This window comes from Molossus molossus, unplaced genomic scaffold, assembly GCF_014108415.1.
Source record: "Molossus molossus isolate mMolMol1 unplaced genomic scaffold, mMolMol1.p scaffold_m16_p_22, whole genome shotgun sequence".
NCBI lineage: Eukaryota > Metazoa > Chordata > Mammalia > Chiroptera > Molossidae > Molossus > Molossus molossus.
In genome coordinates this window covers 5491513-5627870 of record NW_023425358.1, presented here as the reverse complement: position 1 = coordinate 5627870, position 136358 = coordinate 5491513, and the positions used below count along the sequence as shown (strand labels likewise).

General features: G+C 49.3%; 2 protein-coding genes across 5 annotated transcripts; one reads left to right on the top strand and one right to left on the bottom strand.

Annotated features, from left to right (window-relative positions):
• The first annotated feature begins 22927 nt into the window (after positions 1 to 22927).
• GLB1L2 (galactosidase beta 1 like 2) lies at positions 22928 to 72680 on the top strand. Of its 3 annotated transcripts, none has more exons than XM_036277081.1 (19): positions 22928 to 23036; positions 37398 to 37595; positions 39116 to 39184; positions 39807 to 39902; positions 41721 to 41829; positions 53379 to 53471; positions 54660 to 54741; positions 60633 to 60703; positions 63762 to 63846; positions 65402 to 65539; positions 66052 to 66132; positions 66493 to 66599; positions 67565 to 67705; positions 67937 to 68008; positions 68303 to 68378; positions 70339 to 70426; positions 70697 to 70808; positions 71283 to 71399; positions 71683 to 72680. In XM_036277081.1, exons 1-19 carry the CDS (start codon positions 22951 to 22953, stop codon positions 71767 to 71769), a joined length of 1908 nt encoding a protein of 635 aa, XP_036132974.1. In that variant the 5' UTR covers positions 22928 to 22950; the 3' UTR covers positions 71770 to 72680. The 3 variants fall into 3 exon arrangements, with proteins under 3 accessions (XP_036132974.1, XP_036132973.1, XP_036132972.1); XM_036277080.1 differs by lacking the exon at positions 22928 to 23036 and adding an exon at positions 36762 to 36973; XM_036277079.1 differs by lacking the exons at positions 22928 to 23036; positions 37398 to 37595 and having other exon boundaries at positions 37815 to 39184; positions 71669 to 72680.
• An 8134-nt stretch (positions 72681 to 80814) lies between these two features.
• On the bottom strand, positions 80815 to 115884 carry B3GAT1 (beta-1,3-glucuronyltransferase 1). 2 transcript variants are annotated; one of them, XM_036276677.1, is made up of 7 exons: positions 115793 to 115884; positions 97235 to 97339; positions 96928 to 97074; positions 88074 to 88582; positions 87129 to 87425; positions 83941 to 84041; positions 80815 to 82906 (listed from the first exon to the last, which is right to left on the bottom strand). In XM_036276677.1, the coding sequence occupies exons 2-6, from the start codon at positions 97236 to 97238 to the stop codon at positions 83955 to 83957; spliced, it is 1044 nt and encodes a 347-aa protein (XP_036132570.1). In that variant the 5' UTR covers positions 97239 to 97339; positions 115793 to 115884; the 3' UTR covers positions 80815 to 82906; positions 83941 to 83954. The 2 variants fall into 2 exon arrangements, with proteins under 2 accessions (XP_036132570.1, XP_036132571.1); XM_036276678.1 differs by lacking the exon at positions 115793 to 115884 and having other exon boundaries at positions 97218 to 97236.
• Positions 115885 to 136358: the final 20474 nt, after the last annotated feature.

The following is a 136358-nucleotide window of genomic DNA, read 5'->3' as shown; positions in this document are numbered from 1 at the left end:
GATATGAATAAAATAAAAGTAAGTTGCATTTCTGCTTCTTCATACTCAGTTGGGAGGAAGTGAAGGGTCTCTGGCCTTAGAGAGAGTAAGATTTACTGCTTTCTCCATGCCAGAGTATTGTGTATGCTGTCTGGCAACCCCCTGGTGTGTGTGTGAGTGTGAGTGTGTGTGTGTTTGTGTGTGTAGGAGGGGGGGAATACAGGGAGAGTGAACAATGTCTTCAGGCATTTTCCTGCAGCCTATGTGTCTCCAAGGTGACCTGGTGCATCACATCCAATCAGAGAAGGAACAGAAACTTGGTTATTTGGTTCTGACATGTATGACAGTAAAGCCTGGCGTTGAGCACTCTGTGTCTTCTACGCCTCAGCTACCTGGGTATAGTCAAAGCTCTTAATGATCGTGGACAGATATCAGTGAGATGAGACACACATATGCATGAATAACCCAACCAATTTTTCCAAATGACACCTTTGAAAATGAATCACATTCTTATACTCAAAATACAGCATTTGGCCTAAACTCAAACCAGTGCACTATAATAAAATGTTATGACCCTGTTAGAAATAGTGCCGAAAAGCTTCAAGAATTGTAGCAAATAATCTGGTGTCCAAAGGGAGGAAGAAACCATTTTATTTGGGATGAGGACGAAGGAGTCAGATTGTCGTCTTCTCTGCTAATCTGAATGGCTGGTTTACTGAATGAGAATTCTATCATGTACCTTCACAGATCCTACAGAGAACTTCATTCTCCAGGGCTCTAGACTCAAACCCATGGATAAAATATAGACTCAGAGAAAACCAGAAGTAATAATCGTGAAGATCATGAGAATGTATTGTATTTCAGATGCAATATATGCATCATTTCTAACTTAACGATGCAATTTATCTATTTTGTGGATAAAAACGACAACAAAGTTTAGAGGTGTTTGAATACACATCTCTCTGATTCACACCTCTTATTTTGTTACTGTACCTTAGCTCCATACCTGTGTCAATCTTTTCCATATATGAATGCAAGCTTACTGTCCAGAAGGTACCCTTCCAGTGTGCTTAGAGAAACAAGCTCACAGCTTAGAGTTCTTTACCCAGTAAAAGTGCCTTTCAAAAAACATAAAACAAAATGCAGAACTTTCAGACAAACAAAAGGCTAAGAAATTTTGGTATCAAAATATCCACACACTAACCCTGGCCAGTGTGGCTCAGTTGGTTGGGCATCATCCGTGCACCAAAATGTTGCCAGTTCAATTCCCAGTCAGGGCACGTGCCCAGGTTGTGGGCTCAGTTCCCAGTGAGGGAGGGTGTGCAGGAGGCAGCTAACCCATATTACACTTTCACGTTGATATTTTTTAAAAAGAAAGAGAAAGATCCACACACTAAAGGAAATTCTGAAGCAGCCTTTCTCAACTGGGTTCCATAAGAGAATTAAACGTTACAGAACATGTCTTCAGGGATTAGTTTCCTATCGTATCATTCTAGCTGCACATTAGGGAAGTTAATTTATTGCAAACTGAATGCCTTAAGGACATTGCAGCTTAAATTCCTCAGGAAACTCTATTGAGAAAAGATGTTCTAAAGAATGTGCTATTGGCAGAACTAAAATGACCCCAGAAGGAAGGTCTGAGTTTCAAGAAAGAATATGGAGCCTGGCTGGTGTGGCTCAGTGGACTGAGCATCGTCCCATGGACTGAGAGGTCTTGGTTCAATTCCCAGTCAGGGCGCGTGCCTGGGTTGCAGACTGGATCCCCTTTAGGGGGCGTGCAGGAAGTGGCCGACCCATGTTTCTCTCTCACATCAATGTTTCTCTTTCTTTCTAAAAAAAATTTTTAAAAGAAAGAATATGGAGCAAAGAAAAGATGCTGACAAGTATGTAAACAAACAATTCAATAAGAGCAAACTAATATCTACTTTGAGGTTAGAATCTGTAAAATACTAAGATGAAGGGAAAACGTCAGGTAAGTTTAGAGGGATGTGATAGCAAAAACAGTGATCTAAGCTTTCTGTAATGTTTAGATGTTAATTTTAGACTGTTGAATATACATATTAATAAACAGCATAACTGTTAAAAGAAGTACATAAATACTTGCAACTTAAAAAAGGATAAATCGAGTAAAAAATAAAACAGAAAATGTCTAACCAATAAAGAATAAAAGAGAGTAGAATATTAAGATGTAGAAAAAGAAGTACAAATAGGAAGCACATATTAAGATAGCAAAAAAAATACAAGTATATCAGCCACCACAGTAAATTTTGTAAATTGATTAAATCCTCTAATAAAAATTAAAGTTGTCAGATGTGATTAAAAACACCTAAACATATGTTTTACTAGACACATTTATAAGAGATAATGTGTCCTTTAACATAAGGACTCAAAATGATTGCAAGATGAAAAAATGGAAATTCTTACCAAAGAAAGCTGGAGTAAACATATTAATATCAGGCAACTATACTGAATGACAAAAGGTATTACTAGATATAAAAGGTTACTAATAATGATAAAAGATTCATGTGAAAGATGTAAAAATTCTAGAGCTGAGTGTTCCTAAAAATGTAGCTTCAAATTATATAAAGCAAATATTTCTTGTTCTATACATAGAAGTGCTTTACACCTGAGAAATGTTTTTGAAATCCAGATATGATTTATATACTATGAAATACACACTTTAAAATGTACAATTCAGTGATTTTTAGTATAGTATAGTCACAGGTTGTGTAATCCTCACCACCATCTAAATCAGAATGTTTTTGTAGTTCCAAAAAGAAACCCCATACCCATTAAAAGTCATGCCCCATGCCCCCGCCCCCCCGCCTCTGGCAGCCACTAATCTATGCATCTCTATGGATTCACCTATTCTGAACATTTCATGTACGTTGTATCATAATAACTGGCCCTTTGTAACTGGCTTTTACTTAGCATAATGTTTGTAAGACTCATCCATGCTGTATAACATGTATCAGTACTCTTTTTTATGGCTCAAGAGGGCACATTTTGTTTATCCATTTATCAATTTATAAATATTTGAGTTATTTTCACTTTTGCTGTTGTGAATATTGCTGCTATACACATTCACGTACAAGATTTTTTGTGCGGACATACCTTTCAGTTCTCTTGGGTGTGTACCCAGCAGTGGAATTGCTGGGCCTTGCGGTAACTCTACGTTGAATCTTCTGAGGAACCGCCAGACGGTTTTCCTGGCTCCAGCACTTTCCATTCCACCAGCAACGTGTGAGGGCTCCAGCTTCTTCGTAGCCTCACGAACACTTGTTTCTCATCTTTTAAAACATATTTTAACCATTCTAGTGGGTGTGAAATGCTGTCTCATTGTGGTTTTAATTTAATTTGCATTCTCCTAAAGATTTTTCCTCTTTTTAAAAAAATAACCCTCACTTGAGGACATGCTTATTGATTTTAGAGAGGGAGAGGGAGAGAGAGAGAAACATCAGTGTGAGACAGAAACAGTGATTGGTTGCCTTCCCGTATGCACCCAACCAGGGATTGAACCAGCCAGCTAGGTATATGCTCTGACTGGGAATTGAACCCACAGCCTTTTGGTGTGCAGGACAACACTCCAACCAACTGAGCCACACTGGCCAGGGCAAGATTTTTCCTCTTAAAGACTGAATCTAAAAATGTAGCAATGCAGTAATATAACTGGATGTTAAGATGACATCAATCATCTCTGCATTTCAGCTCCCACATTACAGGATGCGAGTATTCATTGTTCAGTGGGTCGTGTCACAGTGACTTTTCCTCTCAAGGCACATCAGCATGTTCCGTTCTCAGCAGGTTCAAGCGGATACATCATTTGCTGCTTGCATGTCTTCCTAGGTCACTATTATTTTCTGTGAATTCTGGTATCAAGGCTGTCTGTGCTGAAGCTTAAAATATCTTGTATGAAATGGAATTTGGTTTTGGTTAAAAAATGTTTACCTTATACTGCGCTGAAATTACTTTCTAAATACAGAACTGAAGGTCATAATGAAACATACATATGTTATTCCTAAATCATTCATAGCCTTAGCCATGTTTGCCCTTTGCCAATGACAATTATTCGGCACCTTTATTTTCCAATTTATAAATATTTCTGAGTTTGCTGTGATAGACTAAAAAATCATGGCAACAAAGTAAAAGAGAAGCATAGTTAAATTCATCATTTATCTATTAGGCTGTGGAATTTAAGAAACTTCTATTTGTTTCTGTATGTCCAAAGATATGATATACAAGATATGGATATTTCATACTATCATTAACTGGTACACGACAAATATAATTCAGAAAAAATGTTTCACTAACATGTTATGTAGAAGGAACTTTGCTGGGGAGTCATAACTTGTGCAGATTTTAAAAATTCTTCAGCAGTTGAAAAATGACTAAAAGTAGAGCATTTGTTTTGAGAAACTATTTAGCTTCCATTGACTCAAAGCTGTAAGAATATATTTTCTTAAAGTATTATTATAAGTTTGTCCTTTCAAAGTCTGGTCAGAAAGAACAAAATGTGCCTAATTTTATTTTTTATTTTTATTTTTTACCATTTCTTTTCTTCAATTTTTATTAATTTATTTTTGTTACAGATGTTTCTCCTTTTTCTCCCCTAGTCCCCTCCTCCCCATCCTGCCCCTCCCCCAGCATTGTTGTCTATGTCCATTGGTTATGCATCCATGCATATAAGTTCTTTGGTTCATCTCCTCCATCCCTCCCGCCCCCCTACTCTGAGGTTTGTCAGTCTAAACCATACTACTTTCTATGTCTCTGGGTCTATTTCATTCATCAGCCCATCTTGTTCATTATATTCCACAAACAAGTAAGATCATGTGGTATTTGTCCTTCTCTGATTGGCTTATTTTGCCTAGCATAATACTCTCAAGGTCCCTCCATGTTGTCTCAAAGGATAAGAGATCTTTCTTTCTTACAGCTGCATAGTATTCCATTGTATATATGTACCACAGCTTTTTTATCCACTCATCTATTGATGGACACTTGGGCTGTTTCCAGATCTTCCCAATTGTAAATAGTGCTGCTATGAACATAAGGGTACATATATTCTTTCTCATTGGTGTTTCAGGCTTCTTAGGGTGTATTCCTAGAAGTGGGATCACTGGGTCAAATGGCAATTCTATTTTTAATTTTTTGAGGAAAAACCATGCTGTTTTCCATAGTAGCTATACCAGTCTGCATTCCTACCAGCAGTGTACTAGAGTCCCACTTTCTCCACACCCTTGCCAGCACTTATTGTTTGATGATTTGTTGTTGGCAGTCATTCAGATAGGTGTGAGGTGATACCTCATTGTTGTTTTAATTTGCATCTATCTGATGATTAGTGATGCTGAGCATTTCTTCATATGTCTCTTAGCCATTTGAATGTCCTGTTTGGAGAGGTGTCTATTCAGCTCCTCTGCCCATTTTTTAATTGGGTTCTCTGTCTTCCTTTTGTTGAGTTGTATGAGCACTCTATATATTTTGGAAATTAACCCCTTATCTGATGTATCATTGGCAATTATGCTCTCCCATACAGTGGGTTCCTTTTCCATTTAGATGGTTGTTTCTTTTGCTGTGCAGAAGGTTTTTAGTTTGATGTAGTCCCATATGTTCATTTTTTTTGTTTCTGTTGCCTTAGGTGATGTATCAGTGAAAATTCTGCTGTGTATGATGTCTGAAATTTTGCTGCCTGCATTGTCTTCCAGGATTTTTATGACATCATGAGTCACATTTAAGTCTTTTATCTATTTTAAGTTTATTCTTGTGTATGGTGTAAGTTGATGGTCTAGTTTCATTTTTTTGCATGTAGCTGTCCAATTTTCCCAACACCATTTATTAAAAAGGCTGTCTTTATTCCATTGTATGCTCCTGCCACCTTTGTCAAATATTAATTGAGCATAATGTGATCCCATCTACTTTGTCCTTCTTTTTGAAGATTGCTGTGGCTATTCGGGGTCTTTTTTGGTTCCATATGAACTTTTGAAGTATTTGTTCTAGTTCTGTGAAATACGTCATAGGTATTTTGATGGGGATGTCATTGAATCTATAGACTGCTTTGGGTGGTGTGGACATTTTAATTATGTTAATTCTTCTAATCCATGAACACAGTATGTGCTTCCACTTTTTTATATCTTTCTCTATTTCTTTTTTCAATGTCCTATAGTTTTCTGCAAATAGGTCCTTTACTTCCTTGGTTAAGTTTATTCCTAGGTATCTTAATTTTTTTGCTGCGATGGTAAATGGGATTGCTTTTTTAGTTTATCCTTCTGTGAGTTCTCTTTCTCTGTGCATAAGAATGCTGTTGATTTCTTGATGTTAATTTTGTATCCTGCTACCTTGCTGAATTTGTTGATTAAATCTAGCAGATTTTTGATGGAGTCTTTAGGGCTTTCTATGTATAATATCATGTCATCTGCAAATAATGACAGTTTCACTTCCTCCTTTCCAATTTGGATTTCTTTTATTTTTTTGTCATGTCTTATTGCTGTGGCTAAGACTTCCAGTACTATGTTAAATAAGAGTGGTGAAAGTGGGCATCCCTGTGTTGTTCCTGTTCTTAAGAAAAATGCTTTTAGTTTTTGCCCATTGAGTATGATGTTGGTTGTAGGTTTTTCATATATGGTTTTTATTATGTTGAGATATCCCTCTATTCCCACATTGCTGAGCATTTTTATCAAAAATGGGTGCTCGGCTGTGGCTGGTTTGGCTCAGCAGTTAGAGCGTTGGCCTGCAGTCTGGAGAGACCCAGGTTTGGTTCCTGCTAAGGGCATGTACCTTGGTTGCAGTTTGTCCCTGGCCCTGGTTGGGTTGTGCGGGTGGCAGCCACTCGATGTGTCCCTTTCACGTCAATGTTTCTCTCTCTCTCTCCCTCCTACTCTATCTGAACTAAAAATGGAAAAATGTCCTTGGGTGAGGATAAAAAAAAAAAGAAAGAAGGAAATGGGTGCTGGATTTTGTCAAATGCTTTTTCATCATCTATTGATATAATCATATGGTTTTTATCTTTCATTTTGTTTATGTGGTTTATCACATTTTTTGATTTGTGAATATTGTACTAGCCTTGCATCCCATGGATGAATCCCACTTGGTCATGGTGAATAATTTTTTTAATGCATTGCTGGATCCGATTTGCTTGTATTTTGTTTAGGATTTTGGCATCTATGTTCATCAGGGATGTTGGCCTGTACTTTCTTTCTTTGTAGTGTCTTTTTCTGGTTTTGGAATTAGAATTATGCTGGCCTCATAAAACAAGTTTGGGAGTCTTTCTTCTTCTTGAATTTTTTGAAATAGTTTGAGGAGAATGGGTGTTAGTTCTTTGAATGTTTGGTAAAACTGGCCTGTGAAGCATTTTAGGCCTGGGCTTTTGTTTGCTGGGAGAGTCTTCATTACATCTTCAATTTCCTTAGTTGTTATTGTTTTGTTCAAATTTTCTATCTCTTCCCAGTTCAGTTTTGGGAGACTGTGTGTTTCTAGAAATTTGTCCATTTTGCTTAGATTGTCCGATTTGTTGCTGTATAATAGTTGTTAACGATCTTTTGTATTTCTGTGGTGTCCGTTGTTACTTCTCCTCTTTCATTTCTGATTTTGTGTATTTGGGTTCTCTCTCTTTGTTTCTTGGAGTCTAGCTAAGGGTCCATCAATCTTGTTCATCTTTTTGAAAAACCAGCTCTTTGTTTCATTGATCCTTTGACTTGGTTTTTTTTTTGGTCTCTATGTTATTTTTTCTGCTTTGATCTTTACTATTTCCTTTCTTCTACACACAGACTAAAAAGTAAAGGGATGGAAAATGATGTTTCATGCAAATGGAAAGGAAAACAAAAAGCTGGGATAGCATATTTATATCTGACAAAATAGACTTTAAATCAAGGCTATAGTAAGAGACAGAGCAGGACACTACAGAATGATAAAGAGAGCAATCCAACAAGAGGATATTGATTGGGTTGCAGCCAAAGTCTTCAACTCCCTCCTCCCTTAATATATGAAAAGAATTCTGAGAACAGGATGTTCCAGAACAGTACCCCAGGTGTCCAGGTTGAATCACCCTGGGGGTGGAGACCCCTCCCTTGGTCTCCTTGCAGTTACACCTATGCAAGTAGCCAAATCACATTGTCCTCTCCCTCTAAGGGATGCCAGCCCCTCACCCACACATTCCCTAATAACCCTGCTTGTTAGAGATACTGGTGCTGACCCCATCTTAGGAGTCAGCCCAGCAAGTAACTCCCCAATAAAGTTCTCTTGCCTAAACCCAAGTGTGTTCCTCCTTTGGTTGACCTTTCAGATATAACTCTTGAAAACATTTGTGCACTCAACACAGGAGCACCTAGATATGTAAAGCAAATCTTGATGGACATAAAGGGAGATATTAACAGTAATACAGTCATAGTAGGTAGTTTTAACACTTCATTGACATCAATGAGTAGATATTCCAGATAGAAAACCAAAAAGGAGATTGTGGCCTTAATGACAGTCTAGATCAAATGTATTTAATTGATATCTTCAGAGCATTTCACCCAAAAGCAGTAGAATATATATTCTTTTCAAGTGTACATGGAATGTTTTCTAGGATAGACCACATGTTAGTATACAAAACCAGTCTCAATAAAATTAAGAAGATTGAAATCATATCAAGCATCTTCTCTGACCATAATGTAAGACTAAAACTCAATCACAAGAAGAAAACTGAAAAATACACAAAGACATGGAGGCTAAATAACATTTTACTCAACAGAGAATGGGTTAACAATGAGATCAAGGAAGAAATCAAAAGATACCTTGAAACAAATTAAAAAGAGAACACAACCAAAAATCTATGGGACACCGGGAAAGCAGTTCTAAGAGGGAAATCCATAGCTTTACAGACCTATCTCAAGAAATAAGTCCAGCTCAAATCAACAGTCTAACTTTACACTTAAAGGAAATTGAAAAGAAAAACAAACAAAGCCCAAAGTGAGTAGAAGAAAGGAGATAATAAAGAACAAAGAAGAAATAAAAGAAATAGAGTCTAAAAAAAATACCAAAGATCAATAAAACCAAGAGCTGCTTCTTCGAAAAGGTAAACAAAATTGACAAACCTTTAACCAGATTCATCAAGAGAAAAGAGAGAGTACCCAAATAAATAAAATCAGAAATAAAAGAGGAGAAGTGACAACTGACAACAACGAAATACAAAGGATTGTACAAAAATATTATGAACAACTATATGCCAACAAATTGAACAATTAGTATGAAATGGATAATTTTCTAGAAATATACAATCTTCTGAAAGTAAATCAGGAGGAATCAGACAATTTGAATAGATAGATTGCAACTAGTGAAACTGAAGCAGTAATTAAAAAAACAAAAACAAAAAGTCTCCCAACAAAAAAATCCCTTGACCAGATGGCTTCATAGGTAAATTTTACCAAACATTCAGAAAAGAACTAACACCTATCCTTCTCAAACTCTTCCAAAAAATTCAAGAGGAGGGAAGACTCCCAATTTCATTTTACAGGGCAAGCATTATCCTAATTCCAAAACCTGATAAAGACACTACAAAGAAAAAAAGTAACAGACCAATATTCCTGATGAACATAGATACCTTAATCTTCAACAAAATATTAGCAGATGAAGTCCAGCAATACATTGGAAAGATCATACACTATGATCAAGTGGGATTTATTCTGGGGCTGCAAGGTTGGTACAATATCCACAAAGCAATAAACATGATACACCACATAAACCAAATGAAAAATAAAAACCTCATTATCATCAATAGATGCAGAAAAAGCATTTGATAAATCTAGCACCCATTTATGACAAAATCTCTCAGCATAGTGGGAATAGAGAGAACACACCTCAATGTTATAAAGGCCATATATGACAAACTCACTGCAACAACATACACAATGGGAAAAGACTACAAGCATTCCCTTAAGATTGGGAACAGACAGTGATGTCCACTTTCACTAATCTTTTTCAACATAGTACTGGAAATCCTAATCATAGTAATCAGACAAGGAGAAGAAATAAAAGAATCTAAATTGGAAAGGAAGAAGTAAAACTTTCATTATTTTCAGATGACATGATACTGTTTATAAAGAACCCTAAAAATTCCACCAAAAAACTACTAGAACTGATCAAGTAATTCAGCAAAGTAGCAGGAAACAAAAATATCCAAAAATCAGTTGCATTTTTATATACCAATAATAAACTATCAGAAAGGAAAACTAAGAAAACAACCCCATTCTCAGTTACTTCAAAAAGAGTAAAATGCCTAATAATAAATTTAACCAAGGATGTAAAAGACCTGTACTCAGAAAATTATAAGACACTAAAGAAATAAATTGAAGAAGATACAAACAAGTGGAAGCATACACCATGTTCATGGATAAGAAGAATTAACAGCATTAAAATGTACTACCCAAAGCAATCTACAGAGTCAATGCAATTTCTATCAAGAATTCATAGGGAGAAACAAAGGACCCCAAATAGCAGAAGCAAACTAAGAAAGAAAAATCACACTATCTGATATCAAACTATAATACAAAGCCATAGTAATCAAAACAGCATGGTACTGGTATAAAAACCGACATATAGATCAATGGAACAGAATAGAGAGCCCAGAAATAAACCCATGCCTTTATAGTGAATTGCTATTTGACAAAGGAGGCAAGAACATACAATAGGCTAAAGATAGTCTATTCAATAAATGCTTTGGGGAAATTTGGATAGATACATGCAAAAAAGTGAAACCAGACCATCTTCTTATACCACACACAAGAATAAACACAAATGGATTAAATACTTTAATGTTAGACTAAAAACCATAAAAATCCTCAAAGAAAACATAGGCAGACATTTCTCGTAGCAATATTTTTTTTTCTGATATATCTTTTTGAGTAAAGGAAACAAAAGAAAAAAAATAAAGAAATGGGACTACATAAAACTAAGAAGTTTTTGCACAGCAAAGGAAACTATCAACAAAATGAAAAGTCAACCAAAAAAAGACAACCCATGATCACTATTGGTATATAAGCATGCTGTAGTTTCTCCCACCTAAAATAAGAATAGAACACTACCCTTGACTCAGACTCAGGAGTCACCAGCTGCTCTCTCATTTATTTATTTCCCTTCCCAGCAAATATCCTTGAATGAGTTATCTATATTCACTCATATTCCTTTTCACCCTTTCTAAAACCATTCCAGCCAGGTTCTCCAAACCTCTCCCCAACTCCACCCAAGCTGCATGCATCATAGTCATCCAAAATCTTTAGGTACTAAATCCATTGGTTTATTTTCAGTCTTTCCTTAACCTAACCTATCAGTATATAATGCATTTGATCACTCCTTCCTCCTCAGTAACTTTACTCCATTAACACTCAGGACACTGTCCTTTCTGAGTTTTCTTCCTGCCTCACTGGCTGCTCTTTCTAGTCCATATTTTCTGATTCCTCCTCTTTTCTCAATATTGGGTAGTCCAGGGATCTTTCTTTGTCCACACTTACTTCACTGGTGGTCTCATCTAGGTTCATGCCTTTAGATACCAACTCTCTGTCAAATCCTACATTTATATCGCCACCCTAGGCTTATATATTTAACAGCTTATATGATATTTCTCCTTAAATGTCTCAAAGATATCTCAGACTCAATAAGCCCACCCTGAGCTTCTGACATCCCCCTACAAACCCATTCCTCACAGCCTTCTTCATCTCAGGTAATGGCAACTCCAGTTCTTACAGTTTCTCAGGCCCAACATGTTGGAATCATTCCTCAGTCCTCTTTAATTCTCTCACCCCACAAACAATAAAATGAATCACAACAATCCTCTTGTCCTTGCTTTCAAAATATTTCTAAAAATCTACACTTTTCACCAGCTCCACTGTTACCACCCTTGTCTGAGATCATCTCTCATATGGATTACTGCAGTAGCTTCCTAACTGTTCAACTTTCTTTTCGTGTGCACTCCTGGGGATTCTCAACACAGCAGCCTGAGTGATCTTTTGATATAATTGACATCATGTCATCAGCCTGTAATGGCTCTGCATTTCATTCAGGTCAAAGCCCTGCTCTGAAAAGCCCTACATGATCAAGCCCCTCTATTTCTCTGACCTCATCTCCTGCAGTTCTTGCCCTCCCCTTCTCATCCCACACTGACCTTGCAGATCCTGGAACACAGTGTCTTGATCTTGCCTGAGTGCCTTTGCACTAGATATTCTCTGCCTGAAGAGCCCTTCCTCCAGATGTCAGCATGCCTGGCTACCTCCCACCTCTTTCAGATCCTTGTTCCAATGACATTTCAGTAAGACCTCTTCTGTGTAGATGCCTTCCCAAGAGACTCCCGCAGCTTTCTCCCCCCCCCCCCCACTTACTATTTGTAAGCCTTTATTTATTTATTTACTTACCTTTTTTGCAATTTTTATTAATTTATTTTTTTTACAGATGTTTCTCCTTTTCCCCCTATTGACCCCGCCCCACACCTGGATTGTTGTCTATGTCCATTGGTTACGCATACATGCATATAAGTTCTGTGGTTTATCTCATCCCTCTCCTCCACCCACCTCTTCTGAGGTTTGTCAGTCTGAATCCTACTTCTATGTCTCTGGCTCTATTTTGTTCTTCAGCTTGTTTTGTTCATTATATTCCATAAATAGTGAGATCATGTGCTATTTCCCTTTCTCCGATTAACTTATTTTGCTTAGCAGAAAACTCTCCAGGTCCCTCCATGTCATCTTAAAGGATATAAGATCTTTCTTTCTTACAGCTGCATAGTGTCCCATTGTGTATATGTGTCACAGCTTTTTAATTTTATTTTTTTAATCCTCACCTGCGGATATTTTTCTATTTATCTTCAGATAGAATGGGAAGGAGAGAAAGGGAGAGAGAGAGAACATCGATGTGAGAGAGACAGATTGACTGCTTGCTGCATGCACAACCCCAACCAGGACCAGGGATGAACAACAACTGAGGTATGAGCTCTTGACTGGAATTGAACCTGAGACTCATTGGTCCACGGGCTGAAGCTCTACTGCTGTGCCAAACTGGCCAGGGTTGTACCACAGCTTTTTTATCCACTCATCTATTGATGAACACTTGGACTGTTCTCAGATTTTAGGAATTGTAAATAGTGCTGCTATGAACATAGGGGTACATATATTCTTTCTTATTGGTGTTTCAGGCTTCTTAGGGTATATTCCTAGAAGTGGGGTCACTGGGTCAAATGGGAGATCAATTTTTAATTTTTTGAGGTAACACCATATTGTTTTCCATAGTGGCTGCACCAGTGTGCATTCCCACCAGCAGTGTACTAGAGTCCCCTTTTCTCCACAGCCTCGCCAACACTTTTTGTTTGATGATCTGTTGATGGCGGCCATTCTGACAGGTGTGAGGTGATACTTCATTGTTGTTTTAATTTGCATCTCTCTGATGATTAGTGATGTTGAGCATTTCTTCATATGTCTCTCAGCCATTTGTATGTCCTGTTTGGAGAGGTGTCTATTTAGTTCCTCTGAGTATGGCCATTTTAATGATGTTAATTCTTCCAATCCACGAACAAGGTGTGTGCTTCCACTTTTTAAAGTCTTCCTCTATTTCTTTTTTCAATGTCCTGTAGTTTTCTACAAATAGGTCCTTTACTTCTTTGGTTTCATTTATTCCTAGGTATCTTAATTTTTTTGCTGCGATGGTAAATGGCATTGTTTTTTAGTTTCTCTTTCTGTGAGTTCATCATTTGTGTATAAGAATTCCATCGATTTCTTGACGTTAATTTTGTATCCTGCTACTTTGCCAAATTCATTTAATAAGTCTAGTAGATTTTTGATGGAGTCTTTAGGGTTTTCTATGTATACTATCATGTCATCTGCAAATAATGACAGTTTCACTTCCTCCTTTCCAATTTGGATCCCTTTTATTTTTTCTTCGTGTCTGATTGCTGTGGCTAAGACTTTTAGTACTATGTTAAATAAGAGTGGCGATAGTGGGCATCCCTCTCTTGTTCCTGTTTTTAAGGAAAATGCTTTTAGTTTTTGCTCATTGAGTATGATTTTGGCTGTAGGTCTTTCATATATGGCCTTTATTATGTTGAGATATGATCCCTCTATTCCCACATTGCTGAGCATTTTTATCAAAAATGGGTGCTGGATTTTGTCAGATGCTTTTTTAGCATCTATTGATATGACATTTGGTTTATATTCTTCCTTTTGTTTATGTGGTGTATCACATTCATTGATTTGTGAATATTGTACCAGCCTTGCATCCCTGGGATGAATCCCACTTGGTGAATAATTTTTTTTTGATACATTGCTGGATTCAATTTCCTAGTATTTTATTCAGGATTTTGGCATCTATGTACACCACGGATATTGGCCTGTAGTTTTCTTTCTTTGTAGTGTCTTTTTCTGGTTTTGGAATTAGAATTATGCTGGCTTCATAGAACGTGTTTGGAAGTCTTCCTTCCTCTTGAATTTTTTGAAAGAGTTTGTGGAGAATGGGTGTTAGTTCTTTTTTGAATGTTGGGTAAAACTCCCCCGTGAAGCCATCTGGGCCTGGGCTTTTGTTTGCTGGGAGTAGACTCTCTGTTTCCTTGCTAATGTTTTGTCTAGAGGATCTATCCAGTGATGTCAGTGGGGTGTTGAAGTCCCCTGCTATGATTGTATTGCTGTCAGTTTCTCCTTTGAAGTGCTCCAGAAGATGTTTAATATATTTTGGCGCACCTCTATTGGGTGCTTATATTTTTACCAAGGTTATATCTTCCTGTTGGATAGATCCTTTCAATATTATGAGGTGGCCTTCTTTGTCTCTAGTTATGGGCTTCATTTTGAAATCTATTTTATCAGATATGAGTATTGCTACCCCAGCTTTTTCCCCTTTTCCATTTGCTTGGATGATTCTTTTCCATCCTTTCACTTTCAACCTATGTGAGCCTTTTGTTGTGAGGTGGGTCTCTTGTAAACAACATATATATAAGTCTTGCTTTCTTATGCAATCAGCTACTCTGTGTCTTTTTATCGAAGCATTCACTCCATTTACATTTAAGGTGATTATTGATATGTACTTATTTATTGCCATTTTGGTTTATTATTTTATTTCCTATTTCTACTGATTACAGCAGTTCTTTTAACATTTCTTGCAGTGCTGGTTTGGTGCTAATGTATTCCCTTAGCCTTTTTTTTTTATTTTTAAATCTGGGAAGCTCTTTATTTGACCTTCTATTTTGAATCATAGTCTTGCTGGGTAGAGTAGTATTGGATTCAGATCCTTGTTTTTCATTAGCTTGACTACCTCATGCCATTTCCTTCTGGCCTGTGGTGTTTCTGTTGAGAAGTCAGCTGATAGCCTTATGGGGGTTCCTTTGTAGGTAACCTGTTGCTTATCTCTTGCTGCCTTTAGGATTCTCTCTTTGTCTTTAAGTTTTGGCATTTTAATTACTGTGTGTCTTGTCGTGAGCCTGTTCGGGTTCACGACAGTTTTACTTCCTCCTTTCCAATTTGGATCCCTTTTATTTTTTCTTCATGTCTGATTGCTGTAACCAAGATTTCCAGTAATATATTAAATAAAAGTGAAAATGGGCATCCCTGTCTTGTTTCTGTTTTTAAGAGAAATACTTTTAGTTTTTGCCCATTGAGTATGATGTTGGCTGTAGGTCTTTCATATATGGCCTTTATTTTGTTGAGATATGATTCCTCTATTCTCACATTGCCAAGAGTTTTTATCAGAAATGGGTGCTGGATTTTGTCGAATTCTTTCAGCATCTATTGATATGATCATGTGGTTTTTATCTTTTATTTTGTTTATGTGGTGTATCACATTTATTGATTTGTGAATATTGACCAGCCTTGCATTCCTGGGATGAATCCCACTTGGTCATGGTGAATAATTTTTTTTAATGTATTGTTGGATCCAATTTGCTAACATTTTTTAAAGAATTGTGGCATCTATGTTCATCAGGGATATTGACCTATAATTTTCTTTCCTTCTAGTGTCTTTATCTGGTTTTGGAATTAGAATTATGCTGGCTTCATATAATTTGTTTGGAAGTCTTCCTTCTTCTTGGATATTTTGGAATTGTTTCAGAAGAGTGAGTGTTAGTTCCTCCTTGAATGTTCGGTAAAACTCCCCTGTGAAGCCGTCCAGGCTGGGGCTTTTGTTTGCTGGGAGTTTCTTGATTACATCTTCAATTTCTTTACTTGTTATTGGTCTGTCCAAGTTTTCTATCTCTTCCCGGTTCAGTTTTGGCACACTGCGTGTTTCTTGAAATTTGTCCATTTCATCTATATTGTCCAATTTGTTAGCATATAATTGTTCATAATATTTTTTAATGATCCTTTGTATTTCTGTAGTGTCAGTTGTTACTTCTCCTCTTTTGTTTCTGATTTTGCTTATATGGGTCCTCTCTTTTTGTTTCTTGGTGAGTCTGGCTAAGGGTCCTTCAATCTTGTTTATCTTTTCAAAGAGCCAGCTCTTTGTTTCATTGATCTTTTTTTTTTTTTTTTTTAAGTTTCTATGTCATTTATTTCTGTTCTGCCCTTTACTATTTCTTTTCTTCTACTTGCTCTGTTTTTTTTTTTTTTAATGGTTTACTTTCTAGAGCTTTAAGTTTTAAGGTTAGAAAGTTATTAGACATTTTTCTTGTTTCTTGAGGTAGGCCTGTAGTGCTATGAACTTCCCTTTCAAAACTGCTTTCACTGGGTCCCATAGATTTTGTGTTGTTTTTTCACTTTCATTGGTTTCTAGGAAGTTTTTTGTTGTTGTTGTTGTTGTTTTTGTTTTTTTTTTATCCTCACCTGAGTACATTTTTCCATTTTTTGTTCAGGTAGAGTGGGAGGGAGGGAGAAGAACAGAGAGAGAGAGAGAAACATCGACGTGAAAGGAACACATCGAGTGGCTGCCACCCACATGACCGACCAGGGCCGGGAACAAACTGCAAATGAGGCATGCGCCCTTAGCGGGAACAGAACCTGGGTCTCTCAGGACCGCAGGCCGATGCTCTAACTGCTGAGCCAAACCGGCCAGGGCGGTTTCTAGGAAGTTTTTAATTTCTTCCTTGATCTTCTTGGTAACCCATTCATTGTTTAATAACATGCTATTTAACCTCCAAGTGTTTGAATGTTTTTGTTTAATTGATTTCTAGTTTTATGCCATTGTGATCTGAGAAGATGCTTGATATGATTTCAGTCTTCTTGAACTTGCAGAGATTTAATTTATGTTCTAACATGTGGTCTATCTTTGAGAATGTCCCATGCGCACTTGAGAAGAATGTGAATTCTGTAGTTTTGGGGTATAATTCTCTGTAGATATCTATTAAATTCATTTGATCTAGTGCATCATTTAGAGTCTCTGGTTCCTTGTTAATTTTTTATCTAGAATATCTATCCAGTGAGGTACCCTCCCATTTGGCAAACATCAATTTGTTTTATCTTCGAGTCTGTTTCTGTTATATTTGTTAATTTTGTTCTTTAGATTCATATAGAGAAAATCATATGGTATTTGTCTTTCTCTGACTCATTTCACTTATCATAAAACCCTCTAGGTCCATTCACGTTTATTGCAAATGGTTAAGATTTCATTCATTCTTTATGACAGAGTAATATTTTATTGCATATTTGTACTACATATTCTTTATTCAGTGGTCTATTGATGGACACCAAGACTATTGTAAATAATGTTGCAGTGAAAACAGGGGTGCATATATCTTTTTGAATTAGTGTTTTGGATTTCTTTGAATAAATATACAGAAGTGAAATTTCTGGGTCATAGGTAGTTTTATTTTTAATTTTTTAAGGAACCTTTATACTGTTTTCCATAGTGGCTGCACCAAATTGCAATCCCATTAACAGTTCACAAGTGTTTCCTTTTCTTCACATTCTCACCAACAGTAATTGTTTGCTGTTTGTTGTGATAGCCATTCTGACCAATGTGAGGTGATATCTCACTGTGGTTTCAATTTGCATTTCTCTGATTATTAGTGACACCATACATCTTTTCATATGTCGATTGGCCACCTGCATGTCCTCTTTGGAGAAATATCTATTCAGGTTCTCTGCCCATTTTTTAGTTAAGTTTTTGTTTTTTATTTGGTGTTAAGTTATATGTGTTCTCTATATATTTTGGATACTAACCTCTTATCAGATGTAACATTGGCAAATATCCTCTCCCAATCACCAGTTTGTTTTTAATTTTGTTGATGGTTACCTTTGCTGTATGAAAACTGTTTCCCTTGAGGTAGTCCTATTTTTTATTTTGTTTCTGTTACTGAGGAAATATGTCAGAAAAACTATTCCTAAGAGAAATGTCAGAGATTTTACTGCATATGTTTTCTTCTAGGAGTTTTATAATTTCAATTATATTTATGCCTTTTTACTTTATTCCTGTATATGGTGTAAGAAAGTGGTCTAGCTTAATTTTTGCACATATCTGTCCAGTTTTTCAATACCATGTATTGAATAGAATGCCTTTATCCCATTATATGTTCTTGCCTCCTCTGTCAAATATTAATTGACCATGTCGGCATGGGGTTATTTCATGGCTCTTTATTACGTTTCATTCATCTATATGTCTGTTTTTGTGTTGGTACCATGCTGTTTTGATTACTAGAGCCTTGCAGTATAGTAGTTTGGTATTAGGTAGCGTGATGCCTCTAACTTTGTTTTTCTTTCTTAAGATTGCTTTGGCTATTCAGGGTCTTTTGTGGGTCCATGTAAATTTTAGAATTATTTGTTGTAGTTCTGTGAAAAAAATGCAATTGGTATCTTGTTAGGGGTTGCATTAAATCTCTAGGTTGCTTTGGGCATTTTAAGCTTTTTAAAAATTTTTTAAAATTGATTTGAGAGAGAGAGGAAGGGAGAGGGTGAGGAAGAGGGGGAGAGAGAGAGAGAGAGAGAGAGAAACATCAATGTGTGAGAAAAATATCAGTCAGTTGCCTCCTATACGCACCCCAAAAGGGGACCCAACCCAAAACCTGGGCATGTGCCCTGACCAGGAACTGAACTGGTGACCTTGTAGTGCACAGGGTGATGCTCAACCAATAGAGCCACAGCAACCAGGGCAAGATTCTTTTATGCATTTGAAATTAAGGAGGAAATGTAAGATGATTACATGAAGAATAGCAAGGTGAAGACTGTATTACAGGTTAGTTAACAAGATTATGTGCTTTCTTGATGATGGTGACTGTTTATTTCAAAGATGTGTTAACCTAGAAGCACAGAAACAATGGAAAGGGCTTGCTTAGGTAAAAAAAAAAAAGTCCCACCATGGAACCCCCTTTCTTGTCCACATAGCTCTGTTGTTGGTGGTTCAGATTATATGCCTAGCACCTTTTTTTTTTTTGCTAGCAATGGTCTAATAAATCTTTTCTTTTGAAAAAGATTTTGGCCATAAAATTTTTTGTTCAACATTATTTATCTTAATGTGAATATGTTTTCATTTTTATTTTTCCAAGATGAAATCTTCCTGAGACTTTCTACTTTCCTTTTTGTCCAGGGTTGAAATTGCCCTCATATATTGTTAATTTCTTTGCTTAAGACTCTTAAAATAATTTTTTGTTGTTGTTAATCCTTACCCGAGGATATTTTTCCATTGACTTTTAGATAGAGTGGGAGGGCGGGAAGGAGAGAGAGAGGGAAAAACATTGATGTGAGAGAGACACATTGATTGGTTGCCTCCTGCATGACCCTGACTGGGGCTGGAGATCAAATCTGCAGTCCAGGTACATGCCCTTGACTGGGAATGGAACCTGAAACCCTTCAGTCCACAGTCTGATGCTCTAAGCACTGAGCAAAACCGGCCAGGGCTGTTCAAGACTTTAGCAACTCAAGGTTATAGCTGGACTTCTCTTGCAACCCTGAGGAAAGGAGCTGGAGAGGGTGAGTAGAGAGGGCTGGCCCAAGGTGCCCGTTTAAGGAGATGGTGAGGGGTGGGGGGTTGTTACATCGTGGTTCAGGGGCCCAAGTGACTGTACCATCACAGGAGCCACATTTTGCATCTTGTCCTTGTGACTTTAAGAGACATTTTGTCAAATGTTTCCTAAAATTCAGATACACTACATTTAAGGCATTAGTACAGTGAACTAAAAAATGACATACTTAAATGAATGAATAACTGATCTATAAACCTGTTTGGTAGCTATTAAAAATAAAAGGTAAAACTGTCAACGAGGTTAGTTTGATACCATTATTTTCCTTGAGTGTCTCCACTGTACTGATTCTGAATGATTGCAGCTTTTACTCTCCCCTGTACTTTTTAGTGTGCATTTCTATTTCCCAGTGATTATGTGGGATACATGAATTCTCAAGGAAGGACTCATGCTCTCTGGGTCTGTTGGAGCTGTGACTTCATGTGGTGGGCTAAGGACAACAACATGACTTCATTTACATTTAAAAAAATTTTATTGATTTTTTTTTAGAGAGAGAGAGCTGGAGACAGAAAAACCATTGGCCGCCTCCCACATATACCCCAAGTGGGGATTGAACCCAAGTATATGCCTTGACCCGGAATCAAACCCTCCACCTTTTGGTGATGATGATTGTCCAGCCAACTGAGCCACACCAGCCAGGGCCTGACTTCTTCTTCTTTTTTTTTTTTTTATCCTCACCCATGGACATTTCTCCATTTTTTGTTCAGATAGAGTGGGAGGGAGGGAGAGAGAGAAACATCAATGTGAAAGGAACACATCGAGTGGCTGCCACCTGCACGACCCAACCAGGGCGGGGGACAAACTGCAACCGCGGTACATGCCCTTAGCGCGAACTGAACCCAGGTCTCTCGGGACCACAGGCCCACGCTCTAACTGCTGAGCAAACTGGCCAGGGCTGACTTCATTTTCTTAAAAAGCATTTCTTGTATTTTTCTCTACCAGAACCCTTGACAACAGAAAGGTTGCCTGTGAAGATACATTCCTGTGTATCAGGGGTTCCTTACCCTCCCACACAGCTGGCCAGACCACTCTGCTTCCGTCCCTATCAGGCCAGTTTATTTAACTGCAGCTCCTGTTTCCACGGATTTGAATATTTCATTTTTTGCTTTGGGTTAAGATCATTAAACATTTTGGAAAGGAGTATCTTGCTAATATTGTAAAAACTAAAAGACCTGGCCTCTCAGCAAAACTCACCTCAGATTAACGCTCTCTCCTTGATGTCGCATTCTCCTTGATGTCGTGGCCAATAAAGTAAAATTGCTCTTAAACAGCAAGTAGGGTGTGTCTGTAGTTCTGCACTTCCCAGAGAGGTAAGGGGTAGTGTGTTTTTTTGTTTTGTTTTTATTATTATTATTATTATTATTTTTTATTATTTTAGCACTGAGTTTTTTATTTTTCTCCCATAAATAAAAACAAGGGACACAGGAATGGGCTATGCGTTTCACGGTTGGTTTTATAGCCCATGTTAACAAGTTTTTACCAATACTTAAAATACTATTAAGATGCCAGTATTGTTTCCATAACTTAAGGATACCCTGCTGTGTAATAGATTCAACCACTACTCAGCAATGTCACCAGGAGTGAGTGAATGTGGGGTGTGTGTCTGGGATGGGCCTCCACAGGTGAAAAGGGGGCTAACCTTTGACACTTTCTCCATGTGTCTCATGGGCTAGCTTTTACCCAAATTATACCAAAATATTTTCATCCTTGTCTTAACAACTGTCAAGCAATTATATGTCTTAAAAAACGGAGAAAAAGTCCTGATGATGTTGGAGAGTGTGTTAAGAGGGAGTTTCTGCTCCTCGTTCTTGTCTCTGGGGATGTTTCTGAACTGACTGTACTGTAAGAACAGCGCTGTGCAAACCCATCCTCTCTCATTGTGCCGCACCCCCACCCCCTTTATTTGTTTATTTTTGCCTCTCCTTACTTTAACCTTTGCTACTGGACTAAATATTTGCTTAATGCAAAGGACCCTTCGCACTAAACTCTGTGTGTCTTTGTTCAGGAAGTAAAATCTCATTTTGTTACTATCAGCTTTACAAGTTCAAAACTATGTACGAGTTTATTTTATTTTTTTATTTTATTTTGTTCTCACCCGAGGACATTTTCATTGATTTTAAGAGAGGGAACAGGGAAGAGAGAGAAACGGGGAACACGGGTCGGTTGCCTCCCCAAGGTGCCCAGAAACCTCAGCACGTTCTGGGACTGGGAATGGAACCCGGCCTTTGCCATGGCACCCAGTTCCCAGAAACCCTGATGCTCTGAAAACGCCTCCCTAGAAAATGTTTCAGATTCTTTTTCAGTAATATCTGAATTTCGTTCTTGGGATGAGTTGGGTTTGTGATCATTAGAAAGCATGTTTTGTCCAAATATTACACAATGTCCTTTGTGACATAATTCTGCTCTAAAATAAGAGAATTTTGTTTTTTTTCTAAAATGTGAGGATTTTATCCGGATTAAGCAAACAAACAAGCACACTCGTGGAAGTGCTGGGAGGGCGAGAAGACCCGTGGAAACCGAGGGCAGGAGCCATTCTGCCGCTTCCCCACGACGTGCGACCCTGCATCACACCACCGTGAGATGTCTAAAGGAAATTCTACAGTGTTCTGGCTTTTCACATGTCACGTCACTACTTCCATTTTTTTCTCTTCACAATCGGAACTGTTCCAAAAGATCGTGCTGGCTTTGCAGGAGCCTTTAATACCGAATGTAGCGCGGTGGTGGCGGCGACCTTAACCCGCGTTCAACCCGTGTACACGGACTGGGGAGCACTTGCTCAGCACTGCTACACCTGTCTGCAAATCCCGTGCAGGAAAACAGCTTCGGAGATCTCCAGCGCCCCTCGGAGACCGGGCGGGGCGGGCGGGAGAGCCCCGACGCCGGACACCGCGGGGCTGGGAACCTGCTGGGAACAGCGGCATAGGCGAGACCCCGCCCCTGAGGAGCAGACCTTGCGGCGCGGGGGCGGGGCCCGGCTGCGGCGCGGTTGCCCAGGCGACCGTTGAGAGGCTCCGCCCCCCGCGCTGAGTCTCCGGCGCGAGGCTGTGCGCCGGGAGTGGGAACCTGGGCTTTGCGCGCTGCGCCAACGCGCGATGACCACGTGGAGTGTCCCGCGGAGGCCCTGCCGCGCATTCGGACTTCTGCTGCTGGTGATCTTGGGTTTCCTGGTGCTCCGCAGGTGAGGGACTCCCGCCCGCTGTCTGCCCGTCTGCAGACACCCCAACCCTCACACCTCGAGATCCTGCGCCCTCTCTAATCAGAGGGGGCAGCCCCTGGAGTGAGTTCGCGTTACCGCGACCCGCGAATTCCGAGTTTCCACCGGCAAAGTCCACCAGCCTTTTCTTTCTTGTCGCTCCCCAACATCCCGGCCTCCTGGAACTCTGGTTCTGCCTCAAGATTCAGCCCTCTTGGTGACACTGGGCGCTGCCCTCTTAATCCCCAGGCGTCTAAGCCCAAGAGCTTCCCCTCTCCTCCCCATCCGTGATGCCGGGCTCTCCGTTTCTCGTGGGTACTCCCAGTCCTCTGGGAAGGTCAGCAGAACTAGCCTTCAGATCCCTCTCATAAGCCCTCCCCCCCCATCACCAGCCTGTCTCTACTCCTTGGGAAATCCCTTCTACTGTTCTCCTGGTCCCCACAGTTCCTACCAACTCTGCTGGGGGGCTGGTCTGTTCAGCAGAGGCCAGAGTTCCAGTGCTCACAGCTGTGGGCGATCTAGTCCGCCCAGCACAGTCATGAGAACACCACGCCACGGGCCCTCCAAGATCCACCGCCCTGGATTTATTTGACCCTTTCTAGGATTGCTACGTCTTTGCCCTCCACTTTCCCACCAGTCACCAGTCACCAGCTCCCCTTACAAAATGTCTGTGGAAAGTCATTGCAATTAGTGGTAGAATGCTTTATCCAGTGCCTGTGTAGGGGCCCCAGCCCAGAATTTTTCTCATCTGTGTATTTATAGGATTCTACATCCCTGAACATATCTTTCAGGTCATGCTTGGCACTTTCCATATTCAAAACCACCGGTGTTGCTGGGAAAGCAGACCATCAGTAACAAATGCTTTGGCATCAAAAGTTAGTGTTGGAGAGGCTGGAGGCTGAGCCCTTGGAACTGGGGGCAGGCACTTCTTCCCTGTCACCCTTCTTAGTTTCTCTGAGCTTCCCCTGGGAGATAGAGGGAAGTTTTGATGGAGTTAAATATCGGAACGTTTTTGGCTGCCACAGCAACATATTCAGAAACTCTTTCCATTTATACCTTTTCAAGACTTAACATGTCTTCTTTGTTTTGGAGATAGTGAGAATATCCATATATTGTTTGTAGAAGAAAATAGTGCTCTTCTCATTCTGGGGCCCAGAAAACTTAAGAAGCATTTTGTTTCCCCAGTTGTTTTCAAGACTGTTTTTTTTTAACCCCAGTCTTGTCTATGATGTCTAATCCTTTCCTCTTTGAAGACTGGTCCTGGCTCTTGTAGGATACTCAGCTCTCCTCTTGGTGCAAGACTGATGCAAACCCCAGAAGAATTACTCAAAGCAGAGGCAACAGGAGCCTCTGGCATGCAGCAGGGTGTCAAGGAGCCCTAGAGAGAAAGGCTGGAGGTGTTCATGTAGCATGTGGTTTGCTCATTTTTGGAGGTTAAGGGTATAACAGTCTATGCAGGGTACCCAGACAAGTCATTATGAGGGCCACATGGAGGGGCTTGAGATGGACCAGGTAAGTACATCCTAATAGCCCGCAGGGAGATGTGCAGGAAGGAAGTTGGGTGTTTGTTGCTGTCTGGCAGGACTGAAGATGTGATGTCAGACAGCTGAGTGGCTGTGAAGCCTGAGCTTCTCACAGGTAAATTAACCATGTTCCTACTTGGAGGGGTGACCACAGTAGAAGTCAGTTGGGGGCTTGTGGAGTTGCCAGGAATGGTAGTGGAGAATAGCTGTGACAAATTCGTGGAAATGGTTTGATGTGCTTAGGACAGTCATTGATTTTCCTGCTATCTCTTCTTTCTCAGCAGGTAGGGAGAGGCCAGAGAAGCTCTGAACCAAGTTCAGGGCCATCTCTTAGGGTTCTTTAGAATATGTGTCTTTTGGGTATCGTTTTTATGATATCACCTTTGTGGGCATGTCCTGCCCAGTTCTTCCTGTCTGGCGTGGGCTGGCCACCAAGGATTATCTCTGGAAGCCAGAGGAGAACATACACACTGTCACATCCTCCTCTCGCTTTAACTCTAGCTTTGACCAGGTCATTAACTGAGTGGGAGGTGGGCCTCTCCCAGATGTGTTGGGAATGTGGTTGTGGCCGGTGGTATCTAGGTCATGTGGGATCTGACCACTCAGCTGGCAGCTTTGTGGAGCTGAGCTCTCAGGATCAGCTCTTTTTCTGTCCCTCAGAAGGCAGGTATTGGGCGGGGGGCAGCTTGGCTGCAGCTTTTCTTTTTCCCATGAATTTTACCTTGAGCTGGTTCATGGTCAATCAGAGCTGTTTGATTGTATCATATCCAAGAAATAGGAGGACCAAGATGACTTTTGAGGAAGATTTCAGCCTTCAGTTTCTTAGCTTGAACAATGGTCTTTAAAAAAAAATTGCCTTGCCCAGCCTGTGTGGCTCAGTGGTTGGGCGTCGATCCATGCACCAAGAGGTTGCCACTTCGATTCCTGGTCAGGGCACATCCCCAGGTTGTGGGCCTGATCCCCAGTGGGGGCATGCAAGAGGCAATCAATTGATGTTCTCTCTCATCGATGTTTCTATCTCTCTCCCTCTTCCTTCCTCTCTCTCAAATCGATAAAGGAAAAAAAAATTTTAAAAATAAAAAGCCCTGGCCAGTGGTTAGAGCATTGGGCTGTGGACCAGGGAGTCCCGAGTTTGGTTTCTGCTAAGGGCACATACCTTGGTTGCAGTTTGTCCCCAGCCCCGGTTGAGGTTGTGTGGGGTGGCGACAGCTTGATGTGTCTCTCTCACATCGATGTTTCTCTCTTTCTCTCCCTCCCGCTCTATCTCAAGATAAATGTAAAAATGTCCTCAGGTGAGGATAAAAAAATAAATAAATTACCTTTACTGCAATATAATTATGTGATAAACTGTATGTATAACATGTGCAGTGTGGTAATTTTTGAGATATATACCCATCTATAAATTATCAGCATAATTAAGATAGTGCAGATATCCATCAGCCCCCAAAATTTCCATGTGGCCCTTCGAATCTCTCCTATGCCTCTGCTCCCGACCCCCAAGCACACTGATCTGTTGCTTTCTACCTCTGTATATTAGTTGGAACTTTTGTTTGTTAATCCTCACTGGAGGATATTTTTCCATTGATTTTTTTTTTTTTTTTTTTTAGAGAAAGTGGAAGGGAGGGAAAAACAGGGAGAGAAAGAGAGAGAGAGAGAGAGAGAGAAACATCGATATCAGAAAGACACATTGATTGATTGCCTCCCGCATATGCCCCAACTGGGGCTGGAATTGAACCTGCAACCCAGGTATGTGCCATTGCCTGGGAATTGAACCCGCAACCCTTCAGTGTGTGGGCTGATGCTCACACCAGCCAGGGATTAGTTAGAACTTTTTATTGTTTTGTTTAGGCTTCTTTCACTCAGCATTTAATTTGAGGTTGGTGATGCATGAATTAGTGTGAACTGTGTCTGTGAGCCGGTTACCTCCTCCTTCCTCCTCTCACGCCGCGAGAATGCTTGCTTGATAGTGTCGAGGCAGGTTCCCACTCAGGACTGTTTCTTTAGCGTGAATGCATCACTGAGCAGTAATTGGATGAACTCTGCATCTTTCATACCAGGGATTTTAGCTGGCAAAGGTCAGGAGAGAGGAGAGCTGGCAGGTAGGCAGCCTGCTCCATGCCCCTTCAAGGGCCAGTCGCCTTCACTGAGCAGCCTCACTCGCGGCTGCTGCGCTGGCCGGACCTGGGCTCGAAGAGGAGAACCTGTCAAACCTCCTCCGTGAAGGTGTATAGCTTAGCAGCATGACCAGGTCACTTTGTTTGATCCAAAGCATGGCTAACACTGTCTTCCCAGGGTACATGGACAACTTGTGCCTCACTGACTGGGCTTCTGTGATGACAGTGATTTTATGAGCTTTGCTTGTTCCTGAACTCTAACTGGGCTTCAGGCTGAGTCATAGTTCCTGGAATGTTTGAACTCTGAATGCTGTCCCTTTCATCTTAGAGGAGGAAGTCTGCAGCATCTGGAGAGTATCTTTTTCAGCAAGTAGTCCTCTCTGACACTGGTGGAGAAGCATGGCCAGCTGGGCAGGGGCCCAGGCAGGGAGAGGTGGGGTGTCCAAGCCACCCTGGCTCTGGGAGTCTCAGGGCCACGTTAGCCAAGGACTGAAGGGAACCAGGTCATCTTGGAGCGGAACATGGGCATTATTGGTGTATTTGTGATTTTAGGGCCTGGGACACCCAGGACATTTGGGACAAAGACCTATAGCCTTCACAGCAGAAGTACCAGAAAGTCGGCCAAAGAATTCTCTCCACCCGAGGTCAAGGAAGTAGCAAGTGAAATAATCAGCAAGTGAAATGATTCAGAGTTCTGTTATATTGCCTTGAGTGCACTTCCGATGAAGATTCAGGAGATGCTGGAGCTTAGAGAATCTTTTTTAGAACATTTATTACCTGAAAAGGACTCTGGAGTGCAGCCCCCACCCCCTTACCCAACAGAGTTCTTTTGGTTTGGGGATATTTGCTGCTTCCTCTCCACTCAGACTTATCTTTTGCTTAAATCGATTGCTCGGGATATTAAAGGGCATATTGAAAAAGAGGTCCCATTACGAGGGGCCTTTCCTGGGATAGATGGGTAGGGGTATTTTTTTTTTTTTTTGTTCAGGTAGAGTGGGAGGGAGAGAGAGGAAGAGAGAGAGAGAGAGAGAAACATCGACGTGAAAGGGACACATCGAGTGGCTGCCACCCGCACGACCAACCAGGGCCGGAGACAAACTGCAACCGAAGCACGTGCCCTTAGCGGGAACCGAACCCGGGTCTCTCCGGACCGCAGGCCGACGCTCTAACCGCTGAGCCAAACTGGCCAGGGCGGTAGGGGTATTTTTAATGTTAGGTGATACGATTTCTGTACTCCACACCCAGCAGGACAGTGGGATTGTTCCTTTCAAGGACAAGGACACACGTATTTTTCCTGAAAAGTTGATTTTATGAGTAGGTAATATATGAAAAGGATGAATTATTCAAATAATACACAAGGGAAAACAAGCCCCCAACTCCTGGCCCCTAGACACCCTCTCCCGCCTACTTGAGGTGATACTGATAATGGTCTCTTTCAGGGGAATTCTGTGCCTGTACAAGAAGACAGCTGTATGTTATGTGACTGCATTTGTCTATTTGGCACATAATTTATTTAAACACCCCTTATTAATAGGCATCAATTTTTGTCCATCTTTTAGCTGCTGCAAATGAAGTTGCAATGAATATCTATTGGATATATTTCTATGTGAAGAATTGTTGACTGTGTGGGGATATTCATTTTAAATCTTGATAGACATTTAAAATAAATTGAAATAAGTGAGTAAAATAGCACGTCTATTTCTGTTGGGTCAGTGTGAAGGAAGTTGTGAGCTCTATTGTCTAAGGGGAAATTCTGTTTAGTCTGTATGTATGTAGATTCTTTGTGTCCTATAAGAACTAGCCCCTTTCTTATATATCTATGTAGATAAGTCCAATGTAGAGGATTTAAAAAAATATTTAACATATTTATGTTGTCCCCTCTTTCATGAAACAATTTCATTCTGGTTCCACAAGCATCTCCAAGATCAGAGTCTTGTTATCAGCAGAGCCCTTTGGGTTATCTAACAGACTTTTCATCTTTCTCTAGGGTGGAATACAACACTTTTTCTCTTTACGATGCTATCAATGGACAATTTTCCCAAAGTGTAAATAGAGTGTCACTTAGCATCAGAACACTTTCCACAGCTGTTATTTGGTTGGTTACTAATGACTTGGTATATTTTTACAACTGGGTCTCAAGGTTTTGGTCTACTAAATGCATATTCACATATAAACTTCCTATAGTATTTAGAAAATGTAGCCCTCTGAATTACCATCGTGCCCCTGGTCAGGTAGGCAGCCACCTGGCTTTACCTGCTGGAGCCTGAGTGCTGGTCCAGTTCCTGGCTTACCTAGAAGGCTTTCCAGCAGGGAGGACAGGGTGCTAGGGTCGCAGTAGTGCCCTGGACCTGAGTAATGCATCTGTGCACAATGAGTGTACTCAGTCTGGAATAGAAGGCCCAAGCCTTTGGAGATGTTAAAAGCCTCTCCCAGCCCTGGCCAGTTTGGCTCAGCGGTTAGAGCATTGGCCTGCGGTCCGGAGAGACCTGGGTTCGGTTCCCGCTAAGGGCATGTACCTCGGTTGAAGTTTGTCCCTGGCCCTGGTTGGTGGTGCGGGTGGCAGCCACTCGATGTGTCCCTTTCACATCGATGTTTCTCTCTCTCTCTTCCTCTCTCTCCCTCCCACTCTACCTGAACAAAAAATGGAAAAATGTCCTCGGGTGAGGATAAAAAAAAAGCCTCTCCCAGCAGAGCACTGGGCCCAGGCCAAGCAGCACATCCAAGAAGTTGGGCCAGGCATGGGGACTGAGTTCCATGTCCCTGGATCTGGAGTTCCTGTGGCTCAAGGGTTGATCCAAGTGGAACCTTTGTGGAGCAGAGGCGTAGAGGCACCGGCCTGGGCCAAAGAGTAGAACGTTCCTGTCTTCAGCTCTGACTCCCTGCTGCGGGCGGAGTGTAAGGGCTGTAGACAGGGAGACTGAAGTATCCCCTTGGGCAGTTCAGGGATGTCCAAGGACACCGGCCTTGTGGAAGCCTATAACCACATCAGAATCTCGAAAGAGTGATGACTAGGAATTTGTGTTTCAAGCCCAAGTGAGGAAATTTCCGTGTGTGATATCTTGTGGGCTGTTTAACATATCTTTCATCTCCTGGTCTCTGGCATGACCACTTGGATGAATGAAGAAGTTCGTGTTTCTTGGTGCTCTTCTTTAATATGATGCTTTGGACACAGACTGAGCTGAATCTTTGCTTACGGTGGCCCTAGCAGGTCACAGTGCCCCTGGATTTGTAAATGATTGTGTCAGAGTGGCAAGAACGTACACATTATGTATAGTGCCAAAATGACCGACCCTTGGGACCAGCAAGGACTTCTGTCCTGGGAACTGAAGGACTGTGCAGATTCCTCTCTCATCGGCCCCACTGGTGTGCACCTGGGGCCAGCCTAAAATTGAGCGATATTCCAGAAGTTGACGGCGCTGTCTCTGCTAGCTCAGGGGTGTGGACGCTGCCTGTCTGCATCTGGGCAGACTGTGCAGCGTGACAGGAGATTGCAGGAGGTGGCTGTGCTCTCAGATGCGGCTTCCCAGTCCCACTGCGACTCCAGTTACTCGTCAGTGTTTGCAGGATTTATAGGTGACACAGGAATGCCCTGGCAAGAGACACTTTGGCCTGCCCTGTCCTGATTAGCACACCTCATTCAAGGAGGTGACCGGCTCTGGCTCCCCTCCCACCCCAGCAGCCCTGGAAGCCCCTCTCTGAGAGCTGAGAATCAGTTCACCGGCCCGTCCCTCATGAAGGAGGCTGTAAGCTTGTCTGCTGCTCACTGGTCCTTCCATTCAAATGTGTCCACCCAGCATTTTTGACTGTGTCGTGATATCCAGCCTGGGTGGAGCCTGCCCTGACTCTTGGTCCTCATGATCCACTACAGTGATAAGTGTGACATGGAAAGAGCCTTTGTCCCTCTGCCCCTCCTCTCACCAGTCACTACCTGATGACAGTTCCTCAGCTTAGGGATCTCAGTGCCCAAGTCCTCTGCTTAATGTTTCCATTACAACCTGTGGTGTCACCAGCTTTCACTTGCCACAACGGATGGTAGAGGGAATGTAGAGGTCTGGTTACATTGTGTGAGGCCCCATCAGAGGTCCGGACAGGTGCGCCTCGTCCAGGTGCGCCTCGTCCAGGTGCGCCTCGTCCAGGTGCGCCTCGTCCAGGTGCGCCTCGTCCAGGTGCGCCTCCTCCAGGTGCGCCTCCTCCAGGGGCCTCTTCCAGGTGCGCCTCCTCCAGGGGCCTCATGAGGACTGGGAGCAGTTTGCTTCTAAGCAGAGCAAACCCGAGGGTTGGTCCCATCAGTGACCAGGGCCTGCTGTTCAGTTTATTCCGGGACTGAAAAGTTGCTTATTCTGCAATGAAGCAAAGATAAAAAGGCAACAGAGACTCCAGGAGAAAGTACGAATATGGGCTCCAGCGAGGAAGAAGACAGGCACCCCTGGTAGCATCAAGAAAAACTTCCTCATGAATGAATTACTCACTAGAAAAGCAAGTGGAAGAGTTAAAAAGCTCTCCCACAGGGTTTCGTTAGCTCCTTGGTAAGGAGTCGAATTGACCTGATTTAACCGCACAGTTTATATTTTCTTTATTTTACTATTACTGAGTTAATTACTCAGGAAATGATGACGGTTATTATTAACATGATCATTAGTACTAGTGATCATTCTCAGTATTAATAGTCATTTGCATGGTGCTTTGTTTTTATAAAGCTCTAATGTGTATCATCTCATTTTCTCACAGTGAATTCCTTGCAAAATCCAACATTTATTATCCTCATTTTCTCAGTAAATTTTGTTAATGGTAACCTACAGAAACATTTCAGAAAGGAAACAGTTGAAGTCTCCAGAATTGGGATTTTCTTTTCTTTTTTTAATCCTCACCCAAAGATATGTTTTTATTTTGATTTTAGAGAGAGGAAGGGGGAGAGAGAAACATCGATTGGTTGCCTCCCATATGCACCCCAACAGATCAAACCCAAAACCTAGGTATGTGCCCTGACTGGGATTCAAACCCACAACCTTTTTGGTGTATGGGATGATGCTCCAGCCAACTGAGCCACCCAGCCAGGGCCAGAATTTGGAATTTGATGACAGCTAGCTTTTGCAGTGTTAATTTCATGCTGCTTAATAAGCAATGAGAGGCCCTGGCCGGTTTGGCTCAGCGGTTAGAGCGTCGGCCTGTGGTCCTGAGAGACCCGGGTTCGGTTCCCGCTAGGGGCACGTACCTCAGTTGCAGTTTGTCCCCGGCCCTGGTCGGTCGTGTGGGTGGCAGCCACTCGATGTGTCCCTTCACATCGATGTTTCTCTCTCTCTCTTCCTCTCTCTCCCTCCGCTCTATCTGAACAAAAAATGGAAAAATGTCCTCGGGTGAGGATAAAAAAAAAAAGCAATGAGAGGAAATATTTTTTAAATCTAGAAAATGACAGGATATAAAGACACTAGCAAAGAGAAGGTCTATCCAGGAAGATCTATTTTTCACATATCAAAGGAGAAGATACAGATTGGTGCTTCTCAAGCTTTAACCTTGTGGTCTGGTTAAAATGCAGATTCTCATTCAGTAAGTCTTAGGTAAGGCCTGAGTTTCTGCATTTGTAACAAGTTCCAGATAACCTGGAGTTATAAAGCTAGATGGAAGTTTCCTGATGATTACCCAGTAGGGGACAAATTAAGAAGTGTGTGCTCATGTACCACAGCTTTTTTATCTACTCATCTACTGATGGACACTTGGGCTGTTTCCAGATCCTAGCAATTGTAAATAGTGCTGCTATGAACATGGGGGCACATATATTCTTTCTGGTTGTTGTTTCAGGCTTCTTAGGGTATATTCCTAGAAGTGAGATCACTGAGTCAAATGGAAGTTCACTTTTTAATTTTTTGAGGTAATACCTTATTGTTTTCCATAGTGGCTGCACCAGTCTGCATTCCCACCAGCAGTGTACTAGAGTCCCCTTTTCTCCACACCCTCACCAATACTTGTTTGATGATTTGTTGATGGCAGCCATTCTGACAGGTGTGAGGTGATATCTTATTGCTGTTTTAGTTTGTATCTCTCTGATGATTAGTGACATTGAACATTTCTTCATGTACACAATGGAGTAATATGCAGCTGTAAGAAAGAAAGATCTTTTATCCTTTGAGATGGCATGGAAGGACCTGGAGAGTATTATGCTAAGCGAAACAAGCCAAGCAGAGAAAAACAAATATCACATGATCTCACTTAATTGTGGAATATAATGAACTAAACAAACTGATGAACAAAATTGACGCAGAGACATACAGGTGGGGTACAGACTGACAAGCCTCAGAGGAGGAGGGGTTAGGGGGGAAGAGATAAACCACAGAACTTATATGCATGTGTGCATGACCAATGGACATAGACAACAAAGCTGGGGATGGGGCGGGGGATGGGGATGGGGAGGAGGGTGTCAATGGGGGAAAAAGGACAAACGTGTAATAAAAACAAATTAATAATTAAAAAAGAAGTATGTGCTACCAGCAGGGACTCTATTGGAATGAGGGAGTCACAGAGCCCCTTCCTGCCTACACCACTGCCCCTGCGGGCGGGGAGGGGAGCCGCCCTCAGCAGAGTCCCACTGCTCCTACATCGCAGCCTGAAACACAAGTTAAGGTCCCTGATGTGAGCTTGCTCCCTAGTTAGAGGAATGATTGCTAAATTGTATTCTCTCTGTTTTTAAAAACAATGAGAGGGAGAGAGGGAGGGAAGAAGGGAGGGACAGAGGTGGGGGGAGTATTTTCACCACCAGACATCAACACGTCTCTATTTTAAAGAAAAGAATCTACCCATCCGGTTCTTTCTCGCCTGGGGCGAGCCTGGGAGGTGGGCGGTGAGCCTGGAGAGTCTGTGAAGCCTGGTGAGCACATGAAGCATGACGGCGGAGTGTGTGCTTCGGAGCAGTTATGGTCAAAACCGAGGAAGACAAACTCCCTGGGCGTGAGGTGTGGGACAGCTGGAGTAGCCAGGAGCTTGTAGCCAAAGGAGAAAGCCAGGTGGGAAGAGCCAGAACAGAGACAGTGGCTGTGGGCATGAGGCCTCCTTTTTGTATCCAGGGTTTGTGCTCTATGGCAGGCTCTCCTCTAAAGGGCCAGACAGAAACGTTTGCAGCTTTGCAGACCATAGTCTCTGTCGCAGCAACTTCACTGTGCCCAAAGCAGCCACAGATAGTAGGCAAACGAGTGGGCATGGTAGGTGCCAATAAAACTACTTATGGACACTGAAATGTAAAGTTCATATAGTTTTTGTGTGTGTCCCCAGATATCTTTCTTTTGATTTGTTTTCCAACCCCTTAAAATGTGCGATCCATTCTTAGCCTGCAGACAGCTCGAAGACAGGAGGCAGGTGGCCTTGTCCACAGCTGGAGTTTGCAGGCCTCTGGCTCAGGGGCTGGCTGTCTGATAGGACCCCAGTGAACAGATTTTTCATTGTAAGATTTTAGAAATTGTAGTAAGATTGCTTGGCACAAAGTCTAGTACATCAGATATAATTAGATGCTAAAGTAAGTGGGAAAGCATGGGAAGATTGGGATTATTCTATAACAGGAATTTGAGCCTCCCCCACCCCGCCAGGTTACTTTCTCTCATGTGCATAGCACGCTGAAATACATTTATTTCCAATAGCGACAAGACTCTTACAGCACATCAGAGTATTGTATTTATATCAGGCCCTCACAGCAGCCTTTGTGAGCACCTGGGACCGGCGTTGCCCAGTTCTACTGAGGAAGCAGCTCACCAGCCCGAGGTGACTGAGCTCCTGAGGGCGGGGTCAGGATCCTTGACCCAGTCTTCCTTCTGCACATACTGTGTTCCTAGGAGTGACCCCCATAAGTGGTCCCCCTTCCAGGGGTGGTCCCTTGGAAGAATTGTGTTCTGAAATATCATGTATAAGTCACTTGGAACATGAAACTTTTCTCTTTAGAGAAAGAAAACAGTGATGCGGTCCCCATGTTACCCTCAAACTACCATCTTAGCTGTACTCCGGCAACTGGAGCATGAGGCTGGGTCCTGGGGGTTGTGAGAGGTGAGGAGTGAGTGGAAATAATTCTCTTTGTCCACGAGTGGCCACAGACAAAATCCGCACGTGGTCAGCGATGTCCTGGCACATTCTGCCTTCTTGGCGGCTCCTCCCCTGTCTCTGGCCATCCAGGTTTTCCCAAACTTGCCCCGTCCATCCTGTGAAACTCTTCCTGGGCTGGGAGCTCTCATCCCTGTCTATTAGGATCTCTGGAGGAGCTGGTAAAAACACAAATACCTGGGCCTCACCTGCGGAGACAGTCAGTGGGCTGAGGTGGGGGCTGAGCGTTGGTTAGTTTTAAAAGTTTCCCAGTGTTTCAATGCTGTGACCATTGAGAACCATTGTGGCTAAACCCAAACCGACTTGTAGCGTGGCTGACTCCAACGAAGCGTTAGGAAGGCTGCTGATGAGTGATTCACGTGGTCCTGGTCCCCCACGTGTCCCGTAGGCATTTGGTTCTTCAGCCTGGTGAGCTGATCTGCTCCCCGTGGACCGAGCTCGGCACAGACCAGCAGCAGGCGGTGTGTGCTGAGCGCCCCCAGGCCCACTGCCCGAGCTGGGCTGGGGTATGTGACCCACACCTTCTCACCGGTCCGCTGGTGTCCCATGAGTACACGTGCTTTCATTCCCTGTGCTTATGCCCCAGTTCCCGCTGCCTTCGTATTCCCTGCCTTCAAGAGCCACGAGAATGGCATGTTCTGTATAGTCTTCTCTGACTCCACCTGGATCACGCAGAGATTTCTCCACTCACCAGCTGCCTGCCTGTGCCCACGATTGTCCTCTGCCTCACTGCCTCGTCTGTGGGCCCTGCGCAACGGAAATGTGGAACCTTGGTTAAAAATTATCAAGAATTTTAGGATTGAGATAGCAAATTGTATGAAACCGTGGTAGGATCCTTTCCTTAAAATTTTAAAGGCGTACAATGTGTCACTTGGGTAAATTTGTATGTTGCAATGATGGCCATTGTAATTGTGTTTATTACATTAGATAATGCTAGTACAATATTGTCTGTGTTCATTATGCCGTGCCTTCGATCTGATGGCTTCTTTACCGCCTGGGCAAGGGGCCTTCTGAGTGTGGGGCCCTGAGCGGCTGTGGGCTCACAGGCTCATGGAGCTGCCCTGGTCACATCTTTGCAGTACACTCGTGACACCAAGTGCTAACCGAGTGTGCGGGGAGGTGGAGGAGACGGTCAGAACTCCTCAGAGGGACCATAGCGTGTGGCTTGGAGGAACTTGGGTGGGCTGGGAGTCAGCTTCCTGAGGAGCACGAACAGGTCACCATGGGTTTCCACTAAATGCCGTTAAAAAGGGCGGTGCTCTGGCTGCTTCGAGTGCAGAGGGTCCGTGTCTGTGCTCAGCGCTGAAGCACTTGGCACCGTAGGCAGAGGAGAAGCTGGCTGCTGTGTGGGAAGTGGCGCAGCAGGCGGACAGTGCTGGTGGCAGAGATGGGGAGAGCAGGACCAACGCACAGCCAGGAGCACACTGGGACCGTCAGCCATAGGGTGTGACATGCCCTGTCCCCCGTGACAGTGCTGTTGGTCCACTTGCCAGGCGAAGCTTTGTGAGGGAGCTGCCCCTCGGAAGGGCACAGAAAGTTGTTGAATCCAGAATTATGATTGCCGCTCTCAGCCCGCTCTTGGTTCACACGTCTGTTTCTTGTAGGAGACAGCGGTCCCCAGTCAGTGTGTATCAATACTGATGGAATGGATTAAACTGGGCCTTAAGCCAGACACATGTCCTAGTAGTGCCGTCTTAGCCAGTTACAAAATAAATAGACGAGAAGCAGTTTAGGGAGCTTTTAAAAAAATCTTTATTGTTGAGAGTATTACAGATGTCCCCCAGAACCCTGGGCAAGATGCCCTCCGGTGCCAGGAACTGCAGTGAGAAGTGGGTGCAGAAATGGCACCGATGAAAATATGCTTTTGCATCAGATGCTCCCGGTGGTTTTCTGTCTCCAAGTTTCCTAATGTCCTGGCTGGAAACCCTGGCCCCCCACCCCCACTCTCTTGCGAGCACTGAGTTGCGGGGCTCCCCTTGGCCACCCCAAAAGATGTCACGAGGTGCTTTTTCAGTGATTAAAACTTTCAACAGTCTCCCCAGGTGGCTTTCTATCATGCCATCTCTTGGCCAACACAACACTTGATCTTGAGATAATAATTGAGACCTGGAAATGTGGTTAGTGAATAGATGCTCTTTCTAACCCAGATACCTCTCTACAGGTATGTGCACCTTGAGCCTGGCAGCTGTGACCATGAGGTAGCTCAGAGGTACAATTTGAAGAAGTTGCTGCTTTGGTGTTTAGTCAGATGGCTTAGGAGACCTGCCCCTGGGTCCCCCCAAGTCTTGGACCCGAAGGCAGCCTCTCAGCCCCCTAGCACCCCCTTCCCGTGCACTGTGTGCCCACCTTGCCCTGTCCTGTTAGCGCCTCTCCACGCCTCGTGTTCTGTGTGCCTCGTCCTGAGTGCAGTCCCCGCCTGCTCTGGCCTCGCCGCCGGGCCAGCCGTCCGCGGTGCTGAGGAAAGCCTGCTTCCCAGGCCGGGCTCAGGCGGAGGGTGCAGCCTTTCCTGGACGCCCTGGAAGCAGGCCCTCCTTAGGGAGAGCCGCTGGGCCTGCGGGGCGGAGAGGGGCCTGTGTCTTTGTGCTGCTCACCTGGAAGGCCAGCTCAGCTGCCGCCTGCCTCTCCTGTCCTAGGCTGGACTGGCGCGGTCTCATCTCTCCCTGGCTAAGGCAGAGGCAGTCCGGGCTGCACACCAAGGACCAGAACTTTATGCTGGAGGACTCCACCTTCTGGATCTTCGGGGGCTCCGTGCATTATTTCCGTGTGCCCAGGGCGTACTGGAAGGACCGCTTGCTGAAGATGAAAGCCTGTGGCTTGAACACCCTGACCACGTGAGTGCTGCCCTGCCCCACCACCAAGCCTTGTCCTCCAGGGGCTCCCCGAGCCTGTCTCTAGGCTTCTCCGTGGGAGCCCCGCCTGGTGCCAGGGTGGGTGAGCCCTGGCAGACCCTAAGGCTGAGCAGCTCTGACAGGAACAGTCTCCCTCCTTCCCAGTCCCTGCGGCTCCCCTTCGTGGGGGTGAGAGGGATGTGGAGATGGGGTCTGGGCACAGAGTCCGCGGTGTGCAGAGGAGGAGAGTATCGATGGAGGAGGAGATGGAGCGCTCACTAAGTCATTTTTTGAACGAGCATTTCACCCCCAACTTGTACAGCAGAGGGGGGCCGTCCTCAAAGCGGCTGCCGGGGAAGCTGTGAGCAGCTTTGGTCCGGTTCCGCACCGCCTCGGGGCGCTGTGGCTGCCTCCAGCTCCCGCACAGTGGCTGGGACCCCGCAGGCCCCGAAACGATGAGTGTGTGAATTAGTGAGAAGATAGTCTCCGCTGTGAACAAATTTTGATCTTTTCGTGGATTTATTTTTCAAAATGGCCAACAGATACTTGGAACCAAGTCTAGGAGATAAAGTGGGTTATCAGGCTGCATTCTATTTTCAGGCAAAAATGTGATTACAAATCAAGAACGTGGATTTTCTTGGGCGGTTTACGAACTGGCTTTGAAGGCAATTTCTAAAAAGAATGACAGGAATATTCTGAGCTATGACAGCATCGTGGAAACCAACGTGTGTGATTTTCCAGAATCCTTAAAAGGGTCATTTGTTTGCAGGTGTCAGTTCTGGTCCCGGGGTACATCCACACCCTGCAGGGCTCCTGCAGCTTGTAGGGGTGTTACAGGACAACCATTTTGCCTTTCGGAGCAGGATAACCTAACTTCTTAAGCACGGGACTCGGGCCTGAATCGGAAGCGGAGGCGAGCGAGCCTCCCTGTGCGTGTCTGCAGCCGGAGAGGGCGCCTCGGAAGCCATGGGGGGGGGGTCCTGGTGAAGAGTCGTTGCTGTCACCACCTTATGTCACTCATGACTGCCCCCTAGTCTGGCCCCTTACAGATCTTACTTCATTTCCTCCTCTTCTCTTTGGAGTTACAGAATTTGGAGTTCGATGCTTAAGTAAAAAACAGAACTGATGATTAAGGTGTTCTCTTATTCTACTTTGAACTTCTTTTCCTGTGAAGTTACCTCTTTTTCTCCAGTGAGGAGAGAGAGGGAAGGAGGGCAGGAAGAGGGGGAGCAAAGCCCACGCTGCCCTGTGGTGGTGTCTTACGCTTCACCCACATCTTCACATGTTGTTGGCCTTCTCTCCCTCCCCGAAGGTGGTCAGGTCCCCGTCCCCTGGGACTGGCCCTGGGTTCTCTAAGGCCCAGGCATCTCTTCACTTAGTTCCTGGTTTCAGTCCTGACCGCACTAGGACAGTATAGCCAGGAAATACGTCTTCAACCATCACGGGGTTAGGGACACGACGGTGATCTGGGCGATGGAGGGGGGTGAATGGAACGGTCATGCCTGTAATCTTTCCTGTCACAGCTACGTGCCATGGAACCTCCACGAGCCACAAAGAGGCACATTCGACTTCTCCGGGAACCTGGATCTGGAGTACGTGCTGCTGCTGCTGCTTCTGTGACCAGCCTGGGCCTGGGCGGCAGGAGGGGCCGGCGGGGGTTGACTAGGGACCGTCCTGGCATCTCAGCTCTGCTTGGAGAACCAGAGGGAGACCGGGGGACAGGTCTGCCCAGGACCAGATGCCTTCCAGCTGTGAACCTGTGACTCCCAGGTGTCCAGGCTGCCTCCTCTGAGCCCCACCCTCCTCAGGGCCCAGAGGAGCCTGGTCCCGGGTCAGCCTGCTCTGCAGTGGGGTCCAGCCACCCATGCTGGGACAGGGGTTGCCCCTGGAGGGTAGCAAGGCTGTTGAGGTCGGGTTTATTGTTAGGACCCCAGTCCCCTGTGTGACACCCTTCTTCCTCATGACCCAGTGGGCTGTGCAGATGGGCCTAGGTTGGGAGCTGGTGAGAACCCAGCTGCCAGGGCCTCAGGCCTATGACCTCAGGTATAGGATTACCTGCTCTGCTGGGGGGAGGGGCTCGGCCTTCCCTTCCCTCACCCTGTGTCTGAGAGGAGGGAGGATGAGGATCTGGGGAGTCCTGCCACCTGCCATGTGCGCCGGGCTTGTCCACCCTGCGCTGGGAGGTCCTGAGAGTTGCTGACACTATCTTCCTAGGGCCTTTGTCCTGCTGGCCGCGGAGACGGGGCTGTGGGTGATTCTGCGTCCAGGCCCCTACATCTGCAGCGAGATCGACCTCGGGGGCTTGCCCAGGTGAGCGGGACTGCGAGGGCCGCTGGCCACAGCTGGACTTGTCCTGTGTGCTTCTGTAAAATGCGAGTCACAAACGTAGGTTTAATTTTGCTTTTAAAGTATTTTGTTTCCATTTTGTACTGAAGTTCCTTTTCAGAAAAAGTAGCACCCAAAGGGGGTTATTCTAAATGTTTTCACCTTGTTGTCCTTGTCTAATTCCATGTGGGTTTGAGTGGCAGCACAGCAGGGGGCCGGCAGGCCCCAGGCCGCTCACCTCACCAGGGCTCTGCTGTCAGCGGGGCCTCGGGCAGGCCATTTGTCTGCTCTGGACCTCACTCTCCTGTGTGCAAAACAGGAAAAAGCACACTTGCCTGCCTATCTCTTCTGGATGTTACCAGCATTCGGTTTTTAAAGCCCAAAGTATAAGAGGAACAAATGACTGCATTTGTCGTATCTCTTATCTTTGAAGTTTAGGCCCTAATGAGTTGTGGGGTGTGTGGTCTCCACGGAGAATCACCGGCACCACGTTCATTCCTCATCCTCATCGTTAGTGCCTGATGCTCAGAAAAGACACTTTTGCCCATAGGGGTAATGTTTCCATCCTCACTGCTGCCTGGATGGTTGGGTGTGCCCCCCTTCCCCCCCCGCCCCAGGTGGGCTGATCCTCTTTGCCAGGCTGTCTCCTAAGGGACTGGCTTCTCCCCACTGTGCAACCACAGGCCTCCCCCTTGTTTTTGTTTGTTTCCATCTCGTTTCCATGCTGCCCAGCCCTGCCCCAGGGGCACAGGCACTGCCCCCCCTTCCCAGTCTCTGTCACCGCCCAGAATCGCCTCTCGCTGTGCCATTCAGCGTGGCAAGAGCACAGCCAGAGTGGCTTCTTCCCCCACACCCGGGGATTGGAATCTGTGTGTCAGGAGGAGGACAGGATTGGAGTCCCCCGGAGCTCAGAGGCAGCGAGGGCCTCCTTATGCAGCCCCTGTCCGTTCAGGCCTTGGCCTTGGAGCGATGGGCACATGGTGGGCCCCGGGAGGTGGGCGAGCGCCCGTGGGGAAGCGAAGCTGGACCTGTTCCGTGTGAGGTGGAAAGTGGGGGTGTCAGGCTGGAGGAGACCGCTCTCCCTCATCCCTTTTGATCTCACCTAAACTGATCCTTTCTGACCCCGTTCCAGACTTCTAAATCAGGACCTTTCTAAGGGCCTCTTGTCAGAAAATATGTGGTTTCTCAGAATTTCAAGTGAGATGGGAAAATACCTTGACTCCAGCTCTGGAAATGACGCTCCCTGCTCCCGGGGGAGTGGGGATCAGGACAGACAGGTTGTCGGAGGAATTAACCTGCTTACCCGCTCCTGCCTGAGCTGAGCTCTCCAAGCTGGTGCAGATGAGCTGGGTCAGCAGGACTGCAGCTGCACAGGAGAGGGGTGACCGCCTTCGCACAGCCTGTTGCGGCTGGTTTTCTGGTGAGGCTGGAGGCTGCCTGTGTGTGCTTCTCCAGTCCCACCCGCACGCCTCGGGCTTCAGCTTTCTGATGATTGTGGAGGAAATGCTGGAAAACTGGGCCTTGCGTCCAATGAAGAGCTTTTCTCACCCTGACTGGCAGCCAGACAGACCTATAGCCATGAAGCTGCACATAAATTGCCACCAGGCTAGTGTCCTCTCTGGGAGGCAGGGCTGGGCTGGGCTGGGCCGCATCCCTGGGTTGGGGGAAGGAGTGGGGTGGGGGCGTCTCCCTCCAGCCTCATTCCTGAGCACTCCGAAGCGGCTTCCTTTTCACTCCCCCATCACTGCCCAGTGCCACCCACAAACAGTGGAACTAATTCCCACCACCCCCCTTTTTTTCAAGCTGGTTACTCCAAGACTCTGGCATGAGGCTGAGAACAACTTACAAGGGCTTCATCGAAGCAGTGGACCTTTATTTTGACCACCTGATGTCCAGGGTGGTGCCCCTCCAGGTAAAAGCAAGCCAGACTCGGCTTTGATCTTCACCTGTCTTCCTACAGGTAGTAAATCGTCCTAGGTGAGGTCTCAGAGTAAGGGGCTCACAGTTCCTTTCAACACAGGAACATTCCTTCTGCTGCCAGAGACCTGTCATTAAAGGGACTTGCAGTGGTTGTCCTTCTAGAGGTGTCTGTTTCAGCGTTAGGGGTGTGGGCTCCCACGGCTCCGGGCAGCCAGAGCTGCCTTGTCACTGGCAAACCTGTCGTGTCCAGCAGCGTGCGGCTCGGTTCTGCGTCCGGAGGAGCCTGTGTGCATAGGCCCTTGCCTGTAAGACAGTGGGACTTTTTGTCATTGTAAAATTGCAGTTGATGACTTTTCAAGGTATGTCCTGCTGCTGCCAAACAGGTGCCACGTGGTACACATTTATTATTCGAAACATACGTGTTAAAATGATTTGGGGGAGAAAGGGTGTTACCATTACGTGTGATAATGGAAGCAGTAAGAGACCAGGACTAGGAATGATTAACTCGATGGCTTATTGAAAACAAGAAGAGTGACACTGATTCGCGCATCCACAAATAATCAGTACATCAATAAAAAATTAGCATGTCATCAATAAAAATGGCTCTCAAGTCAATGGTGTGGAATAAACAGCACATGTCGATCAAAGGAGCTGTTTGATCATTGGGCAAATAAAACACAGGAACCCAGTTAAATTTGAACTTTAGATAAACAGGGAATAGTGTTTTTGTTTTTTGTTTTAGTATGACTATATCCCAAATACTGCATGGGAAACACTGACATTAAAAACATTCAGTCCTGCCTGGCTGGTGTGGTGCCAGGAAGTTGCCAGTTCGATTCCTGGTCAGGGCATGTGCCTGGGGATGTGCAGGAGGCAGCCAATCGATGTTTCTCTCTCCCTCTCCCTCTCCCTTTTTAAAAAGAAAAAACATATTAAAAAAAAAAAAAAAAAGTCAGCCCTGGCCGGGTGACGTGATTGGAGCATTGTCCTGTACAACAGAAGGCTGCGGGTTTGATTCCCAGTTAGGACACATACCTAGGTTTGGGTTCCATTCCTGTTGGGGTGGGCATGGTAGGCAACGGGTTGATGTTTCGCTCTAACATCTTTCTCTCCCCTTCTAAAATCAATAAAAACATGTCCTTGGGTAAGGACTAAAAAAACCCACTCATTGTTCATATAAAAGATTATTGTAAATGCAAGTACCATTGGCCCTTGTTGATCACGGTGAAATCAGGTCCAGACTCTACAGAATAAATGAATTTCTGAGAAATAGGATTTGTATTTACACAGCCGTCCCCGCCACTGTGTGCTTCGACGTGCGCGGCTTCACGCTGTCGCAGTTTTTTAAATATAGTATAGTGTTTGAAATAGTATAGTATTTGGCCCTGGCCAGTTTTGCTCAGCGGTTAGAGCGTCGGCCTGCAGTCCGGAGAGACCCGGGTTCGGTTCCCGCTAAGGGCACGTACTTCGGCTGCAGTTTGTCCCCGGCCCTGGTTGGTCGTGCGGGTGGCAGCCACTCGATGTGTCCCTTCACGTCGATGTCTCTCTCTCTCTCTCTCTCCCTCCCTTCCTCTCTCTCCCTCCCACTCTATCTGTACAAAAAATGGAAAAATATCCTTGGGTGAGGATAAAAAAAAAAAAAAAAAGAAATAGTATAGTATTTGAAATAGTATCGTATTTGAAATAGTATAGTATTTGAAATAGTATCATATTTGAAATAGTATAGTATTTGAAACGTCGAAGCGCGGGTGGCGGGGGCGGCCGTGTGACTGGGTGCCTTGTATTTTCATTTACGAAACCTGGCAGTCCTAATCACGGAAGAAGCCAGGACATCATCAGCCTAGATCTTTGCAAGGAAGACGGGATTACTGAGATGATCCACACGTTGGGTGGTGGAGGGAAGGGGTGGGGGTGATAGGGAAGGTCATGCCAGAAATATGGCTCAGAAGCATTCTTTTTTTTTTTTTTTCAGCCTCATCGGAGGATATTTTTTCCCCCATTTATCTTTAGATAGAGTGGAAGGGAGGGAGAGGGCGGGGGAGAGAGAGAAACATCGATGTGAGAGGGACACATTGACTGGTTGCTTCCCGCACAACCCCAACCAGGGCTGGGGACGAACTGCAACCGAGGTACGTGCCCTTGGCCAGAATCGAACCCTTGACTCTTTGGTCTGCGGGCCGACGCTCTAATTGCTGAGCCAAACTGGCCAGGGCTCAGAAGTATTCTTACATATGGAACTGGCATATTTAACCTATTTAAAAAATTTTTTTTTCTGAGTATAACATAATTATTATTTATTTTCACTGTGGTAAAATATAATATAAAATTTACCATTCTCACCATTTTTAAGTGTACAGTTCAGTGGCATTAAGTACATTCACATTATTGTGCAAACACCACCGCCATTTATTTCCAGAACTTCTCATCTTCCCAAGCTGAAACTGTCCCCATTAAGCACAGCTCTGTCCCCTCTCCTTGGGCCCTGGCCACCACCATTTTACTTTGTGTCTCTATGAATTTGACTACCCTAGGGACCTCATAAGTGGAATCATGCAGTTTTTGTTCTTTTGTGACTGGCTGCTTTTACTTAGCACCGTGTCAGGGTTTATCTGTGTTGTTGCAGGTGTCAGAATTCCCTTTTTTAAAAAAAGGCTATTTTCCATTGTACATATACACCACATTTTGTTCACCCGGCCATTCTCGAATGGATATTTAGGTTGCTTTTGCCTGTTGTGAATAATGCCGCTATGAACGTTGGTGTGCAGACATCTGTTCCAGTGCGTCTCCACTGCTTTTGGACATGTACGCAGAAGCGGTATTCCCGGATTACGTGGGTGACGTAGTGCGTGGTCAGGTTCCCAGGGACCTGCCGTGTGCCTTCCACAGCGGCGTGTTTTCTCTTCCCGGGGCAATCGGCTTTTTGATAAAAGTCATTTTAGTGGATCTAAGGCGGTATCTCATTATAGTTTTGATGTGAATTCTCTAATGATTAGTGATGTGGACTATTTTTTCATGTGTTTACTGGCCACTTATATATATATTTTTAGAAAAATATCTATTCAAATTATTTGCCCATTTATTTTATTTTTTAAAATTTATTATGATTTTTTAATCCTCACCCAAGGATTTTTTTTTCATTTATCTTCAGATAAAGTGGGAGGGAGGGAGAGAGAGGAGGAGAGAGAGAAAGAGGAAGAGAGAGAGAAACATCAATGTGAGAGGGACACATTGACTTGTTGCCTCCTGCACGACCCCGACCAGGGCTGGGGACCGAACTGCAACCGAGGTACATGCCCTTGACTAGAATCAAACCTGTGACTCTTTGGTCCACAGGCCGACGCTCTAACCGCTAAGCCAGACCGGCCAGGGTGCCCATTTATTTTATTAAGATATTTTTATTTTTATTGATTTGAGAGAGAGAGAGAGAGAGAGATTTGTTGTTTCACTTATTTATGCATTCATTGGTTGATTCTTTTTTTTCCCTATCACCATCTATCCCCCCATACCCTCCATCCAACTTTCTGCACCCATCCTCCTCACCCCCACAATCACCACACTTTTGTCTGTGTCCATTAGTTCCTTCCTTCTCTTTTTTTTTTTTATTTTTTGCTAAATTCCTCCACTCTCCCCCTGTCCCCCAAGTTGTTAGCCTGCTCTCTATCTATAAGTCTGTTTCCATTTTGCTTGTTAGTGCGGTTCATTTATTAGATTCCACATATGAGTGAAATCATATGGTACTTGTCTTTCTCTGACTGGCTTATTTGACTTAGTATAGTTCTCCAGGTCTGTCCATGCTGTTGCAAAGAGTAAAAATTTTTTTTGAATGGCTGAGTAGTATTTCATTGTGTAAATGTAGCATAACTGATTTATCCATTCATCTACTGATGGACACTTGGGCTGCTTCCAAATCTTGGCTATTGTAAATAATGGTGCCATAAACATAGGGGTGCATATATTCTTTCGAATTACTGTTTCAGGTTTCTTTGGATAAGTTCCTAGAAGTGGACTCGCTGGGTCCTAAGGCAGTTACATTTTAAATTTTTTCAGGTATCTCCATACTGCTTTCCATAGTGGTTGCACCAGTCTGCATTCCTGCCAGCAGTGCATGAGGGCTCCCGTTCTGCACATCCTCGACAACACTTGTCTTTTATTGATTCATTGATGGTAGCTATTCTGAAGTGTAAGGTAGATCTCATTGTGGTTTTAATTAGCATTTCTCTGATGATTAGTGATGTTGAGCATCATTTCATGAGTCAATTGGTCATCTCTATGTTCTCTTTGGAGAAGTGTTTAATCAGGTCCTTTGTACATATTTTAATTGGATAGTTTGCTTTTTTTGTTTGTTTAGTTTTATGAGTTCTTTATAAATTTTGGATATTAACCCCTATCAGATATATCAGTGAATATGTTCTCCCTTCCATTGAGTTGTCTTTTCATTTTGTTGATGGTTTCCTTTGCTGTGCAAAACCTTTTTAGTTTGATGTAGTCCCATTTTTTCATATTTGCCTGAGGAAATATGTTGGAAAAAATATTGCCACAATAAATGTCTGAGATTTTACTGCTTATGTGTTCTTCTAGGATTTTTATGGTTTTGAATCTAACATTTAAGTATTTAATTCATTTTGAGTTTATTCTTGTGTGTGGTATATGAAGGTGGTCTAGTTCCATTTTTTTGCATGTATCTGTCCAGGTTTCCAAACATAATTCATTGAATAGATTATCTTTAGCCCACTGTATGTTTTTGCCTCTTTTGTCTAATATTAATTGACTATAAAAGTATGAGTTTATTTCTGGACCATTGGTTGATTATTGTATGTGTCCTGACTGGGGATTGAACCAGAAACCTCGGCTTATTGGGACAGTGCTCTAACCAATGAACTACTCAGCCAGGGTTGTTTGCCTAATTATTTTTTCTTTATTGATTTTAGAGAGAGAGGAAGAGAGAGGGAGAGAGACAGAAACATCAATGAGAGAGAACATTGATTGGCCACCTCCTGCATGCCCCCCACCAGGGATTTGGCCTACGACCTGGGCATGTGCCCTGACTGGAAATCGAACCGGTGACCTCTTGGTGTGTGGGTCAGTGCTCAACCACTGAGCCACACCAGCCAGGCACTTCGCCTAATTTTTAATCGAGTTTGTTTGTTGTTGAGTTATAGCAGTTCTTTTTAAAAAAATGTTTTTACTGATTTTTTAGAGAGAGAAAGGGAGAGAGATAGAAACATTGATCAGATACCTCCTGCACAACTCCCACTGGGGGGTCAAGCTCACAACCTGGGCATGTACCCATACTGGGACCTCTCAGACCATGGGGTGATGCTCAATCCACTGAGCCACACTGACTGGGCTAGGTGTTGTTTATATACGATCACTATGCAAACTGCAACCAAGGTACGTGCCCTTAGTGGGAACCCAGGTCTCTCTGGTTCGTGGGCTGATGCTCTGACTGCTGAGCCAAACCAGCCAGGGCTGAGGGTTACCTTTTTACTCTTGTCGATTGTATCCTTTAATGCACAAGTTTTTATTAAGTTGAACAAATCTATTTTTAATTTTGTTGCCTTTGTTTCTGGTTCCATGTCCAAGAAGTCATTGCCAAATCCAGTGTCACAAAGATTCTTCCCTACCTTTTCTTCTAAGAATTTTATAATGTTAGCTCTTATGTTTAGGTTTATGATCAATTTTGAGTTAGTTTTTTTATATGGTATAAAATAAGGGTCCAACTTTATTTATTTTTTATATGTGGATATCCAGTTTTCCCCACAACCATTTGTTGAAATGATGAGTGCCACCCTTGTTGAAAATCACTTGACCATACATGAGAATTTATTTTTAGCCTCTATTCCACTGGTTTATGTCTATGCCAGTGCTCATATCTTTTTGAGTATTGCTTTGTAGTAAGTTTTGAAATTAGGAAGTGTGAGACCTCTAACTCTGTTTCTTTTGCTTTCAACATCGTTTTGGCTATTTAGAATCTCTTGAGATTCCATATGGATTTTTATATTTCTATAAAAACATCATTGGGATTTTGATAAGGATTGCATTGACTTTGTAGATCACTTTGGATTGTACTGACATCCTAACAGTATTCAGTCTTCCAGTTTATGAACAGATTGTCTTTCCATTTATTGATATCTTCTTTAATTTCTTTTGGCGATATTTAGTTTTCAGTATACAAGTATTTTGCCTCTTTGATTAAATTAATTCCTAAGTGGTTTAATCTTTTTGATGCTATTATAAATAGAATTGTTCAATGGTAGTGTATAGAAACAGAGTTTAACTTTTTGTGTGTTGAGTTTCTATACTGCAAATTTGCTGAATTTTTTTATTAGTGCTAATAGTTTTTCTTGTAGATTCTTCATGGTTTTTTACATATATTATCATGTCTTCAAACAGAGATAATTTTACATCTTCCTTCCAATTTGGATGCCATTGATTGATTGATTGATTGATTGCCTAACTGCTCTGGTTAAAACTTTCAATACCAAGTTGAATAGAAGTGGTGAAAGCAAGAATCCTTGTCTTGTTCTTAATTTTAGAGGAAAAGCTTTCAATCTTTTCCATTGAGTATGAGTTTGGCTGTGGGCTTTTCATATATAGCCTGTATTATGTAGAGATAGTTTTTATGTATTTCTAATTTGTTGAGTGTTTTTTTATTATGAAAGCATATTGAATTTTGTCAAGTGCTTTGTTTTGCATTAATTGAGATGATCATGATGTTTTTTCCCCCCTTCATTTTGTTAATATGGTGTGTTACACTGATTTTGATTGAACCATCCTTGCATTCAGGAATAAATTCCACTTGTTCACTATGTACAATCTTTTTTTTTTTATCCTCACCCGAGGACATTTTTACATTTTTTGTTCAGATAGAGTGGGAGGGAGAGAGAGGGAGAGAGAGAGAGAAACATCGATGTGAAAGGGACACATTGAGCAGCTGCCACCTGCACGACCCAATCAGGGCCAGGGACAAACTGCAACCGAGGTACATGCCCTTAGCGGGAACCGAACCCAGGTCTCTCTGGACTGCAGGCCAATGCTCTAACCACTGAGCAAAACTGGCCAGGGCTGTACAATCTTTTTAAAATGCTATTTGGTTTACTAGTATTTTGTTGAAGACTTTTTTGTTGTTGTTGTTAATCCTCACCTGAGGATATTTTTTCCATAGATTTTTTTATAGAGAGACTGAAAGAGAGGGAGTGGAGAGGGGATAGAGAGAGACAGGCAGAGAGAGAGAGAGAGAGACAGGCAGAGAGAGAGAGAGACAGGCAGAGAGAGAGAGAGAGAGACAGGCAGAGAGAGAGAGAAACATTGGTGTGAGAGAGACACATTGATTGGTTGCCTCCCATACGCACCCTGACCGGAGCTGGGGATCAAACCTGCACCCCAAGTATGTGCCCTTGACCGGGAATTGAACCCATGATCATTCAGTGCCTGGGCCAAGGTTCTAATCATTGAACCACAATGGCCAGGGCTTATTCAAGATTTTTGCATCAATATTCATCAGGGATATTGGTCTACAGTTTCCTTTTCTTGTAGAGTCTTTTTCTGGTTTTGGTAATACTGCCCTCATGGAACAAACTTGGAATATTTCCTATTTTTCAAATGTTTTTTGGAAGAGTTTGAGAAAGATTGGTGTAAATATCTTTAATCATTATAGATCTGTTAAGGTTTTTAATTTCTTCATGATTCAGTTTTGGCATGTTGTGGTTTCTAGAATGTGTATGTTTCATCTAGGTTATCCACTACGTTGGTGTGCTATTGTTTATATTCTTTTATAATCCTTATTATCCTTATAAAATTGGTAGCAACATCTATTTTGTTTGTTATTTGATTTTTAGTTATTTTAATATTTTTTTAGTTAATCTAACTAAAGGTTTGTCTATTTTGTTGATTTTTTTCCAAAGAAACAACTCTTGGTTTTGTTGATTTTTCTCTACTGTTTTTCTATTTTTTATTATAATCTCCACTCGCATCTTTATTATATTATTCCTTTTACAACCTATGAGTTTAGTTAGTTTTTCTTTTTCTAGGTTCTTGAGGTGAAAAGTTAGATTGTGACTTTTTTATGTGTTCAGTTGTAAATTTCCCTCTCGGCACTGCTTCCTCTGCATCCCATGTTTGTTCTGTTGTGTTACATTTTAATGCGCCTCAAGATCATTTCTAATTTCCCTATGACTTCTTCTTTGAGCCACTGGTGTTTAAGAGTATGTTGTTTAATTTCCACATATTTGTGAATCTTCTAGTTTTCTTGCTGCTGTTGGGATCTAATTCATTCTGTTGTAATTGGAAAAGATACTTTTTATGATTTAAATATTTTAAAATTTATTAAAATTTGTTTTGTGTCCTAATATATGGTCTATCCTAGAGAATATCCCATGTGCACTTGAGAAAAATGTGTTTTGTGCTATTGTTGAGTGGAGTGTTCCATATATATCTACATATTTAGGTCCAGTTGATCTATGGTGTTGTTCAAGTCCTGTATTCCTATTAATCTTTTGTCTGGTTGTTCTGTCTGTTACCGAAAATGGGGTGTTGAAGTCTCCTGCTATTATTATGGAATGTTTTCTTCTTCAGTTCTATTAATATTTGCTTTATATATTTTGGAGCTTTGGTGTTTGGTACATATATCTTTATAATTATTAAATCTTCTAAATTGAGCCTTTTATCATTTATGTATTATATAACTACATATATATGTATGTGTGTGTGTGTGTGTGTGTGTATATGTATGTGTGTGTATATATATAAAATACCCTTTGTCTCTTCTAACGGTTTTTGACTTAAAGGCTCCCTGCTCTCTTTTGGTTACTATTTGCGCAGAATATCTTTCTCCGTCCTTTCACTTTCCACTTATGTGTGTCCTTAGATCTGAAGTGAGTGTCTTGTAGACAGCATATAGTTGGGTACTGTTTTTTAATTCATTTTGCAGTTCTTTGTCTTTTGGTTGGGGAACTTAATCTATTTATATTTAAAGCAATTTCTGATAGGAAAGCACTTTACTTTTGCCATTTCATTTTGTTACTTGTTTTCGGTATGTCTTATAGCTTTTTCTCCCTCATTTTCTCCATTACAGGCTTTTAAAAAATATTTAGTTAATTATTTTGAAATAAGTTTTGATTCCCCTTTTATTTCCTTTTGTGTATATTCTATAGATATTTTTATTGTGGTTCCCATTGGTATTACATATACTGTCCAAAAGCTATGACATTCGGTCTTATGTTTATACTAATTTAACTTTAATCACATACAGAAACTCTGCTCCTTGACAGCTCTGCCCCTTTTATGTTACTGATATCAAATTACATCTTTTTATATTGTGTACCCATTATTATGGACTCATAATTATTTTTATGCATTTGTCTTCAAAATCCTGTAAAAATAAGAATTGGAGTTATATACTAAAATTACTGTAATATCGATGTTTACATTTTTTTTCCACATATTTACCTTTACCAGAGAACTTGATATTTTCATGTGGCATCAAGTTACTGTCTAGCATCCTTACCTCTCAGTTTGGAAGACTTCATGTAGCATTTCTTGTTTAGGCAAGTCTAGTGATAATAAAATCTCTCAGCTTTTATTTGTCTGAGAATGTCTTCATTTCTTCTTCATTTTTGAGGGTAGTTTTGTTGCATATAGAATTCTTGTTTGTTTTTTTTCCCTTGAGAACTTTGAATATACATTCCACTTCCTCTGTGCTGCAAGGTTTCTGATGAGATATCCACTGATGGTTTTACTGGGGATCCTTGTACATGTCAAATTGCTTTCCCTCGTTCCTTTCAAGAATCTCTCTTGTCTTTGGGTTTGACAGTTTGGGTGTCATGTGTCTTGGTGTGGGTCTCTGGGTTAATGCTACTTGGAGTTTATTGGAGCCTCTTTGATTTGTATATCTATGTATCCTCAGGTTTGGGAGATTTTCAGCTATTATTTCTTCAAATAATCTCCATTTGCTTTTGTTTCTTCTCCTTTTGGGGAGAAGATAATGAGTATATTTGTCTGCTTACTGATGTTGCTTAAGTACCTTAGGCTTTGTTCACTTTTCTTCTTTTTTTTTTCTTTTTACTTCTCAGACTCTATTTAAGGTGACTCATCTTCGCCCGGCCAGTGTGGCTCAGTGATTGAGCATCGCCCCATGGACTGAGAGGTCCCAGTTTGATTCCCCGTCAGTGCACAGGCACGAGTTGTGGGTTTGATTCCCAGTAGGGGGTGTGCATGAGGCAGCTGATCCATGTATCTCTCTCACATTGATGTTTCTCTCTCTCCCTTCCTCTCTCTCTAAAAAATCAATAAAAATATATAAAAATAAATAAATAAAATGACTCATCTTCAAGTTTTTCCATTTTCTTCCCTGCCTGTTTGAATCTGTTGTTGAACTCCTATGGTGAATTTTTCTATTTAGATAACTGTATTTATCAGCTTTGGAATTTGTATAGTTCTTTTTTTATAGTTTCTGCCTCATTATTAATATCCTCATTTTGTTCATATATCCTTCTCCTGATTTCTTTGTCCATGATTTTCTCTAGCTCTATGAGCATATATATGATAGTTGTTAAAAAATTTTTGTCTAGTAAGTCCAGTGTGTGTGTTTCTTTAAAGACAGTGGTGGGTCAAAGCATGTAAAAACTTCAGGGGACTACAGACTCATGGATGCCTAAGGGCAAGGGTGTGAAGGCAGAGGAATACAATAGAACATTCAAGGTCACAAGAAGAAACTGGGGTGAGACTCTGGGAAAAATAAGACGTAAAAGCAGCTAGTGAAATACACACATACACACACACTCTCTCTCTCTCCCCCTCCCCCCTTCCTCCAGATAGGACCTTCATGCTGGCTGATCCCAAGGCTTAGGAGCTCATTAAATAGTGAAGGTTTCCCTCCAAATCTATAAAGACTAGGAGAGGTGACTGTTTTCCAAAAATCCAATTTTTAACAAAAAACATCACCAAGACACACAAGAAACAGGAAACATCATTCAAAGGAACAAAACTAGTCTTTAGAAACAGGTTGTAAAGAAAGTTACTCACCTAAGGTCCAGACTTTGCCAACATGTCCTATTGAAGCTCCAAGTCGGATGGGACGGAAATGAGCCCAGAGACAGCCCAGGACATTGCTAACAAGTTCCATCTTGTTTCCTCTATGTTGATGGGGGGAACTGGGAATCAGGATGTTTTTTCTGACTGCTGTGTCTCACCACGGGGGTGGGGCCAGGGCACGCAAAACATCGTTCAGTTTCATACCATTCTGAACGTCTCTTTCTTGACTTGGCATTTTTTTGTCTGCTTAAACATTTAATTGGCTTCCAGAGCCCCTATAAGGTGGTTCTGGTTGGTATGCATTTGTCTATATGATGTTTCCAATGGGGAATACAGGCCTGGAGCTGCCCACTCTGTCTTACTGACATCACTCTCCATTATACACCAGGCCTTCTGAGACTTTTGCTTACAGGTGGGGTATTTTGCTAGTAACTGGTGATAAGTGTAGTGAGTTAGACAATGCAGTTCCCACTACCACTCCGCTTCTGATCGTCTCTCTCCCCCACCCAGTACAAGCATGGAGGACCCATCATCGCTGTGCAGGTGGAGAATGAGTATGGTTCCTACAACAGAGACCCTGCCTACATGCCCCGCATCAGGAGAGTAAGTGTGGGCGTGACATCTTGTCACCCTCCTTCCTCCGGAAGGTGCCCCAGGCTCCCGTGTCACAAGTGGGCCTAATACTCTTCTCATATCAGTGCCACATCTCTCAGTACCGTTTGTTAATTAGTACATTCTTTCTCCATACCTTTTTCTCAATAGGATGGTCACTTATTTACCCTTTATTGATCGAGTTTAGCTGGAGATGGCAGTGCATACATGGGCTGCACCTTCTGTGACCCGAGAATTAGGGCCTCCCTGCTCCTTCCTTACCAGCATCTGGGATCAGACATGAGCTCTATTCACCCATTGGGTTGTCCCTCAGCCTCCCCTGTTTCCAAAAGAATCGGGTTGAAATAAGCAGGGAAGTGATAGGAAAATCGCCCTTCCTGGGGTTTCCGATCCCACGTTGCCTGCGGCCCCAGAGCAGACCTTGGAGGGCAGGCAGCCCCCTGGCTCGTCAGCGGGTGCTGCAGCGCTCGATCCCACTTCCCTGGCGCTGTCTGCACAGCTCAGGTGCTCATGTGAAGACCGAATAGGACCGTCTGCAGATGAAGTGCTCAGTGCAAGGCCTGGGTGATGGTATTGGCTCCAGCGTTGGCAGGTGTCTTGAGCAGGGATGTGGTTATTGCCTCTCAGCGCAGCATGTGTTCCTTCCACTTCTTGTCATCTGAGTTACATCCTTCAAGGAGCGCTGACTGCTCTACTGGGCATGTGCAGCACTCCATGGCTCGTGCCTGTGGCATGGCTGGTGACCAGCGCCCCCTGCGGGTGTGGGGAGGGGATGGGCTGCTTGCTTCTGGTGAGGGTGAAGGGGAGGAGTGGCGGTCCTGACCCACTCCTGGGTCCTTGCGGTCTCGCCAGGTGGCAGTGTGGCAGCTGGCCTTGCTGAGCTGGCCTCTGAGCAGTCCGAGTAGGACCAGCACAGCAGCCAGACGGGGCACCTTGCCGGACTGGGAGTGGCCGGGGGCTGCCAGAGCCAGATGGCCCGCCCTGCTGCAGCTGGCCTTCCGCTGCCCGGAGCTTTGCCGAACATGGTGCGCGGACGGGCTTTCTCTGTTTTCTGCGGAGAAGTAAACACTTTATTGGAATCTCTTCCTCTTTCCCTTACTGCTGCCTCGTTCCCAGCTGCGTGACCCGGCAGGAGCTCCGAGGAATTGTAGACCTTGACTCCTCTCGTTTCCCCCACAGGCCTTGGAGGACCGAGGGATCGTGGAGCTGCTCCTGACATCAGACAATAAGGATGGCCTGAGAAGTGGGGTCCTCGATGGAGGTACCTGTGTGGAGGCGGGCACTGCCTGGGCTGGGGAGTTGCTTGACGCCTGTCCTCACTCTGTGTGGCACTGGGCCCGGAAGCCCTGGGCCTCAGAGCTGGGGTGTCCATGTCAGAGACAGAACTGCTGTGGCCCACTCTGTAGCTGGTCTCCTTCCCTCCGGACGCTGGCCATGCTCCGTGGACTGCAGGGTACAGGGAGCGTGCGCTGGTATTCTGAGGTCTCTGCAGGTCTCCAAAGAGGGCCGAGCAGACGCAGCGCTGGGCGTGCCGGGAAGATGGCCTGCTTCAGTCCTGCAGAAACTGGAGGTGGTGGACTCTTCTCAGGGCCTGCGTAGCCGCGCAGTGACAGTGGGCTGGGCAGTGAGTGCACTGTACATACCTGTGGCAGCGCTGTATCCACCAGTGTGGTACCTCTCCCTGCCTCCCCGTCACCCAGGCTGCCTGCCCAGCTGTTTCAGGCAGCCACCCACACCCAGGCTGCCTGCCCAGCTGTTTCAGGCAGCCATCCACTCCCAGGCTGCACTGGCCCAGCTGTTTCAGGCAGCCACCCACACCCAGGCTGCCTGCCCAGATGTTTCAGGCAGCCATCCACACCCGGGCTGCGCTGCCCAGCTGTTTCAGGCAGCCATCCACTCCCAGGCTGCACTGGCCCAGCTGTTTCAGGCAGCCATCCACACCCAGGCTGCACTGCCCAGCTGTTTCAGGCAGCCATCCACACTGGTGCTCTGCCCAGCTGTTTCAGGCAGCCATCCACACTGGTGCTCTGCCCAGCTGTTTCAGGCAGCCATCCACTCCCAGACTGCACTGGCCCAGCTGTTTCAGGCAGCCATCCACACTGGTGCTCTGCCCAGCTGTTTCAGGCAGCCATCCACACCCAGGCTGCACTGCCCAGCTGTTTCAGGCAGCCATCCACACTGGTGCTCTGCCCAGCTATTTCAGGCAGCCATCCACACTGGTGCTCTGCCCAGCTGTTTCAGGCAGCCATCCACACTGGTGCTCTGCCCAGCTGTTTCAGGCAGCCATCCACTCCCAGGCTGCACTGGCCCAGCTGTTTCAGGCAGCCATCCACACCCAGGCTGCGCTGTCCTGCTGTTTCAGGCAGCCATCCACACCCAGGCTGCGCTGTCCTGCTGTTTCAGGCAGCCATCCACACTGGTGCTCTGCGTCCTCCTCTCCCCGACTCCAGGGTTTGCTCAGCAACCCCCACTTTGGCCCTCGATCATCACCTTTTCTCTCTCTTGGACCATTTCTTCTTGCATAGAAACATGTTATTTCTCTCTTCTACAGAAAAATCTCGACTCGTTTCCCTCTCCAGAGGCTGTTCTATTTCTCTGCCCTCCTTTCAACAGATCTCCCCAGTCCGTGCTCACTGGCTCCTTGCCCCTTTCATCCTGACCTCTCAGACCATGGTGGACACATGACCACCCTCACCACTTCACAGGCAGAACCTTTCAAGGTTCCGGTGAGCTCCCCGTTATCAATGTACATTGTTGGTCCTCACTGCCTCCGACCCGTCTGGTCTTATTTGGTGGCACCCACCCATCTCTCCCTTGAAGCTCCCTGCTCAGCTGGCGTCCAGGGCACCACTGCCGGGCTTTCTTCACTTCAAGGGAGCTCCTTCCTGGTGTTTTATTCTGGTCACCTCTCTCTGAGTTCTAATGTTCAAATTCTTGAGACCCACTGCGTGGAATGAATTCTCGATCTGGTGATGACACCCAGATTGCTTTAAATATCATCTGTGTGGACGAGTCCGAGATGTCTCCATCAGGGACCCTTCCTACAGTCTTGCCTCACCTCTGCCCACTGGCGCCCTGGGGCGGTGCCAGCCTCAGGGGAGCCATCGGGGAGCAGAGCCTGTTTCCTTCCTAGAACCCGCCCCACTTCCGGTCTCCCTTTTCTCAGCTGCAACTCATTTCCCCCAAACGCATGGGCCCTAACCCTTGAGTCACCCTCGGCTCTTCTCCTTCCAAACACCTGGCACACCGCCATCAGCACATCCTTTTTATCTTTAGCTTCAACTTCAAAATTTATCTGGAGTCCAAGTAAGTTGAACCACCTCAGCTGTGGCCATGGTTTCTCATTTGCGTTCTTGAAGCAGCCTTGGAGCTGATTTCCCTTTCTTTCACTGTTGACTTCCTCACAGTGCTTTCTCAACATAGCAGCCTTTGAAAATGCCACTCTGATCACCTCATCCCCCACCTGAACTCCGGGTGCACCCTGCCTCCCACAGAGGGGAACACAAATTCTGAGCATGACCTAGAAGGGCCTCCCACGCAGCCTCTGTTTCCTGGCCAGCTGTCTCCTGCTTTCCCCTGGCCCACCCTGCACTTCCCCCGGCCTCCTTGCTGTTCCTCAGACACGCTGGACCCCCCAGCCTTCTGCCGGGTGTGCAGGGCATGACGGTTGCATTTCCTCCTGACTTCTCTGTGGTCACCTCAAAGTGAGGCCTCCTTCCTGCACCCACTGGAACTGCAGCTCATCCTGGAGCTGTGCTCTGCTTACTTCACCTTCTGACTCTCTGGGTAGTGTCCTCGTTTTGTCTGCCTGCCTGCCACCCCAGCAGCAGTCTGCTCCGGGCCTGGGTTCTGTCTGCCTTGTTTGGCTGTGCCCCTGGGCTCTGCTGGTGTGCTGAAAGGAAGTCCGCTGCCAGCCCTTCCTGCGGGCTCCTGCAGCACACGCCACATGCCTGCCTTCTGCGTGGCCCTCCACTGTCCTGCACACCTGCGGAGATGGACTTGCTGCTCTGTAGCCCAGGGCCAGCACCTGGTGCATGGCTGGCACTCAGGGAGTGACTGTTGGATGGATGGGCTGGAGGAGGCTCTGGTCCCCAGGCAAGGTGAATTCTTCAAGCACCCAGACCTGTGTCCTGATGAGGACCAGCCGCCATTCCTGCTGTTCCCACGTGGTGGTGCTGTCTCCCCGCAGCTGCTTGCTAGGCCTCCAGCCACCAGCGATTGGGCAGGGACCCGGGAGGGGCCGAGCTGTGGCCGGTGCTGGTGGGGAGGCAAGGCCCTTGGAGGCTGCTGCAGGTTTTCAGTGCGGGCATCGTTCCGAGGAAAGCCTGGCATGGACCCCGAGAGCCTCCACGCCCCCTCCGCACCCCTGGCCTCAGGAGACTCTGCTGTCGACTGCCTGGAATGTTTTGTTTTCTCCAATTAATTAAAAATGTAATTAAAGTTACACATTTACAAGGTATAAAAGTCAACTCATAAATATGCTTATCAAAAAATACTGTGTAGCCTCCCTCCTCCACTCTGCAGAAATGACCATTTAAACTCCTAACTGCTGGCATTTTCCTGCATGATTCCCGCAGTGTACATACAGAGCTGTGGTTTACCGAGGAGAAGGCCGGCCTCGCCACTGTCCTGGCCGCAGTTCCGGTCCCCACTGCCACCTTGCTCTGCTCGGCCGTCCTGGCAGTGCAGACGCCTCCGGCTGCTGCTGGGTCGCAGGTCCGTGCAGCGTGACCACAGGTGACGGCCAGGCCGGCCTGGAGCGTGTCCAGAGCCTGCGATGCGAGTGACCACTCGCTCAGTGTGCTTGGTTGTCACTGTCAGTGCAGTTGTCCCGTTTGCTTTCCTTTTCTTCCCACTCATTCCTTCCCACCCTGCTCCTCGCTCTCAAACGCGCTCCAAGCACCTTCCACACGTCAGCCCGGGGTGCTTTCCAGAGCTGGACGTGTCGGACTCCGTGCAAGTCTGAGCGCGCTGCCTGACTTCGCAGTCCCTGACCTGCGTGGAGGCTCTGCGCAGCTCCCCCAGACTGCCTCTGCCTCCTGCGACCCCTTCCGGGGCTTGGAGGCCTCGCTCCTGGCCTAGCACCCCGCGGCTGCCGAAGGACCGGAACGTTCTGCTCCCTGATCCTTTTGTGTGTTCTGTTTGTTTTCCTCTCCTCTTTCTGGAAAAGTTCAGAATTTTTCTTTTATCCTTGATATTCTGGATTTCACAGTGCTGTTCTTGACGTGAGACTCGTTCCTTTTCGTGGCACGTCTGTGGGTCATTTGAAGGGGAACAGTGTGGCGGGGCGTTCAGTTGTTGCGTTTCTCATGTGTGCCTTCCCCCCTTTTTTCTGATCTTTGGTCATTCCTGTTACCTGTGATTGGATTCCCGTATCCACTCTAAGTCACTTATCTTTTCGCTTCTTTATCTCTTTGCCCCTTTATTCAGCTTTCTGGGTGACTTCCTCAGCTTTTAATCCTCCAGCCCAGTTATTTCCTGGATCCCGTTTTTCTTGTATTTCTTTTCGCATGGCTTACTCTTCACACGGATACGATCTGGCTTCTCTCTCTGAAGGTATTTCGCTGTCGTGGTTTTCTAGCGTGCACCTCTTCTGCCCCAGCCTCCGTATGAGGGCATCTGCGATTGCCTGGCTCTCGACCGAGCCGTTTAAGGGAGCGACAGGTCCTCACCAGCCTCGGGAGCTGAGTGCCAGGAGAGGCCGGCACTGCTGCTCCTTGGGGTGGTGGGGCCGTGATGGACTGTTTCAATAGGGGAGACCCAGGTGTTGCTGTTTGGAGATTCTGCCGTTAGCTCTGCTAAGTGTTTCCAGAGACTAATCCTTCGGTGTATTGCTATAGGTGCTCTGGGAGCACGTGGGAGGAATGGGCAGGACTCTGTCCGCAGATTGTCTTTATTCCCCCTTCAGTCTCTTACCCACACTCTGCCTGCCCCATCCCTCCAAGCCTGGAGACAGCAGCTTTCCCTGAGGGGATGGCCGGGGGGAGGGGTGGGGGAGGCTGGAGGAATGAGCGAGGCAGAGGCCAGGTGTCTTCTCCCTGAACAGTGTCTTGGCCATGAGGTGATGAGCCCATCCGAACCCTCCTTTCCTGGGCCGTTTCCCAGTGCACTCCCTTTCCCAGGCGGCCAGGACGCCCTGAAGCCGTCTCTGCTGGCTCCTCTCCAGTCCTCTTTCGTAGGACCTGCCTTTCCTTCGCTTTTGTTCTAGTGCTCTGTCAGGGAAGATAGGAATAGGTGCTGTGTTCTGCAGCCACGCCAAGTGTATGTCCAAGATTTCTGCCTGGTCAGTTTCAGGCGGGCATCCTGTCCTCAGGGGTTTGCCCTCTAGGTGAGGAGGGTCTGGCTGTAGCGTCTTACCCCGGGGTTTCCGGAGGACAGTGACGTCAGGACGACAGCCGAGTTGTCCTGCTACTTCAGGGCCCGGAGCAGCACTTCTCTGCCCCTGAGCAGTTGCGTGACCTTGAGGCAAGTTAGTTAACCTCAGGAGCCTCAGCTTGTTTGTTCTTCATCCTGTAGTTGGGGCTCGTGTCCAACAGGAAAGCGTGAAGGTGGCCATTGGCTGGGCTGGCTCCATCTCTACTGTGCCTTTCCAGGACCACTGGACCCCAGGCCATAGCTGGCCAGCGAGGCCCACTGCCTGGCAAGTTCTACAAGGGGTGGGTCAGGCATCCAGGTCATAGGTCAGATGTAGTGCCCTTTCTCAGGCACACCTTTCACTGACGCAGAGCCACTTAAAATACCATTTCAGATAAAAAACAACAACACATTACTGGGTAGAAGAGAAAATGAGCCCTCATCCAAGAAATAAAAGGGGAATCTATTTAGATGGTTACCCTATATATCAGATGCTCGAGGTGCAGAGTGAAGATCGGACTCGGCTCCTACGAAAGAGCAGTGAACAGAAATGTACACTCTGGTTATAACAGTTGCATTAATCAAGAACAGATGCTTAGTAAGGTCTGTGCTGGGTAGAAATTGTCAAGCTGAACAAGATAAATCTGACACCAGGGGAACTGAACTCTAATTGGAGGTGGGAAACAATGTCAAGATTAGTGAATTTATTTTGCTGGTGAATTAAAGGTCTGGGGTGACTCAGAAAGTCTCCCTGGCCCGAAGACCACACTTAGTGTCTCTTCCCCTTCCCATTCGCAGTGCTGGCCACCATCAACTTACAGTCCCTCCACGACCTGCAGTTATTAACCACCTTTCTTCTGAATGTCCAGGTAAGCCTGGCCCCGAGAGCTGTGTGCCCCGCTCAGCGTGAGGGTGGGAATTCTGAGAGAGAGTGAAGCTGAGCCTCTGCAGGATGTCCGCTCTTGTTTGGAGCGGTTGCAGGGGTGCCAGGGCTCCCCGCATGGGGAGAGGGACTCTGGGCTCTGCCAGGTTTTCAGCTCACAGCAGCCCTCCTTTCGCACTGTGCACTGGGCTGCCGCGCCCCTGGCGGGGAGCGGTGTGGACATTGCTCTGAGTTGTTGCTGTGTGGGTCCTAATGTATGGATGTCGGGGAGCAGTGTGGACATTGCTCTGAGTTGTTGCCGTGTGGGCCCCGAGGCATGGATGTCGGGGAGCAGTGTGGACATTGCTCTGAGTTGTTGTGTGGGCCCCGAGGCATGGATGTCGGGGAGCAGTGTGGAAATTGCTCTGAGTTGTTGCTGTGTGGGCCCTGAGGCATGGATGTCGGGGAGCAGTGTGGAAATTGCTCTGAGTTTTTGCTGTGTGGGCCGAGGCATGGATGTCGGGGAGCAGTGTGGCAATTGCTCTGAGTTGTTGCTGTGTGGGCCCTGAGGCATGGATGTCGGGGAGCAGTGTGGAAATTGCTCTGAGTTGTTGCTGTGTGGGTCCTAATGTATGGATGTCGGGGAGCAGTGTGGACATTGCTCTGAGTTGTTGCTGTGTGGGCCTCGAGGCATGGATGTCGGGGAGCAGTGTGGACATTGCTCTGAGTTGTTGCCGTGTGGGCCCCGAGGCATGGATGTCGGGGAGCAGTGTGGAAATTGCTCTGAGTTTTTGCTGTGTGGGCCGAGGCATGGATGTCGCTTCTGCCTCCGGAGAAAGGGGGTCGGTTTGAAGCTCTCACCCTGGTGTGCGCACCGAGGCCTCCAGAGTAGAATTCCGTGCATTCACTGGGTCTGGACTGCTCAGACTGGGCTCCGGGACTGAGGGGGAGAAACACTTCCCTGCCTTGTATGTTCACATCTGACCTTAACCTGTAAGGCCCCGCTGGGCCTGCAAAGATTATCCTGTCACCAGCAAGACAGGAAGCCTGGTCCATTCCAGGTCAGAAGGAGGGAGGAGTTTCTGGAGGTATCTCAGCATCCATCACCCGGATCAACATTTACAGTTCAACCTTATTCTGATTGATTTCTCTCTAGTTTGTGCTTCTCTTCTGAGGAGACAGGTGTGATCTGGCCAAGGCAGCTGTGGCCCGTTCACAGAACTGGGAGGCCCTCTCTCGCCCCATGTTACTGAAGGGCGTGAATGCCCTGAATGCTGCCACTGTTGGGGGTCAGCATGACCCTGGGGCCTGGAGTGGCGCTCTTCGTGTCCCGGTGGACAGGTGCCGGGTGGAGATGCTGGGATTGCTTTGCATCCCAGCCGTTTGTCAGAGCAGAGGTCGTGACTTAAGTCACGGCCATATGAAGTCACCGTGCAGCGTGAGGTCATGGAGGATGAGGGCCTCCGTGTGGGATGCAGCTACCACCGGAGTCAGGAGGGCCCCGCAGATGGCAGGGAAGTCGCCCTGAAGAGCTGGGACAGTTGGAACTGGCCCTGGGGAGACTTTGTGAGGCAGATCAGGGGAGAGACAGTGGATTCAGGGGCCCAGGCCCTCCCTCCCTGCAGGGGGCTGAGTGCCTGCTCTGTGCCTGGAGTGGGGCTGGGCCCTGCCGCTCCGCAGTCACTGACACAGGGCCTCCGCCTCCCTGGGGCTGGAACCTGCTGCAGAGACGTGTGAAATGCACAGCTGCCCAGGGCCTACGGGGTTGTGCTTGGGTGCTGCCAGGAGCCGTGCAGGGCCTGAGCCGCCCACACCTGCCGGCTGTGCGCCCCTCTGTGCTTCTGCCTCCTCTTCCGTGACAGGGCCAGGGACGGTGGCAGCACTGGCTCGCAGGGTTGTGTGAGCGCAGGGCCCCATCTGAGTGGGTGCGCGGCCCCCGCCGAGCCGCACTGGGCCACTGGAGAACATGCCCTGGCGTGGCACCTCAAGTTGGAGCGTCCCCTCCTGGACTGGAGACTAGTGATACGCAGGACTTGGAGCGACTTCTCCCCAGAGACTTAAACGTCGTGCAGTACATGCCCTTTTTGGGAAGTAGACAGCCGTAAAGAAAACCCTGCCACCAGTCTTGCCAAAATAATTATCGCACTGCTTTGGCTTTTCCCCTGACATGGTTGGTACCTTCTACTCAATGGCCCATGAGTCCACCCCTTCACCTGGGATCAGATTTTGTATTCAGTTGCCTCTAAACGTATTGCTGTCACTGATAGAGGAGGTACCTGGTGACGGAGGACGGCTCTGTGTGGACCTGAAACCCCAGCATGTCCGTCCTCACCACCCAGCCGGTGCTGCCCTGGGCTCCTGCAAACACACAGGCATGGTCCTGGGAGCCATGTCTGCCTCCTGGGATGCCCCACGCCAGGGCTGGTATTCTTAAGTAACGTTCACGCCTTGCTGAGCGTCCTCACCAGGCCGTGACGCAGACGTCGTGCTCCCAGAGCTTGCTCTCTGAGTAGCCGCATGACAGTGTCCTGCTCTTAGACTCGAGGTTCTCAAACTTCTGTCGAAGGTTCACTGGACCTCGAAGAAGGGCCCTGCTCAGCCTGCTGACTTCCCACGGAAAGGAAGCAGCAGCGAGGGCGCTGCGTCCACAGAGTGCGCGCAGGGTGGCCATCCTGACAGATGGGTGTCCTTCCTTGGGAGAGGACGGGCAAAGCTGGGCTTGGCCCAGAACGCAAGTCAATGTAGGAAAAGTCAGTGTGGGAAAAGGCACTCAAAGCAGATGTGAATTCTGACGAAGGTTAGCTTTGCACAGACCCCCGTGTTCTCTCACCAGCAGCGTCTGCAGCAGCATCTCCTGCGTCACCCTTGGGAGCTCGTTCCACTGCACCTGCAGCAGGGAGGCCGCACACAGAGGCTGAGCCTGGGCAGCCTCTGTGCTCTGCTTTCAGTGGCCCCGAGGCCAGAGGGAGAGCTGGCAGGACAGAGGGGTAGGCATTCCCCTCCAGGGAGGCTCCCCCTCCGCCTGCCTCTCTTGACCAGCTAACTTTTCATTTTGTGGTGCCTAGGGGGTTCAGCCCAAGATGGTGATGGAGTACTGGACAGGGTGGTTTGACTCCTGGGGAGGCCCACACAACATCCTGGATTCTTCTGGTAAGTGCTTGCAATACCTACATCCAACAGGCGTGTAGAAATATGTTCCAATAACCTGTTAATTGATTCTCAGGTTACGTGCATGTAATAGTCCGCTTTTGATATTCCAGAATCATTGTCCTGACATTTGAAGTGAGCAATAAGACTTTGAACATTGCTTTATTATGCTTTTGTAAGTAGATAAGTAACATATGCCTATTGCAAACATCCAGCAAATAGAGAAAATGTATAAAGAAAAAACAAAAATCCTAGAGCCCAGAGCAAACGCTGTGACGTCTCTGTCCAGGCATTTCTCGCTACCTGTCTGCAGCCCCATGTGCACTACAGGTGGAGATGCAGACGAGTACCCTCATGTCTGTTCTCTGTGCAGAACCATCACCTGCTGGTGCCAGGGAATGATGCAGACGGACAGCTTTCTGTAATATTAGATACACACTCCATCGCTGTTTTAAAGAATGCAAAGAAGCCCATTGTATTGCCAGCTACATCACAGTGTCTTTACCTAATCTCTTACTGATGTATGCCTAGGTTGTTTCGTGTTTTTTGTTAATTGAATACCATTTCAGTGATCATTCTTGAAATGCAGTTTTGCATACCTGGCATATTTTTTCCCTTTGAGACATTCCTAGCAATACAATTTCTACATGAGTACAATTTTGATAAATATTTATTAAACTACTTTCCAGAAAGATTGTAGCAATTCTTAACTCTCCATTATTAAAGGAGAATAAACATTCCTCACAGATTCATCAACACTCAGTATTAAAATAATTTTTAATATTTGCCATTCTGATAGGTCATTGTTACTTTGCATTTCTTTGACCAATACTGAGGCGTATATATTTATATTTATTGACCATTTATATTTTTCCTTCAAAACTGCCTTTTCATGTCATTGGTTCATTCTCTAATAAAGGTTGGATTGGGGAAGTAGTCAGCCTATCTCTCTAATTTTGAATTCTACCTTTTTGTATCTTAGAAAGTGGGAGTCACAGTTTAGAAGCATGGGGGCAGAAGGCTGCCCTGGGCGGCAGGTGTCCAAGTCGTAGTCAGTGGCTGTAATTGATTGATTGACTATTTATTTATTTATTTATTTATTTATTTATTTATTTATTTTTGAATCCTCACCCGAGGATATTTTTCCATTTATCTTCAGACAGAGTGGAGGGGGAGAGAGAAACATTGATGTGAGAGAGACACAGTAACTGGTTGCCTCCCACGTGACCCCAGCCAGGGCTAGGGACTGAACTGCAACCAAGGTATGTGCCCTTGACCGGAATCAAACCTGAGACTCTTTGGTCAGCGGGCCGACGGTCTGCTGAGCCCGACTGGCTGGGGTTTGGCTGTGATTTTAAAAACAGCTGAAGCCCCAGCTCTGGGCCTGGGGTTCTGGCGCCGTCTCTTCCTCCGCCTGTGATTGTGGTTGTAGAGAACGCCGAAGGGCAGAGCCACGGAGCTGAGTTCACGGCGGGCCTGGGGGAGCTGAGAATGTCCACAGGACTGAGGCTCGCTCCGAACTCGAGCTCACTCTGCACGTCCCCTCCCCACTCCTCAGAGGTTTTGAAAACGGTGTCTGCCATCATCGATGCTGGCTCTTCCATCAACCTCTACATGTTCCACGGAGGCACCAATTTTGGCTTCATAAATGGAGCCATGCATTTTGACGAATACAAGTCTGATGTCACCAGCTATGGCAAGTATTCCCCAATACTGACCCTCCCTGGAACACCCCAACATTTGTGTGTCTGGGTCTGTACGGAGAGTCCTTTAGGGACAGCTCTGGTGCTGTTAACGTGTTTGGCTCTGGAGTGCCGGGCCGGAAGGTGGAGGTTCGGGCTGGACTGTCACCTAACCTTCCAGAGCAGTGGGGAACTGACGCCTGCTGACCCGCCTGCGAGCTCTGGGGCAGCTGGAGGGTGGAAGGGGACCCCCGGGAGGCGGTCCTTATGGAGAGCAGCCTCTTCTCCCTGCTCAGGCCCTGGAGATGACGGGACCCCTGCCCTCCAAAAGGCAGGAAAGACACCTAGAATTTTAGGATCTATTTACTACAAATTCAGTATTTATAGTTTTTGACTGACAGCCCAGAGTGTTTTGCTCCCAAATCGCTGGGTGAGGACCGCGCTGCCCCACCCTAGCGGCTCCCCCCTCTCTGTTGCCACACACACGGGGACACGGGGTCAGCGGCAGGGCCCCGGTGTCTCGCAGACTATGACGCGGTGCTGACCGAGGCTGGGGATTACACAGCGAAGTTCTTCAAGCTCCGAGAGTTCTTTGGCTCCATCTCAGGTACCGGCGAGCAGCAAACCCCGGCCCCAGTGGGCCCTCTCACCACCCCGTCTCCCCCGAGCTGGTCTGTGTGCAAGAACGCCTGCGACAGGTTTGGGAGGCTGTTTACGTCGTGGTTTGTGTCTTGCCAGGTGGTTTGCCGTTCTGTAGAGGTGCTGAGACTGCTGAGGACTTGAGAAAGCCCCTGTGCTCCCCTGGCCTTCCCTTCCCAGTGGGGTCCGGGCGTGGCAGAGGGCGGGCCTGTTTCCCTGTTGGCCCTGGGGCTGAGAGCACACTGGGCTGTGCACAGGGGCCAGGGCTGGGGGCTGGAGGGGGCAGTACACCTGGTCCTGAGGGACGGCCCTGCTGTCTGTGTTGCAGGCTCCCCTCTGCCTCCCCCACCTGCGCTTCTTCCCAAGACTGCATATGAGTCACTGAGGCCAGCTCTGTACCTGTCGCTGTGGGATGCCCTCCAGTACCTGGACAAGGTGAGCGCTGCCCACAGGCAGCAAGGCCAGGAAGCCCTCCCAGCCGCTGTCTTGGAGGAAGAGAAAACCAACTCGCGATAACTGTGAGGTCCACTCTCCAGCTTTAGATCTCAGTGAAGAGGACAGACGCATGCTACTGGGAAGTGGGGAAGAACAAAAGAACTTGAGAAATACTGGGTAGCACAGTGGGGATTCCGTTTCTGCAGGCTCAGTGGGAGGGGGCAGGACCGCTGCACCTCCTCTGAGAAGAGGGTGCACCTCCTCTGGCTGACGCGGAGGGTGCACCTCCTCTGGCTGACGCGGAGGGTGCACCGCCTCTGGCTGACGCGGAGGGTGCACCGCCTCTGGCTGACGCGGAGGGTGCACCTCCTCTGGCTGACGCGGAGGGTGCACCGCCTCTGGCTGACGCGGAGGGTGCACCTCCTCTGGCTGACGCGGAGGGTGCTCTGATGGGTGGTGGTGGATTAAAGAGCGACAAGGCCACTGTGTCACCAGGCTTCCTTCTGTTATTCTCACATCCTTCTCTTCCACATCCCCCTTCCCTGAGACTCTGGAGAGCCAAGAGAAATCAAGGTAGAAAAAAATGTGGGAGGCCCCATGCCCCACGGCCTCCCAGTGCACTAGCCCCAGGGGGGGTCTGTTCCCTGCTCTCCCCCAGTGGGCCAAGATGAGGCTGCTGCCTTTCCTCCCTCTGCCTAGCCCTCGGCCTCCTCCTGTCTTGCCTTTTTAAAAAAAAATTTTTTTCCTTTATTGATTTTAGAGAGAGAGGAAGTGAGAAGGAGAGAGAGAGAAACATCGTTGAGAGAGAACATCGATTGGCTGCCTACTTCATGCCCCTGACTGGGGATTGGACCCACAACCTGGGCATGTGCCCCGATAAGGAACCGAACGGGCAACCTCTTGGGGCCTGGGTCAACGCTTGACCACTGAGCCACACCAGCCAGACCTGTCTTTTCTTCATCCAGCCAACCAATTCTGAAAAGCCCATCAACATGGAGAATTTGCCAGTAAATAATGGAAATGGCCAGTCCTTCGGGTACACTCTGTACGAGACAACCATTGACTCACCTGGCGTCCTCAGTGGCATTGTGCGTGACCGGGGACAGGTAGGAGTGTCTCCTCTTGATTCCTATGACCTCGTGGTGATCAGGCCTTACAGTAGACCTCCCTGAGCACTCACATACCCGGCCGTGAGCAGCGTGTGGAGGTGGGCCATCACACCAGCCATGCGGGCCTTTTCACACAGGTGCACAGTGGCCGCTGTCTCCGCTTAGCAGATTCCTCTCCCTCCTCCCTCCTGTCAGCCCACAGATGCTTTCTGTCTGTCTTTCTGGCAGGTATTTGTGAACACGGTATCTATTGGCTTCTTGGACTATAAAAGGAAGAAGATCATTATCCCCTTGATCCAGGTTTGTCTCCTGGGGAGCTGGGTGGTGGCCAGCACCAGCCACTTCTGAGCAGGTTTGGTGGGTAGCAAAGAGGAAAGCCTGGCATACAGGAGGCTCCTTGGCCGGAGCCCTACCTGGAGAGCAGGGTGGAGCACTGCTCTCTGACCAGCAGGGGCGCTGTCACTCCTGTCCTTGGAGCTTAGGGGAAACCGGAGTTCCACGGAGACACTCCCAGGTGGAGCCGCGACCTCACTGCGCTGCTACCTTACTGCTGGGCGATCAGGCAGTGACCTTCGACCACTGTGTTCCTGGCAGGGTTACACCATGCTGAGGATCTTGGTGGAGAATTGCGGGCGAGTCAACTATGGGAATATCGATGATCAGCGCAAAGGTGGGTCACAGCACATGCTGAGAGGAGAGCTGCTGTCACTCAGCCTGTGCCTGGCTGTCCTTTCTCCATTTCAGCCCCTCAGCAGCCCACGAGGCTGATTGCAGGGAGGCGGGTCCTGGGGGCCCAGTGCAGGGAGGCAGGTCAGGAGGCCCAGTGTAGGGAGGCGGGTCCTGAGGCCCGGTGCAGGGGGGCGGGACCTGGAGGTCTATTGGGCAGAGGTGGAAGTGGGTCTGAAAGGCCCACCTGGGTTCTGCCCCTTCCCTGTCACTCCCTGTGTGTGGTCCACGTGCCCGTGGTGAATGCACAGTGAACATGAGCTGGCTCCTCCGCAGCTGCCTAGGCTTCTGTCCGCTTTAGCGGGGCTCTGTCTGCTGGTAGATGGAGGGGGGGTTTGAGGGGCAAGGAAGGGGATACCCAGAAATCCAAAAGAAAGGCATAAGGCTCCTACCTTTTTGGGTGTCCACCCTGCATTTCTTTTCTTGATCCACCTTGGAAACCCACTGATGATTTCATCCGTGTGGGAAGGAGAACCCAGGATACACAGTCAACACACCCTCTTGACGCCTGCTCCTCACGCCTGCCCCTCTGCGAATGTTTTACAGTTCGTCTTGCTTTTCTGGCTTTCTGAACCTCTGCTTGAATTTGCCTCCTCTATCTGTCTATTAAATGTTGGTTTTTCATGTGAGTTATGAAATAAGAACTCAGACAAAATAAATCCTACCGTAGTGAGGGACATTAGTGACCTCCCAACTCTCTCATGGGCATTTGCCTTTGTAATGAGGAAACTTGCGGGTCTGCTGCTGCCTGCCAGGGAGGCCACGTGGTCCAGCACCGGGGCTTCCTGAACCCTGGGATCCGCCCTCTCTGGAAGGGCCTCAGGGTGGCCTCCATCACTGTCCCGGCTTCCCTTCCCTTCTCCCTATCGGTGCCCCAGCATTCTGACCTGGTCTCAGCTTCTCCCCCAGGTAGCTCCCTCTCCAGGCTCTTCTCCAGTCCCGCTGTGGGTGGGACTGCCAGCCGGACCCTCCCCCGTCTGCCTCCCAGGCCCCTGGCCCGCTGTGGGTGGGACTGCCAGCCGGACCCTCTCCCGTCTGCCTCCCAGGCCCCTGGCCCCGCTGTGGGTGGGACTGCCAGCCGGACCCTCTCCCGTCTGCCTCCCAGGCCCCTGGTCCTGCTGTGCCCTGGATTCTCACTGTGGAGGTCCCATCCTCGGGACGGTTCAGTGTTCATAGTCACAGACCTCTGTTCCAGAAATGTGTGTGTTCCCCATACCCCTGGACCTGCAATTCTAGAGTCCGCAGGCCCCATGAACGTTGGTCTCATTCTCCAGCTGATCTCAATTCGCACCCGAGCAGCTCAACAGCTGCGTGGTCCAGAGACCACGGGTCTGCTCCAGGACCACAGAGCTGCCCCCTGCCCCCAGGCACAAATTAATCTCAGTCCAAGTGTGTGCTAGTCCCCAGACTTGGGCACCCAAGTCATAGTGCCATCAGTTTACAATTTAAATACTTAAAATACATCTATCTTTATTTAACCCTCGTTCACATAAAAGATTCTGGCTGAGTTGTAATGTCTGTTTAGTCTGGGACCCCACCAAAACTGACCTTGAAGCTAGGCTAGAACTGCCGTGGGCCTCACCTCACGGTATCAGAATTCTCAGACCCCCAAAGGGAGCTCCCCCCTCAGGCCGTCTCGCCCTTGACGCTCTCAGCTCTGCCCTTGCCTTCGGTGTGTCCTTCCGTGCAAATCCCAGGGCCTGGCAAACAGTGCTCCTCCCTCTCATCCCCTTTGCGGCTTAGGGGGAGGTTTGTGCCCTGTCTCGACCCCGTCGGGAGCACAGACTTCAGGAGAAATCCTCACCTGAACTTCCCGGAAACCTTCCATGGATGTGCCTGCAGCAGCCAGCCCAGCCGTCCCCTGCCTTTGGCCTTGCTCATGTTTCCTTGCCTCCGTCCCGCAGGTTTAATTGGAAATATCTATCTGAATAATTCTCCCCTGAAAAACTTTAGAATCTACAGCCTGGACATGACAAGGAGCTTCTTTCAGAGGTGGGTCCCCGCCAAGGCAGCGCGTGAACCCTCGGTGACTCGCAGAGAGCGCAGGCTGGCCGAGCGCTGCAGCCGTGCCCTCCTCTCACCAGGTGTGAGCAGACCAGGCCCGCAGCTTGCCCGGCGGGGCCGTGCTGGGCTGGCGACTCGGCTTCCCCGCACCGCCCTGCTGCCATTCCTGGGCCTGGTCGGCAGGTGCCTCTGCACTTAGATGCGGGGCTGGGCCCGGATCGCGAAGGAGCCCTCCTTCCTCCTCTCCTCTGTCCACAGATTCACCTCCAGCGCATGGAGCCTTGTCCCTGAAGCACCTGTGTACCCTGCTTTCTTCTTGGGTGCCTTGCCTGTTGCCCTTTCCCCTTTGGACACCTTTATGAAGCTGGAGGTCTGTGCACCGCCCCCCCTTCCCGCCCCGCCCTGGCTCTCGTCCATCCTCAGGTGCTCTGAGCCTGAGCTCTGAGGAGGGCTCGCTCCCCACGCGGCTCTCCGAGGCCTCGCTGGAGCCCTGTCTGTCACCCGTGCCCGGACGGTCCCCGTCTCTGTGCTGCCCTGTCCGCAGGGGCCCTGGGGCCTTCCTGGGGTGGAGCGAGTGGGCTCAAAGCAGAGGACCACCTGGTGGTACTTCTCAGCGTCTGGGTTCCTGCGTCCAGGCAGAGCTTGGTACCCTGCCTGGGAGGTTAGAGCTGTTGGGAGACAAAACGCCCCACCTGGGACTCTCGTGGCGGTCAAAACACCCGTGCACCTTGGTCTTTGGATGCCAAGGGAAGGATGAGAGCGTGTGTCTGTCTCTACCTTCCTGTGGGGCTTTACATTTGCTGGCTCTTGTGGTTGACTCATACGTACCCTGCTCTGCTTAAAGGGCTGGCAGAAGGGGGTTGTATTCATCAATGGCCAAAACCTGGGGCGCTACTGGAACATCGGACCCCAGGAGACACTCTACCTCCCAGGTGCCTGGTTGGACCAAGGCATCAACCAGGTGGGAGCACTTGAAGCCCCTCCCATTCTCCTGAGGACCCCTCTTATCCTGCCCTCCCTGGCATCAGTGTTCCTCAGGGGGAGGCAGGGCGCCCTTGCCAGTCTCCCGAGGCCGTTCAGGGCAGGAGGGTGGACATGTCAGCCAGTTCCTTCCAGGCTCCTCCTGCTGATGAGCTGCGGGTCCTGCTCCTTCCAGCCCGGCTCCCAACCCCTTCTCCTGAGGCTCCCTCTCTGGCTCTAAGACAAACCTCAGCTGCTGTCATACCCCAGCCCTTCTCTCCCAGGTCATTGTTTTCGAGGAGAAGATGGCAGGCCCTATGCTACAGTTCTCTGACGCACCCCGTCTGGGCAGGAGTCAGTACCTGAACTGAAGCAGAGTGTCCTCCTCGCTGGACCGGGGCCTGCTGTGCGGCCTCACCCATGCCCATCGGGACCGTTCGCTTCAGGGTGGCCTCGGGGCCGAGGGCTGGGCGGCTGCCCACTGCTCCAGGGCGGGACTGTCACCCTGACTGCGCCGAAGAAGACGAGTGGGATGGCGAGGGAGGGACACCTTCTACCCGAGTGGCTTCTCGACTGGACCCTGTTGATGGCACCTTTCCTGCACCTTGCTCTTCGGCGAGGACAGGGGCTGCCTGTCTGGGATGAGACCGGTCAGATCTCCCCGTGGGCCGGGCGTCCAGGGAGGTCCTGACAGCTGGCGGGGCCGCTGTGTAGGATATGCTCCGAAGAACTCATCTGGCCTGCCACCCCTCGGGGCCCCTTTTGCTTCCGAAATAGTGGCTTTGTCATTGTGGACGGTAGTTGGGGTGGGGGTCTTACCCCTTCGCCCCGTTTCTTCACAACGCTCCCCGAGCCTTCTCTCTGATTCTGGAAAAAATTCCACCTGAGAGACGCACATGTTTCTTTCCATCCCCATTCTAAATGCACCTGCCAGGATGACAAGCCGAGCTGCAGAGAACATCTCAGCCCCTCACTGTCCTGCATTAGAGAGACTTCTGTTCTGTTCAGCGAGAAGAGGGAGCGCGGAGCCCAGCAGAAGCCGCGCCCCGGCAGAGGGCACCGGAGGGCAAGGGTGGAAGGCCAGCTTCTGTGGCGTGGTGGGTGGCCGGGGGGATGGTGGGCCGACCTCGCCACTGCCAGGGTCCTTCCCTCACCTTCCTGTGGCTGCATGGCAGGAGGAGCAGCTGTCCTTCGTCCTTCGTAGTTTCTGCCCCAGCGGAAGCACTTGTTCTGGGGATCGGTTCCAGTTGGCTCAGGTTTGCTGTCACGTGTTGCAATAAAGCAGTAGAGTTGAATGAAATCCTCTTTGGTGGTATTTCTCTGCTCCCGTCTGCGCTGCTGTTCGCCAGAGGCAAAGGCAGTGTGCAGCGAGGCCAGCTGGCCCTCAGTGTCCAGACGCCGGCTCCCGCCCGCGTGCCTCCTGACCTCCAGCCCCTGGGATGCCAGTGTGGCCTGGAAGTGCCCTTGGACAGAAGGCCAGTACGGATCCAGTCTGGTGTGGGTGGGCAGAGGGTGAGTCTGCTGGGCAGCCAAGAGCTCTCCATGTGAGTCAGCTACCGTGGGCGTTTTCTTCACAGATGCCCTCTGGACTGTCCTGCCATGAACTAATTATCTTCAATAATAGTCAAGTCAAATAGCAGACACCTCCCCAGCACAGTGCCTACACCAGGAGCCCATGAAGACGGGAGGGGGCGGGGGCTGGTTGGTTTGGCTCAGCAGTTAGAGTGTTGGCCCGTCATGGGTTCGACTCCGATCAAGGGTACGTGCCTCAGTTGCAGTTCGGTCCCTGGCCCTGGTTGGGGCCGTGTGGGAGGCAACCAATGGATGTGTCTCTCTTCTGTCAATGTTTCTCTCTCTCTCTCCCTCCCTCCCACTCTGTCTGAAAGTAAATGGACAATATCTTCAGGTGAGGATTAAAAAAACAAAAACCCGGGGAATAGCCTGCTGAGGCCCCCAGCAGCCTCACAGTCTGGTCCTGTGCTTGCTGAAGGAGAGGGTTTTCCCTGGGGGCAGCTGTGGGATGCAGCCCCTGAGCACCAGGGCTGAGCTGCATCAAGGACAGACAGTGACAGGCCTGGGCCCAAGGGTTCACTGGGAGCAGAGAAATGAGACTTATTAAAGTGAAAAGCATGGACAACGGCTGAGTGGCCATATGGGGCAGAGTCCCAATCTTGGCCAAACTCACCAGCTATTCCTGAACGGCTTTGGAAGCGAAAGCACGGAGCTAAGGCGGGGATGAGCCCGGGACACTTGGGCACGGCCCGCACTGGGGAGCACGGTGCCTGCTCTCGCTTTGCGCCAGAATGTGCTGCTGCAAAGCTGTATGTCAGTTGGCTTCTATTGGAAAATATAAAAGGAAACTGGTATTTAAAGGAATCTTTCGGTGAATCCATTTGTAAAATGAAGACTCCCCTTGAATTACTTCTCAAGCAAATCTACCCAGGGATGCACGGGCCCTTTCTTAGGGTGAGGCCTCCTGCAGCTTCCCCGTCGACACCCCGAGATCACCCTCCAGAGTTGACTCACATTTGTGCAGATCTTCTCAGCTGGACGGCCTCATCTCCGTCTCCTGAAGACTACTTCCCATAATCCCAGCCTCTAAATGCTGATGGGCTCCAGGCCTATTTCTGGCCCATCCCTCTGTCCACACTCACAATGGTGGCTCCATCCACCTGGGGCTTGTAGATAGCCTGACACTCTACACTCCAATGGTCATCTTCACCCGAGCTCTGGGCACACTGACCACCACCCATTCGCCTTCTCTCCTGCGTGTGCCTGATAGGCATGTAACACTGAACTCCAGTCACTGCCATGCCACCTCCTTCACTGCTCCGTTTCCAAAAGTGGAAAGTCTATTGTGTCTCAGATGACTTCTAGCTCCTCTCTTGAATATCCCACATCCAGTTCATCAGCAAACCTTCTTGGCTGTCCCTCTTACCCTTCATTTTGTTTATGTGGTGTATTGTGTTAACTGATATGCAGATATTGTACCAAGCTTGGGCCCCAGGAAAAATCCCACTTCATCGTGGTGTATGACCTTTTTTTCTTTTTTCAATCCTCACCCGAGGATATTTTTCCATCTATCTTCAGATAGAGTGGGAGTGAGAAACAGAAAGAAAAACATTGATGTGAGAGAGACACATGGATTGTGTGCCTCCCACACGCCCCCGACCAGGGCCAAGGACTGAACCACGACCAAGGTAAGTGCCCTTGACCAGAATCGAACCCGTGACTCTTTGGTCCTGAGCCGACCCTCCAACCGCTGATCAAAACTGGCCAGGGCTATGATCTTTTTAATGCATTGCTGAATCCAGTTTGCTAATATATTGTTGAGGATTCTAGCATGTTCTTTAGGGATATCAGCCTATAATTTTTTTCTTTGTAGTGTCTTTATCTGGTTTTGGAATTAGGATAATGCTAGTCTCATATAATAAGATTGGGACTTTTCTCTCCTCTTGAATTTTTTGGAATAGTTTGAGAAGGATAGGTGTTCTCTGAATGTTTGGTAAAATTCACCTGTGAAGCCATCTGGTCCAGAACTTTTGTTTGTTGGGAATTTTTTTATTTAATTTTTTTTTCTTTGTTGATATTAGAGAGAGAGGAGGGGAGAAGGAGATAGAAACATTGATGAGAGAGAACATCAATTGGCCGCCTCCTGTATGCCTCCCATTGGGGATTGGGCCCACAATCTGGGCATGTTCCCTGATCAGGAATTGAACCGGCAACCTCTTGGTGCATGGGTTGACGCTCAAGTACTGAGCCACACTGGCCAGGCTGTTTGTTGGGAATTTTTTGATTCCTGCTTCTATTTCATTAGTTGTAATCAGTCTGTTCAGAATTTTTGTTTCATCTTGATTCAGTTTTGGAAGATTGTATGTTTCTAGGAATGTATCCATTTCTACCAGATTGTCCAATTTGTTGGCATATAGTTGTCATATTTTATTATAGTCCTTTATTATAGTATACTTTACAGTTGTTATTTCTCTTTCATTTATTTATTTTATTTTATTTTCAATTACAGTTGAAAATAGTAATACACTTTTAAATATTATTTTGTATTAGTTGCAGGTGCACAGCATAGTGGTGAGACAATCATATACTTTACAGAGTGTTCCTCCTGATGTTTTTTATTTCTGTTTTTATTTATTTGGATCCTTTTTTTTTTTTTTTTATGAGTCTGGTTAAAGGGTTATCAATCTTTTTTTATCTTTTCAAAGAATCAGTTCTTGGTTTCATTGCTCTTTTGTGTTTTTTAAGGCTTGATTTCATTTATTTCCACTCTGATCTTTATTATTTCCTTTCTTCTACTCACTTTGGGCTTTGATGTTTTTTCCCTAACTCGTTTAGGTATAAGACTAGATTGTTTACTTGAAATTTTCTTGTTTCTTGAGGTAGGCCTGTAATGCTATGAATTTTCCTCTTAGGACTGCTTTCACTGTGTCTCATAGATATTGTGTTGTGTTTTCACTCCCATTTGCTTCAAGGTGTGTGTGTGTGTGTGTGTGTATTGTTTTTTGGTATGTGCCCCTAGCGGAAACTGAACCCAGGACTCTCTGGTCCGCAGGCCAATGCTCCAACTGTTGAACCAAATCAGCCAGGGCTTCAAGGTATCTTTTAATGTCTTCCTTGATCTCATTGTTTAGTAACATGTTATTTAGCTTCCATGTGTTTGTGTGTTTTTGAGTTTTTTCCTTGTAACTGATTTCTAGTTTCATACCATTATGGTCAGAGAAGATGCTTGTTATGATTTCAGTCTTTTTCAATTTATTGAGACTTGTTTTGTGGCCTAATGTGTGGTCTATCTGGGAAAACATTCCCTGGATACTTGAAAAGAATGAATTCTGCTTTGGGGTGAAAATATTCTGAAACTATCAATGAAATCTATCTGGTCTAGTGTGTCATTTAGGCTACTGTTTCCTTGTTGATTTTCTGTCTGGAAGATCTGTTCATTGATGTCAATGGGGTGTTATAATCTCCTACTATGACTATCACTGTTGATATCTCCCTTTATGTCCATCAAGATTCAATTTATATATGTTGGTGCTCCTGTGTTGGTTGCATAAGTGTTTATAAGTGTTATATCCTCTTGGTGGATTGATCCCTTTATCATTATGTAATGTCTTTCTTTGTCTCTTATTATAGCCTTTGTTTTAAGTCCATTTTGTCTGATGTTAGTATTGCTACCTCAGCTTCTTTTTCATTTCCATTTTCATGAAATATCTTTTTCATCCCTTTATTATTATTATTTTTAATCCTCTCCTGAGGACACTTTTTGCATTCATAGAGCAAGAGGGAGAGAGGAAGAAAGAGAGAAACATTGATGTGACAGAGACACATCGAGTGGTCACCACCCACACAACCCCAACTGGGGCCAGGGACAAACTGCAACCGAGGTATGTGCCCTTAGCGGGAACCGAACCCCGGTCTCTCCAGACCGTGAGCCAACGCTCCAATTGCTGAGCCAAACCGGCCAGGGCCCCATCCCTTTACTTTTAATCTGTGCGTGTCTTTCATTCTGAGGTGGGTCTGTTGTAGACAACATGTGTATGGGTCTTGTTTCTTATCCATTCAGCTACCCTATGTCTTTGGCACAATAATCTATTTACATTTAAAGTGATTATTGATAGGTATGTATTTATTTCCATTTTATCCTTTATAATTATGTTCCTCTTTTCTTCTTCTCCCTCTTTTCTTCTTCCTCTTCCTCCTCCTCCCCTTCTTCTTCTCCTTCTCCTTCTTTACCCTTTAACATTTCTTATAATTTTGGTTTTGTGGTAATGAACTCCTTTAGCTTTTTCTTGTTTGAGAAGGTCTTTATTTCTCCTTCAATTTTTAAATGATAGACTTTCTGGGTAGAGTAGTTTTGGTTATATCTCCTTGCTTTTCATCACTTTAAACAACCCCTGCCAAGTCCTTCTGGCCTGAAATGCTTCTGTGGAGAAATCAGCCAACAGTCTTATAGAAGTTTCCTTGTAGGTAACTGTCTTTCTCTTGCTGTTTTTAAGATTCTCTGTTTGTCTTTAATCTTTGTCATTACTATTATTTTTAATCCTTACACGAGGACACTTTTGCATTTATCTTTAGATAGAGCAGGAAGGAGAGAGGGAGGAAGAGAGAGAGAGAGAAGCATCAATGTGAGAGAGGCACATTGAGTGGCTGCCACCCACACGACCCCAACTGGGGCCAGGGACAAACTGCAACCGAGGTACATGTCCCCAGTGGGAACCGAACCCAGGACTTTCCGGTCTGTGGGCCGATGCTCTAACCGCTGAGCCAAACCAGCCAGGGCTAACCTTTGTCATTTTAATTATGACATATCTTGGTGTGGGCCTCTTTGGGGTCATCATTTTTGGGACTCTCTGTGCTTTCTAGACTGTGTGTCTTTTTCCTTTGATAGGTTAGGGAAATTTTCAGTCATTATTTGTTCAAATAGGTTCTCAATCCCTTGCTTTCTCACATTTTTCTGGTACCCCTATGATGTGGATTTAAAAAAAAATTGATTTTAGAGAGCAAGGAAGGGAGAGGGAGAAAGAGATAGAAACATTGATGAGAGAGAACATTGACTGACCATTTGGCCCACAACCTGGGCTTGTGCCCTGACCAGGAATTGAACCGGTGACCTGTTGGTGCATGGACTGACACTCAACCACTGAGCCATACTAGCCAAGTGATGTGGATTTTGTTATGCATGATATTGTTCTAGAGGTCCCTTAAACTATCCTTATTTTCTAAAATTCTTTTTTCTTTTTGCAACTCTGATTGTGTATTTTCTACTACTTATCTTCCAAATTGCTGATTTAATCCTTTGCTTCATCTAACCTGCTGTTGATTCTTTCTAGTGTATTCTTCATGTCAGATATTTTATTCTTCATTTTTGACTGGTTCTTTTTTTATGGTTTCTGTGTTCCCTTTTATTCTTTTTATTCTTACAATCCCTTTGTTTAAGTTCTGGCTGAGTTAATCTATTCTTCCCCTTGAGCATCCTTATAACAATGTTTTGAACTCTGTATTTGGTAGATAGCTTGCCTCCATTTCATCTTTTTTTCTGGGGATTTCTCCTGTTCTTTCATTTGGGGCATATTTCTTTGTCTCCCCATTTGGTTTTCTTTTTGTGACTGCTTCTGTAATTAGGTAGTTCTGCTATGTCTACCATTGTTAGTAGGTTGGCCTACGGTAGTAGGTGTCTTGTGGGGCTCAGTGGCACAGTCTACCTGATCACCTGAGCTGAGTGCTCCAGGGGTGTCCATTGTGTGGGTTATGTGAGCCCTCCTGTTGTTGTTTTGTCTTGATTGCTGCTGGCCCACCTGTGAGGGGGCTGACTGTGAAGACTGACCCCGACCACAGTGTATGAGCTGCTGGGCAGGTGATGACCACATGAAGCAGAATTCACGCCAGCAGGGTCTGATGCCTACAAAGATTTCCCTTTGAGTGTTCTGCTTATGGAGCTAACTTGGTCCTGCTCTGATGTGGACTGAAGCCTGTTGTGTGTTGGTTCTGGGGCCTCTTGGGAGGGGCTCCGGTGCAGATCAACGTTAGAAGCTTCCTGTGATCAGCCTTGGGCTACCTGTTTGCAGCTACAAAGCAATACACAGTTTTTGGTTGCCTTTGCTGGGCCTGGGTGTGCATGGGAAGGGCCAAGCTGTGTAGTAAAACAGCCTTCCACAAGACTTGAGTCTGGGGGCAAGTCAGCTAAAGGCCCAAGGCACCCCAACATCCACCTCCACCTGCCAGCTGTCTGTTAGGCTCAGTCCCTGAAAGAACCTTCAAAGGTATGTGAGTTGTGTGAGGTAGGTTCTCAGTAGGACAGGTAGTGTTCATCAGGTTGATACAGATTCAAACTCAGCACCAGTGCTGGGTCTGAGGCCACTCAGCAAAAGTCTCAGGGTTTACCAAGGACAGCTGCCACCTGCTGGGGCCTACAGACCTTTGTGGTTGGATGGGGCCTTAGGGAGTCATTAGGGTGAGGCCATCAGAGTTTGTTGAGCTAAAGGAGATGAAGATTTGGCTATATGGAGGGAAGGCTCTGCATCAGTTGGGTGTGCAAGGGGAAAAAGGCCCCCATCCTAGAGCCACACAACTTGGTGTCTCCCTGTTGTCTCTGCCACCCTGACTCTGCATGGGCCTCAAGAGCATTCCAAGAAAGTGTGCACCATGAACTCGGCTGGCCACAGCTAGCAGACGCTTCCTCGGGGCAGGAGTTCGACAAAGTGCAGCTGCGGGGAGTCGGGAGGTGGAGTCAGTCCACTCCCCTGAGCTGATGACATGTGGAGGGATGTGCTTGACTCATGAGAAATGGCACCTGGGGGTGATGTGGGAGAGGGACTCAGCATAGGGACCTTGGCAGCTGTCCCTCCAGCTCTCTCCCCAGATTGGCTGTCCCTCTTTATTTATTTTTTTATCCTCACCCGAGGACATTTTTCAATATTTTGTTCAGATAGAGTGGGAGGGAGAGAGAGAGAGAGAAATATCGATGTGAAACATCGAGTGGCTGCCTCCCGCACGACCCAACCAGGGCCAGGGACAAACTGCAACCGAGATTCATGCCCTTAGCGGGAACCGAACCCGGGTTTCTCTGGACCGCAGGCCGACGCTCTAACCGCTGAGCCAAACCGGCCAGGACTGGCTGTCCCTCTTAAACACATCCAGAACCAACCACTTCTCTCTGCCCCAAACTCGTCGTCACCTTGCGCCTGGCGTATCGCTGGAGCTGCCCCCCCTGCCCTCCTGCCTCGTCAGCACAGAATGTGGAGGCGTTCTTCTCAAAGATCAGGAGGTCATGTCCGTCCTCTGCTCTAACCCCTGCAGTGGCTTCCCTTTTCACTCACTGTAGAAGCCAAAACTTTGCCCTGGTTCCCAGGACAACCAGCTTATTCTGTGCCCTCCCCTTCACTGTCCATCCCACCTCCCACCACTGACCCCTTCCACCTTTCCCAGTCCGTTGTAGTCACACTGGCTTTTTTTGCTGATTTTTAAACACGCTAAGCACTCTCCTATTGGGGAGAGAGTTCTCTTTTCTGGAATGCTGTGGCCCAGATAATGGCATGTCTGTATGCTGTCATTCGGCTCTGATGTCACCTTATTGTGGGGGAGGGGAGCTTTCGGACCACCCTGTATAGGGATCAGGTCCTCCCCAGCTACACTCTGTCTCCTCACTCAGCCTCATTATTGTCCTCAGACCAGATCACATCGGAAACACTGCACACCTGTCTGCGCCCACCCAGGCCCTCTGGTGAGACGGTGCGCTCTGTGAAGACACGAGCTTCAGCTTCTCACTGCTCTGTGCCGGCTCCTAGAACACGCCTGTTCACAGTAGGCGCCTGACAAGTAAGTATTTGGTGGACGGTTAAAGCCATAAAGGGGGATAAAATGAAGCAGGGATGAGGAGAATTAGGGATGTTAAAAACCATATTTGACTTTTACTTTTGAAAACAAATTAAATACAGTTAAATTAAAACAGACCAGATGGTGCAGTGGCACGGGCTCCACCCTCCCTGTCTCTGTTGGAGACGCCCAACCCCCAGCCTCACTCCTCTAGGGTGGGGAGCAGGGAGCAGACCGCCTTTGGAAAAGAAACTGTAGTCACGGACTGCGTTCTGCTTTGTAACAAACTCATTCCCAACGAGATGGAGGCTGCAGTCCACCAGGTTACAGTATCAATCCATCCACATGCAGCTGGAAGAGGACACGGGCGAAAACAACTAGTGTCTGCCCAAAAAATACTAATCAAGGGGAGGGAAGAAGAGAAAAGACCTCATTTTGTTGTTCATTATCAATTTCCTGAAAATGAGCCCTGGGTTGTTTGCTTGTTTGGCCGAGAAAGTGGCCTAAGACCAAGCTCACCTGAGCACTCAGGGCTGGTCTCGGGAGGCAGTGGGATGGTCGCCCTGTGCCCACTGCCCCCTCTCTCCCACGCCATGCCACTTGACTCAGGTTGATTTCACAGCAACCACTGAAAACGTAAGAGGTGGGGACGTCCTGCAGGGTGGCGCAGGGTCCTCAGGGCTGAGATCCCACTGGATCGGGTCATGACTGCTGTGGTCAATTCAGTCCATCTCACGATAGGCAGCCAATGCTATATTTTTAATGTTTAGGTTGCCGGACTAAGTCCTATTCCCCCACCCACCCAGGAGTGGGTTCTCTGTGGTCCTCAGCCTGGTCCTGTGAGTTTAGATGAAGTGGGTGCTGTTAGCGGTTAAAAAATAAACACCTCTTCAGTAGGCTCAAGACTTTCCTTTTCCTCCTCTGGGGAGGAACATTGTGCTTCCAGCTTTCGGGAGCATGAGCGAGATGACCACCAGGGGGCCCTGTCCCGGCCCAAAAGCCAGAGGCCGCCCCTTGGCCTGGAAGGACACACTGCCCTCCTGGGGGACGGAACCACCGTGAGGCTGCAGGGGCCCCGAGGCGGCTCACTCTGCCTGCTCCCCACCAGGGACAAGTGAGATTTTCTTTCTCATTTTGTGTTTAAAATAGAATGATTTCCAAAGTCGTGTGTGCTCAGGTATCTTTTCGCCTCAGTGTTCAGATGACCTCTGCCCCTTTTCCATAAATCTCTCTGCTAACGCAGTCCCCTCCCCCAACCAGGGGCAGGAAGGAGTCTTGGAGTTGCCCCGGCCTCCCTGCTCTCCCTGCCTCTCCTGCTCCTGCTCACTCGAGCCACTGAGGTCTCAAGGCTCAGGAGGAGGGCTTCTGCCCTCTCCGTCCTGGCCAGGCAGGGGCGCTGGAGCCCAGCAGGCAGTGGGGGTGGCAGTGTGGGGACAGGGGCCCACGTGGTCTTAGTCTAGGTCAGTCCATGACCTGTGCTGGCTCAAGGGCCCATCTGCTTCTCTGTGCTGCAAGGAGCAGGCTTGAGGGGCACGGGCCAGAGGAAGGGGCTCTTCCCCCACCACAGCCTGAGGTACAGGGGAGCCTGCTGGCAGGCCCAGGCCCCCTCATGCAGGGTTGGTCACCTGTTGGGATCGAAGACAGACGTATGCTCTGGAAACAGGGACTAGAGGACAACCACAGAGGCACGTGTACTTGGGAACAACTCTCCGAAGAGGGGACAGGCGCTCCCGATGCCCGGGCAGGGCCTGCTGTCCGGTCTTCAGACCTGGCTGGCTGGCCTGTGTGGCCGTGCTGGTCCCTAGGAGTCAGGAGCCAGGAGGGCCACCCTCCTCCCCACGGCTGAGTCTTCTCGCCTCCCGCCAAGTGTGGCATCACTCGGGCCTGGGTGAGCCCCGGTCCGCTCCCGCAGGCCTGTCAAGGCAGGAAGCTCTGGAGAGGTTGCCCGGCCGCGGCGTGCTGACTGCGGCCTGGCTGGCAGCTGGGCCTGGGCACGCTGGATGGAGAGAGCAACGGTCTGGGGTTTCTGTGCTTTAGGTTCTCCGTCCTTCGTCCTGGCGCCGCTGGGCTCGCTCTGAAGGCCCAGAATAGAAAGGCGGATGATGGCCGTTCCTTGGAGTTTGCCTCGGAGGGGCCATCAACCGTGGGGAGAGGATGGAAGGCCAGGAACAGGGTGTGAGGAGGCTCCTGTGAAGGGGAGAGGAGCAGTGGGTGAGGCGGGTGTCCAAGCGGCCAGCTGGCCAAGCTACTCGGCCCTTAGCCCCCACCGGGCTCACAGAGCAGCTGCCCGGAGCCCCACGCCGGGTCCTCTGCGGAACCCTTGGGGGGAGTGAGGCAGGAGGCGGGGCGTGGGGCTCCGAAGTGATGGGTGTCAGAGGCACCGGCCCAGGTGATTTCTGAAGTTTAGGGGACACCCTGGGGTTCCGGTGGACAGGGCCCCGGTGACAAAGAAGCTGGCGGTAAGCCAGAGCCAGGGTTCAGATTTGTGCCCTTGTCTGCGCTCCCCTCAGTGGTGACAGCGGAAGTAAGTGCCCAGAGCAAATGCCTGGCCTCGCCGGTCCCCTGGCACGCTGCGTCTCAGTTGGCTTTCCTTCGCGTCACCTCTTGACCTCTAAAATGTGGGTCGACCCTGTGGCCCACTTCAACACGGGGCTTTAAAGAATGAAATAGTAACAGCTGCATGTATGTGGGGCTTACTGTGCGCCAGAGACTCCTCGGGACCCCGGCAGCCCATTTCACAGATGAAGAAACTGAAGCATTGAGCACGGAAGGCCGAGCCCTGGAAGCGGGAGGCCGGGAGCTGCCCCAGCTCTGAGACCCGCGCTTTCACCCCGCCAGACACGTTGTCTTGAGAGGCACAGGGACCTGCTAGGTGAGGCGGAAGCAGCGAGTAAGGGTCCTTGTCACAGCGGGGCGGCCACAGAGAAAGACAGCGTGGGGGAGGGGGCCTGGTGACGGGATCGGTTTCGGGGCCAGAACAGTAGTGAACAGGCCACGCCCGGAAGGAGAGGCCTTCCGAGGGGTGCTGGCGGGACCCTCTGTGGGGGAAGCTGGCTCCTGCCAGTTTCCAGACAGTGCAGTGGGGAGGGGGCTTCCGCTGTGTCTTCCCCTCTTGCTGGCATGTCCCTTCCCTGTCCTCCCACAATTAAAGACCAAGAGGAACTGTCTCGACAGATCTGCTCTGTATTCAAACGGCATCGCTGCCCTCGGCCCCGCCGTACCTGGATCCTGGGGCTCAGATCTCCACAGCGGGGTCAGTGAAGCCTTTCTTCCCCTCGTTCACCAGCACAGGCTTCTCTGTCCGCGTGTGCCACACCAGGATCTGCGTGTCCGAGACAGGAAACATGGCACCGGCTCCTGACCTCTCCCTGCCACCTCCTGCTCCCACCCACCTCTGCGAGTATTTCTCCTGCCCTGTCCCTCTGCCCTTGTTCCAGCAAGATTTTCCTCCATTGTTCTTTGTTCTACCTACCCCCTCACTCTTGCTGTTTGGACATAGGATGCAAAGCAGCTGTCGGAAACAGACAGTGTACAGCAACAGTAAAATAGACAAGTAAATCCACATTCCACTTGCTGCTCATTGTCGCCTGTGTTTCTTTCTTTTTTTTAAAATATGTTTTTATTGGACTTCTGGTCAGGATGGCGAGTAGGTAAATGCGGTACTGTGTCCTCCCACAACCACATCAAAGTTACAGCTAAACTACTGAACAACCATCATTCAAAACCGCCTGACATCGAGCTGAATGGAGGTCCTCCAACTACGGAATTAAAGCAGCAGCCACATCGAGACTGGTAGGAGGGGCGGAGGGGACGGGCTGGTCCCATACCCACACGTGGTGGATAAAAATTAGGAGGACACCTCAGCTGAGAAGGTCCTCCCTGAGGACTGAGGGGTCCCCGTCCCACACCAGGTGCCCCGCTCAGGGTTCCAGTGCCAGGAAGAGAATCCCCATCACTTCTGGCAGGAAAAACCAGCGGGAACTGAGGCTCAGGGAGGCTGAGGGTGCTGGAGCCCCAGGCAGCTCCTCTTAAAGGGCCCGCGCATGGACTTATCGGACTCTCTCCCTCTAAGCTTGGAGGGGAGGCAGCTCGAGGGGCACCAGAGACGTACAGCGAAGAACTGAACTGTTTGGCACTGGAGCGAGGGCTGGAGAGGGGGCTTTCTCAGGGACAAACGTGCTGTCAGAGGCCTTTGTTCCTTTGGTGAGCCCTTCCCTGCAGTGGCAGATGCTGTCATATCTGGGACTCCAGCAACCTGGCTCACACTGGTTGCCCCACCCTGGTGATTCCCTGAGGCCCCGCCCCACCCAACTTTTAGGCCCACCCAAGCTGTTGCCAGTTGCTTTACCATAAGATTGGCCCCTCTCGGATCCTGCTTCAGGTTTTTCCTAAATTCTTTCAAACAAGCAGCATCTGGTCTCAGCTAGCCCCATACCTCTCGTTAAGTAATACAAACACAGGGAGGCAGCCAAAATGAGGAGACAAAGAAACAGGTCCCAAATGAAAGAACAGAAAAAAATCTCTAGGAAAAGAACTAAGCGAAATGGAGATAAGCAACCTAACAGATGCTGAGTTCAAAATACTGCTTATGAGGATGCTCAGTGAACTTAGTGAGAACCTCAGCGAACTTAGTGAGGGCCTCAAGAGCATAAAAAAGGACCAGTAAGAAATGAAGGATGCACAGTCAGAAATGAGGGAGGCACTAACTGAAATAAAGTATAATTTACAGAGATTCAATAGTAGAGTAGGTAAAGCCAAGAACCAAACCATCGATTTGGAATGTAAGTAAGCAAAAAAAAAAAAAAAAAAAAAAAAAAACAAACCCAATCAGAACAGCAAAAAGAAAAAAGAATCCAAAAAAAATGAAGATAGTGTAAGGAGCCTCTGGGACAACTGCAAGCGTGTCAACATTGGCATCTTGGCGGTGCCAGAAGGGGAAGAGAGAGAACAAGAAATAAAAAATTTATTTGAAACAATAATGGCAGAAAACTTCCCTAACTTGGTGAAGGAAACAGACATACAAGTCCAGGAAGCACAGAGAGTCCCAAACAAGATGAACCCCAAGAGGCCCACACCAAGACACATCATCATCAAAATGCAAAAGGTTCAAGACAGAGAGAGAATCTTAAAAGCAGCAAGAGAAAAACAGTTAGTTACCTACAAGGCAGTTCCCATAAGACTGTCAGCTGATTTCTCAAAAGAAACTTTGCAGGCCAGAAGGGAGTGGCAAGAAATATTCAGAGTGATGAAAAGCAAGAACCTACAACCAAGATTACGCTATCCTGCAAAGATGTCATTTAGAATCTATGGCCATATAAAGAGTTTCCCAGACAAGGAAAAGCTAAAGGAATAAACCATTATTATATGAAATGTTGAAGGGTCTTTTTGAAGAAAAAGATAAAATATATGAACAAACAAAATGGCAATGAATACATAGCTATCGACAATGGAATCTACAAACAAAATGAACAGGCAGAACAGAAACATTCTCATAGATACAGAGAACATTTTTTTGGTTGCCAGTTGGGAGAGGGGTTGGGGGAATGGGTGAAAAAGGTGAAGAGATTAAGAAGAACAAATTCATTGCTAGACCGACAAACCTCAAAGAGAAGGGGGTGGGGGGTGGGAAGAAATAAACCAAAGAACTTATATGCATAACCAATGGACACAGACAACAGTGTGGGAAAAGGCGGGAGGAGAGGGTCAATGGGGGGAAAATGAGGAACATCTGTAATACATTCAACAATAAAGATTAAAAATAATATGTTTTTATTGATTTTAGAGAGAGAGAGGAAGGGAGAGGGAGAGGAAGAAAGAGAGAAACATCTATTGGCTGCCTCCCGCACGTACCCTGACCGGGGATCAAGCCTGAAACCTGGGCATGTGCCCTGACCGGGAATCAAACCAGTGGCCTTTCAGTGCACGGGATGGCACTCAACCCACTGAGCCACAGTGGCAGGTCTCCCTGCATTTCTCAATGGGTCTCTAGAGAGGGAGAAGATTGTTCAGGAGCCTTCAGCTCAGCCAGGTGACAGCCCAGGCCCTAGCTGAAGAAGTTCAAACTAGGAAGTGTGTGTGTATGTGCATGCGTTTGTCCCGGTGTGCACATATGTACTTGTATTTGCAGGGAGGTCATAGAGCCCAGCTCTTCTGAGGTAAGGGAGGGGACAGTCCTCGGCTCTGCCTCACTGATCACCACCTTCCCCATTTCCCTGCTTGACTTTAGTGCGGCTGCCAGACAGGCGACAACAGGCCTTCCTGGCTGGGTGTTCCCGGAGGGCGTGGCTCTAGGCTGGTTCTTTCCAAGGCTGTATTGAGGCCTTTATTTCCTGCTCCCTGGTCTGTAGGGAGCGTTGGGTGTGCTTGGAAACACTTACATTACAACTGTTAGTTCTGCTGAGGGCCTTACCTTGGTGCAGTTGGCAGCCTTGGGCTCCAGGTCATTGAGGGTGACAAGTTCTCGAAGGAGGCTGCTTTCCTGGTAGCCTCCCTTCACACCACGCAGCTTGAAGTAGGCCTGGCTTCGCTGCAGAATGAGCCGCAGGTTGACCGCAAATCCAGCCATGTCTATTGCAAACGGTCGGTGGGGGTCAAACACTGTCTTCCAGCCGACCACCTTCCCTGCTCCGTTGACCCGTGGGGCCTCGTACCGAAGGCCACCGACGAAGGCGACAGGCCACACGGACACCCTCCTGGTGCTGCGCATCTACAAGGGGGACCCAGAGTCAGGACACTGGGACTGCTGATCGGGAGTGATGCCTTGTCCCCACAGAAGCTGAACACAGTTTATCTAGGCTCATAGGCCACAGGAAGCCATGTAGGGGCCTCGGGCTATGCCTGTCTCCAGATGTGTGCCTATGGTGGGCATCTACGGTGGAACTTGGCCTCTGCAACCAGCCGGCTGGTCTTCCCTCCTCTCCATGTGCCCTGCAGCCACTTTCTGGATGAAAAACCTCTGTCTTCCCAATTTAGAGTCTGACACGACCCTCCCTCTCCCCCAAACGGCATGACTCACAGACCCAAGGACACGGAAACTGGTCCACACCTCATTCAGAAGAGATCTGGTGTTCAGGGTGGTAGGCCTGGACCACACGTCACTCAGACAAGGCCCCGAGGCAGGACTGTGGTCCGGCAGCTCCAAGCACTCCATGCCCTTTAACCAGAGGGGCTGCTGCGGCTCCAGCCAGGCTTCCCATCCCTTCTCTGGTTCCCTGCAGACTGCACTAACTCCAGCCTGGCGCCCCTCGGTGACAGTGTCCCATGTGTCCCTACCCAAAGGGCCCCTGCCTCCGAAAGAGCGTCATTTCCCACACTCCCGCCCCTTCCCTGCCTTCTGCTCCGTCCATGTCCATACCTCCTCAAAGAGCTCCAAACTGTAGGTGTTGTCATCGTCAGCGAAGTAGACCACGCCAGGCTGGCTGGAGTTGCGGGGGAAGGTCTCTCGCAGCCAGCGCAGGGCCAGATTGCGCTGCATAGTGCCCCGCGGGATGCGTGGGTCGCGGGCGTCTCCCCGCAGCTTGTAGTTGCGGGGCGTCTCCACGTGCAGATGTGTGTAGTTGAGGCCGGTGTCGCGCAGCAGGCGCGCGGTCAGCGGCGTGCGGCGCGGTGCGTCCTCCACCACCAGCCAGTGCAGGTTGGGCACGTGCAGCAGCGTGTTGGCCAGGCGTGTCAGCTCCGCCTTCTGCACCGGGCGGCTGTAGGTGGGCGTCACCACGTGGATGGTGGGCAGCGTGTCGGACCAGGGCGGGGGCCGCGTGTACACGTACTCGGTGCGCACCACCTCCACGATGTCACGGTCGGACATGCAGTACTCCCTGGGGTCCATGCCAGGTGGTGCGGAGCGCCGGGGGTCACTGCCATCATCTGTGGGGGTGGGAGACAGGCAGTGTGGGGACGAAAGCGGGCTCTGGCCTCAGGTACTGAGCAGGATGCCGCCCACCCTGCCCAAACCTGCTCCCCGCTGGTTCTCAGGAATGGCATCAGATCCCCGCCTGGGGCTCTGTCTGCTGGAGCTGACAGGGCTGGCAGCACCCTGGAATTCTTGGGCGCCTTGCTAGTTCTGACTCCCCAGCAGAAGACACCTCTGCCGCCTTCTCCTCTTGACAGCTCTGCAGCTATCTGAATGCCGCTGGCAGATTCCAGGGCTGCATCTTCAGGTCCTAGCCAGCTGGATTTCATGACAAAGTGTCTGACCCTCACCATCCCAGTGCCCTCATCCAGCCAGAGCTGAGTGCGCTACCCCCCAGGGCTGGGGTTGCAGAGCACCCTGCACTGCCACCCTGTGGTGTGCACTCTGCAATGCCAAGAGCAGGGTTAGTGCTTTCGTGGGGAAGCACACTGTGGACCCTCAAGGGTGTGAGGTTCGTGCACCCTGATTTTTCACACCCTCTAGTCTAATAGGGCCTCTTCCCTCCTGGCCTTTTGCAGTCTATTCTTCGAATATCTGTGCAGAATTTAATATTTAACTACTACATTTTATTCCAGGATTTTGCCCATAGTTTTCAAGAAAATTTTGAATCCTGAACCTGCCCTTTCTGATTTTAGATGTTCCTACATTTGGCATACACAAAAGGGTGGGTGGAGACCTGTTTTAGCTCTCTGCTGGTTTGATGTCAATCTCCTAATCTTCACTTTCTGGAAACACTCATTTGACCATCTGGACGACTAACTGCACCACTGACCCTAACTTTCCCAGCATCCAGCTAACGTTCACCCATATCTTCGCAAGGACACTGTGTGGCACATGCAGAGGCCCCTTCCTTCACGACGGCAGCCTGCTCCAAACGCCCACGTTTTCCCTTACACCCTGGACCTTTTCTCTCTAGTGAAACTAGTCATCCACCACGAGGAGACATCAGGGCCTTGGCAATCATGTTCTGAACTAGCCCATTTCCTCCGCGCGCTGTCTTTCACTTGAGCGACACATCGAGTGGCTGCCACCCACACGACCCAACCAGGGCCAGGGACAAACTGCAACCGAGGTACGTGCCCCTAGCGGGAAGCGAACCCGGGTCTCTCCTGACCACAGGCGGACGCTCTAACCGCTGAGCCAAACCGGCCAGGGCAATGTCTTTCACTTGAGCAACTGTGTGGCCCTCACGCTCTCCTACCATCTCAGCAGGAGGAGCGAATGGTCACGGGACAGACCTAAGAATCTTCACGCCTGGGTACAGGTGCTGCCCAGTTCTGTCACTTAGTTTCTGGTTTCTCAATTTAGGCAACTACGACGTGGAGCTCACCAGAGCACCTACTTTACTGACTTAGGATCTGGGTTAAGGAGCCAATGCGCGTGAAGGTCCCAGAACACCACGAGGCACTGACTGTCACTTCCTCAGGTAGAGAAGGAGGACAGTGGCCAGCCCCACTTCCTCGTGGCTTATGCAACTATGGAAAGGATGCAACGAGCAGTCACACAGAAGGGCGAAGTGTGGTCCCGGGGAGGACCCTGTGTCACCGCCTGTTGCTTCCCCTCCTCAGCGGGGAGCCCGCTCTGCAGACTGTGGGTACAGTGCCACAGGTCTGAGCGCAGGGCTGGGAGACGAGCACAGACACAGTTGCTCAAAGGTTACTTTACGGAGGAGTTTTGGGTCAAACTGAAAAGAGAACACGTTTACGGAAAGAGGGGTGAGTGACTGGGATTCTAACCAAGCTACATAAGGACTGATTGATCTGTCATCAGTAAAGTTTTGGAAGCCAAGCACTGAGAAAAGATTTAGACCCATTTCCCGCATTTTTCTGCCACTCAAATCCTCCCAAACAGGTGGGTCTATGCCTGTGGAAAGCCTTCCATGCATCAGACGCGGCCACAGCCTGAGCTCCAGCCCTTCCCCCTGGCTTCACAGTTTCTGCAACCTTGGAGGGATAAAGGCCTCCCTGGGGCCCTAACGTTATTTCACTGCAACTTTCATTCAGTCCCTCTTGGCATGCTCTGGGTAGACAGGAGGCCAAATCTTCATCTTCAGGCATGAGGTCAGTGCTGATCAAACAGCCAGACACCTCTGGCCCCAGAGCTCTGCCAAGAATGGAAGCCACAGGATGTCATGTCCCTTAACAGGGCAGTCTTAACCCCACTGCCAAGATGCTGTTGCAGAAGAGCAACCGTTCTAAAGTGACAGGCACCAAAGAGAGACGCTGGAGTTGGGAGGAGAGAATAACTGTCAGGGGGACAAGCTCTAAGGGCCCAGCATCTGGCAGCAGGACGTTACTGATACTCAGCTCGGCCCTCCCTCGTGGAAGCTGCGGTGACCACGGGCCTGGGCAGGGCCAGACGTATAACTGTGGAGCAGCCCGTTTCACACTGTGATTCTTGCCTAGAGCCTGCATCCCGGTCACTTGGGGTCACAGCTACGTTTGGACTCCCAGGCCCTACCCTAGGCCCTCGTCGTCCCTCTCGCTGAGATGAGCCTGGATGCCTTCAGGTTTTGTCTTGCGCCCTATGTCTTACTGCGCACATTTCCGTGGGAGAACGGCTGCCTAGAGTATTGAGTCTGTGGGTGCGTGGAGTGCAGAGGGGAGAAGAGTGTGACTAAAGACTAAGACATGAGGGGCAGTCAGATGTGGGGCACATGGACAGTTTGGGGGTAGGAATCCCTAGTGTCAGAGGGAAAGGTAGCCTGGTGGAGGGGGAAGCTCAGGCAGGACTCAGAGCCCAGTTCTCCCACAAGTGCCTCATGGAACATTTCCTCCAGTTAGGCCTATTTTCAGTAGGTCAGATGAGGTCAGGGCTGCCTAAATGATACCGCTGTATTTAACCTAGTTATTAATAACAGGAAATGAAAAAAGGGAAGGCCAGAAATTATAGGCACATCATTTGGACAGGTTCGTTTTTACACTTCCCAGGGGTCCAGCAAAGGGAAGATAGATGCATGCCCAATAAAGTTGGGGGGACTAACAAAGGTGCTTGCTGTCAGTGACACCTGGGAACAGAGGTCACTGGTCAGAATGGGTGTGGCCACGGCAAGCTCAGGAAGACTTGGGATACTTAATTCCCTGAACAAGGAAGCTTTCTCTCTTGGTTTTCTCCTATGCTTTTGGGACTGTTGTTGTAGGGGGCACATTCTCTTGGCTCCCCTGCGTTTGCCCACATGACACACAATGGACTAATGGACTGTAACTAGCCTAATGCTGAACTGGACCCAGCTGCCGCATGGAACGGAAACTCTGGACACCGGCTTTGCTTCTAGCTCTGCTGAAGCCCCAACTGCACTTCTAGGACTGGATTAAGAGAAAAGAGATTTTGGAAACCCAGGGATGTAATTCCATGCAAATTAAAATCATTCACCCTCCTGTGTGAGTCTCAGAACATTCTTTTTCTCAAGACATTGTAAGGACTCCACCCCAGCACTGAGTGGGGAATGGGATGCCCCACTTCCACTGATAACAGAGCGGTGACCCAGATGGGACTCCGAAGGAAGATGAAAGCGTGGAAGCCGTCCCTCTTCTCCCTTCTACTCTCAGCCTCCAAACCAGTACTCGGAAGGTGAAACAGCAGAAGAAAGAAAAGCTGACTGGGACCCTGCATGCCTGAAGCTGTTCCAGCCTGCACCTGGCCAGCACTGGGAAGGACAAAAACCTGAACCAGATAGCGGTGAGATGAAACCTCCCCTACCTAAGCTGGGGTTCCCCTCCCGCCCCTTGTCCAGGTCCATTTCCTTAACTCAGCCCTACACTGCTTGTGGCACTGCTGGCTCCGGTGTGCTCAGCACTGCTTAGCAGCCCAGGTGCACAACATCCGACAGCATGGGCTGGGAGGAGATGGCCATAGGAGATGCCTTTGCAGGTCGCTCCAGAGCGATCACTTGCTACTGAGCCTTGGGTCTCAGGGGGTAAGGGGGCTCAAGGGTGGCTCCCAGCCAAAAAAAAAACAAACAAAAAACCCAGCTTGTTTAAGCGCTGGGAGGGGCCAGCAACCCTCAAGCCCCTAGTCAGGGGCTTAGGCTGTGACTCGAAGCTGCGCAGTTTGAGGCACAAACCTCACTGCCTCATTCACCTCTCCATCCCTGAGGCTGCACACCTGACTGCCTCTGGGCCACACCATGCCATGTGGGCCCTCAGACTCTTGCTTCCCTTTGCTTCTACCTTGCAGCATGCCTGCGGGGGAGGGCAGTGGCACAGAAAGCCTGGACACAAAGAAGGCAATGGTATTAAACTGCTGCAAATCATTTCGACCTGACGCTTTTTGCTAATACTAAGGTTTTTTTGCAACACAACTATTATGTTTTAATTTATACAAACGTTGCTGTTGTCATTTAATGGTCTTCCATAGGTATAGCTAATAGCAAATATATATGTGCTCAGAGAAGTGAAAGGTTTTTGTTACCTAATCTTAGAAACTGACTGGAAACAGAATTTAAACCCAGGACCCAGGGTATTAAATTCTATCCAAACTAATAGAGAATGCTCACTTTTTTCTTAAGGAAAGCCGTCTCACACTACCAAGCTTCTTAGGAGCTATTAGAAATATAACAAACAGTAACAGATTTCTAACTCAACTATTAGAGTCAAGTTAAAAGGCCAGACTTTGTCTACCCATGACAGTAAAGGGTACATGCCTCCAGTAAGGTCAGAGGCCATCAGAGTCACCTGTGTGAAATTAAATAAACCCAATTAAATGGTGCCTGATCAACCTGGGCAAAATTGTATAATCATTTCAGGAAGGTCTCAGCCCCTGGTGCAGGAGGAGTGAGACATGAATCACTGGATGCAGAAACTGGCAGTGGGAGTCAAGTGAAAATCCTAGGTTCTGGCAACATGAGAGGAAATTTAGGAAAAATTGGGGATGCTTATATCTTTCCTAAGCTATTGATTCTCCCTTGCAGAGGACAGAAAGGAGAATTCTTTGGTTTTCTCTCCGTGAAATAAACAGTGACACAGTCTCCATTTCTTGAGAGTACAACACCTACTCTGGCATGGAATTTTATTCTGGGTTTGTCAAATAAAAGAGTGTCTGCCTCTGAAATGCTAATATCTGGTCTCCAAGGACTCTTATCTGAACCATCTGTCTGAACACAGAGTCTGAGAAACAGATCTTATCTGAACCTAAGCTATCTAAACCAATCAGTTTAATTCAATTCACCTGTGAGTTACTGACTCAGTGAGTTTTGCTGTATACCTGTCTCCATGGAAATATGTCTTTTCAGGGGTCAGTGTGTTTGCCAGTAAAGAAGCCTATGTTTCTAAGAGTTATGGAATGTGTTTGCCAATCAAGGGAATGCTAATTATTCATTTTTAACTTATTTTCTTCCTACCTGATCCCTCCAGAATTTGGCAATTCTTAATAAGTGAGTCATGGAAATACAATTCTTTGTATACATCCAGTAAGATCAGTTCCAAATGATGTGGTCTTATTAACCAAGACTGACTAGAATGCCATATTTAAGAGAGACATGCCTGGATTCTGGATTCAGCAGAGGCCTTAAGGAATTGAGATTGACTCTCAAAACTAATTGAAGCCAATCAAAAGCCATTTTCAGAAACAGCCTGATACCTTGTTTGGTTCATGGTTCATGACAGTCTTTCCAGGGAAGGAACAAAGGTTGTTTTCCTGGAAGATGGCAAGAAGGAATCTCAAGACACCTTTGGGGATCTCAAGAACTTGAAGAATACACCCAACATGCAGGTATTACAGGCAAAGCCAAATGGCAACTGTGTGGCTTGGTATCTGTGCCCTGAAGAGCTTACAAAAGCTCAATCTGAAGATTCCTTGTGAGATTCCAGCAAAGCAAATTTGAAAAAGCCTGTGTGATTGATCCGATCAATTGCTATTCTTATTGTTTTATGCAAATAATCAGGCCAAACAAAAACTGGACTTGATGAGTCTCTTTGAAAATGAGAGCAATCTTAGAGAGAAAAACTGTATTTCAATGAAAATCACCATGTCCAATTATGGATATTGGGCTTCAGTACAGTTAACTGTCTCCAAATTTTGTTTTTAAGGCTGTGTCTGTGTACACCATATAGGCCTCAGCACCTGGTGACATCACCAGAGATGTTCTAACTACAGACAGTCTCTCAAACTGTCACTATATGATTTTATTCCAGCAGAAGACTTATCTTCTGGCTTATGATGTGCTGTATACATTAACCTTGTGTTTGGTATTCTTCTATTTTTATAAAATGTGGGCCTATACCCATATTTACCTGATTTCTTGTTACAGATATTTTACCTTTTTACCCCATTGGCACCCCCCCCCTCCACCCCGTCCCCGGCTTAGTTGTCCATGTCCATTGGTCATGCATACATGCATATAAGTTCTGTGGTTTATCTCTTCCCACCCTCCCACCCCCCCATCCCCTCTTCTGAGGGATGTCAGTCTGTGCCCTATTTCCATGTGTCTGGGTTTACTGTATTCCTCAGACTGTTATGTTCATTATATTCCGTATATAAGTGAGATCATGTGGTGTTACCTGATTTCTTGCTCATACAGTGTCGACCTCACTATGGAAGTCATCTGCACCACTGTGCCCTGAAATGAGACTCAGTGGTTTGAACTTATGGTTGAGTCTGTGAAACATGGACAGTCTAGCAGCTTCACTTGAAACTGCTTTTCCTTTTCTTCCCAAATGACTCAGACAGAAAAGGCCACAGTTTCTCATGAGGGAAATCTCAGACTGTTTCCCTTAGCTTAGTCCGAGTGAAGTGTAATGAACAGAGAGCTTTAGGCAGGTATGATACACATGCCTCCAGGTAAGTTACTCCTCCAGAGGAATCTGGGACATTATAAGTTAATCTTTCCCCTCATCACATGGGCTTTTACCTCTCACGAGACTTTTAGTTACTATAAGTCTCCTCAGTTTTGAATTGTGCCTTTTAAACTTTCTTGTTAAGTTTGTCATTTTTAGAATAAAATGAGGACACCAGCTTGTCCAACACGTCGTCCTCCTGGACATTGCCTAGCTCACCTCTCAGGGACACCAGACTGACCCAGACTTTGCAGAATCCTTCTTCCCTGCGTAAAAACCACCCTTTCCCTCTCGCTCCCTCCTTCCTCTGCCAGGTTGGGAGAATCTCTGAGCCTCGGGATAGGCAGGTCTACACCCTTCTGTCGGCTGGAAGCGGTTACAAGAAGATAGAGACCTTTGTCCATTTTCTCCTTTGTAAGAATACAAAGAGGTTCTTTTTTTTCTCAGTGGGAAATGAGTGTTGCAATTAACCTAGTTATTAATAACAGAAAAAGAACAAAAGGAAGGCCAGAAATTATAGGCAGTCATTTGGACAGGTTCACCAGGAAGTTTCACCTTTACACTCCCCAGGAGTCCAGCAAAGGGAAGATAGATGCATGCCCAATAAAGTTGGGGGGACTAACAAAGGTGCTTGCTGTGACACCTGGGAACAGAGGTCACTGGTCAGAATGGGTGTGGCCACTGCAAGCTCAAGAAGACTTGGGATACTTAATTCCCTGAACAAGGAAGCTTTCTCTCTTGGTTTTCTCTTATGCTTTTGGGACTGTTGTTGTAGGGGGCACATTCTCTTGGCTCCCCTGCATTCCCCCACATGGTCTGCAGCCATGTGAACCCCACGCACAATGGACTAATGAACTGTAGCTAACCTAATGCTGAACTGGACCTGGCTGCCACGTGGAACAGAAACTCTGGACACTGGCTTTGCTTCTAGCTCTGCTGAAGCCCAGCTGCACCTCTTCCAGGACTGGATAAGGGAAACGGGACTTTGGAAGGTTAGGGATTTAACTCTATACAAATAAAAACCACTCATCTCCTGTGTGAGTCTCAGAAAATTATTTTTCTTGAGATATTTTAAGAACTGCACCCCCAGCACTCAGTGGGAAAAGGGAAAAGGAATACCCCACTTCCCCACTTCCACCAACAGCATAACCAGGAAAAGAGGGGTGAATAACATAGTCTCCTTGAAAGATTTTAAAACACAGACCAAGGATCCTCTTCAGCCACCCTTCCCCACTGCTGCTGGGTGCTCCCAGTCCTTGCTGTCCTGGAACTGGATGCAGAGCTGTGTGTGTGCGTGTGTATGCGCGCGCGTGCGTGCATGTACGTGTACGTGTGCGCGTGTGCGTGTGTGTACACGCGTCAGCATTCATCAGATTCCCAAAGGGGCCCAGACACCTCAAAGGGTCAGGTCACTGGCCTGGATCATACTTATGGCCACTCCCAGCTCCCTGGCAAATGAAAGTAACAACTCCATCAGCACTGGCTCCGTTCGCTCTCTTACTGACCCTGCCTGGGGTGGGGCTCACCCTTGTGCGCTGTGAGCAACGGTGCGATGGTGCTCTGGTGCCACACGGTGACCAGCAGCGTCCAGGGCAGCACGATGAGGACGATTGCAAGGACGTCCCGTCTTTTCGGCATCTCCAAGGCTGGCTGGGCCCACAGCTCCTCATTACCTGAGCCGCGGCAAGGTCAGGAGAGGGACGGTGCCAGGGCGGCGGCAGCAGTGATGAGCACAGGGGAGAAAAGAACAGGAATGGGCCGAACAGGCCAGACACCGGCGCAGCAGAGAAGCCGAATGCTGGCCAGCAGGTCTTACCAGCGCTCACAACCCACCCATTGCGGAAGCAGGTTTGCAGCGTCCAGCCCGACCGGAGCTTCAGAAGCGGCGGCTGCTCCCAGGTGGTTTCTGCTCAGTCAGGGACCCTGCGAAGTGCACCCCTGCAAAAGAGAACGGAAGAGGATGGCCAGAGACCTGGGTGGGGGTGGGGGTCTTCCTGAGGACCTCTCCGCCTGCCTGCCTTGGTGAAGTGGACCTCTGCGTAGAGGTCAAGGGCACAGACTTCAGACACACCTGTCTTGGTTTAAACTTCGCCAGGTCACAGCAACAATCCATGCCACAGTTTTCTCATCTATGACATGGGGTGACATCAGTACCCACTTCACAAGGCGGTTCTGAGAATTAAATTAGTCAGTGCCCATAACGCCCTGCTGCATCCACACCAAACGCTCAAGATTGTGCTGCCCACGTGTTTGGGCCCAGATGACGTTCTTCATAGCCTGGATAAAGGGGTCAGCACTGGGGTGTGATGAAGCAGAGCGACCTCCTGCCACACCCCGAGCCCCAGGCCCATACCCCCACTCCGAGACTACCGATGGGGCGTCCGAGGGCTGGTCAAAGCCCCAGTTTGGCTGGCTGATCTTAGACCACAGCTGATGGAAGACAGGGGAGCGTCTACAAGGCCTGGCGGGGAGACTTCCTCTGGGCTCCAGTGCCTCCCAGCGGAGCCTCTCTGAAGCCCTCTCTCTTGGGGAGGGGTCTAGGCTCCGGATGGAGGCAGCAGCGGGGCGAGCCCGCAGGTCAGTGTGCACAGGTGGCTGCCACGCTCGCTGAGCTGCCCGCACTTCTTCCCTGGGCAGCCTTGGCCACGCCCTCTCCCCTGGTGCTTGCCCAACCTCCTCTCCTCTGCCGGCTGCTGTTAGTAACAATAGCTGCTAGGTAGCAATTATGGTATCTAAAGGTGACGCTCAACACTTCATGTTCGGTATCACAACCACCCCGGGTGGTACGCGCTGCCCTTATCACTATTTCAAGTGGAAATTCATCAGTGGTTTGCCCAAGGTCGCGCCAGGACATGGTGGAGCCAGACATACACCCAGGCCTGTGCTGCAATCAGGTGCATGGGAAGGGGGTTTCCAGGTCCCGGGGCTCCCAAACCTGGTCAGGCACGGGTGAGCATGGATGCACACACCCTGGCCTAGAGCCACCCTCCTCCTGGAAGCCACCTCTGCTGCTGCCCCAGCACCTTCCTGGGGAAAGGTGGGGACAAGCTGCAAGGCGGCCATGGAGACAGTTCTGTCCCATTTTGTCTTTCTGGTCAAGACATCTATGAAAGGAAAGGGAGGGGGAGAGGGAGGACAACTCTAAAAATAAACTTAGCAATAAACCCAGTTGTGCATTAATTACTCTGGAAACCATTACGGCTTGAAAATCCCATAACTTTAATGGAGGCTATTATAAGCATAGTAGCAAAATCGTGGAGCTAATTACCAGGTGGTTATTAAGCAGAACAGGAGAGCCCCCAGTTTTAGAGCGAGCCAGCTGGCCAGCAGGGGTGGATTTGTGGGAACTGGGGCCTGGGCCTGGACCGGGTAGGGCTCAGGGGGAGCCTAGGGCTGTGGGGGTCCTGGGAGGGCATGAGCTGGGCAGGGAGGAGGGCCTGGGGAGGGGGCCTGGGGCAGGGGCAGGGGGACCTGTGGGAGGGTCTGGGGCAGGGGAGAGGCTGCAAGGGTGCCTAGCTCACTACAGCCTTCTTCTGCCTGGGCCTCGGAGGAGGGGCCACAGCTTGTCTGTGGTCATAGGCTCAGCCCTGCATCTGCATCTGCAGCAGACCCCGGAATCGCCCTGGGCCTTTCGTGGAAGCAGGCAGAATAATCAACACCAAGTCAAGGGAAGGGCTTGGCCACACCCAGACACCAGGAGGAGGCAGGGGCAGGGCAGCGAGAATGAGATGCTCAAGGGGTCAGGTGGAGGCAGCCAGGTGGGGCTGAGGCAAACTGCAGGCAGAGTGAGGCTGGGAGTCCAGGGCCAATGCCTAGCGGTGGGGACGTGGGGAGGAAGCGTCAGTGTCTGGTCGGCACCCCACTGTGCATAGGGATCCCCTGCTTGCCCTCCTTGGCCTGTAACTTCATCTTTAAAATGTGGAGGCTGGATTGGAAAAGTTCGAATGAATTTTCAGCTCTGCCATTATAGCGACCGTTAGGGCTCCATGAGGATGAAGAAATGTTCTGTGTGAGAAAAGTGGGGTCAGGTGGGCATTCAAGGCCAAAACCAAGGCAAGACGCTGAATGACCGCTTCCCATGGGACTGGGTCACAGTTTGAGGGATTACCCAGGGAGACTGGCCGCACCTGGAAAGACCTATTTGTGGAAACCTAAGGGTTTTAGAGGTCATGAGTTGTGCACATGAACTAGCAAGTACCTGGACCCAGACAGGAAGGCTCTGATGTGTCCACGACGGGACAGGGCTAGTCAGGCCGTCCGGAGAGGCTGGGCCTGGGGAGGCAGGGCTGGCTGTGAGGCTGGCTTCAAGGCTGGGCAATTCCAAATGCATGGAAAGGCTTTCTACTGAGTCTGCAGGCATTCAGATGGACCACTCATCAATGCCCCTGGGTCCTGAAGGGACGGTTTATTTTATTTCATTCAACAAATGATGATTCAGCATCTGCAGTGGGCAGTGGGCAGGCGCTGTGTCAGATTCCATGGGCAGTGCAGCACCTGGGAGTGGGCAGGGCTTCCTTCCAGCACTTCCGAGCGGGCGGGAGGGAGGGGCTTACACAGCTCAGGCTGATGTGTGATGAGGACCTAATGTTGCAGGGATTGTGTGTGTGTGTGTGTGTGTGTGTGTATGTGTGTGTGTGATGAAGTCAGTTACAAACAAGCTCAGAAACCATCCAAGATACTTGTCTCTGACAGATGATAAAGCTGTGTTACTAAATAAGGTTGGGAATAGTAGTCAGTTGGTTAGCCAAAGGAGTCTGTTGAAGTGGAGAATCCATCGCCTGGCCAGTGTGGCTCGGTGGTTGAGAGTCGACCCATGCACCAAGAGGTCGCTGGTTCGATTCCCTGTCAGCACACATGCCCAGGTTGTGGGCCCGATCCCCAGTGGGGGCATGCAGGAGGCGGCCAATCGATGTTCTCTCTCATTGATGTTTCTATCTCTCTCTCCCTCTCCCTTTCTCTCTCTCTAAAAAACGATAAAGAAAAAAAAAAGGAGAATCCTTCAAAATGAAACTTACATGTGATGCAAGTTTCAGCCTCAGCAACCTTACGAGGCAGGTGTTGGGTAGATGTTTCCCTGTTGCTGCACAACACGAGGTCCCTTTCCCGGGGTCCGGACCATGCACCGCTGGCTACCGCTCAGCACTTGCCTTTCTCCACTGGGCCTTGGCGTCAGCTGGGGGAGTCCTGCTTGGTGTTTCTGGCATCCCCCCACCACAGGGAACCAGCATTATGGACCCTGAACTCTTGCCCCTCGTGGGACGCAGCGGCAGGAGCAGAAGCGCCCCCCAGGGGGAGAGCAGCATTGCGCCTGCGCTTGCCGGCTAAGGCGGACAACAGCCGATGTGCTCCGCAGATCGGGGTGAGGAGAGGATGGTTAGAGTTCCTGCTGCACCTCTGAAGAGGAAAGCCAGCCTCTGTCCCCTGAGAGCCCGAGTCCCCCGTGGGCCGGACGACACAGATGCAGGAGCCTCCTCACGGAGGGGCGCAGCCAGCTCAGGAGGGGTGAGCATGGGTGCGGGTTGGGGCAGGCACCAGCCTTCTGGGCATGGGCGCAGGGAGGTGGCAACAGGAGGAAGAAAGAGGGGAACATTTAAAAGAAAATGGGGGATGGACGCTAGACTAGGTTCCGGCTCCAGCTCCAGACAGATCCCCCATGAAAGGGAGGCTCAGATTTGTCCCAAAAATCTGCAGGAACTCCTAAACAGATCAAGGGATTAGTATCGATTCTTCTGCCTCTGCTCAGGAAAAGCCCAGTGCCACAGCTAATCAGCTGCTGGTCCCGTCAATTCATACTTCATTAACCCAGCCCTGTCCTCTGCAGCCTTGGCCACGCTACTCCACCCCAGCTGGCCCGGCTTCCAGCCACCCGCTCTCGCTGGGCGTGCAAGGCCTCTGTCCACTCACCATGCCAGCCTCCTGCTCCTCCTCCCCGGGCCCCATCGCCTGGAGGGGAGGGAGAAAGGGGACAGGCATCCAACTGCTCATTCTACTCAAAGTGAAGTGAGGTCTTCGTGGGATGCTCAGTTGGAATTGCAAGCCTTCTCAGTGACATCCCTGTGCTGGGCCAGCAGAATTCATTTTTTTCATAAAGCCTGGTCCTTTGATCTTCACAATAGCCCTGTGAGGCAAGCAGGGAGGTCTTTTTTTCGTGAGGAGCCGAGGCTGCGAAGGCCTGCGTGGTCAGTTCGAGGCCCTGGAGGTGATGGCTGCCAGAGCTGCTGGAGCTCCGGCCTTTGGACTCTGAACTGGTGCTCCACCCCCCCCCCACCCCGTCCCTGGGGCCTCCCAGCAGAGCCAGCACGCAGCCTCCGGTGCCCTCAGGGGAGCCTCTGGGGCCGCTGCTCTGCCTGCAGCTGTTCAGCCCAGCGCTCCAGGGAGGGTCCTGCCTTCAGGGTGGAGCACCAAGAAGGGGAGGGCGGCCAGGCCCTCGCAGGTCTGTGTCCTGCCTCTGGGCCTGGCTGCTGCCGGCTCTCACTCCTGGACACTTCTGCCAGCACGGGCGTCAGCAGCGTGGGCTCCAGACCTCGCACCACCTTGTCCCTTCTCACCGGGAAAACCGCGCCAAGGGCTCGGGCAGAGGAAGTGTTAGTTCAGCAGGCCTGGTGCAAAGCACATATTTATGCTTTGATTTTCTTCCAGCCCAAGTGTCAGAAGATGCAATTCATTGTTTGTTTGCTTTAGGTTGTTGCTTTGTTTTTCTCTTTCTTTTTTTTTTTGAGATGTAGCTTTTGGATTAGATCTGATTCCGAGTCAGGAAAAGGGAAAACGAGGTTTGGTTCCACGTGGCGCTGTGCAGGTGCGAGCCATCCCGGTTCGCTGCCGCAGTTCAGAGTGAGAGGCTGGCCCAGCCGGCTTTACTGAAGCTCCAAGTCAAGCAGCTCAGTCTCAGGCAGAAGGGCGTCCACTCCCCACAAGTGTCCATACAGGAGGCCCTTAGAGCAAAAATCAGGTGCTTCGTTTTGTGGGGACATCATGCTGCCACTCTCGGCTGGGGCCTGAGCACACACACGGCCCAGGCCCTCCAGCGTGGGGAGGGGTGGGGCAGTCTCCAGGGAGACAGCTCGCTGGAGGACACAGGCCTGGAGGAGAACTGTGGACAGTCAGACAAAGGTCCCCAGGTCTGTGGAGTACCCCTGTGGGAGCCACTCTGCGGCGGGTCCCGGGGAGGTGACTGCGCAGTACTGGGTGAGGGAACATGCTAACCACCCAGAGGAAGTGGACAGTCCCAATCAGATGGACAGAGAGCGGTGTATGGCCGTTCAGTGACGGCCATGACTGGCTCTGGAGCGTGTGGGGCTGGGAAGCGGTCCCTGCAGACCCCTGCAGCCCTGCAGCTGGGTTGGAGCAGGGGACAGGTTTGGTCTGGGAAAGCATCACCTCCCCACATCCTTCCCTCCCTCCTCTGATTGCACCTGCCCCAGGCCCACTCCAGAGGCCACACCAGCTTTGTGAAGAGTGTCACTGCTCCCCAGACAAGTGCATTCGTTTTCTACTGCTGTCTAACAAGTCATTACCTGCTTAGCAGCTTAAAGACATCTATTTCTTATCTTCTGAGGGTCAGGAGCCCAGGCACAGCCAGCAGGGGCCGCTGCTCAGGGTCTCAAGGCTGCACCTTGTTGGCTGGGCTGCACTCTCTGCCTGGGGAGGAGGCTGCTTCCCTGCCGGCTCAGGGGTTGGAGGGATCCACTACCTGGTCATCACAGGACCGAGGGCCGCCCTCAGCTCTAGAGGCTGCTTGCAGTTCCTGCCGCATGGGTTTCTCCAACGTGGCCACTTTTCATCCAGCCAGCAAGGAGGGAATCTATAGTAAGTCAGCTAGCAAGATGGAGCCCTACACACACAATGTAATCGTGGGGGTGACGGCCCACCCCTCTGCCGCGTTCTACCGGTTAGTCTAGTCACAGGTGCCATCCACAGGGACTGCAAGGGACACCATCACACAAAGACAAGGGCAGCAGGAGTCAGGAACCGTGGGGGACCTCTTAGAGCCTGTCCACACACCAAAAAGGCCAGGTCGCCTCCTACCTCTCAGCTCCTGTCTGGTCCCACAGCTTCTGAGGGTGACGGCAGAACCTAACCGGTCACAGCCTTGCTACGGGCCTCCCACCATCTCTTGCTCTCCTCTGCCTGAAAGAGGGGTACACGGAGAGTCTGGGCCCGAAGTCACACCGCCTCGGACACCACACCACAGCCTCTCCTGTGCCGTGTGACTTGGGCAAGGCAACCTCTCTGGGCCTTGGTTTCCCCATCTGTAAAATGGGGATAGAAACAGTGCTTTCCCCATTAGGACTTTAGGGTGATCAGAAAAATATAAACTACCTGGCATATTATCGATGCCAACACACAGAAGCTACTGTAACTATCGACCTGGCCAGGGCCTGGCCAGTCCCTCCAGCAGGGCTCCTGGCTGGACGCCGCAGACCCTGAAAGCCCCACTATCCCCAAGGGGGGCAGTGAGGAAGAGTGGCGGTCTACTCAGAAGGGACACCTCCTTGTCTCAAGGGTTCACGGTGGTTGTAGTCGGCGTGAGGCCTTTTGATTTATCTTGGCCCCAGTGTCTCCATGTCCCGCGTGGAGCTGTTACGCCTTGTTTGTTGTCTGGCACAGTCCATGGTGACCTTAGATTCAACACGACCAGGTCCAGCCGTCATGTTTCTCCCCAGGGCACGCCCCATCAGGCTTCATTTTTTTTTTAACATATTTTTTCTTTATTGATTTTAGAGAGAGAGGAAGGGAGAGGGAGAGAGAGATAGAAACATCCATGAGACAGAACATTGATTGGCCGCCTCCTGCATGCTCCCTGATGGGGATCGGGCCCACAACCTGGGCATGTGCCCTGCCTGGGAATTAAACCGGCGACCTCCGGGTGCATGGGTCGAGGCTCAACCACTGAGCCACACTGGCCGGCCGAGGCTTCTTTTTTTTCTGTCATCTGTCTTGGCAGCAACACGAAACCCCAGGGCTGGCCTCAACCCCTCCTCCTCCCATCACAGCTCCCGTGGCCTGCTCTGTCTTCAGGCCTTGGGGTGACTGCCTCCCCTGCGGACCCAGGTCTGAACTGTGCTTCATAGTCTCCCACTGTAATCTTTCTTCAGTCCACCCCTGCCTGACCCACCCTCCTGACTTGCTCATGCTCAAAACCTTCTGCATCTCCCCCTGACTGCAACTTACTTAGCGTGGCATTCAAGGCTCTTTGCCCCGTTGATCTAACTGCCTCAGCTCCTACTTCCTCGCTTCCCTCCGTCAGTGAGCCTCTGACCGCTGCAGGCCAGCACAGGCCTTCTCTGTGCATCTGTGACCACTCTGGAAGCCCCACACTTGCTTGGTCCATCCAGATGGTAATTCCTTATTCCTAGGGAGCAAGGCTGTAGGCCAGGCCCAGGGGAAGAGCCTCAGTTTAGAGTCAAGATGCCCAAAAAGCAAGCCAGCACCCCCCTTTACTTCCCTCCAGCTGCACCCTAGCTTCTTCACCTTGGCCTCTGACCCCTGCTGCTCCTCTGCCAGACCTTTACCCTCGCCAGCGTGGGGACCTGTGCCCTGTGCACCTGGGCCTGCTGGCTGTCAAAGGCCTTGCCCTGGAGAAATCTGAGTGCCTGCTTGGCGCATGCGCCCTCTGCCCTCTCAGAGCCACGTGACTCGGAAGGCACAGCCTTCCGAGGTGAGCGAGGCGCCCTTAGTTTTACGCAGGACGATGGCTGTGGCCGAGGCTTCCCTTCTGACGACTCTTAGAGGTCGACTCAGCAAACCACAGAGCCTCATGCCGAGTGACTTCACAGGGCAGCAGCTCACTTCTTCCCTCGTGTGCACGCACATGTGTGCTCATGGCCAGCACCTCGTCTGAATAAGCACACGTGTATTCACGGGCACAGGGATGCATGTCCTCGGCTGAGTTTGGTTATTATTTCTGAGCATTGTTGGAGACTCTTGTGATTGGGTCTCTGTTCAAATGAGATCTCAGATCCTAGAACATAAATGTGAAGAGGCCAATTCACTTTTTCTGAGACGTGGGGGTTGGGGCAACCTCCCCCCAGAACGACTGCTAACACAGCTGATCCTCGGTAGATTCACGACGTCCCACGTGGTTTCACCTCCTTTAATCACTAAACCTTGTCATTACAAAGCTTTATTCTTGTTTTACAGGTGAAGAAACTGAGACATGAGGGGGTTCAGTCCCGGGTGTCTCGGGTCCAGTCAGACAGTGGCCTGGTAACACCCCTGGTCTCTGCTCCTTGGGTAGCAGGGGTCCTGACAGCACGGCCGTCACTTCCCTTGGCCCGAGCTCCCCACTGGCTCTCTCCCGGGGCCCTCTCCGCCTCGGTGCTGGGCTCCGTGCAGACACGAGTCCCTTCTAGCCCGAGCTCCCCACTGGCTCTCTCGTGCAGACACGAGTCCCTTCTAGCCTGGGTGCTGGCACCAGGCGTCTGCCCTGGACAAGTCTGAGTGTCCAGTCTGTGCTGAAGCTGCCCCCTGGCCTTGTTCTTTAGAATGGGCGTGGCCACACAATTTGTTATCTAAGCTACAGCCTCTGAGAGTGTGCGGAGCTGATGAAGCGACAGCAGGAGTGAACACATCCGCACCAGGCAAGGTCAGGGACTGGTGTGGGTGAGCGGGCAGTGTTCTCTAACCAGAGCCCTCTGCCACCCTCTGTGTGGCACCGGCTGTGGGAGCAAGTGCCACGTGCAGACTAGTTCTCCCCGCTGCCTACTCTCAGGTTTGGTCCCAGCCCCTGCATGAAGGCTGTGCGGCCGCCGCTGTGAGCAAGCCCAGAGGGCTGCGGTGCCGTGCGTTATGGAGCCTGGGAGCAAAGGGGCTCTCCCTACTGCTGCGAGGAGCGCCTCCCCACACCTCTGCCTGCGCCGCCTGGCCTCACCCCTGCAGACAGGCTGAGGAGAACTGGCAGTGCACCTGCCACGGCACAGGCCACACCAGGCCACGGCCCGGCCCTGGATTCCGCCTGCGGCGAGGGCAAACGCTCTCGAACACACCAGCCTTTCCTGCCCAGTGCTCAGCTTGCTGGTGCCCTGCAAGGGCTGCGGGCCGCTCAGGATATCTGCGGGTGGAGCTCCACCTCCAAGTGGCAAAGGCCCGTGAGCACAGGCCCCCACAGACAGCTGCCCAAGCAGGGGTGAAGGGGCAGGAGGGGAGGGCTCAGCAGATTCCAATACAAGATGAACAGCTGGGGTCAGACAAGCAAAGCAACAGCCGCTAGTGGAATAGTAGCATCAGGAGGCACAGGAGTGGGGTGCTCCTTTTCTGCAGGGGTGGTGCGCGGACTGCAGCGCCCTAGTATCCTGGGCCCTGGGAACAGGGAGAGGTACAGCCTCGTCTTGTCAATCCTCATCTACAGAGGAGGCCCAGAGAGGGCGCTGGGTGCCCAGTGCTGGTCACGGTGTGGGGCCTGGCACGGGTCATGCTGTCTGCAGACCCACTCCACCCTGGCAGGTCAGAGGGCAAGGCATGTGGTCTTGGCAAGGCCAGGGGACCAGTCCAAGAAGGCCAGGTAACCTGGGGGTTCTGGCCCTAGCCCTAAGGGTCTGCAGCGTGGGCGGGCGGGGACAGCCGTGCGGAGCCTCTTAGGCCCTCAGGCTGGCACTCTGGTGCCCAGGAGGAAGGGAGTGTGAGCAGCCAATGGGAGTTTGTCCCCACACGCTATCCTTCCACTCTCCTGTCGTCCGAGCTGCTCAGTGCCTCAGCCTCCCTTGGTGTCTGTGGCTCTGGGTGAGGGTGCTGACTGGGTGGGGCTCTCCTGGGCTCTGTGCCCCTCCTGGAAGCTGCCCTAGCTGTGGTCCCCCCCAGGCCTGATTGTTCAGGGGCCCCACACAGCCCGCGTCCAACCCTGCAACCCGCGGTGCACTAGCTGCTGCCCCTTTCAGTCCCCAGCTTCCTGGCCGGGGCTCCCCTGGGGGCACCTGGCCTGACTTGCTCCTGGAGCCCACACAGGGTCCCGGGCCTGGCACAGAGCACGCGCTGCACCAACATTTCTGTGACTCAGTTTCCTTCTGTAACTCTCACCGGCTATTTTGGGGATCAAATGAGGGAACCCATGGGAAACATCTAGCATGAGGCCTGGCACACATTAGCACTGAAAACGCTCGCTGATGTAAAGTGGAATAGTTGTTACAACAACCAGCCCCTGGTTTCACAATTCAGCTGATCCAAGCGCCTGGAGGAGGAGGAGAGAGAAAAGGGCACCTTCCGCTCCTTTCTATGGGCCAGCACTCACGGGCCTTTGTGGCACTTTTTCTAGCAGATTCCTCTCGAGGGCAAGGCCACGCCAAGACCGGACTCCCTGGGAAGCAGGCCCGCTGGCGTGGAGCAGTGTGGGACGCTGGGCGTGTGCAGTGGCCGAAGCACCCGAGAAGGGAGATGGGCCGCGCCCTGGAGACGGGACTCTGGCCCGCTCGTGCTGCCCTGCCGGGGTCTGCAGGCCCAGCTGTGCCCTCTGCCTGGCACTTCCACTCAGGTTTTCCGCCACGGCCTCAGCACAGGCGCCTGGGTGGGCACTGCCCCTCTCGTAAGATCTGGAAACCATGTGGGGACAGCCTGGGCCTCCCCTGGTGTTGGGACACCTCCCGCTGCCCCCATTACTCTTGTGTCCCGGCCCAGAGACTGACACTCAGGGAAGGACTGGGGATTTCAGAAGGTCAGGTATCACCTCTTCATCTCTTCTCCTGCCCCCCGAACTGTCACAGCCATGGGGCTCTCCTCTCATGGCCTTGCGGCTGACAGTGGGCCATCAATGGGGGTGTAGAGCCATAGACCCCAGGGCCCATTATTCCCTGCCCCTTTGTCCCCAAGCCCCCCCCCCCCCAACAACTCTGTTACTTCTGCTCTATCCCTTAGGTTCCTCCTGCGGAATCAGCTAACCCTACTGCCTGGATGAGCAATAGTTAGTGAAAGGTGTGAAGAGGGGAGCTCAGCCTAAGAAGGCCTGTGAGCTAGAGTGGGCAAAGCGTGCTCCCCCTGCGAGCAAGCAGGTGTGAACGTGGTGAATCGAGGGTCCCTGAATCTCAGCGCCCCAGAAGGTAGCACGCGCACACTGTTCAGAGGCTGTGTTACATAGCTGGGGGCGGGACAGCTGTGTGTCACTGCGATGGCGCCGGAACCCTGCAAAGGCACGAGACAGGGGTCACCCAGAGCTGCAGGCCCCAGGGGGTGTTCTAGAAGTAAGGGGCAGATTCCTTTCTCAGGGTCTCGGGAAGGTGGCAGGGGAGGGATCTGGAACAGAACGCAGCATCACCTCCACCTGGAATGCTCTTCCGCCCACTGTGCCTCCACCAGCTGAGCCCCTGCCTGGCCTGTACGGGCTTGGCAGGCGCGCGCATCCGGGGACTGTCACACTGGGCGGGGCATTCAGGATGCTCAGCCAGAGGCCCTCGCCTGACACCGTCCTCCTTCCTGTCTGCGTTCTCGATGCCCGGCACGTGCATTACCCGAGCACGCAGTACCTGAGACAGCCCTTGAGTGGGAAGGGCAAGTGGGCAGAACCACTATTATTGAGCACGTTTGCTCTTGGCCTGGCATGAAAGAACCTGCCAAGCAGATGGACAAAACATGGTACATGCACACAATGCAACACTGCTCTGCCCGAGAGGGCAATCCTGACGTGCGCAAGGTGGCTGAACAGGGGCTGGGGTGCTCAGTGGAACCAGCCAGTCACCAAAGGACAAATACTGCCTGGTGTCACTTACAGGTGCACCGGAAACGTCACCTCAGAGAGACCAAGTAGAATGGTGGTTGCCTGGAGTGGGGATAGGGGTAGGGGTAGCTGTTGTTTAACAAACACAGTTTCTAATTTGCAAGATGAAAGTACTGGATATGGATGGTTGCACAGCAATACGAATGTGCTTAATACCACTGAACACAAAATGTTTGAGAGGGTACATTTTATGTTGTTTTTTTTTACCACAATAAAAAACAAAACAAAGCAAAACTCATCATCTGGGAATGTGATGAGACCCCTCAACAATGACACACCCCTTAGGGCTGGGACACTGAGCTGGGGACTCAGGAGGCTTTCTGTGCAGTAGGCTGGGGTGGGCGCCTGTGTGTGGTGTCAGAGGGGCTGGTGGGTGCCCCTTCCTGCTGGCTGTTGTTTGGCAGTGTCTCCCCGAGGAAAGAGGAACAGGGCACGCCTAGGAGAGAACCCCCAGAGGTTTCAGACATGCTGCTAGGAGCAAGCACGACGTACCTGGAGGAGTGAGTGTGTGTGTGCGCACAGAGGTGGGCAAACCACTGTGTCTCCCACTCCCGGGGCCTGGGGAGGAGTGGAGCCTGAGACACCTGCTCCCAGAGACAGAGATTTACGGGCCTGAGAAGAAGTTACTATCGACAAGTGACGAATTAGGCGAGTAATACTTGAGCTTAAATTCAGAAACTGATGGAAAGAAAACACACCCAGAGGCTGCACATCAACTTAGGCGGGCTGGCGGCACGGGCCACCTGCGGCCAGGAGCGAGGGTCCTGTGCCTGTGATGGTCACTCCCACTTGAGCGCCGGCCTGGACTTCCCCGTGGAACAGGGGCTGTGTCTCCTGCTCTGTGCCATGTTCACAAAGGGCAGGGAGAGTCAGCAACAGCACGGGGGCAGAGTTGGGGAGCTAACTCTACGCACACATTGCCCCACAAAGGCGGTGTCTCCTAAGAGTCGCTCGTGTGGCCTGCTGGCTAGGGTGGCATGCCTCCATGACCTGCGCCTCCCAGGCACATGGCACCCACACCTCTGGGAGCAGGCACTTACCTCCAAGGGCACCAGGATGCTGGTCATGGGGCAGAGGGGCCAAAGATGGTCCTGAGGACACCCTTGAGAGGACCCCCGATCCAACTAATGGGCACCCAGAGGACTTGAGGCCTGGGCTGGCCAGGAGCCAGGCAGCCTCAGGATCTAAGCCTCAAGACAGCAAGGGCCCCGACAGCCTACTTGCCTGACGACTTCCAGGCTGACCTGCTCCCTGGTCAGAGTTTGTGTGGACATACTACCGCATGCTAGTGAGTCACTGACTTAATTAAGGCTTTGTATGTATGTTTCATACGTTGCCTGTGGCCCGGAGGATTGGCACTTTCTTGGGCCCTGCTGGAGATGGAGAGTGGAGATTGTTTGAGTTAGTTCCCGGGGCCGTTGTCAGAGGAGGAGAGAGAAGGCCTGTTCCAGCCCAGTGCAAGGTGCCCTGTGTCTCAGTGTCAGCCTCTTACCCCGGCCTCAGGGAGGCTGCTTCTCTGCCCTTTGCACCTCTCTGTCCTGCCAAGAGGACAGGCAGGCGGCCTGAGAGAGGGGGGAGCAGGGCGTTGGGAGACTTAGGTCATACTCTAGGACAAGGCACTAAAGTGCTGTGTGACCTGAGACAAGAGTGGAACCTCTCTGAGCACATTTCCTTACCTATAAAAAAAGAAGCGTCACAGAACCCTGATTCTGGGACACACCATGCAGGACAGACGGTCTCCCATGTCCATCCATCAGTTTGTGATTTCTGCCGGCAAATTCTCGCTCCTCGGACCCGTTTCCGCTCCCCTTTCTGCCTTCTAGCAACTGGCCTGTCGGCTCCCTTCTCCCCCTTGCCTCTTGCTCCTGGGGCGTTCTGTGGAGAGCTTACCGAGGTAAAGGTGCCATCTGGGTAGGGAAGTGGTGGTGCTCCTGTTTGGGACGAGGACGCCGAGGCTCTGCATGGTTCTGTCACACAGGGACATGCAGCTATGGCTGACCGGGGGCCGCCAGCTGATCTCCACGTCCTGTCAGGCCAGCGAGGGCCCTTCTCCCTCTCGGCTGCTTCCCTCTGCTGAGCTCAGGGCAGTGGCTTCCTGGCGTCCCTTCCCGCAGGACCAAGGATGGGGTGAGCTCAGGCAGGAGCCCTGTAAGTCCCCACTCCATCCCCCTTCAACAAGATGCTGGTTGTAGCTGGACCTCATTTGTTTCTTTTATTTTGAGTGCACGGGGGCTTGGGAAATGCTTTTTGGTGAATGGTTCCAATGCAACAGGACTGCAGTGGAATCCACTCTAAAGGACACGTTCTTCGTCTCATCTTACGTCCCGGGTGAGGGGTGCAGGGGTTATCATCTGGCCGCATTCCCAACACAGGTGAGGAGCGGAGGAAGCGTCAGGGACGTGAGCGAGATGACATGCTGATTACGGACAGCCCTAGCAGCTGGTATCATGCCTGGCATACAACAGACTGTTCAATGAGTGTTTATTAAGGCAATTGTTAAATAAATGAATAATAAAAATTGCTAAGCAAAGCATTTACTATTTATTGCGTGCTCTGAGTGATGACCATGGTTAAACATAATGACTCATTCCTTCCTCATAAACATCCTGTTATTACCCCATTTTAGAGATGAGAAACAGGAGGCACAGAGAGGTTAAGTAACGTCCCAAGGCCACCCAGTAGTAAGCGGCAGAGCTGGGACTGGAGTCCAGCCAGGTGGGCTCCAGAGTCCGTGCTCTTGCCACTTTGGTAGACAATGGAGAGCTGGGCCGGCTCTTCCAGCAGAGCTGTCTGACGCAGGGGGCGCTGCACCTGTGCCGGCTAAGCTGGTAGACACTGGCCACGTGTGGCTACTGAGCTCGTACAAGGTGGCTGATGGATCGTAGGAGGCAAAGCAGCCCACCCCACGTCTGCTGCTGGGCTCTGTGGGTTTGGAATAATGGTCAAATGAACAGCCCAGAGTCCTGAGACTAAGGAGACTCATACCTCAGAGGCCAGATCGCTCAGCCACCTCATTAAGCAGAAACAAGATGGAGAGAAGTGGCGGAGAGTGGAGAAGAAACGTGCCATCGGGGAGGGTCGGCAGGACCAAGCCCCCAGTCTCAGGTCTGGTCCACTCCTAACACCCGAGGGATGCCTTTTGGTGTCTGCTCTCTCGGCTCCCTCTATCCGTCCAATACCCAACACGGGACCCATAGCCCTGTGGGCGAGGTTTATACCCGACTGCAGTCAACTCTTAGCAATCCAGACTGAGACTCCACGTTTGGGCTGAGCTGGCAAAGCCCTAACCCCTGTCAGGCACTTGGCTGGGAGGCTGCTGGCCCTGCTGTCAGCTGGCGTGTGTGGGGAGCGCAGACTCATTTTAATACAGGCTGAAGCTAAACCTCATTAGAAAGGTAAATTTGCTGTAGCTGCAAAAAAAAAAAAAAAAAAAGGCAAAGAGCAACCCACACAAACCTTCTCAAGCTAAATAGAAACCTCGATTTTGGATTATTTGATGCTTGTGTTCTGGGCACTGCCTGCAACACTGTGGGTGCTCGGTCGGTGTCTGGAGTGAGCGGCATTCTGTGAGCTCTGTCCACCTCGGCACCTCCCAGCATGGACAGTAAGAGGCCATAGGCCTGGACCCCTTGCAAGTTGCATAAAGTTTTTAGACAAGCCCTGTCTAATAAATTGGAATAATTACATTCACCACTAATCAGACATGGAAACGTTGTTGTTGCTATTGTTCAGCAGGGGACACTGGGAATGTCCTTGGGACAGAGGCTCTCCCCAGGTGTGCCTTAAGAAGGCCCGAGTCTGGTGGTGTGCTAAATCAGATGGGGTGGGGGGGAGAGAGTTGGGGGAGCTGAGATGATTCAGATGTGATGGGCTCCAGGGTTGGCTAGGGAATTGCTCCTCAAATTCTAGAGCCATTCAGATCCTGGAGGACTATGGGAGAGGGTATTAAAAAATGCATCGAATTAACATTCATCTAGTACTTTACCTAGAAACAGCCTGGTGAGAGGAGTCCTCAGTGTCCAGGCCTTTAGGAAACCAGGTCTTAGAGGGCTCAGTTTTCACAAAGTCCACTCAGTGGTCCTTGAAGGAGCTGAGGCAGGCAGGCCCTGGCCTGAGGCTCTGCACAGTACTGCTTCCCTGCACCCAAAGCAGGTCCCCCAGGGCTCTTCTGGCCTGGAAGCCTGGGGGATGCATGAGGGTGAGCTTCCTTTTTCCTTCTCTCCAGATGCTCTGTCTCCCCGGAGTCCACACCCTTCCTCACCCCACTGTATCCCAGGACCAGGAAGGGTGGTGGGGCAGGGCCAGGAGCTGGGAGCCCTTAGCAGGGAGGGATGAGCCCGGCGAGAAGGTCTCCCTGCAGACCCCAGATCCCACAGCCTGTCCCCCTTCTGCCTTTCCTCGGCCTCCCTCGGAACTACTCTGGCTTCATCAAAGCCACGGAAAGAGCTTTCTTTAGGAGACTGACTGACTGCTCCACCCAGAGGCCTCCCTGCCGGGTGGATGACTGCTGATATAGGGGATCTTGGGAAGGAGGGTGCTTGGGCTAATTGGAAATGTGCCCTGGGCAAGCCAGACTTCTGCCTTTGGGCCATCCTCCACTGTGTTGCTCCATGAGTGTGTGTCTTTGTCATTTGTCTGTAGTTTCATGCTGGCTTCTCTGCCTTCCTCAGACTCAGTTTGTTCTCTTCCGCAGGCCTGCCTCTCTTCTCCTCCAGCTCTCAGCAGAGGGGAGCTCTGGGGCATCTCTGTGCCAGCTCATCCCTCTTTTCCAGCCAAAATACACCAACATTCTCCCCTATCCCGGAGCCTGGCTCCCGTGAGCTTACCCTTCTGTTTCTCACACTTGCAAAACTCCAACCTGCCTCCTAACACCGTGCTTCGGAAGTAAGCCGACTGGGTCCCTACACCCCTCAAAAGCCACTGTGGGAAAATCCAGCTCTAACTGGAGGCCTGAGGCAGAGACTGGGCCAGCCCCACAGACATCTTTGTCTGCAGCCCCTGGTCTCCGATCCAGGCTGCAGCCTTGTCGCTGGAGCTGTCCCACTTCAGTGGTTTACCTGCATCAGACCAGTCAGTTCATCCAGAAACCTATATGAACATACTCGACCCAGTACATATAAGCTTCCAAAATGTGTGAACACGGAGTGATTCCCAGGCCTCCATGGCTCAGGTGCAGAACGGGGCACAGAGAGCCACTGGGCTCCTGGGCTGAACGGGGCACAATTCCATTCGCCCTAGCGAGGCTTCTTGCCCCCACCGAAGCAGGTGCAGGGAGATGGCACGCAGCTCCAGAACCCTGGGAGTGCTTGGCATGGACGGGGAAGGTGGACAGTCTCTCCGAAGGTCTCCTGGGAAAGGGTCTTTGTTCCATCTTAAGAAATGGGGACTAGTAAGTCCAGTACAGCTAATGGCCACCACTAAGCAGGTTCTGGGAGAAATGTCTCTATCTCTGTGGTGGCAGCAGTAGGGAGACAAGAGGCACAGAAGACAAATCTCAGAAAACCATAGGGCAACAGTCCTGTGAGGCCACAGGCCCCTCAACCCCAGTGACTTAGGAAGCTGTTTGTCTCCCATTTCCACACACACATACAATAACTTCACAGTGCTACATGCACAGGGACATCCCCATCCAATCAATCTTTTCAAACAATGCATGCCACACAACCCAAGCTCAGGGTCCCAACACGTACCCCACCCAGACGAGTACTCATGCAGGTAGAGCTGCCCCACCAGCACGGGGCTAGCATCTGTCAGAAAAGGCCACCTCCAGACTCCTGTGCATTAGAAATGCCCAGAGTCCCTCAGCCCTAGCTCCTGCAAGAATCCATCGAAGAGCGCAAGGCGGAGTCTAGGCCTGGACAGGTGAAGAAGGGGAAGGAGAGGCTAATTAAGACCTTATTTGTGTGTGTGTGTGTGTGTGTGTGTGTGTGTGCGCGCGCGTGGGGGGATGTTCTTGACCTTAGCTGCTTGGTACCAGGCTGCCGTCACCTCCCTTCCCTGGCACTGTTAGATCCTGTGGCTTCCTTCTCCTTGACTGCCTCACCTCTCAGCTTCCTTTCTGGAAGTTGTATGCTTTGACTTTGGAGGAATCAGGACTTCAGGCCTGAGCCCAGTGCAGAAAAATCGGTGGTGAACTTTGTCATGCCTCCCGGCTCCTTGATGTAGTGAAGGTCCCAAGGACCCTTTGCCACCCTTGCCACCTCTAGGTCCCCAGGAGAGCTGCAGAGCTTGGGTCCCCTGAGTTCACTTGCCAGTGTCTGGAGCTTCAGAGCCTTTGTGGATGACTGCAAGGGAGCAGGGGTACGGCAGGGGTGCTGGCCCAGATGAGTCTGGGCCACCAGGAACCACCTGCTGAGGTGGGAAGGGACGGGGAGCTAAGAGCCTGGACCAGTTTGTTGGAATCTCCTGAGAACCACCTCTTCCCTTGATCGGGGCGGAGGAGGGCAGGCATCACCCAGGTTTTGGTTGGAAGCTCCTGGGCGGCAGGCAGCGGCTCCCAGCCCCGGCCTTTCCAGCCCCCTTCCAGCTGTCCCCGCTGCGCGCACAACCACACACACACACACACACACACACACACACACACACGCACGCGCGCGCGCACCCGCGAGGACATGGCGTGGGTACTGATCGGGACGCATAAAGGGGCTCTGTGCGCTGCGACGGCGCCCGCGGGGCCCGCGGGGGTCACTGACCTGAGGCGGCGAGTCCGGATTGTCCCCGGCGCGGTTCATTCCGGGCGGCGGCCCCTAAACCCCGGCCCCGGAGCCCCCAGGCTGCTGCTCTGGGCCGCGCGCGCCTCCCTCCCCTGGGGATCCTGCGCTGCGGGCCCCCGAGGGCCACTTCATAGCCGCGGGTCCGAGCGCCCCCGCCGCCCGGCCCGAGCCCGCCGCCGGCCCCGCTCCTCCTCGGCTCAGCGAGGCGGCGCACGGAGCCTGGGAGCGCGCGGGAGGCGCGGGCAGGGACCGCGGGGGGCGGGGGCCGGGAGGGGAGGAGCGGGGAGGGGGCGCAGGGAGCCGGGAAGCGCGGCCGGAGCCCAGCCGACCGGGCCGGCTCCGAGTCCCCTCCGCGGCGGCGGCTGCGCCGGTGAGGTCGCGGCTCTGACAGCGCCTCCTGCCCCGCCCCCACCCCCACTCCCCGCCCCCGAGCGAGCGCGAGCTGCCGGCGGGACCCGCTGCTAATGGTCGGTACCAACCTCGCCAGCTAGGGCGGGGGCGCGAGGAGGGAGGCTCGCGAGGACCCTCCCCCCGGGATTGGTATCACCTCCCCTCCTACCCCCCAACACCCTTCCCAGCGGAGGCGGCTCCAGCTTCAAGCACGGAAGCAGGGGCTGCGGGAGGGGGCCGAACGCCGCCCGGGCCTCGGCTCTCTAGAGTTAAAGCTCGCCGGCCCGCTGCCTGCACCCCCACCCCACCCCGCCTCCATCCTGGCTGTTCCTGGCGCCCAGCTTGGCAGCCTTTTTCAAAGGGTGATTGTTTCCGGGCTGGGTAGTTGGGGGGGCGGTTCTCTGGGACCGAGAAGCAGAGATGAGGAGCGGGAGGGTGCGACTCCCTCCTAGGTTTCAGGCACCCCGTAGTGAGAGGCGGCTGGTGGGGGCTCGGATGGTACCTGCTGGAATGCGGGGGTACCTGTATGGGGTGGAGATGGGGGTCCACAGCGCCGGCCTGTATGCCAGCCCCACCTGTAGGCACGGCCCCCTTGCCAAAGGCATGTCAGCCTGCTGAGTGCTAGCCTCAGCCCACTCCCACAGTGCCCTGGACATTCCAGAGAGAAGGCAGGGAGGTGGAGAGGAAGCTGGAAGTGGACAATGGAGGAACAGAGATGGAGCAAAAGGGTCCCCCAGGCTATCCAGGAATTTCTCAAGGCGTCTTGGGCAAAGAATTCCATGCATGTCTCCTGCCTGTATGTGTTGGGTGTGACTAGTAAGTCTGTGTGTATGCACATGTGTGTGCATGTATGTATGTATGGGGTGCAGATGTAGCTGTAGCATGTACCCATTTCTGAAGATATTTCCAAATGCTCTTCTTTAAAGTGCCAGAGACGTAGAAGCTAGCCTCATATATATTTTGAGGGTTTGCACACCCTTGCTGTTCCTCCTCCTGGACATCTGTAGTCAGGGACATCCTGTGTCCTCTTTACAGCCACAGAGAAGGCCAGTTCCTGTAGCTGGGGTTCTGGCCCCAGCTGGCCTGGGGATGTGCTTTTCAGTAGCTGAAACTATTGCACAAGGTCTGAGGCTTCCTTCCCTGACACGGTGACCAACTCTAGACCCACTGTCAGGCATTGCTGAATCGAAGTTGTAGCACCAGGCAACGTGTTTCTATGCTGAGAATCACAGGACCCCTTCCCTATCATCCTCTCTGCCCTGGTTAGTACCAAGCCAATCCCTGCTATTTCCAGTGCAAAGCTAAGTGTGTGTGGTGGGTGAAGGATGGGGTAGGGGTAGGACAGTGGCTTTAGAACCAGCCATTTTGGTAAGGACCTTGAGGTAAGGAAGGAGTCCCACTATCCACACCATCCCACAGACATTTGACAATGTAATTAATAATTACTGCCTCTCTGGACAGCTGTCCTTCCCTCTCACTCCCTCTTCTGGTTCCTGTGTTTAATAGCCCTCGTTGCCAGTAAGGAAGTTCTTCCAAATCTGACCAGAGTGCCTCCTGCTAAGGTGCAGGACCATTTCCTCATTCCCTTAATGAAGCATGAATTATATAGCAAGTCCTAGTCTGCTTTTTTTCTTCCCCTACTGGAATAAATCTTGTTCCTTTAGACTCTGCTAAGAGAACCTGTCCTGAGATCATGTTTTCCTTGACTCCAAAGTCTACTTACCGCAAGGACTCCATACCAACTTGGGGGAGTGGGAAAGGTAGGGAGCACAGAGGAAGGACTTGGCCATCAGCTTCCATGGAGCACAAACTGCCTCTGTCTAGCTGCATCCAATCCTAGTCAAAAATCACCAAATGGTAGGGCAGAAATGACCTTGAACAGTTTCTAGCTGCACCTTAAAAGACTTTCTCATTTCACAAACAAGGAAACCATGACCCAGAGAGGGACCATCAGCAGTGTGTGGGGTACAACGCGTGTACGAGTATGAGGGGATCACAGCCATTTCTCTGTCATTGCCCCAGGACAGGGCACAGCCCTAGGCGGTAAGCTCAGGGAGGAAGACAATGAGGAGGCCTGGAGTCCGGGTGAATTCTGAAGGTGCTGCTTCTTCAGAACTCACGGCCATTCTCTTCAGTAGCAGTGAAATCAAGGGTCGGACCAACCGGCCTAGTCCTGTTTGGTCCTGACAGGCTGTGGCCAGTTGGACACTCTCTGCAGGTGTTCTTGGGTGCTCTCCCCTTAGCCAATGGGAGGCTGACCAGTGGAAGAGGAAGGTGACAAGTTTTGCCCTTACCATTCTTATAAGAACAATAGTGATAATAAAACCCCTCTCTAGGGATCTGGCTTCCAATTTAGCCCCATACTCTGTTTACAAAAATTGTTAATTTTTAGAGCCAACTTAAAACAATAATGTGGGATTAAAATTAGCATGACAGGGCTCAGGGAAGAGACAACAGCCTGCCGTTGGTTTTAGGGGGAAGTTTTGGCAACACCCCAAGTACGTGAACGCACACACAAATACACAAACAACTGTGTAGTCACAAAACATACACCAGAGGCAGGCACACATGTAGCACACAGCTGTACCCCCTCTGCCTTGCATGCACATATGCATATGTGTACCTGCACCCACGTGCATACATACAGAGACATGTGCACACACACCGGTCCCCACAAGAGGGTGGGCCACACTGCTGCCTTCCTACTCCTTGTCTTTGTCTTCCTGTTGGCTCTGCAGGTCTGTGGAAATCCTTCCACATTCTGGATTTAGTGCATCCCAAGGCTTAGCCTCTGCTCCAAACATCTGGAATAGCCCTGGGTTTCCCTGAATGACCGACCTTCCCCTCTTCTCTCTCCCCCTGTCAGAATTCAGCACCTCTTAGAGGCCCCCAAAGCTTAGCACCAAAATGTTTAGTATGCAAAGAATACTGTCCTCTGGGACAAGCCGTTATGTGTTTATTGTGTAGTTAAGCAGGACAGGAGCCCTGCCCCCACTCTGGTCCTGGACCAGCTCTTACAATCTGATTCCCAGAAGGGTCCCATAAAACAAACCTCTGCAATGCAAAACCCACAAAACATCTGGGAAGGTCTGTAGATTGTTTTTTTTTTTTCCAAATCACCTGTGCCCTAATGTAATATGAATAATGATTAGTTTACTCTTATCAGTTAATTGTTCCCCTGTGGGTTCCCTCTGCCTCTGCCTCTCTTCAGCAGGAATTTTGGTCTGCTTCTGATTTGTAATGACGCTTCCTTCCCTGACCAACCCTTACTGCTCAGCACCACCCTAGAGAGGTGGCCTGAACACAGCTGAGCTGCTCCCTGTCTGGGATCAGTGTCTGTTGGAACTAATCGTTGGGGCCTGCATTTCTAGGGAGCCACCCCCCCGAATGCACAGCAGTGCTTTTGCTGATGTGAGTGTGAAGGTCCAAGGAGACCCCTCCCCACAAGGAGCATGTGGTGGGAGTGAGGAAGTAGGGCAGGCAGGGCGCATTCCCCAGGACCCAGTTTTGCACTGTCTGGAGGCAGGCAGGACATTCTGCCACTTGGCTCTCACTGGATGTGTGTGTGTGCTGTCTGGGGTGGTTGAGCTCATGGTCCTTTCATTAGGAGATCGCTGGCCAGAGCTTTTGATCTCAAACCTTCTTGTTTCTCCAAAACAAATTGGAAATGATCTTTTGGTTACCAGGATCCTCAGCTCCCCTCTGTCTCCCTTTGTCCCTCTTCAGCAGGGCCAGGATTCTTCCTGAGCTGCAGCAAGAAGGCTGACCCTGTGCCTCTCAATCTCTGCAGCCACTTGAAGGGCTCAGCTGCATTGTTTTACACCCTGCCAGTGATATAATTTTTGGTTTGCTTTGTTTCCTTGTGGCTGAGATAAGCATGAGAGGCGATGGGAGCAGAGCCTTGACTTGGGAGTATCTCTCTGAGGCAAGCGAGGGGCTGTTCTCTGCCCTCTTGGGGAAGGAAAAACAACCAGGTTGTTCCTTGATCTCCCCAGCTACTCCCTAACTACTCCCCAGAGCCTATTCCCCCAAGTCCCTCCAGAGCCCCTTACAACCTGGGCCTGGGCCAGTCTCAGAGCACACCCCGGGGCTCCCTCGGTTCCTTCTAGACTCTGCTCTCCCTGTTGCCCTCTTCCTCTAGCCTTTCCTGATTCCCAGGCACCTCAGGAAATGCATCGCTCCTCTTTCAGCCCCATCACATTTGCTCTGGATTTCTCTGCAGGCTAATATTCATGCCTGCAAGTTTGGTCAGCAATATCATATGCTTGCTAGCAGCCCCAGCTATGTGAGCTCCTGTTACATGTCAGGCACTGTGCTGGGCACCAGAGACAGAGCAGTAGTAATAGTAATAAAGCATATAGCAGTCAATAACAGCAGTTCGAAAAGTTAACTTTGACTAGGCCCTTCATATTCTAAGTCTTCATATGCCTCACAATAAGGTATTCTCTGTCAGGGACCACTTATGGTAAGGTTCCCTTTTATAGGTCGGAATCTGGAGCATAGATTTAGGTAATTTAATCAAGGTCATATGTTTAGTAAGTGACAAACAGTCTAGTTCCAGGACCCACGCTGCTCATGAGTATACCTCAGGAGCTGACATACTAGTGAGTGTAACACGCAAGAAAACAAACAGCATCAACACAGCTGTGGAATGAGATATAGGAGGAAATCAACAGGGTGAAGAGCTAGGAGAATCCTAGGATGGGCTCGTTGCGGGGAGGGGAGGGGGGGTAGGAAAAGCCTCTGTCGAGAGGTCACAGTTGAGCTGCGACCTGCCCGATGAGAAGGGCCAGCTGCATGCAGAGCTGGTGAACAGGGGCCCAGCTAAGGGAACAGCAATAGACAAAGCAGCAAAAGGTTCGGTGTGTTGGAGAAACAAAAACAAGGCAAGTGAAGCTGGAGTATGGAAAGCGAGGACAGAGTGGGGTGAAGTGAGAGGAACATTCTCTCTGAGTTTGAGGATCTGTGTACACGACTGACCTCTTGCAATGGTGCCTCCTACAGAGAAGCTGTTCAATAAATATGATGGATGTAGTTACTTAATTTCTTGCCCAGACTCCCCTCCACAGCCAGGGTGCTGGGCATGCATCTTAGACCTTTGGGTGTTAGCAGACCTTCTGCAGAAGTTACTTCCCCCCCTGAGCCCCTCTCTCTATTTCTTTTGGGGATTTGGAAGACATAAAGAATAAGCTAGGAATCTTCCCTAAATGGTGCTTTGATTTCATTCATTCATCCATTCCACCCAATTTCTGAGAGCCTATTCTGTGCCAGGAGCTCTGCTAGGTGAGGAAATAGAGAAATGAAAGATTGGGCTCCTGTGTGCAGTCCTGCAATCCTCTCAAGCTTGAGGTTTCTGTGTTTACATTTTGCCATCTGCTTTTCCCCATGTGCCCTACTGGATTCTTCTGAAGGAAAGAAGAGGTGGGCAGAGAGGTGGGTGGTCTGTGGGGAGACAAAGGCCTGGGCAAGGGCTGCTGCAGATGGCAAAGACCAGGACAGGAGGAGGAGAAGCAGTGGAAAGTGGCCTCCAAATGCTCTTTGTCGTCACCCAAGATGCTGTGTGTAATGACATTTTTGCGTGGGAGAGGAAGAAGAGGAGCCTTTAGCAGTTGCAACTAAACTTCAGGCTTAGAGTAGGCACATTATAAAAGAACAGTGTTGTGTGAAAAGGTTTGAGAAATCTCTTTTTTGTGCTCAGTGTATCAGAAACAGATCTCTCTTCTTCCTCTGAAGATTTCTCAGGCCTATGACTTCCTTCCTTCCTTCCTTCCTTCCTTCCTTCCTTCCTTCCTTCCTTCCTTCCTTCCTTTCTCTCTCTCTCTCTCTCTCTCTCTCTCTCTCTCTCTCTCTCTCTCTCTCTCTCTCTCCAGGTTGGTGAGGGAGGTGCTCAGAGTTAGTGGGCCTGATTGTCTGCATGTGGCCTGATCAATGTGTTCTGGCGGAATGGAAAAGGGAAAACTCATCCCGTACTCTCCCCAAGAGCCCCGTGGATCATGGGAAGCTGAAGGGGCTAAGATACATTTCCCTGCTGGCCTTATGAAATCAGCAAGAGTCTGCCAGGATTTTTGGGAAGCAAAAAAAAAAAGGAGGTATGGACAAGGTGTTAAGTGTTGAGGACCAAGCTTCTCCCTGGACTCTGACAAGGCCACTTGAAAGCCTGGACATTGCTGAGCAGCAGACCCTCTGGTGAGAACCCAAAGATGGCATCCTGAGCTCTTGCCCAGATAACTAACCCCCAGGTTGACCAGGTTGCCATGCCCTAGAGACGGCTGCACTCAGGCCTGAAACTGGGAAAACTGCATTTTATCTGATGGCTACTTTTCCTGGCTGCATGCATCCAGGGTCTCAGTGGGGGAGCTCCAATTTGTCCTCCCATAGCCTAGCGACAGATAAAGGGTCTAAGGAGTTAGAGAGACCTCTAATAGTATTAAAGTTTTCATTCTTCAGTTCTGTTTTCTGCAAATGGATGATAATTTGGGGCTTTCTGGTCTTTCATCCCTCATTTATTGAGGCAAACACCCTAAATCCTCAATAACCTAGGTTTTACAGCTTCTTATATACGTATCTATGTTTCAGCACCGAGGCCAGCGCCACTCATGGGCAGCATATGTTCTCTCATCTGGACGTGAGCAATAGCAGAATGCTGGAAGCCCAGCTTAGGCTTGGCAGGAGGGCACACTATTGTGGAAGCCAGGCTGATGTCCACATAGAGCCCCTTTCCAGGCCCGTAGCTCTGTGTCTTTGAAAAAGACAGGATCTTCTTAAAAGTGACAGCTAGAATAAGCATACAAATAGAATCAGATATTCAGAAGATTGAAGAAGGTTAATAGGGCTCATGTTTAAAATGAGGGGATTCAGCTAGGTCAGAGATGGCAAAACAATTTTATTTTGCATGCCAATTTCAGTAAATTGGTTTAGGATGTGTAAAGTGTTCTGAAGCCATATCTGTGGTGAGGAGGACAGAGTGCCATGACCCATTAGTGATGTTTGCCTTGAGTGGGTGGTAGTCTAGTGATGGCCACTTCTGTTAACTAGGTGATATCTAAAATCCTTTTAACTTCTAGGATTTTATGCCTTTAAAAATTAGTGGTTTTATGCATTCTCTTCTTTCAGTTCTTTATTTTTTTAAATATAAATTTATTTGTTTACTCATTCATCTGACATTTATTGAGTGCCTGCTAGGTGCTTGTTTCTGGGAAGTTCATTCTACTTAGCCTAGCCTCAATGAGCTTACAGTCTAATAAGGATGAGGAACAACTGAAGAGATACAATATAGTGGGATAAAGATAGTGTTCTGTGGAATTGATGACATGTTCTTGGTGTGGTGAAGGTATGATGAAGTCTTGGCACAATGGATCACCCAAATCAAATCACAATGCTCCCTGCACATTAATGGTATTAGAAGAACTTGAAAGTGTGTTTACCACGACTTAGCTCTGAAGCCTAAAAGAGAAGTCTCAAAATCTGGGTCATCAATTTGCTGGTAAATCCACTTTGTAAGTGACATTTGCCTATTGATGTAGCTAGGGCAATCACAAAGCCCTCTGCTAGGCCTGCTCTGGCCGTGGCCACACACAGACCATCTGGTGGAACTCCACAGCTGCTACATAGGAAGGCCCAACATATCCTCAGTTTGAAACTATGTTTATAGCACCTATAATTTTCTTTGAAGGGTTATACTAAAATGTCCACATTTTAGATTAAGGATTAAGGGAAGGATGGGAGCATCTTGGCATTGAAAGGACCTGGGAGGACCACCAGAGTTGCTAAGAGAGGCCATCTCTAATGATCTTTCTTCTTGTTCTCTGGCAAATCACTGTCATCTTTGTGAATCTCACATTTGTTTGTGATAAACCAAAGTTAAGGAACCATAAGCGATGGGAAAGTGGACATTTTAGCTTTACAGCTGTGCCCACTGAAGCCCACGAAGGAACAAAAGCTGTGCAGGCCACAGGGTGTGGCCACCAGCCTTTCTGCAAACTCTCACCCTCAGCAGGCCTGGAGAACCAGAACATTACAGGGTCAGGGACCTCCTGAGGCCGATGGCTGAAATTCTATTCATTTATCCCAGTGGTAAACAGTGAATCTCACTGCCTCTCTTGAAGATCCCACAATTAAACAGGCAGAGAAATGTATTTCATAAAATATGTATAATCCTCCGTACCAAAGCACTTTAATCTCTCTTAGCTCATAGCCAACATAAGCAATGAGAGAAACAATCTTTCACTGCACATTAAAATCAGGCACTAGCCAGCAGTGTCTTCTGTGGTGAAGGACTGTCATCATCATTGTCCTCATCGTCATCACATCATCATCATTGCATCATCATCATCATCATGCATCATCATCACATCATCATCACCATCATCACATCATCATCATCATGTCATCATCATCATTGCATCATCATCACATCATCATCACCATCATCACATCACCATCAACATGTATCATCATCATCATCACATCATCATCACCATCATCACATCATCATGTCATCATCATCATCACATCATCACCACCACCATCTCTATTATTCTTTTGGTCACACGAGTTCCATGGGAGTTCAGACTGTCTTCTTCATTAAATCAGCTCTTTCACTTAGCACAGTGTTTGGTACATGCTAGAAGCCTAACAAATATTAGATGTTATAAACGTTTATTAAAATAAATGTGTGAATGAATGGATGGGATTTTACATAAATTATGTTCTGAAATATAACACCAGAAGCTGAGTGGGGTAGGTTTCATTACCCTCTAATTATATATAAGAAAAGCGAGGCACAGATGGGTGCCTTGTCTCCACCTGGCCCTGTCTTGTGGGGCTCAATCCTTTCAGACCTCATAGAAGTGATTGCCTTGCTCTTGTTAGATTTTCTTCCTTGGGCAGAAACTGATCACTAACCTCCCTGCTTCGCCTCCCTTTTGGCCCTGGCTGGTGCCTTTGCTCGGGGATAACTACAGCTCTTAACCCATTTTGCTCCTCTGTTCTATCAGACTCACCTCGCTCCCATGGATAATGGCTCCCTGTCAGCATGAGAGCCCGAGGAGCAACTTCTCCATTATTGGATGGAGCTGGCATGCAAGAACAATTGAACTAAATTGATTGTATTTTCCAAATCATCACCCAACTTCTAATTCTATCTGTGAGATGGACTAATTTGATCCAGAATTAGCTTCTAAATTGAGAATCCAAGCCCTTGACCAGGAAGAGAGAAAGAATATTCGTGTAGTCCAGGAAAGGAGGAGGCTTGTAGACTTGCAACAGACTAAGTGGCTCCCCCAGGACAGTTTCTAGGGGAGGAGGGGAGGTTTGTTCAGGGTGAGCCCCTGTCACTTTCCTCTGCCCACCCATGTGCCCTCCCCCCACCACATCTGCACTTGGTAATGGTATCTCAACACCTGCTGAGTAGAGTAGTGGGCGTGCATTATGTCTCCACTGGCTGCTCTGCATAGAACTAAGGCAACAGACCGAGGTAGGACTTAATAACCTTATACCTCAGAGTTAGAAGGAACCAGAGGTCATCCATCCAACTACAGGCACACCCAGGAAGGTACCCATCTTCTTTCTGTTTTAACACAATGCCCTTTGCTTTTTAAACATTTTATTCCGTCTCTACTTTGTTCCCTAAATTAGAAAGTTTCTTCCATTGAAAATGAAACCGCTCCCCTTTCACTCTTTGGGATGTGTTCTCTCAAACTTTGAGTAGAGCCTCTCACACTTTAAAGTACTTAGGAACCTCCTGATTCTGATTAGAACCTGATGAAAATGTAGATGCTGCCTCAGTAGGCCCTAGATCCTGCAGTTCAAAGAGTTCTAAGGTTATGCTACCACCATAGGTCCACTAAGCTCATGTTCAGTAGTGAAGATTCATGGCTACAAGACAGGATGAAGATCTGAAGGCAGCAGTAATGTACATCTTCTGATTTCTCTTCACCAAGATAAAACTCCTACGTTCCATTGAATTAATATTGAATATGTTTTATACTTTTACAGAAGGTCAAGTCCAGAAGAGACCCTCTCCTTCTAAAGAGATCGTATCCATTACTTTTCTTCGTTTCACAAATGAAGAACCCGAGACCCAAGTGGGTCTGGAGATTTGCCTAATGTCCTCAGGCCGGCAGAGCCCAGAGTAGCAGAGTGAAGGTTTGCTGAGCCAGTATCTTCTTCTCTTACACCGTCTGCCTTCAGCTCTTGGAAGTGGGAGAAACAGATAAGGGAAGGTGGTGAAATGTGGTCTGCAGCTGCATGGGGAGCAGAAGCCCAGAAGAGGTGGTCCTCTGAGTGGTACCCACAGGGTTCAGAATAGTAGGGTTAGTAGCTCCTGCTAGGAAAAATGGGAGGAGACATGTGTGCAAGGAAGAAGACAGTGATCCAGAGAGTGAGGAAAATACTCATGGAGAGACCAGATAGGAAGAATCCAAGGCTACTGGCGACTCCTGTTGAACAGGAAGAGATACTGCAGGTGGAGGGAGGAAGGAAAGGATTGACCGTGTCAGAGAACGGTCCCACAATGCTCGTCCCTCCTTCCTGTGTAGCACGTAGCCCCTGTGCAATGTTTCCCGTTCACTCAGACATTTCCTCCCCCATAGACACCAAGCGTCTTGAAGGTGAGAACCATGATTTGTTCACTTTTCAAACCTAACTCAAGGCATAGAGTAGATACTTAATACATTTTTTGAATACATAAATGCCTGAATAAATAATTAAAAGTAGAAAGTCAAAATCTAAAACTGTATAGCCTAATAAAGACAATGTGATTACTGTGGACAGAAGAAAAATAGCTTGATAAGAAAAGGTGGTCCTTAGACCTGGGGAAACGAAGAGGGTTTTGGGGTGTGCATGGTTATGGGAACTGAGGCATCAAGGATAGCTCCTAGGTCTATACATCAAAGAAGTCAGAGAATAGTGGTCAGAGAATCAGATTTCTTAGGCAAACCCAAGAGGTCTGTTTTGGACGTTAAGTTCCAGATGAAGATCAGGCATCTGGGAAAAGATTCTGAGCGGACAGCTGGATGTGGCTGGTCTCCCTGGATCCAGAGAAGCTGCTGGAGGCCGGGGGTGGGGGTGGGGGTGGGGGGCTGAGTCCCTCCCACCCCTGCAGCCAGGAGAGTGCACACCGGGCGCCGCCAGGTGGAAGCACCGGACCCTTTTTCTGGAGCTTTAAGGAAGACGGACAGCTCACTACCAGGACCCCCAGGAGGCTCAGGACCCTCAGGGGCTTGAGAAGGCCTTGGAGATGGAACATTGAAACACACCTAAGGGAACGCTTGGGCATGAGAGAGAAAACTCGGAATACCAGAGACGCTGGGACACAGAGGAAAACTAACGCTGGGAACTACAGAGCCAGAGCACCGAGGGGGGTGAACCACAGCAGAGCAGAGACTTTCTGGAACTAAAAGCCACAGGTTCCAAGCTGAAAAAGCAGTAGCTGAATTAAAGGAGAAGATAGCAAGTCCTGAGAAGTAAACTAGTGGCTTAGAAAATAAAGTGGGAGAACGATCTCAAATACGGAGCAAAAATTAAAGATTGCACATGACGAGGAGAACAGAGAGAAGCTATTTGGAGGCGGATTCTGGAGACTTCGCATGTGAATAGAAGGAATTCTAAAAGGAAACAAGGAACAGATGGAGAAGCAATAAATAAAGAAATAATACAGGACATGTTTTGTTTGTTTGTTTGTCAGAACACTTGAGCCTGGAGATGGGAAAGCTCATTGGTGTCTGGGCGCAGCTGACAAACACCTCCCACCCAGGCATCTGTGGGGAAAAGTGAGAAACGGTCACCTTCACGACATCCCCCTCAATTCTAGAGACGAGCGTCTCTATCTAAGCATGGTGGCCCCATTAACACTGTCCCTCAGAAGGGCTTTGGGGGTCCCGATTCAACAGGCTCCATCCGTAGGGGAAGGAATGATGGGGAAAAGGGGGTGCTTAGACCTCACTCCTGCCGCGAGAGGCAGGGTCAGGCCTGCCATCCCTGTGCCCAGAGACACACACGGAACCGAATCCCAGGTGCATGCTGAACGAGAAGGTGGGGTAGCAACCAGTGTCCGGGTGCATGCCGAGGCTTGCTGGGCGGAGGGAAGTGGCCGTGCTATAGACACTGGGGCTTTTCTTCAGCTGTGCTGCACACCCACTGAAAAGGCATGGGTGCCGGCGTCTCTGTGTCGCCTAGAAAGAGGACACAGTGCTGTGGGCAAGGCTTGGTCAGGAGCCACTCCACACCGCTGGCCTGGAGTGATGAATGCATTGTCTCAGCATCAGTTTGTGTCTTTGCGATTAAGGGACCAGGCAGAGCTCTTTGAAACAAAATGTGTGGAGACCACAACAAATTCATCAAACAGAACAGGCCTTAACAAAAAGCACTGGCCCTTGGGACACCCGAAGTGATATAATGGTTGACCAGCCCAGATCTGTACATTCCTGCAGCCCAGATGATTAAGAGGACTGAGGAGCAGGGTGTGATGTTAACTAGGGATGAAATGTTGGAGCTTGTGCTACAGTGATAAGTTGTGGGGGCGCAGGGCTCATGCAGCTGGGGCATTTAGACATCCCTGTGGGGTCTCTCCAACAGGGCGCCTCCCTGTTGTGTTGTCCACGGTGCTGAGGCAGTGACAGCAGGCAGAGTGAGCAGATGGCTAAGCACAGGCAGCGCCACACCACCCAGCTACGACATCGATTTGGACAACCTGTTAGGATATAAAGGTCAGCTGGTCTACCCTTTCCCCCCACCTTTCTGGACTCATGTTGAGGAATAACAGTCATGTTAGCTAACGTACACCTCATCTCATACAGTTCAGAAGCCACTGTGCAACATGTCATTTCCTATGCTGACTGCTACAGCCTCGCCGGGCCTCCATGCGGCAGACGGCAGGGTGACTATGTACCTCTTCACAGAGCACAGACTTGAGAGTGGAGGCTATTTTGTACATAAAGAAAATAAGAAACGGTGAGGATCAGCTGGCTCCAATTCTCCCCCCCCCCGCCATGAATCTACACCCAGAGTCTTGTTGTTCCCAATTCTTCGACTCTGGGCCATGTAACTTACTTTGGACATCGCATTGGCTGGAGGTGACACCCGGCCATCCGGAGGCAAGGCCTTAAGAGGTCTCTGCTTGTTCCCGCCTTTGCCATGGCTCTAAGGTGGGTTTGCCCCTCAGCCTGGACCCCAGAATATACCTGTGGAACAGACCCCAGCACGTGCAGACCAACAGCTCAAGGCTGAGCAACCTCACGGCCTGACCTGCTCTTTGAAGCCACGGAGGTTTGTGGGTCTTCTCTCATTACACACAGTTATTATAGACTAGCCGACTGAAGGTCCCAGAGACACTGCGTCCCGAGTACATCCTCCACCCTGGTGTTCAGAGTTATTATAGACTAGCGGACTGAAGATCCCAGAGACACTGTGTCCAGAGTACATCCTCCACCCTGGTGTGCAGAGTTATTATAGACTAGCCGACTGAAGGTCCCAGAGACACTGCGTCCCGAGTACATCCTCCACCCTGGTGTGCAGAGTTATTATAGACTAGCGGACTGAAGGTCCCAGAGACACTGCGTCCCTAGTACATCCTCCACCCTGGTGTGCAGAGTTATTATAGACTAGCCGACTGAAGGTCCCAGAGACACTGCGTCCCGAGTACATCCTCCACCCTGTGTGCAGAGTTATTATAGACTAGCCGACTGAAGGTCCCAGAGACACTGTGTCCCGAGTACATCCTCCACCCTGTGTGCAGAGTTATTATAGACTAGCGGACTGAAGGTCCCAGAGACACTGTGTCCCGAGTACATCCTCCACCCTGGTGTGCAGAGTTATTATAGACTAGCCGACTGAAGGTCCCAGAGACACTGTGTCCCGAGTACATCCTCCACCCTGGTGTGCAGAGTTATTATAGACTAGTGGACTGAAGGTCCCAGAGACACTGTGTCCCGAGTACATCCTCCACCCTGGTGTGCAGAGTTATTATAGACTAGCCGACTGAAGGTCCCACAGACACTGTGTCCCGAGTACATCCTCCACCCTGTGTGCAGAGTTATTATAGACTAGTGGACTGAAGGTCCCACAGACACTGTGTCCCGAGTACATCCTCCACCCTGGTGTGCAGAGTTATTATAGACTAGTGGACTGAAGGTCCCAGAGACACTGTGTCCCGAGTACATCCTCCACCCTGGTGTGCAGAGTTATTATAGACTAGTGGACTGAAGGTCCCAGAGACACTGTGTCCCGAGTACATCCTCCACCCTGGTGTGCAGAGTTATTATAGACTAGCCGACTGAAGGTCCCACAGACACTGTGTCCCGAGTACATCCTCCACCCTGTGTGCAGAGTTATTATAGACTAGTGGACTTAAGGTCCCAGAGACACTGTGTCCCGAGTACATCCTCCACCCTGTGTGCAGAGTTATTATAGACTAGCGGACTGAAGGTCCCAGAGACACTGTGTCCCGAGTACATCCTCCACCCTGGTGTGCAGAGTTATTATAGACTAGCCGACTGAAGGTCCCACAGACACTGTGTCCCGAGTACATCCTCCACCCTGGTGTGCAGAGTTATTATAGACTAGTGGACTGAAGGTCCCAGAGACACTGTGTCCCGAGTACATCCTCCACCCTGGTGTGCAGAGTTATTATAGACTAGCGGACTGAAGGTCCCAGAGACACTGTGTCCCGAGTACATCCTCCACCTGGTGTGCAGAGTTATTATAGACTAGCCGACTGAAGGTCCTACAGACACTGTGTCCCGAGTACATCCTCCACCCTGGTGTGCAGAGTTATTATAGACTAGCCGACTGAAGGTCCCAGAGACACTGCGTCCCGAGTACATCCTCCACCCTGTGTGCAGAGTTATTATAGACTAGCCGACTGAAGGTCCCAGAGACACTGCGTCCCTAGTACATCCTCCACCCTGTGTGCAGAGTTATTATAGACTAGCCGACTGAAGGTCCCAGAGACACTGCGTCCCGAGTACATCCTCCACCCTGGTGTGCAGAGTTATTATAGACGAGCCGACTGAAGGTCCTACAGACACTGTGTCCCGAGTACATCCTCCACCCTGGTGTGCAGAGTTATTATAGACTAGCCGACTGAAGGTCCCAGAGACACTGCGTCCCTAGTACATCCTCCACCCTGTGTGCAGAGTTATTATAGACTAGCCGACTGAAGATCCTACAGACACTGCGTCCCTAGTACATCCTCCACCCTGGTGTGCAGAGTTATTATAGACGAGCCGACTGAAGGTCCTACAGACACTGTGTCCCGAGTACATCCTCCACCCTGGTGTGCAGAGTTATTATAGACTAGCCGACTGAAGGTCCCAGAGACACTGCGTCCCGAGTACATCCTCCACCCTGTGTGCAGAGTTATTATAGACTAGCCGACTGAAGGTCCCAGAGACATTGCGTCCCTAGTACATCCTCCACCCTGTGTGCAGAGTTATTATAGACTAGCCGACTGAAGGTCCCAGAGACACTGCGTCCCTAGTACATCCTCCACCCTGTGTGCAGAGTTATTATAGACTAGCGGACTGAAGGTCCCAGAGACACTGCGTCCCTAGTACATCCTCCACCCTGGTGTGCAGAGTTATTATAGACTAGCGGACTGAAGGTCCCAGAGACACTGTGTCCCGAGTACATCCTCCACCTGGTGTGCAGAGTTATTATAGACTAGCGGACTGAAGGTCCCAGAGACACTGTGTCCCGAGTACATCCTCCACCCTGTGTGCAGAGTTATTATAGACTAGCCGACTGAAGGTCCTACAGACACTGTGTCCCGAGTACATCCTCCACCCTGGTGTGCAGAGTTATTATAGACTAGCCGACTGAAGGTCCCAGAGACACTGTGTCCCGAGTACATCCTCCACCCTGTGTGCAGAGTTATTATAGACTAGCCGACTGAAGGTCCTACAGACACTGTGTCCCGAGTACATCCTCCACCCTGGTGTGCAGAGTTATTATAGACTAGCCGACTGAAGGTCCCAGAGACACTGTGTCCCGAGTACATCCTCCACCCTGTGTGCAGAGTTATTATAGACTAGCCGACTGAAGGTCCTACAGACACTGCGTCCCTAGTACATCCTCCACCTGGTGTGCAGAGTTATTATAGACTAGCCGACTGAAGGTCCCAGAGACACTGCGTCCCTAGTACATCCTCCACCTGGTGTGCAGAGTTATTATAGACTAGCCGACTGAAGGTCCCAGAGACACTGCGTCCCGAGTACATCCTCCACCTGGTGTGCAGAGTTATTATAGACTAGCCGACTGAAGGTCCCAGAGACACTGCGTCCCTAGTACATCCTCCACCTGGTGTGCAGAGTTATTATAGACTAGCCGACTGAAGGTCCCAGAGACACTGTGTCCCGAGTACATCCTCCACCCTGGTGTGCAGAGTTATTATAGACTAGCGGACTGAAGGTCCCAGAGACACTGCGTCCCGAGTACATCCTCCACCCTGTGTGCAGAGTTATTATAGACTAGCCAACTGAAGGTCCCAGAGACACTGTGTCCCGAGTACATCCTCCACCTGGTGTGCAGTTATTATAGACTAGCGGACTGAAGGTCCCAGAGACACTGTGTCCCGAGTACATCCTCCACCCTGTGTGCAGAGTTATTATAGACTAGCCGACTGAAGGTCCCAGAGACACTGCGTCCCTAGTACATCCTCCACCCTGTGTGCAGAGTTATTATAGACTAGCCGACTGAAGGTCCAGAGACACTGTGTCCCGAGTACATCCTCCACCCTGGTGTGCAGAGTTATTATAGACTAGCGGACTGAAGGTCCCAGAGACACTGTGTCCCGAGTACATCCTCCACCCTGGTGTGCAGAGTTATTATAGACTAGCGGACTGAAGGTCCCAGAGACACTGCGTCCCGAGTACATCCTCCACCCTGTGTGCAGAGTTATTATAGACTAGTGGACTGAAGGTCCCAGAGACACTGCGTCCCGAGTACATCCTCCACCCTGTGTGCAGAGTTATTATAGACTAGCGGACTGAAGGTCCCAGAGACACTGCGTCCCGAGTACATCCTCCACCCTGTGTGCAGAGTTATTATAGACTAGCGGACTGAAGGTCCCAGAGACACTGTGTCCCGAGTACATCCTCCACCCTGGTGTGCAGAGTTATTATAGACTAGCGGACTGAAGGTCCCAGAGACACTGCGTCCCGAGTACATCCTCCACCCTGTGTGCAGAGTTATTATAGACTAGCGGACTGAAGGTCCCAGAGACACTGCGTCCCGAGTACATCCTCCACCCTGTGTGCAGAGTTATTATAGACTAGCGGACTGAAGGTCCCAGAGACACTGTGTCCCGAGTACATCCTCCACCTGGTGTGCAGAGTTATTATAGACTAGCGGACTGAAGGTCCCAGAGACACTGTGTCCCGAGTACATCCTCCACCCTGTGTGCAGAGTTATTATAGACTAGCCGACTGAAGGTCCCAGAGACACTGCGTCCCGAGTACATCCTCCACCCTGGTGTGCAGAGTTATTATAGACTAGCGGACTGAAGGTCCCAGAGACACTGTGTCCCGAGTACATCCTCCACCCTGGTGTGCAGAGTTATTATAGACTAGCGGACTGAAGGTCCCAGAGACACTGTGTCCCGAGTACATCCTCCACCCTGTGTGCAGAGTTATTATAGACTAGCCGACTGAAGGTCCCAGAGACACTGTGTCCCGAGTACATCCTCCACCTGGTGTGCAGAGTTATTATAGACTAGCCGACTGAAGGTCCTACAGACACTGTGTCCCGAGTACATCCTCCACCCTGGTGTGCAGAGTTATTATAGACTAGCCGACTGAAGGTCCCAGAGACACTGTGTCCCGAGTACATCCTCCACCCTGTGTGCAGAGTTATTATAGACTAGCCGACTGAAGGTCCCAGAGACACTGCGTCCCTAGTACATCCTCCACCCTGTGTGCAGAGTTATTATAGACTAGCGGACTGAAGGTCCCAGAGACACTGCGTCCCGAGTACATCCTCCACCCTGGTGTGCAGAGTTATTATAGACTAGCGGACTGAAGGTCCCAGAGACACTGCGTCCCTAGTACATCCTCCACCCTGGTGTGCAGAGTTATTATAGACTAGCGGACTGAAGGTCCCAGAGACACTGTGTCCCGAGTACATCCTCCACCTGGTGTGCAGAGTTATTATAGACTAGCGGACTGAAGGTCCCAGAGACACTGTGTCCCGAGTACATCCTCCACCCTGTGTGCAGAGTTATTATAGACTAGCCGACTGAAGGTCCTACAGACACTGTGTCCCGAGTACATCCTCCACCCTGGTGTGCAGAGTTATTATAGACTAGCGGACTGAAGGTCCCAGAGACACTGTGTCCCGGGTACATCCTCCACCCTGTGTGCAGAGTTATTATAGACTAGCCGACTGAAGGTCCTACAGACACTGTGTCCCGAGTACATCCTCCACCCTGTGTGCAGAGTTATTATAGACTAGCCGACTGAAGGTCCTACAGACACTGTGTCCCGAGTACATCCTCCACCCTGGTGTGCAGAGTTATTATAGACCAGCGGACTGAAGGTCCCAGAGACACTGTGTCCCTAGTACATCCTCCACCCTGGTGTGCAGAGTTATTATAGACTAGCCGACTGAAGGTCCCAGAGACACTGTGTCCCTAGTACATCCTCCACCCTGTGTGCAGAGTTATTATAGACCAGCGGACTGAAGGTCCCAGAGACACTGCGTCCCTAGTACATCCTCCACCTGGTGTGCAGAGTTATTATAGACTAGCCGACTGAAGGTCCCAGAGACACTGCGTCCCTAGTACATCCTCCACCCTGTGTGCAGAGTTATTATAGACTAGCCGACTGAAGGTCCCAGAGACACTGTGTCCCGAGTACATCCTCCACCCTGGTGTGCAGAGTTATTATAGACTAGCCGACTGAAGGTCCCAGAGACACTGCGTCCCGAGTACATCCTCCACCTGGTGTGCAGAGTTATTATAGACTAGCCGACTGAAGGTCCCAGAGACACTGTGTCCCGAGTACATCCTCCACCCTGGTGTGCAGAGTTATTATAGACTAGCGGACTGAAGGTCCCAGAGACACTGTGTCCCGAGTACATCCTCCACCCTGGTGTGCAGAGTTATTATAGACTAGCGGACTGAAGGTCCCAGAGACACTGCGTCCTGAGTACATCCTCCACCCTGTGTGCAGAGTTATTATAGACTAGCCGACTGAAGGTCCCAGAGACACTGTGTCCCGAGTACATCCTCCACCCTGGTGTGCAGAGTTTTTATAGACTAGCCGACTGAAGGTCCCAGAGACACTGTGTCCCGAGTACATCCTCCACCCTGGTGTGCAGTTATTATAGACTAGCGGACTGAAGGTCCTACAGACACTGTGTCCCGAGTACATCCTCCACCTGGTGTGCAGTTATTATAGACTAGCGGACTGAAGGTCCTACAGACACTGCGTCCCGAGTACATCCTCCACCTGGTGTGCAGTTATTATAGACTAGCGGACTGAAGGTCCTACAGACACTGCGTCCCGAGTACATCCTCCACCCTGGTGTGCAGTTATTATAGACTAGCGGACTGAAGGTCCTACAGACACTGTGTCCCGAGTACATCCTCCACCTGGTGTGCAGTTATTATAGACTAGTGGACTGAAGGTCCCAGAGACACTGTGTCCCGAGTACATCCTCCACCCTGTGTGCAGAGTTATTATAGACTAGCGGACTGAAGGTCCTACAGACACTGCGTCCCGAGTACATCCTCCACCCTGGTGTGCAGTTATTATAGACTAGCGGACTGAAGGTCCTACAGACACTGCGTCCCGAGTACATCCTCCACCCTGGTGTGCAGTTATTATAGACTAGCCGACTGAAGGTCCCAGAGACACTGCGTCCCTAGTACATCCTCCACCCTGGTGTGCAGAGTTATTATAGACTAGCCGACTGAAGGTCCTACAGACACTGCGTCCCGAGTACATCCTCCACCCTGGTGTGCAGTTATTATAGACTAGCCGACTGAAGGTCCCAGAGACACTGTGTCCCGAGTACATCCTCCACCCTGGTGTGCAGTTATTATAGACTAGCTGACTGAAGGTTCCAGAGACCCTGCGTCCCTAGTACATCCTCCACCCTGGTGTGCAGAAGAACCACCAAGGGCCACGCAAGAGGAGAGCGCAGACTCGCAGGACCC

Coding starts and splice junctions, on each gene's coding strand:
- GLB1L2 (XM_036277081.1), top strand. CDS start 22,951: ATGACCACGTGGAGTGTCCCGCGGAGGCCCTGCCGCGCATTCGGACTT. Junction 37,596..39,115: donor GGCTTGAACACCCTGACCAC/GTGAGTGCTGCC, acceptor TTCCTGTCACAG/CTACGTGCCATGGAACCTCC. Junction 63,847..65,401: donor CAACATCCTGGATTCTTCTG/GTAAGTGCTTGC, acceptor CCCACTCCTCAG/AGGTTTTGAAAACGGTGTCT.
- B3GAT1 (XM_036276677.1), bottom strand. Junction 88,583..96,927: donor GTTGCTCACAGCGCACAAGG/GTGAGCCCCACC, acceptor CCACCCCCACAG/ATGATGGCAGTGACCCCCGG. Junction 84,042..87,128: donor AGGCTGCCAACTGCACCAAG/GTAAGGCCCTCA, acceptor TCGGACACGCAG/ATCCTGGTGTGGCACACGCG.